Raw genomic sequence first — 144,179 nt, forward strand, 5'->3', positions numbered from 1 at the left:
GCATGCATATGAATGAGGCCATTGTTTTATTAGCTCACTTATCCCAAATAGCCTACCATTTTATGTCACTTTTGTTAGCCACTTTGAGCCTTTTAATCCCATTTATTCTATATTTTATCACATCACTAGCCTTAAGCAGAAAAACAAATTAAATACCCCAATTGAATCTTTGGTTAGCTTAAGATAGAGATTGTGTATCAATCAAGTGTGGGAAAACTGTGGAAACATGGGTTAATAGGGAATGTTTCTATTTCATTTAAATATTGGAAATTTGGGTACCTACTCATGTGAAACCAGAAAAAAATTAAAAATCCATGTGCATTGATAAGTTATGTTTGCTTTTAAAAAAAATCCAAAAATATTCAATAATTAAATAAATAAATAAGGAGACAAAATTACTCCAATGTTAAGCTAATAAAAAAATTAATGCATATGTGATAAAAAATTAAAAGAAATATTTGGTACAAGAGTATGTGAAATATACAAAAGTGGGAATTTTGGGTAGCTAGGCATGATTTTAGAATTATATAGAGAGAGTGTGTGTGTTAGGTGAAAGCTTAGGTTAGTCAAAGATTCATATTTCAGCTCACTTGACCATACATATATCCTCACCCTTACCTTAGCCCCATTACAACCTTGAAAAGACCTCATGATGTTTGCATTGGTACATTAAATATTTGTTGATTGGTTAGATGAAGAACAAAGTTTAGAAAGCATGATTAGAGAAGAGTAGAGTGATTAACCCTAGACACTTGAGAGATTAGAGTGCATATACACTACCAGTGAGGGTTCAATGCTTGATTCTATGTTCCCTGCTTTCATGAGCTATCTTCTTACAAGCTTACTTGTCTTTTATTGTATAATTTGAATTAGTGAAATCTGATTTATGTTTGTCTTGAAGAGCTTGTTTACTTTTAACCAAGTAGGTAGAAGTATTTTTGCATTTAGTTGCATTCATATAGATAGGTTGCATTTCATAAGTTTTACCATTCCCCTTCACTCTCTTATAGCTTCTCTTCAGCTTAGCATGAGGACATGCTATTGTTTAAGTGTGGGGAGGTTGATAAACCACTATTTTATGATTTATCTTGTGCTTAATTGAGTGTTTTTATCAATTCTTCAACCACTTATTCATAAGATTTGCATGGTTTTACAATTCCTTCCTTATTCTATGATACATGTGAAACATGTTTCCTATTCCTTAAAAATATTAATTTTAATTATCCTTTATTATCATTCGATGCCGTGATCTGTGTGTTAAGTATTTTCAGGCTTCATAGGGCAGGAATGGCTTAGAGGACAGAAAGGAAACACGCAAAAAATAGAAGGAACGCACAAAATGGAGTTTTGAAGAAAATGCGCAGCGACGCGCATGCATAGATGACGGGGACGTGTGCCTAGTGTAAAATGCAAGCGACGCGCAGGCATGGACGACGCGGAAGCGTGCCTGGTGCAGAGCACAAATGGCGCATACACGTGGCAAGGAAAATCTCCAATGACGCGCACGCATGACGGACGCTACGTGCAGAAAAATGCAAAAGTCGCCCTCAATGATTTCTGGGCCCTTTTTCGGCCCGAATCCAAGCCCAGAAACACATAATAGAGGCTGGAGAATGAGGAAATCAAATCATTCATTCATCATTAATTCATTATTGACAATTTTTAGGTTTTCAGATGTTGTTTTCTAGAGAGAGAGGTTCTCTCCTCTCTCTTAGGTTTTAGAATTAGGATATCTCGTAGTTTATGGTTATTTCTTCATTCCAGGTTCAATGTTCCTTTGATTTATGTTTCTCTTCTACTTTTATTCATTCTATTACTTTAGTTGATTACTTATGTTGCCAAATTGGTTTATGGATTCCTATGTTTAATTTGATTTATATTTAATACAATTCGAGGTATTTCAGATTTAAGATTGCTTCCTTTTATTTATGTTATTGATGTTTTCAATTTAAGGCATTTTTATTCGAGTAGATTTTTCCCCTTTTGGCTATGGTTAGGTAATTGGTGACACTTGAGTTGTCAAACTCAACTGTTGATTGAAAATTGGAATTTACTAATTGATTTGGATCCCTCTAAAGCTAGTCTTTCCACAGGAGTTGACTAGGACTTGAGGAATCAAATTGATTAGTCCACTTAACTTTCCTTTATTTAGTAAGGGTTAACTAAGTGGGAGCAATAAAAATTCTCATCACACCTAATAAGGATAACTAGGATGGGATTTCCAGTTCTCATACCTTGCCAAGAGTTTTTCTAGTTATTAATTTACTTTAATTGTTGCCAGTTTAATTTCCTGTTCCCTATTTCAAAAACCCAAAATTATACCTTTTTTCCATAACCAATAATAAATCATACTTTTCTGCAATTCCTTGAGAGACGACCCGAGGTTTGAATACTTCGGTTAAAAATTTTATTGGGTTTTGTTACTTGTGACAACCAAACTTTTGTACGAAAGGATTCTCTATTGGTTTAGAAGCTATACTTACAACGAGATTTTATCTGTAAAATTCTTTACTAGCAAGAATCTAGTTCGTCAGTGCAACTTTGATAAGGGAGTTCTATGCAAATGCAGTAAGGAAAAGCAAAACCAGCCTCCCCTACAAAAGTTTTGTTAGGGGAGTTGAAATAGACTTCAGCCCGGTAACAATCATGAGGGTTTTACAAATAAGAACAATCCCTTTCAGAGAGCCCAGCTTTGACAAAAGAATAAAGGGCGAGAATGACCCTGATGAGCTAGTAAATGGTATATGTCTGGAAGGTAAAGACTGGGAAAGAGATTTAAATGGGGATCCAAGCTACTTGAAGAGAATTGATCTCTCACCTTAGGGCAAGGGTTGGTACGAAATATGAGAAGATCAATACTCTCCACTGGAAATACTTCAGAAGTTATAGTGAAGAGAGCAATCATGGTGCACTGCATACTCAAAGGGGGAGAAATAAATGTCCCACAACTTATAGCAGACAGCATCCAAGAGATGGCTGAGGACAGCAGCAAATCAAGCAGACTTGGTCACTCAAGTACCATAGTGCGGCTGTGCAATAGAGCAGGGGTACTTTTTGAGGATGCAGACACAGACTGGGTAAAGGAAGGCAGGGCAATCACCAAGCAGAGGATGGAAGGTGCTACTGACACTCAGAGGGAGAGAAGACCTCAAGGAAGAAGGAAGAGACCACAAATGAAAGAGGGACAAGCTTCTAGCACAATGGATTTAAGCCAAATTCAGAGTGCCATTGAAGAAATGTCTCGGCAATATATGAGGGCTCAGGAACAACAACAAGAGCAATACATGAGGGCTCAAGAGTAGCAAGAGAACTGGCAACTGAAGATGATGGAGCAACAAGAAATTTTCCAGCTGAAGATGATGGATCAGCAGAGAGAATTCCAAGCAAGATTTTTGGAGTAGCAAAGGGAACAATCTGGTCAATCTCAGGAATCATTCAACAAATTGTTTCAACAACAAGCTGATCAAGAGAAGATCATCCAAAATCTTTTTCAATGGAAGAACATATATCACACAACTGGGGAAGCTAGGCAGCTAGACAGGATGGAGTATGATATAGATACTCAAGCAAAGCTAAACTACATAGTCTGTGGCATGCTAGTGATAAACCGAGAGATCAAACCATTTTACCAGTGCCCCAAATTAGGAGAAAATCAAAGATCAAGAGCCAAAAGAAATGTGGAAAGAACGGAGAAAAGATTGAAAGATGCTGGACTCTGGGATCAAATAGACCATTCTTGGGATCAAATGTACCCTCCTGAAGAACAACAAGAAATAAAAAAGAGGAAGAAGCAGGAGCCAAAGAAGAAAGGAGAGTCGAGCACAGGAAAAGAGCACAAAAATTAGAGGTGGTGGAGTCCCTTTCATAGCTTTAAACAAATAAGGAAGACGCATATCTGAAATATGATATGCCTTCTAAGTTTATATGTTCTGCACTTTTATGTTTTTGAATAAGTTTTCATGTTCTGCATTATTATGATAGTTTGCTTGTGCATCACTCCTGCTTAAATTCATGTCTTTGTCTCATGCTTGAATAAAAGAAAATGTTGAAACAGAAAGTGAAATTGTCCAATTTGATAGGAATGAGAATAAGTTCAGTGGTGGTATGTGCTAGATTGTTCAAGTAAGCTCACTAATAAAGAAGAAGGGTGGAGTGTTCTTTTTAAGTATGAACTTAGGACTGTCTGTGAAATCTTGGTAAATAAAGATCCTTGAAAAAAGAAAGAGTAAGAAGGAAAGGAAGAAAAGCCAAGAATTGGCAACAAAAAAAATGAAAGAAACAAATAATAAAGCTAGACACCAATGGCTTGGACCTTAAGATACATGCCTGTGGTGCTATTGTACTGGGATCTGCTTGGATGAATAGGTTCTAAGGAGTGTTTCAACACTTGGTAACTTGCATTAACTGACCCAGGATTATCAACTGAAAGTCCACTATCAAGAGCAACCTAGTTACAAAGCATTTAGTAACCTAAAGAGGTGCTGGGCACCAATGTTCTTAAGATGAATTATGAGCCAAGTGTCTGTGGTGTGTATGTGTTGATTGAAAAACAAAGCTAAAAAGCTGCTGCAACACATAACACTTAGCTGCAAATAAAAGTGTAAGCCTCTCAGCAAAAGAAAAACAAAAAAAATTAAACATCAAGGATCAATAAATAAAGGTTTCACAGCAGCACCTTGGTTAGCACTTAAAGGATATCTCAAACCTGAAAACTAATAAAAGTAGAGCTTCAATTACAGTCTGCATGAAATGCCATGAACCTAGACTGAGTGCTTTCAAATAAGGACAAACATGCTTTTCTATTTTCTTTCATTTTTCTCATGTTCTACTGCTTGCTTGGGGACAAGCAAGATTTAAGTTTGGTGTTGTGATGACAAGTCATTTTAGGCTAGTTTTACTAGCAAATTTTACTTGTTTTCATTAGGTTTCATGCACTTCTTAGGCAATAAGTAAGTGTTTGAGTGAGAATTTCATGCTTGTCTTAATTCAATCAAACATTGTTAATTTTGTGCATTATCATGAGATTTATGCAAGAATTATGTGATTATTATGAATGATGCAAAATTTTATGATTTTGGCAAGGCTTTAATTGCATGTTTGATTGATGACAGATGAAAAGATGAAGGAAAGAGACAGGGGAGAAGAACGTTATGCTCATTGAAGAACGCTACGTTCTCTTGCACCATAATCTTTGGCGCTACGCTCACTTTCAAAGAGCGCTACGCTCTTCAGCGACGCGTGCGGGTATGTGACGCGCACGCATAGAAAAGAAATTTTTGAAGATCCATGCGTACGCATGCATGATGCGTACGCGTGGGTGTGACCTACGCTCTTCAGCAAAAGAGCACTACGCTCTCTTCCAACGAGCGCCTGCGACACTTTCAAAATTGAGTTTGAAGATTTGCCATCGACGCCCACGCTTGCATGACGCGTACGCGTGGGTGTGACATTGGTGATGGGTTGCACAAACGCATGTATGATGATGCAGCGTGGATGTGATGTTTTATAGGCCACGCGTATGCGTGAGTGATGCGTACGCGTGGGGTAGCATTCTTGGCGGGAGTGCTACGCTCTCAAACAGAGTGCTACCAAGGGACGCGTTGGCGTGGGTGTACGCGTATGCTTGATATGCCAAAATGCTCACCGACGCACACGCGTGGGCGACGCGTACGCGTTGGTGAACGAGCGCTACATTGATTTCAAGAGCGCTACGTTCTCCTGGGAAGCACCCCCACCGTACCAACTGAAGACCCATTCTGACTTGCTTCAACAAGGGCCAAAAAGCCCAACCCATGTACTTGAAGACTGAATTGGAAAGTGTATAAATAGAGGAGAATTTGATTTATTAAGGAGAGATAGCTAGCAGATCGGGAAGGCTAGAGAGTGAGGGACCCAAATTGGGAAACTCTGCACTAAATTTCATTTTAATTTCCTTCTATTCTTCATGTTCTGTAATTTTTCTTTTTCTGTTTTATACTAGAGCAATGATGAACTAAACTCCAATTTCATTAGGGGGAGGAGCTCTATTGTAATTCCAATGAATTAATGAAATTCTTCTTCTTCTCAATTCAATTGTGTAGCTATAGGATATCTTCTATTTTGATTGTGAATTATTCACTCCGGAAGGGGGTTTAATTCAATTGAATGTAGGTGTGAGCCTTGGAAGGGGAATCACTTACATCAGAACTAGAGCTCTATCATTCACTACTCTCTTGATCAACACTATTCAGGAGGAATTGAGATCTTGAGAGTTAGTGTGGCTTATGGATGAGAGACATGCACTTAACCTCTTCTCATGACAATTGGATCAAGGAATTGGCAAGATTGATTGTGATTAGAGAGATTGGATTACCAAAGAATTGGGATCCAATCAATTTTAATCTGCCATAGATCTACCCATATGATTGAGAAAAGAGTTGAGACCCATTTGATTCATGAAGGATTATGATATCTCCAATCCCTGATGAATCACTTTCTTTGAGTTTCTCGATTCTAGATCTCTCTGCTTTCACTTTAATTTACACTTGTTCATTGCTATTCTGAGTCCCAGCACCCAATTCCCTTTATAATTCATGCAATTTAAGTTTCCTTGCTGATGCACAGAAAACTTGTCTCACAACAAATCTCCCTTCGACAAGTGTACCGAATTTGTCGTCAAGTAAAAACTCACAATAGAGTGAGGTCGAATCCCACAGGGATTGATTGATCAAGCAACTTTAATTAGAAGAATGTTCTAGTTGACCGAATCCAGAATTTGGGTTGAGAGTTGCAGAAAATAAAATGGCGGGAATGTAAATAACAGAAAAGTAAATGCTAGAATTAAAGGACTGGGAGCAAATGACTGAAAGTAAATTGCAGAATTGTAAATGGGAATGGGAGATTTGCTCATAAAAGTAAATGGCAGAAATTAAAGAGAATGGGTAAGATCAGAGATGGGGAGTTCATTGGGCTTAGGAGATGTTGCAATTCTCCGGATCAAGTTCATTTTCATCTCTTCCTCAATCAATGCACTCATTGATCTCCTTGGCAATCTTAAGTGATTGAATTACAATTTCTTGCAATTCAATCTCTCAAATCTTGCTCAATAGCCAATTCCTTGGTCAATTGCTCATGAGAAGAGATGAAGTATGGTCACTGATTATACCACATGCATTTCCCAAATCAAGTATTGAGAGGGTTATAGTCACATACCCATCCAAACCCAATTTGGTCCAGCATGAGAAAGCATTTCTAGCTTGATCTCTTCATTCCTCTTTCAAGGTTCAAAAGAGATCCAAGTTTGAATAGCTTCTTTTCCAAGATAACTACTCAATTGGATGAAGATCGAAAGCTTTCAAGTAAAATCAAGAGAAAAGATAGAAGAAGAATAATGAAAATTAGTATTGATCCATCAAATTACAACAGAGCTCCCTAACCCAATGAAAGGGGTTTAGTTGTTCATAGCTCTAGAAAATGAAAACAAAGATGGAGAATACATCATAAAACTAGAAAATGCAGAGAAAGTAAAATACAGAGAGTAGTTCTCTTTTTCCAGCCTCCAGAACTCCTTTTACAATTCAAAGCTACTCCTATATATACTACTCTTCTCAGCTTCTAGTTTACTCTTCAAGTCTTGGGCCTTTGGATCTTGAGTTTGAAGCAGTTCTTTTCTTCATTTGGGCTTGGCTTTACTTGCAGAGAGAAAGTGCTAAGTGGGCAGAGACTTCAGCTCAGGGCGTTAGGGGTGTTAACATTTAGTGAAAGTATAAGTTCGAGAACGTTAGTGACACTTAACATTTTCACTAACGTTCCAATGTACCCATTTGCCTCACGTTAGAGCCCACGTTAACTATGTTAACGTGGCTTCTAACGTGGCCTTGCCAAACTTCGAGAACGTTAGTGACACTCAACATTGTCACTAACGTTCCAGTGTGCCCCTTTTTGCTTCACGTTAAAGCTCCACGTTAACTAGGTTAACGTGGCTTCTAACGTGGCCTTGCCAACCTTCGAGAACGTTAGTGACACTCAACATTGTCACTAACGTTCCAATGTGCCCCTAGATCTCACGTTAGAGTCCACGTTAACTAGGTTAACGTGGCTTCTAACGTGGCCATTCTTAGCCATCCCAACGTTAGTGACAATGTTGAGTGTCACTAACGTTGGCTCATCATTCATTCCTCATCGTTAGCTTCCACGTTAACTAAGTTAACGTGGAAGTTAACGTGGCTCCTTGGGGGGTTGTGTGGTTGCTTCTAACGTTAGTGACAATGTTGAGTGTCACTAACGTTGGCGACAACTCTCACTTCTTACGTTAGCTCCCACGTTAACCAAGTTAACGTGGGAGTTAACGTGGTGTGTTGCATCCTTAGGCCAACGTTAGTGACAATGTTGAATGTCACTAATGTTGGCTTCTCTTCCCCCTTTAACGTTAGAGGCCACGTTAACTAGGTTAACGTGGGCTCTAACGTGGCCACTCATGAGTGTTTGCCAACGTTAGTGACAATGTTAAGTGTCACTAACGTTGGCTCAACTTCCCTTTTCCACGTTAGAGTTCACGTTAACTTAGTTAACGTGACTCTTAACGTGGGCAATGATAGCTATGAGAGTGTCATTGGCAATCACTTTTCTCATTAACCTTGCAAGTTTCCTCCCTTTCCTTGCTTCCTTTGGTCCTGAAATCAAGCAATAGAGTGCATCAAAGTTCTAGTCTAAGTCATGGGCAATGCAACATACAATTTGTCACTAAACTTATGCAAAATCCTCATGAAATAATGTAAAATGCACAATGTATGCTTGAGTCAAGGTGTAAGTGAATATCTACCCAAAACTAGCTTATTTCCTAAGGAAATGCATGAAACTAACCTAAAAACAGTAAAGAAAAGGTCAGTGAAACTGGCCAGGATGCCCTGGCATCACAACACCAAACTTAAAGCTTGCTTGTCCCTAAGCAAGTACTGGAACAAGAGAATGATGAATGGAATATCCAGAGGAGTGAGTCATTCTTGTGGAAGTCATGTTACTGATTTTATGGTGGTTTCATGCATAGCAACTTAGGTTCATTCCATTACTGACTTTCAGACCTTTATCATGTCCCTAAACATTTACTTTGTTTATATCCCATGAGACTTTTATTCATTGATCCTTTTATTGTTATTTCAAGGGTTATTTGTGTTATTTAGGCTAAGTGCTCTGTAAGGGGGCAACTCTTTAAGATAAGTTTTCAGCCAACACTCCCGAACCAGTTGGTTCAAGGTGCTAGGTATTGAAGCACCCCTAAGGACTTACTCCCTCAAGTCTCTCCCCCATACATACACACCACAGGCATATAGTTTGTTTATTTTCTTTTCTTGAGACCTTGGTGTCCAGCACCTCTTTGGGTTACTAAATGCTCTGTAGTGAGGGTTACTCTTGATAATGGATTTTCAGCTGATAATTCCGGGTTAGTTAACCCAAGTTACCAAGTGATAAAGCACCCCTGAGAGCTTATTCATCCAAGTAGATCCCTCACACAGGAGCACCACAGACACTTGTCTCAAGGTCCAAACCATTGGTGCCTAGCCTTATTGCTTACTCTTTTTCTTTTGTTTTTCACTTCCATTATCCTTTCCCTTTTCTCTTATTATGATCTTGTCATATGCTTAGTCTCATGGGTATATCCAAAGTCAAGTACTTAGGATAGATAGTTGTCCTCCTAACCTTGTGGTTGAACCAACTTAGCTAACTTATGACTACCCCAAAGATTCATGAATGCACTTCCACAATATGAACTCCACTCTGGTCTTTTAAAAACATAAACCTTCTCTTCTTCATTTGATTCAAAAGGAACAAGCATACAAGTAAGTTAAGTAAGGATGCAGCGACATAAAGACTAGCACACATAGACCTATTCAATACCACAAACTTAAAAGACATGATTGAAAAAGGTTTAACATAACATGGAAGCAAGTTCTATTTCATACAAGATCTTCCTTATTTTAAGACATAGAGAAAGATGGAACAAAGAAGGAACTCCACCACCTTTTACTGTTGTGAATGTCCATGCTCTTTTCCTTGCTTGTCCTCCTTGTTTCCTCTTGCATTTCCTCGCATCCGTGCCAATCTTGCTTGCTTCCAATCCTCAAGTGCATTCCTCACTGACTCATGACTCTCTTCCACCCTTTGTCTTTCCTTTCGTGCTAATTCATCCTTCATTTCGTCATACTTGGCTATTCCTGGATGCAATACTGGCAGCTTTCCCACTAAGTAGCCGAGCCTGGCTTGAGTGTTTATATGATGTCCTATTTGGCTCATGTAAACTCCTTCTGCGAATGCCCTTTGCTCGTCCAATAGTTCTGCCTGTTTTATTTGTCTTCGATGCATCTCATGTATGTGTGCCCCTTGATGTTCTTGGATGTTGATTAGCCTCTGGGTGGATTCTTGTTGCTCGTTTTGCCTTTGTTCCATCCTGTTGAATGCTTCTCCCCATTGTTGTCCTTGGCTTAGTTGCTGTTCCATCATTTGCCTTTGCCACTCACCTTGCTGAGTCATCCATCTTGAAAGTGTTTCCTCTTGCTGCCCCATCATCTGTAGTTGAAGCTCTTTCTGTGCTCCTTGGCTTTCCAAATATTGTCTAGATAAGCCATCAATGGCCTCCTGCAATTGGTGCATGTCCAAGGTCTGTTGTGCTTGACCCTCTGAGACTTGGCCTTCCACTACTTGAGGGGCTGTCCTCTTCCTTTGCTTCCGTTGAGGCAGGGGGGATGCTGCAGCGTTCATCCTTTGGACCGTTATTGGAATGCCTTCCTTTATCCAAACGGGGTCCTCATCTTCAAAAACCACCCTAGCTTTCTTGCATATTCGGTAAATAGTGCTGGGGTAACCTAATGTTCCTCTTAAGTCGCTTTTCTCTGCCATCTTTCTAATGCCTTGAGCTATGATCTCATGAACTTTGATTTCTCCTCCCTTGAGTATACAATGCACCATTGTTGCTCTCTCGAGATTCACCTCCGAGTTGTTTGCAGCTGGGAGAATAGACTTCCTCACTAGCTCGAACCACCCTTTAGCTTCAGAAGTGAGGTCTGTTCTCTTAATGAACTTTGGTTTATTTCTTGCACCCCTTTCCCAGTCAGCTCCTGGTACACAAAGGTCTCATAAAAGCTGGTCATAATTGGGGTTGTTGTCCAATCTTGAGTGGTAACTTTCTTCTTCAAACGGTATAGACCATAGCTTCAATGCCCTCATTACACTCATGGGACCAAAATCCACCATTGTTCCTCTCACAAAGCTTGTATATGACTCATCTTTCTTATCATATCTGACTGCATTTGCATAAAATTCTCTTATGAGATTTGCATTCACCTTAGTGACCAGGTCAGTGAGGAGCTCCCATCTTCTCCTTTCTACCTTCTCTGTGATTTCGGGGCATTCAGTCTTCTTAACTTGAAACCCCAGCTCATAGATGATTTCCTTATCAACCATCCACCCGTATTGCAATGCATGATGCAAGCTTCTAAATCTCTTCTCATCATATGGGTGTTCTTCCATGGGTTCCTTTCCCTCCCTTCTCTTAGAACTTGAAGATGCCATGAATGATGATTAATATGTGAAGGTGGTAAGGTTATGGAGACTTTTGGTTGTTTAGGGTTTTATGGCAATGAAGAGAGTGAGAGGAGGAACGTTTATAATCAGATAGGGGGTGTATTGTACCGAAATGAAGAGTGGTGAAGGGTTTGTGATGACAATGAAGGGTGGTACGGACAAGGGTCGTTTATATAAAGAGGTTGTGAGAGAATGGAGGGTGTAGATTGATGAAGTGGTCACTTGATGGACGGTTAGGGTTATGCATGGCTAGAAGACAAGGATCATCACTTTATGATGGGGATTGCTCGGTCTTCTAGGGGTTCCATTTTTTCCAATGTTGCATGGAAATATTTTCCAATGTATTCCCTCTTTAGAACAAGTGTGTAACCCCTCCTCTTGTGGTGTCCGAACCTTCTTTGTTTGGTTGTCCAATCTATCCCTTTTTATGCTCCTTTTCCTTTCCTATAAAGATTTAAAATAAGGAAATTAATATCATAAAAAAAATTCAAACTCTACGGCTAGAATACAAGGGAAGAAAGGATTTGATTGTTTATTTATGAATTCCAACTAACTAACTAACTATTGGTGGGTCCTTATATGCATTTTGGTGGCACCATGGGGTGACACCAAACTTAGTTTGAAGCAATGTGATGAAAAGTTTTGTTCAAAGCTCCCAAGACTAGCATGCATCTTGGTTTGCTTTGAACACCAAACTTGTTCTTCACTATATACTGCATGATAAAGATTTCACCAAATGTTTGTCAAGTTTGGGTTGAAATTCATAAACATTGATTTGTTCATTATTTTAAAAACATATAAAACATGGGTTGTCTCCCATGAAGCGCTTCTTTAGCGTCACTAGCTTGATGTTTTTCCTTCATCAGGGTGGTTGGTAGTGCTTAAAGTCCTCCCCTCTTGCTGTGGACTTGTATCCATTGGTTGGATCAATGATCTCCACATGTTCCAGGGAAAGAACTCTGTTGATAGTGAAGACCTTAGGTAACTGAGATGATACAGTAGGGAGATTAGGGGGAATATCTGGGAAGTAAGCTGAGACAACTCTATCCCCTGGAGAGAAATCTTCCGTAGGGATCTTCTTGTTCCTCCATCTCCTTGGTACCTTCTTCTTTGTTTCTTTTAAGGTTGCCTTCCCCTTGGTGACCTTTTTTTTCCAAGGAGTTGTGATGTTGTCTTCACATGCCTCTAGAGGTTTAGGTTCCTCCAACTTTTCTTTGAGCTGTGGCAATTGCTGTTTTCCTTGTTTATCAATTGAGGGGTTTCAGAATGAACTGGCTGTGCTTCAGTGCTTGTCTCCTCCTTCAGTGTTTCCTTATCGTTTGTGCTTAGTTCCTTGTCCTCTTGATCTGTTTCTTGTGAGAGTTTGAAGACATTGAAGCTGAGTCGTTCATCATGGATTCTCAATATTAGCTCCCCTTTCTCTACATCGATAAGTGCTCTGGCCGTAGCTAGGAATGGTCTTCCCAATATGATTGGGTGAGTGTGACTCTCTTCCATGTCCAGAATGACAAAGTCTGTTGGGAGAAAGTATTTCCCAACCTTTAGCAACACATTTTCCACCACTCCTATTGCTTGCTTTTGAGTTTTGTCAGCCAGTCTGATGATTACATCTGTGGGCATTATCTCATTAATCTGCAGCCTCTTCACCAGGGATAAAGGCAGTAAGTTGATGCTGGCCCCCAAATCACATAGTGCTCTATCGAACATAGTTTCACCTATGGCACAAGGGATGTGAAAACTCCCTGGGTCTCTTCTTTTTGTAGGCAGCTCAGGTTGAATAAGGGCACTACATTCCTTGTTCATCACTATAGTCTGGCCTCCTTTGAGTGAGCTTTTCCTGGAAAGAAGTTCCTTCATATACTTGATGAATGTAGGCATTTGTTGAATTGCCTTGATGAATGGTATGTTTACATGCAGAGATGCAAACAAGTCTAGGAACCTTGAGTATATTCTCTTTCCCACAGCACCATTGAGCAATTGAGGGAAGGGAGCATAGAGCTTCAGCAACTCTTGTTGTGAAATTTCTAGTCCTTGGTGATTTCTATCCTCCTCTTTTGTTGAGTTGTCTTCAGGTTGTTTGCAAAGTTTGCCTTGCTTGTCTTCAGTCTCTTGATCACTCGTAGTGACCATTTTGCAATCTTCCCATTTTACTTTCTTTGCTTCTCCCTTGGGGTTTTTCTCCGTGTCACTTGGGAAGCTATCGGTGGGTTTGGGAATCTTCTCAGCTAAATATCCCACCTGGAATTCCAGCTTCCTAATGGTCTCTCCCTGGTTCTTAATATTGGCTCGCACTTCCTCTTTGAACACCTTATTTTCTTGAATCTCTTGGCATATTCCTTCAAGTAGGGCTTCAATCTTAGAGAGCTTGTCATCAATTGATGGGTGATTCGGAGCAGATGTGTTATTTTGGTTTTGATAAGCATATGAAGAAGTGTTGTTGTGGGGGTGTTGAGATGTCCTCTGTGTGAATTGCTGGTGAGCTGCATTGTTGTTGGAGTTGTAACGTCTCTGGTCTTGGTTTTGATCTTGCTCACCTCCCCACCCAAAATTTGGGTGGTTTCTCCATCCAGGGTTGTAGGTTTTGGAGTATGGATCATAGTTTTTCCTTGGTGAATTCCCAATGTAGTTGGCTTGCTCCTGACTCCCCTCTGCTTCTTCATTCACTCCTTCTTGGATTGTTGATGAAGTGGAGATTGCTGCTACTTAGTTCATCTCTATCTTCTTGGTGAGGTCAGCCAGCTGCTGGGTAATGAGCTTGTTTTGGGCCAACAGAGCATCTACATTGTTTAGCTCCATTACTCCTCTTGTGTTCCCTCTTTCGGAAGCATAGAAGTAGTCGTTCTCTGCTACTATTTCAATAACATCTATGGCTTCCTCAATGGTCTTCTTCTTGTTCAAAGATCCTCCAGATGAATGGTCGACGGCCTTCTTTGACTCATAAGAGAGCCTTTCATAGAAAATGTGCAGCTGCACCCATTCGTTGAACATGTCAGGTGGACACCTCCTTGTTAAGTCCTTGAACCTCTCCCATGCTTCATATAGAGTCTCACCATCTTGTTGCCTGAAAGTTTGGATCTCAGCTCTCAGCCTATTGATTCGTTGAGGAGGGTAAAATCTTGCTAAGAATTTGTTCATCACGTCTTCCCAAGTTGTCAAGCTTTCCCTTGGGAAAGATTCCAGCCATTTGGCTGCCTTGTCCCTGGGTGAGAATGGAAATAAGAGCAGCCTATAGGCGTCAGGATGAACACCATTAGACTTCACTGTGTCACATATTCTCAAGAAGGTGGTTAAATGTTGATTGGGGTCTTCTTGAACACTTCCTCCAAACGAACAGTTGTTCTGAACAAGGGTGATGAGCTGTGGTTTAAGTTCGAAGTTGTTGGCATGGATTGTTGGCTTTTGGATGCTACTTCCACAATTGCCTGGGTTTGGATTGATGTAAGAGTCCAAAACTCTTCTATCCTCCCCAGCATGATTTGCTTTACCTCCTCCCCCATGGTTGTGATCTTCTTCTTCATGATGGTTTTCCATGTTGTCTTCCATGTTTGTTTCAAAGAATTCCTCTTCTTCCTCAGCACCAACCACTTTCTTTCCTCTTGCCTCCCTCCTTAATCTAAGGAAGGTCCTCTCAGGTTCAGAATCGAAGGAAGTTGAAGCCCCGCTTCTTCTCCCTGTCATACAACCATCAAGTGCAAGCAAGAAAAGATAGGTGCAGAAAGTATTTGTGTCAGAATTACTGTTAGTTGTGGGTGATGCAATATGTCAAACAGTTAGTGGGTTAGCAAACAGAATTGAAAATAACAAAGAAGAACAAAAGAGTAGAGGGGGAAGGGAAGAAGTTTAACTAAAACAAAAAGTAAATCACTCAAACAGAAAATGAAATTCACAAAATAAAAATGCTCAATCTAGTGATCTTCCAATTTAATCATTGTTGATGCACAATCAATCCCCGGCAACGGCGCCATAAACTTGATGCACAGAAAACTTGTCTCACAACAAATCTCCCTTCGGCAAGTGTACCGAATTTGTCGTCAAGTAAAAACTCACAATAGAGTGAGGTCGAATCCCACAGGGATTGATTGATCAAGAAACTTTAATTAGAAGAATGTTCTAGTTGAGCGAATCCAGAATTTGGGTTGAGAGTTGCAGAAAATAAAATGGCGGAAATGTAAATAACAGAAAAGTAAATGCTAGAATTAAAGGACTGGGAGCAAATGACTGAAAGTAAATTGCAGAATTGTAAATGGGAATGGGAGATTTGCTCATAAAAGTAAATGGCAGAAATTAAAGAGAATGGGTAAGATCAGAGATGGGGAGTTCATTGGGCTTAGGAGATGTTGCAATTCTCCGGATCAAGTTCATTTTCATCTCTTCCTCAATCAATGCACTCATTGATCTCCTTGGCAATCTTAAGTGATTGAATTACAATTTCTTGCAATTCAATCTCTCAAATCTTGCTCAATAGCCAATTCCTTGGTCAATTGCTCATGAGAAGAGATGAAGTATGGTCACTGATTATACCACATGCATTTCCCAAATCAAGTATTGAGAGGGTTATAGTCACATACCCATCCAAACCCAATTTGGTCCAGCATGAGAAAGCATTTCTAGCTTGATCTCTTCATTCCTCTTTCAAGGTTCAAAAGAGATCCAAGTTTGAATAGCTTCTTTTCCAAGATAACTACTCAATTGGATGAAGATCAAAAGCTTTCAAGTAAAATCAAGAGAAAAGATAGAAGAAGAATAATGAAAATTAGTATTGATCCATCAAATTACAACAGAGCTCCCTAACCCAATGAAAGGGGTTTAGTTGTTCATAGCTCTAGAAAATGAAAACAAAGATGGAGAATACATCATAAAACTAGAAAATGCAGAGAAAGTAAAATACAGAGAGTAGTTCTCTTTTTCCAGCCTCCAGAACTCCTTTTACAATTCAAAGCTACTCCTATATATACTACTCTTCTCAGCTTCTAGTTTAATCTTCAAGTCTTGGGCCTTTGGATCTTGAGTTTGAAGCAGTTCTTTTCTTCATTTGGGCTTGGCTTTACTTGCAGAGAGAAAGTGCTAAGTGGGCAGAGACTTCAGCTCAGGGCGTTAGGGGTGTTAACATTTAGTGAAAGTATAAGTTCGAGAACGTTAGTGACACTTAACATTTTCACTAACGTTCCAATGTACCCATTTGCCTCACGTTAGAGCCCACGTTAACTATGTTAACGTGGCTTCTAACGTGGCCTTGCCAAACTTCGAGAACGTTAGTGACACTCAACATTGTCACTAACGTTCCAGTGTGCCCCTTTTTGCTTCACGTTAAAGCTCCACGTTAACTAGGTTAACGTGGCTTCTAACGTGGCCTTGCCAACCTTCGAGAACGTTAGTGACACTCAACATTGTCACTAACATTCCAATGTGCCCCTAGATCTCACGTTAGAGTCCACGTTAACTAGGTTAACGTGGCTTCTAACGTGGCCATTCTTAGCCATCCCAACGTTAGTGACAATGTTGAGTGTCACTAACGTTGGCTCATCATTCATTCCTCATCGTTAGCTTCCACGTTAACTAAGTTAACGTGGAAGTTAACGTGGCTCCTTGGGGGGTTGTGTGGTTGCTTCCAACGTTAGTGACAATGTTGAGTGTCACTAATGTTGGCGACAACTCTCACTTCTTACGTTAGCTCCCACGTTAACCAAGTTAATGTGGGAGTTAACGTGGTGTGTTGCATCCTTAGGCCAACGTTAGTGACAATGTTGAATGTCACTAATGTTGGCTTCTCTTCCCCCTTTAACGTTAGAGGCCACGTTAACTAGGTTAACGTGGGCTCTAACGTGGCCACTCATGAGTGTTTGCCAACGTTAGTGACAATGTTAAGTGTCACTAACGTTGGCTCAACTTCCCTTTTCCACGTTAGAGTTCACGTTAACTTAGTTAACGTGACTCTTAACGTGGGCAATGATAGCTATGAGAGTGTCATTGGCAATCACTTTTCTCATTAACCTTGCAAGTTTCCTCCCTTTCCTTGCTTCCTTTGGTCCTGAAATCAAGCAATAGAGTGCATTAAAGTTCTAGTCCAAGTCATGGGCAATGCAACATACAATTTGTCACTAAACTTATGCAAAATCCTCATGAAATAATGTAAAATGCACAATGTATGCTTGAGTGAAGGTGTAAGTGAATATCTACCCAAAACTAGCTTATTTCCTAAGGAAATGCATGAAACTAACCTAAAAACAGTAAAGAAAAAGTCAGTAAAACTGGCCAAGATGCCCTGGCATCACTTGCCATTTAAGTTTCTGCACTTTTACTTTCCTGCACTTTAAGATTCAGTTATTTACATTCCTTGCAATTTAAGATTCAGTCCTCTTAATTTCTTGCACTTTAAGTTTCAGTTATTTAAGCTTCTTGCCATTTACTTTTCAAGCTCTTTACATTCTACACTTTAGATTTCTTGCAATTTACTTTCTGTTAATCCAATTTCACTCAATTCATCAATATTAGCTTAACAAGACTAATCACCATACTAAAATTGCTTGATCCATCAATCCCTGTGGGATCGACCTCACTTTCGTGAGTTTTACTACTTGATGCGACCTGGTACACTTGCCGGTTAGTTTGTGTGAAATCGATTTTCCCTCATCAAGGTCTAACTATCATTTTGGAGTTGATGTGAAAGCACCTCAAGCACGATGACCACCACCACTGACCTCTTTAAATAAACCCATTTCCACATAATCCATTTCAGGTATCCCTCGAAACAAAGTTGTAAAAAATATAAAATTATTAATTTTATTCCATTCGCCTAACGGCCCAACCTAAAGTCCACGATCATTAACCACGTCACGAGGCACTAACATTGGTCCTAAAAGGCCGAAACCACGTGCACAGTAGGTGGTGTACAAGACTTGATCGCGGAATCTGACCCAAAGGCCCAACATATTTAGGCAAGAATCGATCAGGTTAAATCTCAAAACGCGACAAACCCGAATGCAAAGAACCTTGTCCAGTCTATGTATTCAACTGTAAGGTTATTGCTCAGCTCAGTCACCCAGTTGAACAAATTAATCTTTATCCGGTCGTACACTTTCACACAGTATCCTCTTTTGCACAGTCACCCTACCCACACGACCGCACCTTGCCTCTGTCCATTCTCCCCTTTGTCCTTCGTTCCTTTGCGGTGCCACTTCTACTTCGGCACCGTCGATGAGCTTTTTGCCACCGTTCGAGACATACGAACCACTCATCACCACTTTTTTCATTGACTTTTTGATACTTAATGCGTTAGCTACAACATTGCATGGGTCGATATGCACAGCGCCTAGTATCCATTGTTTATAGCTAGGACTACTAGGGTCCAACTATCGTTTTGGAGTTGACGTGAAAGCACGTCAAGCATGTTGACCACCACTATCAACCTCTTTATACAAACCTATTTACACACAATCCATTTCAGGTATCCCTCGACACAAAATTATAAAAAAATATAAAATTATTAAATTTATTAACTATAAAAACTTTATGTTTCTTCCTTCTTATTCCATTTGCTCAACGGCCCAAGCTCTAGTCCACGATCATTAACCACGTCACGAGGCACTAACATTGGTCCCAAAAGGCCGAAACCACGTGCATAGTAGGTGGTGTACAGGACTCAATCCCGGAATCTGGCCCAGAGGCCCGACATATTTAGGCTAGAATCGATCAGGTTAAATCTCGAAACGCGACAAATCCGAATGCAAAGAAACTTGTCCGATCTAAGTATTCAACAGGATGAAGGTTATTGATCATCTCAGTCGTCTGGTTGAACCAAATTATTCTTTATCCGGTCCCACACTTTCGCACAGCATCTTCTTTGGTACAACCACCCACCCACACGGCCGCACCTTGTCTCTCTCCATTCTCCCCTTGATCCTTCGTTCCTCTACGGCAGCCACTTCTACTTCAGCGCCGTCGATGAGCCTCTCACCACCGTTCGAGTCATACGAACCTCTCATCACTGCTTTTTTCATTGACTTTTTGATACTTAATGCGTTAGCTACAACATTGCATGGGTCGACATGTGTAGCGCCTAATATCCATTGTTGATGGCTAGGACTACTAGGGTCCAACTATTGTTTTGGAGTTGACGTGAAAGCACCTCAAGCACGTTGACCATGACCACTGATCTCTTTACACAAACCCATTTACACACATTGCATTTTAGGTATCCCTCGAAACAAAGTTGTAAAAAATATAAAATTATTAAATTCATTAACTATAAAACGTTATGTTTTTTTTCCTTCTTCTTCCATTGGACCAACGGCCCAAGCTCACATCCACGACCATTAACCATGTCACAAGCCACTAACATTGGTCCTAGAAGGCCAGAACCACGTGCACAGTTGGTGGTGTACAGGACTCGATCCCGGAATCCAGCTCAAAGGCCCAACATATTTAGGCTACAATTGATCAGGTAAAATCTCCAAACTCGACAAAACCAAATGGAAAAAAACTTGTCCAATCTAAGTATTCAACCGCATTAAGGTTGTTGCTAAGCTCAGTCGCCTGGTTGAATCAAATTAATTTTATACAGTCCCACACTTTAACACAGCACCCTCTCTGGCTCGGTCACCCGACCTACACGGCCTCACCATGCCTCTCTCCATTCTCCCCTTCGTCCTTCATTCCTCCGTGACGGCCCCCTTTCTGGAGGCGCCGTCAATTAGTCTCTCGACATCGTTCGAGTCATAGAACCTCTCATCACTACTTCTTTGTTGACTTTTTGATACTTAACGCGTTAGCTACAATATTTCATGGGTCAATATGCGCAGTGCCTAGTATATATTGTTTATGGCCAAGACTATTATGGTCCGACTATTGCTTTGGAGTTGAGGTGGAAGCACCTCAAGCACGTTGACCACTACCACCAACCTTTTTACACAAACCCATTTACACACATCAATTTAAGGTATCCCTTGAAACAAGGTTACAAAAAAATATAAAATTAATAAATTTAATAACTATAATACTTTATATTTTTTTCTTCTAATTCCATTCACCGAATGGCCGAAGCTCAAGTCCACGAGCATTAACCACGTCACCAGGCACTAACATTGGTCCCAAAAGGCCGAAATCACGTGAACAGTAGGTGGTGTACAAGGGTCGATCCCAGAATCCAGCCCAAAGGCCCAACATATTTAGGCTAGAATCGATCAGGTTAAATCTCGAAACGCAACAAACGCAAATGCAAGGAAACTTGTTCGGTCTAAGTATTCAACCGGATTAAGGTTACTACACAGCTCAGTCGCCCGGTTGAACCAAATTAATCTTTATCTAGTCCTAAACTTTCACACAGCACCCTCTTTGGTATAGCCACCTCACCCACATGGCCGCACCTCGTCTCTCTCCATTCTCCCCTTTTGTCCTTCATTCCTCTATGGTGGCCACTTCTCCGGCAGTGCCGTCGATAAGCCACTCGCCACCGTTCGAGTCATACGAATCTCTCATTACCACTTTTTTCATTGACTTTTTGATACTTAACAAGTTAGCTACAACATTGCATGGATCGATATGCGCAGTGCCTAGTATCCATTATTTACACTACAAGAAAAAAGGCCTGTCAGCACACTTTTTTCTTGCCACGCTTTTAAAGCGTTCCCAAAAGTGGTCAATGGCCACACTTTTGCGAGGGTAGCCACTGATTTGTGATTTGGCCACGCTTTTTTTTGCCACGCTTGAAAAGCATGGCCATAGAGGGAAATCGGCATGTTTTTTCGAGGGTGGCCACTGATTTGAAATTTGGCCATACTTTTTTTTGCCACGCTTGTAAAGCGTGGGTATAGAAGGAAACTGGCACGCTTGAAAAGCGTGGCTACTTTGTTTTCCAATAGTCACCTTTTTAAAGCGTGCCCATATGTTGTGTTTATTTTGGCACCCTACAAAAGCATGCTGATAGAGTTCCCTCTCCCAAAATTTAATTTCAGTATTTACTTAGGCACCCTACAAAAACGTACCAATAGAGGTCCCAAAAATCTAATTTTCCAACCTTTTTTTCCACATTTAACTTTTTTCTAAGTTAACTTTTAACCTAGCAAAAAAAACAGCGTTCATACATACACTTCACTTTTATTTCCAAATTCACTTTAACCTTAGCTAGAAGCCGTCGCACCCAGCAGCACTGTTCATTACTGTCGATCGTGATGACTGTCACACCACCCAACTCACCTTCATGTTCATCCCAGCCCTTCATCTAACCTTCACACCCAGCCCTCTCTCTGTCGCACCCTAGTTATTTCTCAACAGTCTCTCGCACCATCAACCCTGCTTCATCCACGCACCCAAGAATCAGCATTGCTCCGTCAACGCACCCTCGTTTGATTCGGAACCCTCCATCAGTTCTGCTCCGTCCACACACCCAGGAATCGGCGTGCCCTCCTACTCCATCAGTGGTCTCTCTCTCACAAACCCTCGTTGGATTCAGAACCCTCAATCGTTGCTGTCTCTCCCTCAATCGGCACCGTAAACACTGGTAAGTCTTTCTTCCTTCTGATTATCTGTTTCTCTGTTCCTCTATTTCTTCTTTATTTTGGACTAATTAACAGAAAGAGAAGGCGTAACTCCTTGTATTAATTGTGTGATATTGTGTCCTCTCTTTTTTCTTTGTCTCATGAATTGAATGCTCTGTGTTTTTTTCACTAAAACAAGTTTGGATTCAAGACATGAATTATTGATGAAGATTTTCTTAAAAGAAAATTTAAATTTTGGGTTTGCTTCTTAGCTTACTTGCATTTTATCCCTTTATAGTAGTAGTAGTAAAGAATAAAGTTGAAAATTTTATCATCTGAACTAAATCTGGACCACATTATTCTCCTATGCTCCTACAAATACAAATTTTGTATGTTGCTAAAAGATAAACCTCTTCATCATAACTATTATTAATGGAGACGATGATTTAATTTTGATTTGCATAATACTCAAGCTTATTACAGTTTAATTATGTGCCTTAATTACTCTTTAGGATGAAGTATGAGTTAGTTTAAGATTAAGCATGGTTAGGGTCACTTTCATTTGATATCAAAATCATTAGAAGTAGCTTCTTCAATGTTTTAAATAATGTTATTTTTTAAATAAATTTTAAGCTTGGTGAAGTGAAATGATATGCATTTAGTATGTCAATCTAGTGACAGTGAAGAAAACATCACACTTTTATTTGACTTGCTTGTTGTAGCCTGTCTAGATTCTATTGAAGATGTTAATATGAGAAATGAGACCGCTGGCTGCCCAGCATTGATGTATGTAAGATTGTTTATTTGTCTTTTTTTTTTTGTTTTCTTAATTTATAGATTGCCAATTAATTTTTGCGAAAAAGATGTTGTACTGTTATCTTCATTGTGGAATTAGCCCAAGTATTAATGGCTAATCTTGGTTTCAATGTTTTGGAGTGCTCGTTATTCAATAATGTGGGGATAGGAACATATATGGATCAGATTTCTTTTATTTTGAGTTTTGACACTTAGTTTACCTTTGCTGAAAGTTTTTTTTCTTGTATAAAGATGAGTGTGGCATTCCTGGATTATTAGTTCAACTTGCGTGAAATATTTTGATTTGGCAATGGCAGAAAATGAAAAGGGCTAAAACATAGGATTATCTCATTTGGTGTTTTTTCATCATTCATAGGTATTGAAATGAGAAAATTTTAATTACAAGTATTCCTATTTTACTATTGGATTTGTGTCCTTGATTCATATGTTACTAAATGGTTTTTATTAACAAAACTAGTGTTATATATACCAAGCACGAAGTGTTAGATAATTTTAATTAATAAGGATCAAATGCAAAACATTTTCTCAAATTCCAAATGGATCAGCTCAATGTTAAATCTTCTATTTTTATTGTCATCAGGAATATTACTAGAGTGTCCCCATGGCCATTTGATGTTATCAACAGGTTATTAGTGATAATTTTAATGTTTTGCAAATTGTTTTTTATTTTTTATTTTTTTCTTTATCTGCTTAGTGCTTAATGTTATAAGTTGTGATGTTTTCTTCAATACCGTAAACACTTCTGCATATTTTGCTGAATAACAGAAACTTAAAAGCCTTTCAAGAACTGCTTGGTTGGCTCAAGCGGAATACCCGCAAAGGTGCTTATTGTTTAGAACACTCCATCTTGAATTGGAAGGATTTAGCTGGCAACACCATTTTGCACGTAGCAGCACTCAATGATAACAATCAGGTATTTGTCATGCTTACATATACATCTAAAAACTGCCGTCCAAATTATATACTCTCTAGTCCTTTCCTTTCAAGTTGATATATCAAGATGCAATTAACTATTCCAATGCTTGTGTGCTGCAAAAAGCAATATAGCATATAAAATCAATCATATAAGGATAGTTATGGCAAGTTTCTTTTTTAAAATATTCTCATGATAAAATTATTGATACATTATTCAACATAGCATAACAGAATTGTTTGCTTTTATAATGCTCTTAGATATGATCTAATTGTCCTTCTATTCAACTAGTGTAACTCAGGTTTCTAAGTCTAACCACAAGCTGAATCTAAATCTGAACTTTTCATTTGCGACAAAGTCGATGAAAGAAGAAGTATGGTCTACTCTTGCTTGCCGTTAATGTCCCATATTTTTACTTACATACATGGAATACCACCTCATTGAGATTTTTCAAATCCTGAAGGAGCAAAGAGACAATTTCTGCATTCAAGTTGTTGCTTTTGCTACACGTGAGAATGCACAGTCTTTGAATTGCAATATGCGGCCTCTTTGGCATTGAACAAGTAGGTACTTAAATGAGTTGATCCTTGTATTTTTTTCTAATTTGTCCTGTTAATTACTTGAATCTCTGATTTGAAATTTTTATTACACTATTATTAATGAAATTTTTGAGCTGAACTTATTTTCTTCCTTTTTTCCCCCCAAAAAATTGGATGATGAAATCCACTGATAGGCAATTGTTTTCTTGAAAGCTAAACTGATATGGGGAACTCAACACAATATGAAGACAATGTTTCTCAACCCATGGTGGAAAAGGAAAGCTGAGGCGTCAAGGTTGCTTATAGCTGAATGCTTACTATAAGCAAATGGAAGAAACTTGACTATGAAATATAAAGAAATGAGGAGCTCTTGCATTGAGTGAAATTAGCAACAAGAGGTTAATGGCTGAGAATGCCAGTGGAAAGTGGTTAATGGCACAATCCATTCTTAGAGAATAGATCGAGACATTTTAAATATCAGATTCTTTTTTAAGTTATTTAATTTTATTTTTTGCTGAGAGGGATAAAATCATTAAGAATAAATTGTTTTTTCTCACATTCCCTCAACTATATCATCAAATGGTATATTTGCTCACAAAACCTGTGTCAAATTGTCTTTGTAAAGTTGAGTCCAAACACACTTTTCATGTATTTTGCAAATGCATTTGGAGCATCGCATTTGAGGTATGAACTGGAATTGATTAGCATATTAAGAAGGTTCTGTGTATTATTATGCACTAAGAGAAAGCTGATTCTTACATGCTTATAGGGAAGCTTGCATTAAGAATATCTTTCATACATGCTATTTTTCAAGAATTATGAGTGTTCTTGTTGATTGTGGATGTATTTCAACTAATTCAATGCATAATCTGATTTTTTTATTTTATATTCTAGGAGGTTCAAGCTTCAGCTAAGGAGGCAGCTGAAACAGTGGTTTTGGTCACTGATGAGGAAGGTGTGGAGTTACCCATATTATATCTTGTGAAAGGTGTTAATGAGCCAAAGCTGTTTTGATATTCACATAAGAACAGTTTTCTTGTTCTTCAAATCACAAATTTTGACTTTTTCTTTTGTTGTGGCTTTGATGATGTGTATATTGTATTTTTCAAATAATAAATTTTATTTTTTTGTTGACAAATGTGATGAAAGTTTATGTATGTTGGATTGGTTAATTTAAAATTATATAAAAATTGTTCCATTGCTTAAATTAGTAATTCAAACTATGATTTAAAATTATGTATCAATTTTGCAATGTTTAATTAAGAAGATTTATAAACAAGTATAGCTATAAGTATTTTGATCTAACTTATAGTCATATTTTCGGCTATTGGCACACTTTTTAAGAGTATCCATATCTTCTCGTAATCATCAATAGCCACGCTTATCAAGCGTAGCCATATTTTCCTTTATCGGCACGCTTAAAAAGCGTAGCTATATCATTCTCTATCGGCACGCTTGAAAAGCATAGCCATATCTTCCTCTATCGACATGCTTTCAAAGTGTACCCAAAACAATCCCATTGGGCATGCTTCCAAAAGCGTGGCGATATATACACTTTGGTATGCTTTTAAAGCATAGCTATAGGTTAATACATACGGCCACACTTTTAACCATGGCAAGAGATGAAAGCATGGCAAAAAAGAAAGCGTGCCGATAGATCCACAAAAGTGTGGCGATAGAGCAATCGGTATGCTTGCGAATGTGACCCTTTTAAAAGCGTGCCGATAGCTTTTTGAGCTATCGGCACACTTTTTTGCACTTTTCGGCACACTTTAAAAGCATGGAAAAAAACTTATTTTCTTGTAGTGTTATGGCTAGGGCTACTGCGGTCTAACTATCGTTTTGGAGTTGACGTGAAAGCACCTCAAGCACATTGACCACCACCACCGTCCTCTTTACATAAATCCATTTACACACAATCCATTTCGGGTATCCCTCGAAACAAAGTTATAAAAAATTAAAATTATTAAATTTATTAACTATAAAACTTTATGATTTTTTCCTTCTTATTCCATTCGCCCAACGGCCCATGTTCACGTCCACGAGGATTAACCACATCACGAGGCACCAACATTGGTCCCAAAAGGCCGAAACCACGTGCACAGTTAGGGGTGTATAGGACTCGATACCAAAATCCAGCCCAAAGGCCCATCATATTTAGGCTAGAATTGATTAGATAAAATCTCGAAACGCGACAAACCCAAATGCAAAGAACCTTGCCCGGTCTAAGTATTCAACCGGATTAAGGTTATTACTTAGCTCAGTCGCCAGGTTGAACCAAATTAATCTTTATCCGGTCTCACACTTTCACACAGCATCCTCTTGGGAACAGCCACCCCACCCACACGGCCGCACTTTGCCTCTCTCCATTCTCCTCTTTGTACTTCGTTCCTCTGCGGCGGCCACTTCTCTGGTGGCGCCGTCAATGAGCCTCTCATCACAGTTCGAGTCAGACGAACCTCTCATCACCGCTTTTTTCTTTGAGTTTTCCATACTTAACACGTTAGCTACAACATTGCATGGGTCGATATGCACAGCGCCTAGTATCCATTGTTTATGGTTAGGACTATTCAGGTCCAACTATCATTTTTTACTTGCGTGAAAGCACCTCAAGCATGTTGACCACCACCACAGACCTCTTTACACAAACCTATTTACACACAATCCATTTCAGGTATCCCTTGAAACAAATTTATAAAAAAATAAAATTATTAAATTTATTAACTATAAAACTTTATGCTTTTTTCCTTCTTAATTCCATTCGCCTAACGGCCCAAGCTCAAGTCCATGAGCATTAACCATGTCACGAGGCACTAACATTGGTCACAAAAGGACGAAACCACATGCACAGTTGGTTATGTACAGGATTCGATCCCGGATTCTGGCCGAAATTCCAAATATATTTAGGCTAGAATCGATCAGGTTAAATCTCAAAATGCGACAAATCCAAATGCAAAGAAACTTGTCCAGTCTAAGTATTCAACCTAATTAAGGTTATTGCTCAGCTCAGTTGCCCAGTTGAACCAAATTAATCTTTATCCAATCCCACACTTTCACACAACACCCTCTTTGGGACAGCCACCCCACCCACACGGCCGCACCACGCCTCTCCCCATTCTACCCTTCGTCCTTCATTCCTCTGCAGCGCCCACTTCTACGGCGGCGTCGTCGATGAGCCTTTCGCCACCGTTCGAGTCATACGAACCTCTCATTACCACTTTTTTCAATGACTTTTTTATACTTAACGAGTTTACTACAACATTGCATGGATCGATATGTGCAGCGCCTAGTATCCATTGTTTATGGCTAGGACTACTGGGGTCTAACTATCGTTTTGGAGTTGACGTGAAAGCACCTCAAGCACGTTGAACACTGTAACATCCTACCACACAGAGTCTTATGCTTAAGTCATAAAACAGTATATATATATATAGCAAGGATATTTTTACGTAGGAGCCTTTTAAAGAAAAGTTTAAAGCAAAAGCGTTAAACAGAAAAGCGCATAACTCACGTAAGCGATAAACGTAAACCGGATAGGATGAGAGTAAAACGACATAACTATATATACATAAGGAAAGACTTCCAAGGATACAGATAACAAAGCTTCTGACTCAGCTTGCGAAGTTTAAACCAACCAGAGCACATATATATATATATGTATACAAAGTAACCCAAAATACCCAAAATACAGTTTATATATAACGTATCTCTCCAAATCAACCTCTAAGAGGGATAAAACATAATATACAAATGTAGTGGAGATATAAGAATATCTATATATACATCATAAGCCAAAATAAAGTCCCAAAACACAAAAGTCCTTCGCTTTCAGAAGCTCCCAGAATGCCTCAGCGAGGTGCCTCACGTCTTGCATCTGAAAATCACAAAATATGTATGGGGTGAGAACCACAGGTTCTTAGCATGGTAACAGTGCCCACATAAGTAACATATAAGGTCTCGAGAAAGCTGAAGGCGATCCTAGAGCTTCCGACAAAAGATTGAAACTTAAAACTAACATAAAACCATAAATAAGGTGAGGTATCTAAGGATTCTTGGTTTTTACTCCAATTCTAACTTAATCCCTAAATTCATCGCCTTTCCTCCAACCCTCCGAAATACCGATGGAACTACCCTCGTCACTCCTCCTCCAAACAAGGGGCATCTCAGTTATACAGAAAAATAATGCATACAAGGAAAACACAGGTAGTTTACAGATACAACAGACAGAACATATAGTAGTTAAGCATGAATATCAACTAGGCAAACCTAAGAATGCAAACCAAAGCAAACAGACAAATGCATATGATGTATGCCTATTGCCTGCCCTATGGCTCATGATATCATCTGTCGGTTATATAGCCAACTCGACATGTCCTGGTAGCTAACCTTGGACAAAAACACCCATTGCAGAGCAATTGGGTCTGAGCTACAACCCCCTTACTACTACCCCCTTAACCTAGAGCAAGTGGAATAAACCACTACTATAGCTACTATCCAAGCAGGTGTTTAAAAGCTCAACTTAGAGCAAGTGGAATAATCCACTACTGCTGCTACTACTCAGGCATCACAAACACTGACCTGGAGCAAGTGAGACAAACCACCATCCTTGCTACTACCCAGGTATGTTCAACATGCATTCATTCAAAATCATTCATTATGATTTTCATTATCATTTCAATTCTTTCATATTCATTCAAAAATACTCATTTTCATTCATAATAATTCACAATGGCCATATTCATCACCTGTATATCTCAAATTTGCACTTCTCATACATAATTCATTACTTCTCAAGCTTTCTTCGTCCAAGTTACCACCTCTTCCCAACTTCATCTCATCACTCAAGATACAACTAAGGTTTAGGGGCTAAAAGAGTAAAAATAGAGGGTTAGAGGTTCAAAATTATGTTTTAAAACAAAAAATTCACTTTGCTGAAGATAGTGGTTCCGCGTACGCATGGATGATCTCGCGTACGCGGGATTGTGTTTTGCCTTGCCCGCGTACGCATACACTTACTCGAGTATGCGAGACACCAAACCCGAAAGGAATGGCCGTGTCGCGTGCAAGTTTTCGCGTTTGCAACCCCACAAAAACTCAGTTCTCGCGTACGCATACACTTGCTCGCGTATGAGAGATGCCAAACCCAAGGGAATGGTCGCGTCGCGTGCGGGTTCGTGTACGCGACTTCTGCAGGATAGGCAAAATGGTTAAGTGCTGCAGAATTTCAATTTTACACACCAAACTTCCGGCGCGCATAAATTTTTTGTTTAAAAATATTTTTCGTCTGTTCTTCGAAGGTGTAAACCTCTCGGACCAAATTTTCTTTCTAGTCAAGTTTCATAGAAATTGGAGGTCCGAAGGCCAAGTTATGCTCCTCCAAAGTCGGTCAAAAATAAGAGTTTTCATTGAAAATACTAAACCTCAATTTTCAAAACACCTATATTCCAATCTTTTCAAAACTTACCATAACCACATCAAACCAAATCCAATCATTCCTCAATGCACCGTTTTACTCCATATTACACCAATTTCACAATTTCAATCATTTCCACACAATAATTCATTTCCAAAGTATCTTTACACAAAATCATCAACAACATGCATATACACTTCATCATTCTCCACAAAATTTGCATTATTTCACCAATAACACCCTTAATTAGCTAAGCATCATAAATACCAACCAAACCCAAATCAATCAACAACATCAACATTCCAATAACATCAGCATTACCATTTACCAATTTCAAGCATCAACAACATAAATAATTCAATCTTATCCTACGGTCAACTAATCTAAATTTTTACGACACATTACACTTTAGTTACGAGAAACTGAAATTATACCTTGGCCGATTCCTCTTAACGCACGGAACACCTCACTTAGGTAGTGTTTGGTTGTTGAAACACACAATTTTAAAAAACACATTGGTACACAAATTGACACAAATTACATGTATTCAGTATACCTTTAATAAGTTGAGACACAAAATTAATATTGAGACACTGATTATTTTGACAATTTTATCCTCTCTTCTCCTTTCCATTTCAACTTCCGTCTCTTTTCTCTTCATGGCCAACCAAGCAGAATCTCTTCTCCCCTCCCTTCTTCTCCCTATTTGAATTTCTGTTTCTTCTCTCTTCATAGCCAACCAACCTCCTCTTACTGAAGTGTCTCTACCACTGCCATTGCTACTGTTTCACTTCCTCCTCATACTCTTCAGATTGGGTCTCTGTCTTCTTCCTTCTTCCAAATCTCCAGATCTGCGACTTGTGTCTCTGCCATGTCGCAGGTGAGCCTCTATCATCGACCCATCGTGCCTCCATCTTCATCTATGTTCATCCTTCTATTTGTCCCCTTTTTGGATTTTTTTCCTAAAAGTTTTATTTTTTCTTTGTTTTTTATTATTAATCTGTGCTATTTTTAGAAAAAAAATTATAATCTGAATGCTACGAACAATTTTTTTCTATTGGCTTCTATGTTGTTGAAATATCTCACCTTCCAATTAATTTTTTAATTTGATATTCCATTTGTTCATAGTCGTTTTAACAACTTAAAATTGACACAAGGGATTTAAAATGAAAATCATGCCAATTAATTACTTGTTGTTTAATGAGGAAGATGTGTATTAAATTTGTTATTGAAATTACTAGAATTTTTGTTATCTGGATTTTTTTTATGAATAGAGATAGAAGAAAAGAATCAGTGTAGCTGTTGAAAAGATATAGATAGTGGTGATGGTGGTAAAGGTAGATGATGTCATGATGAGGGTATTATTGACTTTTTAAAGTTTGATGTGTTTTATTTATGTTCTTTGCCAAACATAAAACATGTATATATGTATTTTGTGTATATGTCTATATAATTCATGTCTCTGTGTCCATGTATCATGCTATACACTAAACAAACAGAGCCTTATATACCACGCCCCAAGCTTCGAAATCCCAACTCCTCTCCAAACAAAACCCAACCTCCAAGATTAGCCTTCTAGCTTCCAATTTCTCAAATTGACTCCATCCAACAATCAATTTCAATCTATTATCATAATTACCACTATAATCAAAATAGAGTTCACTAATCCAACATATATACCAAGGATTTGAGGGTGCTCACCTCATCCAAAGCTCAAGTGAGCTAAACCCGACAATACCCACAAGTTAATTCGAACCTAAACACCGAAATTACACAAAATTCAACATAGTTGTTCATTGAATTTCGAAATTGGGAAAGAAAAAATTAGAAAGGAAAATACGGCTTCCTTAACTAATTAAGTACTGAGCTTTGTAGATCTCGACACTGCAGTCGCGTGGTCGCAAACAGTGCGGCGATCGGAACTTAGAGTAGAAAGTTATGGCAATTTGAATTGGAACAAGGATTTGATGCTTCTCCCCTTCCCCCCCTCCCCCTTGTGTTTTGGAATGTGTTTTGTGAATAAAGGAGGAAGTAATGAGCTTAAGCTCATTTTGTTTCTGGATTAGGTTTTGGGCCTTGCGCCCAATACGGGCCCGGTTCGGTTGTTTGGCACAATCATGGGCCAAATTTTCTAAAATTACTGTCAAAGTTCTTATTTTAATTACTCAGGGTTTACAACCACCAACACCAACCTCTTTACACAAACCCATTTACACACAATCCATTTCAAGTATCTCTCGAAACAAAGTTTTAAAAGAATATAAAATTAATAAATTTATTAACTATAAAACTTTATGTTTTTTCCTTCTTATTCCATTCGCCCAACGGCCCAAGCTCAAGTCTACGAGCATTAACCACGTCACGAGGCAGTAACATTGGTCCCAAAAGGTTGAAACCACACAGTTGGTGGTGTACAGGACTCAATCACGGAATTCGGCCCAAAGGCCCAACATATTTAGGCTATAATCGATCAGGTTAAATCTCAAAACGCGATAAATCCAAATGCAAAGAAACTTGTCCAGTCTAACTATTCAACTAGATTAAGGTTATTGCTCAGCTCAGTCGCCCGGTTGAACCAAATTAATCTTTATCCGGTCCCACACTTTCACACAGCACCCTCTTTGGCACAGCCACCCCACCCACATGGCCACACTTTGCTTCTCTCCATTCTCCCCTTTGTACTTCGTTCCTCTGCGGCAGCCACTTCTCCGGCGGCACCGTCGATGAGACTCTCACCACCGTTCGAGTTATACGAATCTCTCATCACTGCTTTTTTCATTAACTTTTTGAGCCTCCCAAACTCGCAGGCCGCCGTTAATCTCTGCACCTCATACATTGCCTTACTTGCTTCACTATGCTTCTGGCCGCTCCACCCTTCTGTTGCCGATCTGCTGAACGCTGTTGTTAGACCTGGTCTTAGTTTGGCCCAATGACGTGGAGGTTTCATCGGGTTTAATGTTTAAGGTTGGGAAGGGTCTATCTGCATGCCACGATTTAGTTTTAATCAAGGTTTTGAAAATTAGTTTGACCGGTTTATGGTTTGAACCGGTCGAACCATAAATCGGTGAAAAAAGTGAATCGGTCATATATCAAAATCGAAAGATTCAAAAACCATACCAGGACCTGGCCGGTTTTCTGAAATTTGCTCAAAACGGCGCCGTTGGTTAGAGTAACCCTAACCCATTAACCAAAATGCGCAGCACCCTCTTGGCCTCTCCTCTCTCAGAGTCTCACTGAGTAAATTTCCATAATAGTCCCTGAGATTCGGGTCGTTATTCAATGTGGTCGCTAAAAGATAAACCTCTTCATCATAACTATTATTAATGGAGACGATGATTTAATTTTGATTTGCATAATACTCAAGCTTATTACAGTTTAATTATGTGCCTTAATTACTCTTTAGGATGAAGTATGAGTTAGTTTAAGATTAAGCATGGTTAGGGTCACTTTCATTTGATATCAAAATCATTAGAAGTAGCTTCTTCAATGTTTTAAATAATGTTATTTTTTAAATAAATTTTAAGCTTGGTGAAGTGAAATGATATGCATTTAGTATGTCAATCTAGTGACAGTGAAGAAAACATCACACTTTTATTTGACTTGCTTGTTGTAGCCTGTCTAGATTCTATTGAAGATGTTAATATGAGAAATGAGACCGCTGGCTGCCCAGCATTGATGTATGTAAGATTGTTTATTTGTCTTTTTTTTTTTTGTTTTCTTAATTTATAGATTGCCAATTAATTTTTGCGAAAAAGATGTTGTACTGTTATCTTCATTGTGGAATTAGCCCAAGTATTAATGGCTAATCTTGGTTTCAATGTTTTGGAGTGCTCGTTATTCAATAATGTGGGGATAGGAACATATATGGATCAGATTTCTTTTATTTTGAGTTTTGACACTTAGTTTACCTTTGCTGAAAGTTTTTTTTCTTGTATAAAGATGAGTGTGGCATTCCTGGATTATTAGTTCAACTTGCGTGAAATATTTTGATTTGGCAATGGCAGAAAATGAAAAGGGCTAAAACATAGGATTATCTCATTTGGTGTTTTTTCATCATTCATAGGTATTGAAATGAGAAAATTTTAATTACAAGTATTCCTATTTTACTATTGGATTTGTGTCCTTGATTCATATGTTACTAAATGGTTTTTATTAACAAAACTAGTGTTATATATACCAAGCACGAAGTGTTAGATAATTTTAATTAATAAGGATCAAATGCAAAACATTTTCTCAAATTCCAAATGGATCAGCTCAATGTTAAATCTTCTATTTTTATTGTCATCAGGAATATTACTAGAGTGTCCCCATGGCCATTTGATGTTATCAACAGGTTATTAGTGATAATTTTAATGTTTTGCAAATTGTTTTTTATTTTTTATTTTTTTCTTTATCTGCTTAGTGCTTAATGTTATAAGTTGTGATGTTTTCTTCAATACCGTAAACACTTCTGCATATTTTGCTGAATAACAGAAACTTAAAAGCCTTTCAAGAACTGCTTGGTTGGCTCAAGCGGAATACCCGCAAAGGTGCTTATTGTTTAGAACACTCCATCTTGAATTGGAAGGATTTAGCTGGCAACACCATTTTGCACGTAGCAGCACTCAATGATAACAATCAGGTATTTGTCATGCTTACATATACATCTAAAAACTGCCGTCCAAATTATATACTCTCTAGTCCTTTCCTTTCAAGTTGATATATCAAGATGCAATTAACTATTCCAATGCTTGTGTGCTGCAAAAAGCAATATAGCATATAAAATCAATCATATAAGGATAGTTATGGCAAGTTTCTTTTTTAAAATATTCTCATGATAAAATTATTGATACATTATTCAACATAGCATAACAGAATTGTTTGCTTTTATAATGCTCTTAGATATGATCTAATTGTCCTTCTATTCAACTAGTGTAACTCAGGTTTCTAAGTCTAACCACAAGCTGAATCTAAATCTGAACTTTTCATTTGCGACAAAGTCGATGAAAGAAGAAGTATGGTCTACTCTTGCTTGCCGTTAATGTCCCATATTTTTACTTACATACATGGAATACCACCTCATTGAGATTTTTCAAATCCTGAAGGAGCAAAGAGACAATTTCTGCATTCAAGTTGTTGCTTTTGCTACACGTGAGAATGCACAGTCTTTGAATTGCAATATGCGGCCTCTTTGGCATTGAACAAGTAGGTACTTAAATGAGTTGATCCTTGTATTTTTTTCTAATTTGTCCTGTTAATTACTTGAATCTCTGATTTGAAATTTTTATTACACTATTATTAATGAAATTTTTGAGCTGAACTTATTTTCTTCCTTTTTTCCCCCCAAAAAATTGGATGATGAAATCCACTGATAGGCAATTGTTTTCTTGAAAGCTAAACTGATATGGGGAACTCAACACAATATGAAGACAATGTTTCTCAACCCATGGTGGAAAAGGAAAGCTGAGGCGTCAAGGTTGCTTATAGCTGAATGCTTACTATAAGCAAATGGAAGAAACTTGACTATGAAATATAAAGAAATGAGGAGCTCTTGCATTGAGTGAAATTAGCAACAAGAGGTTAATGGCTGAGAATGCCAGTGGAAAGTGGTTAATGGCACAATCCATTCTTAGAGAATAGATCGAGACATTTTAAATATCAGATTCTTTTTTAAGTTATTTAATTTTATTTTTTGCTGAGAGGGATAAAATCATTAAGAATAAATTGTTTTTTCTCACATTCCCTCAACTATATCATCAAATGGTATATTTGCTCACAAAACCTGTGTCAAATTGTCTTTGTAAAGTTGAGTCCAAACACACTTTTCATGTATTTTGCAAATGCATTTGGAGCATCGCATTTGAGGTATGAACTGGAATTGATTAGCATATTAAGAAGGTTCTGTGTATTATTATGCACTAAGAGAAAGCTGATTCTTACATGCTTATAGGGAAGCTTGCATTAAGAATATCTTTCATACATGCTATTTTTCAAGAATTATGAGTGTTCTTGTTGATTGTGGATGTATTTCAACTAATTCAATGCATAATCTGATTTTTTTATTTTATATTCTAGGAGGTTCAAGCTTCAGCTAAGGAGGCAGCTGAAACAGTGGTTTTGGTCACTGATGAGGAAGGTGTGGAGTTACCCATATTATATCTTGTGAAAGGTGTTAATGAGCCAAAGCTGTTTTGATATTCACATAAGAACAGTTTTCTTGTTCTTCAAATCACAAATTTTGACTTTTTCTTTTGTTGTGGCTTTGATGATGTGTATATTGTATTTTTCAAATAATAAATTTTATTTTTTTGTTGACAAATGTGATGAAAGTTTATGTATGTTGGATTGGTTAATTTAAAATTATATAAAAATTGTTCCATTGCTTAAATTAGTAATTCAAACTATGATTTAAAATTATGTATCAATTTTGCAATGTTTAATTAAGAAGATTTATAAACAAGTATAGCTATAAGTATTTTGATCTAACTTATAGTCATATTTTCGGCTATTGGCACACTTTTTAAGAGTATCCATATCTTCTCGTAATCATCAATAGCCACGCTTATCAAGCGTAGCCATATTTTCCTTTATCGGCACGCTTAAAAAGCGTAGCTATATCATTCTCTATCGGCACGCTTGAAAAGCATAGCCATATCTTCCTCTATCGACATGCTTTCAAAGTGTACCCAAAACAATCCCATTGGGCATGCTTCCAAAAGCGTGGCGATATATACACTTTGGTATGCTTTTAAAGCATAGCTATAGGTTAATACATACGGCCACACTTTTAACCATGGCAAGAGATGAAAGCATGGCAAAAAAGAAAGCGTGCCGATAGATCCACAAAAGTGTGGCGATAGAGCAATCGGCATGCTTGCGAATGTGACCCTTTTAAAAGCGTGCCGATAGCTTTTTGAGCTATCGGCACACTTTTTTGCACTTTTCGGCACACTTTAAAAGCATGGAAAAAAACTTATTTTCTTGTAGTGTTATGGCTAGGGCTACTGCGGTCTAACTATCGTTTTGGAGTTGACGTGAAAGCACCTCAAGCACATTGACCACCACCACCGTCCTCTTTACATAAATCCATTTACACACAATCCATTTCGGGTATCCCTCGAAACAAAGTTATAAAAAATTAAAATTATTAAATTTATTAACTATAAAACTTTATGATTTTTTCCTTCTTATTCCATTCGCCCAACGGCCCATGTTCACGTCCACGAGGATTAACCACATCACGAGGCACCAACATTGGTCCCAAAAGGCCGAAACCACGTGCACAGTTAGGGGTGTATAGGACTCGATACCAAAATCCAGCCCAAAGGCCCATCATATTTAGGCTAGAATTGATTAGATAAAATCTCGAAACGCGACAAACCCAAATGCAAAGAACCTTGCCCGGTCTAAGTATTCAACCGGATTAAGGTTATTACTTAGCTCAGTCGCCAGGTTGAACCAAATTAATCTTTATCCGGTCTCACACTTTCACACAGCATCCTCTTGGGAACAGCCACCCCACCCACACGGCCGCACTTTGCCTCTCTCCATTCTCCTCTTTGTACTTCGTTCCTCTGCGGCGGCCACTTCTCTGGTGGCGCCGTCAATGAGCCTCTCATCACAGTTCGAGTCAGACGAACCTCTCATCACCGCTTTTTTCTTTGAGTTTTCCATACTTAACACGTTAGCTACAACATTGCATGGGTCGATATGCACAGCGCCTAGTATCCATTGTTTATGGTTAGGACTATTCAGGTCCAACTATCATTTTTTACTTGCGTGAAAGCACCTCAAGCATGTTGACCACCACCACAGACCTCTTTACACAAACCTATTTACACACAATCCATTTCAGGTATCCCTTGAAACAAATTTATAAAAAAATAAAATTATTAAATTTATTAACTATAAAACTTTATGCTTTTTTCCTTCTTAATTCCATTCGCCTAACGGCCCAAGCTCAAGTCCATGAGCATTAACCATGTCACGAGGCACTAACATTGGTCACAAAAGGACGAAACCACATGCACAGTTGGTTATGTACAGGATTCGATCCCGGATTCTGGCCGAAATTCCAAATATATTTAGGCTAGAATCGATCAGGTTAAATCTCAAAATGCGACAAATCCAAATGCAAAGAAACTTGTCCAGTCTAAGTATTCAACCTAATTAAGGTTATTGCTCAGCTCAGTTGCCCAGTTGAACCAAATTAATCTTTATCCAATCCCACACTTTCACACAACACCCTCTTTGGGACAGCCACCCCACCCACACGGCCGCACCACGCCTCTCCCCATTCTACCCTTCGTCCTTCATTCCTCTGCAGCGCCCACTTCTACGGCGGCGTCGTCGATGAGCCTTTCGCCACCGTTCGAGTCATACGAACCTCTCATTACCACTTTTTTCAATGACTTTTTTATACTTAACGAGTTTACTACAACATTGCATGGATCGATATGTGCAGCGCCTAGTATCCATTGTTTATGGCTAGGACTACTGGGGTCTAACTATCGTTTTGGAGTTGACGTGAAAGCACCTCAAGCACGTTGAACACTGTAACATCCTACCACACAGAGTCTTATGCTTAAGTCATAAAACAGTATATATATATATAGCAAGGATATTTTTACGTAGGAGCCTTTTAAAGAAAAGTTTAAAGCAAAAGCGTTAAACAGAAAAGCGCATAACTCACGTAAGCGATAAACGTAAACCGGATAGGATGAGAGTAAAACGACATAACTATATATACATAAGGAAAGACTTCCAAGGATACAGATAACAAAGCTTCTGACTCAGCTTGCGAAGTTTAAACCAACCAGAGCACATATATATATATATGTATACAAAGTAACCCAAAATACCCAAAATACAGTTTATATATAACGTATCTCTCCAAATCAACCTCTAAGAGGGATAAAACATAATATACAAATGTAGTGGAGATATAAGAATATCTATATATACATCATAAGCCAAAATAAAGTCCCAAAACACAAAAGTCCTTCGCTTTCAGAAGCTCCCAGAATGCCTCAGCGAGGTGCCTCACGTCTTGCATCTGAAAATCACAAAATATGTATGGGGTGAGAACCACAGGTTCTTAGCATGGTAACAGTGCCCACATAAGTAACATATAAGGTCTCGAGAAAGCTGAAGGCGATCCTAGAGCTTCCGACAAAAGATTGAAACTTAAAACTAACATAAAACCATAAATAAGGTGAGGTATCTAAGGATTCTTGGTTTTTACTCCAATTCTAACTTAATCCCTAAATTCATCGCCTTTCCTCCAACCCTCCGAAATACCGATGGAACTACCCTCGTCACTCCTCCTCCAAACAAGGGGCATCTCAGTTATACAGAAAAATAATGCATACAAGGAAAACACAGGTAGTTTACAGATACAACAGACAGAACATATAGTAGTTAAGCATGAATATCAACTAGGCAAACCTAAGAATGCAAACCAAAGCAAACAGACAAATGCATATGATGTATGCCTATTGCCTGCCCTATGGCTCATGATATCATCTGTCGGTTATATAGCCAACTCGACATGTCCTGGTAGCTAACCTTGGACAAAAACACCCATTGCAGAGCAATTGGGTCTGAGCTACAACCCCCTTACTACTACCCCCTTAACCTAGAGCAAGTGGAATAAACCACTACTATAGCTACTATCCAAGCAGGTGTTTAAAAGCTCAACTTAGAGCAAGTGGAATAATCCACTACTGCTGCTACTACTCAGGCATCACAAACACTGACCTGGAGCAAGTGAGACAAACCACCATCCTTGCTACTACCCAGGTATGTTCAACATGCATTCATTCAAAATCATTCATTATGATTTTCATTATCATTTCAATTCTTTCATATTCATTCAAAAATACTCATTTTCATTCATAATAATTCACAATGGCCATATTCATCACCTGTATATCTCAAATTTGCACTTCTCATACATAATTCATTACTTCTCAAGCTTTCTTCGTCCAAGTTACCACCTCTTCCCAACTTCATCTCATCACTCAAGATACAACTAAGGTTTAGGGGCTAAAAGAGTAAAAATAGAGGGTTAGAGGTTCAAAATTATGTTTTAAAACAAAAAATTCACTTTGCTGAAGATAGTGGTTCCGCGTACGCATGGATGATCTCGCGTACGCGGGATTGTGTTTTGCCTTGCCCGCGTACGCATACACTTACTCGAGTATGCGAGACACCAAACCCGAAAGGAATGGCCGTGTCGCGTGCAAGTTTTCGCGTTTGCAACCCCACAAAAACTCAGTTCTCGCGTACGCATACACTTGCTCGCGTATGAGAGATGCCAAACCCAAGGGAATGGTCGCGTCGCGTGCGGGTTCGTGTACGCGACTTCTGCAGGATAGGCAAAATGGTTAAGTGCTGCAGAATTTCAATTTTACACACCAAACTTCCGGCGCGCATAAATTTTTTGTTTAAAAATATTTTTCGTCTGTTCTTCGAAGGTGTAAACCTCTCGGACCAAATTTTCTTTCTAGTCAAGTTTCATAGAAATTGGAGGTCCGAAGGCCAAGTTATGCTCCTCCAAAGTCGGTCAAAAATAAGAGTTTTCATTGAAAATACTAAACCTCAATTTTCAAAACACCTATATTCCAATCTTTTCAAAACTTACCATAACCACATCAAACCAAATCCAATCATTCCTCAATGCACCGTTTTACTCCATATTACACCAATTTCACAATTTCAATCATTTCCACACAATAATTCATTTCCAAAGTATCTTTACACAAAATCATCAACAACATGCATATACACTTCATCATTCTCCACAAAATTTGCATTATTTCACCAATAACACCCTTAATTAGCTAAGCATCATAAATACCAACCAAACCCAAATCAATCAACAACATCAACATTCCAATAACATCAGCATTACCATTTACCAATTTCAAGCATCAACAACATAAATAATTCAATCTTATCCTACGGTCAACTAATCTAAATTTTTACGACACATTACACTTTAGTTACGAGAAACTGAAATTATACCTTGGCCGATTCCTCTTAACGCACGGAACACCTCACTTAGGTAGTGTTTGGTTGTTGAAACACACAATTTTAAAAAACACATTGGTACACAAATTGACACAAATTACATGTATTCAGTATACCTTTAATAAGTTGAGACACAAAATTAATATTGAGACACTGATTATTTTGACAATTTTATCCTCTTTTCTCCTTTCCATTTCAACTTCCGTCTCTTTTCTCTTCATGGCCAACCAAGCAGAATCTCTTCTCCCCTCCCTTCTTCTCCCTATTTGAATTTCTGTTTCTTCTCTCTTCATAGCCAACCAACCTCCTCTTACTGAAGTGTCTCTACCACTGCCATTGCTACTGTTTCACTTCCTCCTCATACTCTTCAGATTGGGTCTCTGTCTTCTTCCTTCTTCCAAATCTCCAGATCTGCGACTTGTGTCTCTGCCATGTCGCAGGTGAGCCTCTATCATCGACCCATCGTGCCTCCATCTTCATCTATGTTCATCCTTCTATTTGTCCCCTTTTTGGATTTTTTTCCTAAAAGTTTTATTTTTTCTTTGTTTTTTATTATTAATCTGTGCTATTTTTAGAAAAAAAATTATAATCTGAATGCTACGAACAATTTTTTTCTATTGGCTTCTATGTTGTTGAAATATCTCACCTTCCAATTAATTTTTTAATTTGATATTCCATTTGTTCATAGTCGTTTTAACAACTTAAAATTGACACAAGGGATTTAAAATGAAAATCATGCCAATTAATTACTTGTTGTTTAATGAGGAAGATGTGTATTAAATTTGTTATTGAAATTACTAGAATTTTTGTTATCTGGATTTTTTTTATGAATAGAGATAGAAGAAAAGAATCAGTGTAGCTGTTGAAAAGATATAGATAGTGGTGATGGTGGTAAAGGTAGATGATGTCATGATGAGGGTATTATTGACTTTTTAAAGTTTGATGTGTTTTATTTATGTTCTTTGCCAAACATAAAACATGTATATATGTATTTTGTGTATATGTCTATATAATTCATGTCTCTGTGTCCATGTATCATGCTATACACTAAACAAACAGAGCCTTATATACCACGCCCCAAGCTTCGAAATCCCAACTCCTCTCCAAACAAAACCCAACCTCCAAGATTAGCCTTCTAGCTTCCAATTTCTCAAATTGACTCCATCCAACAATCAATTTCAATCTATTATCATAATTACCACTATAATCAAAATAGAGTTCACTAATCCAACATATATACCAAGGATTTGAGGGTGCTCACCTCATCCAAAGCTCAAGTGAGCTAAACCCGACAATACCCACAAGTTAATTCGAACCTAAACACCGAAATTACACAAAATTCAACATAGTTGTTCATTGAATTTCGAAATTGGGAAAGAAAAAATTAGAAAGGAAAATACGGCTTCCTTAACTAATTAAGTACTGAGCTTTGTAGATCTCGACACTGCAGTCGCGTGGTCGCAAACAGTGCGGCGATCGGAACTTAGAGTAGAAAGTTATGGCAATTTGAATTGGAACAAGGATTTGATGCTTCTCCCCTTCCCCCCCTCCCCCTTGTGTTTTGGAATGTGTTTTGTGAATAAAGGAGGAAGTAATGAGCTTAAGCTCATTTTGTTTCTGGATTAGGTTTTGGGCCTTGCGCCCAATACGGGCCCGGTTCGGTTGTTTGGCACAATCATGGGCCAAATTTTCTAAAATTACTGTCAAAGTTCTTATTTTAATTACTCAGGGTTTACAACCACCAACACCAACCTCTTTACACAAACCCATTTACACACAATCCATTTCAAGTATCTCTCGAAACAAAGTTTTAAAAGAATATAAAATTAATAAATTTATTAACTATAAAACTTTATGTTTTTTCCTTCTTATTCCATTCGCCCAACGGCCCAAGCTCAAGTCTACGAGCATTAACCACGTCACGAGGCAGTAACATTGGTCCCAAAAGGTTGAAACCACACAGTTGGTGGTGTACAGGACTCAATCACGGAATTCGGCCCAAAGGCCCAACATATTTAGGCTATAATCGATCAGGTTAAATCTCAAAACGCGATAAATCCAAATGCAAAGAAACTTGTCCAGTCTAACTATTCAACTAGATTAAGGTTATTGCTCAGCTCAGTCGCCCGGTTGAACCAAATTAATCTTTATCCGGTCCCACACTTTCACACAGCACCCTCTTTGGCACAGCCACCCCACCCACATGGCCACACTTTGCTTCTCTCCATTCTCCCCTTTGTACTTCGTTCCTCTGCGGCAGCCACTTCTCCGGCGGCACCGTCGATGAGACTCTCACCACCGTTCGAGTTATACGAATCTCTCATCACTGCTTTTTTCATTAACTTTTTGAGCCTCCCAAACTCGCAGGCCGCCGTTAATCTCTGCACCTCATACATTGCCTTACTTGCTTCACTATGCTTCTGGCCGCTCCACCCTTCTGTTGCCGATCTGCTGAACGCTGTTGTTAGACCTGGTCTTAGTTTGGCCCAATGACGTGGAGGTTTCATCGGGTTTAATGTTTAAGGTTGGGAAGGGTCTATCTGCATGCCACGATTTAGTTTTAATCAAGGTTTTGAAAATTAGTTTGACCGGTTTATGGTTTGAACCGGTCGAACCATAAATCGGTGAAAAAAGTGAATCGGTCATATATCAAAATCGAAAGATTCAAAAACCATACCAGGACCTGGCCGGTTTTCTGAAATTTGCTCAAAACGGCGCCGTTGGTTAGAGTAACCCTAACCCATTAACCAAAATGCGCAGCACCCTCTTGGCCTCTCCTCTCTCAGAGTCTCACTGAGTAAATTTCCATAATAGTCCCTGAGATTCGGGTCGTTATTCAATGTGGTCCCTAAGATCCCAATTGCACCATTGTAATCCTCCAGATTCGGCTCCGGGCACCATAATAGTCCCTGTACAGCTTTTCAGAGATGAGTCATCACCGATGATCTAATGTGTCACGAAGTTACCACATTGGAGAGCCAATATGTTGGCATTTTAGGGTGGCGCCCCAATTTGTTAGTAACGTCGTCGTTTGACCCAAAATAAAAATATGAAATGGGCTTGATCAAAACCACACCCTCCCTTCACTTGTCTTCTCCACTTCCACCCTATGTCTTCTTCTTTTCTTCTTCTTCTTCCTCTTCTCTTCATCAATACCACTACCTTAGGGTTCCATTGGTGAGGTTGAAATTCTTGCACTCAGAAGACATCAAAATCAAGTTTCACTTCATCGTTCGTCTCCTCTTGCGTTAGAAACAAGGGGTTCTGCCATTTGTAAAGGTAAATTTTTTTATTCTTTTTTGCAATGCATGATGGTTTTTGTATATGCTTGTGTTGTGTTGTGAGTGTGGTTGGAATTATGGTTTTTTTTTTCCTGTTACTATGTTTCTAAGGTTTGATTAGGTTGGGGTTTCATGAGATGCTCTTTTTTATTATGGTCATGCTCTATTTGAAAATGATGCTCTGTTTCATGATCATAAGTGTTCTATTTGATAAAACTCTTATATGTTAATGTTTGTTATATGAGTGAGTACTGTAATGACTTGTAATGTAGACAATACTATAAATACTTCTGTTGCAGTTGTCCTGTATAATATATAATTTGTCTAATTCAGTTCTTATGTATAATGATGAGAATATTTAAAAGATCTATTTTACTTAAGCCACTTTAATTTTATTAGAAGATTGGAAATAAACAGCAACATGTTATCACAAAAGCATACTCTTTATTAAGTTTGTAGAAGATGTGATGTTAAGGAACTTGAAACATACATATCTTATTGTTCAATTAAAAATTCTGTGTCTAGGAGTCAATATTGTATTTGTCTTCTACTAAATAAAGGAACTACCATAAAAAGCTTGGTTATGATGAGATAAAGCAATGCTGGTGGCAAGTTCCTAGGAAAGGTTTGAAGAACGGACTAAGAAGCTTGAATAATGACAAGGAGATAAGAGAGATGGTGAAGTGTGCTAACTAAGATCAATAACGGAGTTATTGATGTATATTTCGAGCATGGAGCATCACTACCAAGGGTTTTGGAGGGAAATACACAACAGAAAAAGAATTCTCCAAGATTAATACAACCATTACCCTCAAATACTAAAGTTGCCTCAAACACCAAATGTACACAACCACCATCAACAGTTTCAAAAGATTAAAATCAGACCAAAAAACCCATTAACAAAGTTAGTGGAGCCAAGCCAAACAAACCCACTGGTAGCATCCAGCCCACGAAGCCTATCAAGACCACCCAAAACACAAAAACAGATAAACCTAACAAGTCCAAGCAGTCCAACAAAAATAGTATATCTAGGAGACCTTGTACAAGGTCTGGTGCCAGAGGATTACAATTTTGGATGCTTACATGTTATTTGCATTGTTATAATAATTGTTTTTGTACTATAGTAATAATCTGATTAATGGTATATGACTAAAACCCATGGTTGTTGTGGCTGTTGTTTGTATGTAGGTATTCCTTGTGTGCATGCATATGCTGTACTGTCTCGGGTTAACAAGCCACCAGAAGACAATCCTCTTGTGCAGTCTACTGAGATTGCACCAGCCACTTCTAATGCACAACCTATAGAGATAGATATAGCTCAGCCAACTGCTTCTGATGTAGAAGATTTTTAAAAGGTAACTTCCTATTTACATTTCTTAAATTTTTTGTGATTCAAGTGAATCATCATTTATGTGTAATGTAAATTTTTTCTATCTAGGATCATGGAATAAAAAGGCCTTCAAAATTATCACCAAGGAGAAGATCCTCTCCACTAGCAACTTCTGTCCCAGTGAATCCCATGTAGGGTGCTAGTTCAGGAACTGCAACAAGACTCGTCAATTACATGAAGTTCATCCCAACTCTAGGATTTAAGGCTCCAAGAAAGAAGAATTGAAGACTTTAGCTTAATATGTATAGGGCTTTCTGCTTTGAATTTAATACTTTTTGCTATACAAAGACTACACAAGGAAAAAACAATCCTTTATGTTTTGTTGTAAAGTCCTCCCTTTTGAGGCAACTTTGTTTAACATGCTCATGTTAGTTGGCTGCCCTTTGTGTTATGTGACTAACTGTGTTAAGCCGAACCATTATCTTAATACACTTATCTTTTAAGTTTGAACCATTATCTTAATATAGTGCTCGCTGGTTTTCAATCACTTATGCTGCCTTCTTTAGCATATTACTGTTTTCATTAATTGAGTTATCCAAGTTTACATTCCATCAACAAACACCATTCCACAGTTTCTAATACCATAATCATGTTATCATTTTTTTTTACATATTATTCATTCAATGAATACAGGATAATAATTAACACAATCAACACAGATACAACTAATACCAACAATTGGTTAACCAATTTTTGATTCCGGACATCTTCTTCTAATCTCCCAAGCCTCCAATCAAAGTTCATCTTCACTTCATGATTATCTCCATAAGATTTTGGTTTCTCAACTGGTTCATCCTGTCCAGTATCTGCCCACACAAAAAGCCCACACCATCTCTTTCCACTTGTCTATTATCAAGCAAACATATAACATGCTCAGGCTTCAGGAAAGAAGAACAAGAGAAGAACAGTCAGGTAGGTAGGAGCAATCATAACAACACAAGTAATACTAATAACTCATATTATAATTGGGACAACCAAAAAATGGTTTATTTGGGTTTGAATCTATCCCAGATCACCTGAGAACTGGCCGGCAGCCGCAACCGCACCATTCTGGCACCCCAGATCTTCTGCTCCTGCTTTGCGTTCTCATCCGATGGCCACTGCATGGTGAACTAATAGAGCTTCCAGCTCTAGTGCTTCCACCACCCATCATGGATATTCACTTCCAGCTCCAGGAACAATAACAACAACAAGAATGAGAAAACAACGATGAAGAAGAAAAAGAAATTAACTTACTGAACATTTAGGAATTTAGGGTTAAATATAGAGGGAGGGACCACATTGGGTGTAAATTGAAACTGTGCCAGCTCAACTAGCCGTTGGCACCATCCAGCGTGGCAAAATGAGGCCACTTTAGCGTCTTGATGCTGACTCATCACCGGAAAGCTGTCCAGGGACTATTATAGTGCCCGGAGCCGTATTTGGAGGATTACAATGGTGCAATTGGGATCTCAGAGACCACATTGAGTAACGACTCGAATCTCAGGGACTATTATGGGATTTACTCGAGTCTCATTCTACCACTTTCCTCCTTCCTCTCATCGAGCTCCTCCCTCACTCCCTCGCTCCCCTCTCTTTGGCCTCTGAACGAACACACTAAAGAACGCAAAGAAGAGAACTCAAATGCAGCTTGGAGGAAGCACCGAAGCATCCCTCCATCTCGTCACCGTTCTTCAACGTCCAGCCACCGCCGCCGTCCGCATTGCTACAGCTTCGGCGCAACACCGCCCTTGTTCGCCGCGCATCCGCCTCCTTTTTGGCCAAGCTTCTGCCTCTGTTTTTTGGCCAACCCTTGTTCTGCCCTTGTTCGAGTTGCTTAGCTCTCTATTCAGCTCTCTACGCCGCGTGTTCGAGCCTCCGCCTTTCAGCCACCGTTTCGCCGTTGTTCAGCCATCTCTGTAACTTTTTAAAGCTCCAGCTCCCTCTCCTTGTACTGTTTGAATTTCAGAGCTACTCCATCCCAGGGTGATTTTTTTCCTTCTTCTTGTTCTTTATTGTATTAATTATTCAGTTATTGTTTTATTTGATTGTTGATTTCATGATTAGTATGTTTTTCTAGTTCTTATTTTGTTGTTGGTTTGCTATAGTTTAAAATTTTAATTGTTCTTGTTATTTTGATTTTCAGTTTTAATTTTATTAACTTGTTAATTTGATAAATTATTGTTTTGCTATTGTTCTTGACCTTTTGATTGTTATATTGTGTTTTGCTATTGTTGATTTAATAAATTCATCATTGAGTGGAAGATGAAAACCTGCCATGTTAAAATTACTCCTGCCATGCTAAAACTGTTCCTGCCATGTTAAACCTGCCATGTTAAAACTGCTCCTATTGGTTTAGTATGGCTCAATACCTGCTTCCAAAGAGATTCTACCACCATGCTTGGACCTTCTCTCTGAGGTCGGCCCTATGATGATTAAGGATATAAATCTTGTGACCCACCTTAGGAATTAACTTTTTAGTTTCTTTTTTACATTGGATGTCGAAATTTTGTTTGTTGATGCTTGTAATTTTGTTTGTTGATGTGTGAATATATTCTTTTATATTCCTCACTAAGTCGTAGTGATCTGTATGCCTTTAATCCCATAGCCTTTGTTAGTTATTGTTGCATATTGGTAGATAGAAGGTATCAAATTTTGTAACACATGGTAGTAACTAGTAAGTAGAGTAGTTTATTCTCTTCTTTTCTTTTAGAGATATGTCAGATAAAATAATGTATATACTTTTGAAAACCAAATTGTTTCTTTTGAACCAAAATTTGGGTGATTACTCTTTTCTAAATATGCAAGCAATTCTGTCTAGTTGGCTATGAAAGCTTTCATTTTCTTTCTAGTATTAGTTCATGTTGTGAATGACATTGTTTTGCAAATAAAACAGTTGTTAAGTTACTGTGAAACAGTAGCATGGAATAGTCTCTCGCTCTTTCTCTAATTTATTTTCTATTTTTTCCTTTGGAAAATAACATATTGGGTATTTCCTTTGATTAGAATGTAGAAGATAGTACATCTTTTTATGATTTTATTCTTTATTGTAATAAATTTTGAATAATTATTGTTAGTTAATCTAGGACCTTGCTATTAGTTATTTTATTTATTATTTTATTATAAAACAGTTTTTCGATTGAATCATAGTCGAACCGGTTGAATCAGTGAACCAGTAGCTGGAGCGGTTCAATGATCGGTTCGGTTTTCAGAACCTCGATTTTAGTCTAGAAACTAAGTCGAAATAACCAAGGTTGTGAGAACCGGACCGGTCATTGAACCGGTCAAGTGACTGGTTCAATGGTTTAATGGTTCAACCAGAGTTCAACCGGAATTCAACCGATTTAGTTAAAATATACAATAAAATTATAAAAAAATTCAATATATAATAACAATAAACTGAGTTTTCTTAATAGCAGAAGATTTGTTAACCTAACATTTGTTCCTTTCATAAGACCATCTTAATCTTAGATTCATTGAACAATACATTGCCATAGCAATTGATTGTTACAGCTTCCATATGCAACAATCATAAGGAGGGGGAACCATTAAACAGAGGATGTCCCTGTCTCCAGTAGAACCGTGTCAAATATTATCACAATTGTCATTTCTTTTAATCAAGAGAGGCAGTAAGAATTAAAAAAAAATAAATACAGTATCAGAAACTCGAATTCAGTACTTCCACATATCAATAAAACCTCAGCAACAAGAAGAAATAATAGATCAGAGCTCAATTTTGTTAGATGATGAAGAAACAGAGGAAGAAGAATTTAATCTAATCGTAGATCCAATTGCGATACCAACTCGCAAAGTTAACTGATAAACCCATATTTCATGAGTTATTTTGTGCTTAGTTTGAGTGATTTATTCAATCCTTCACCCACTTATTCATATTAATTGCATGGTTTTACTTTCCCTTCCTTATTATGTGATGTACGTGAAAAATATGTTTCCTAAGCTTTAAAATTAATTATTTTAATTACCTTTATTTCCATTCGATGCCGTGATTAGTGTGTTGAGTAGTTTCAGATTTTCTAAGACAGAATGACTTAAAGGATGGAAAAAGAAACGTACAAAAATGGAAGGAAAGTGCGAAATGGAGTTTTGAAGAAACTGGCATCCACGCGATCGCATGGACGACGCGATCGCGTGCCAGGAGCGAAGAAGCAGCGATGCGGCCGCGCGACTTGAGCATAGCGCATTCGATGCGGACGTGTGACCGACGCGACCGAGCCACAAGGAAAACTCCAGATGACGCGACCGCGTGACCCATGCGGACGCGTGACAGAGGCCACGTATAAGAATTTACAGAATATGCCCCCAGCAATTTCTGAAGCCCTTTTGGCCCAGATCCAGGTACAGAACACACAGACTAGAGGCTATAAAGTGGGGGAATGCATTCATTCAAAAGAGAGCTCGCATTTTTATTACTTTCCATGATTTAGATTTAGTTTTGAGAGGGAGATTCTCTCCTCTCTCTCTTAGGATTAGGATTTAGGACTTCTCTTAGTTTTTAAGAGTGACTCTCGATCCAGGTTTAATATTTACTTTAATTTATGTTTCTATGATGCTACTTTTACTTTAATGCTTTTATTCGTATCTACAGATGTTGCCCAATTGGCTTATGAATTATTCCATGTTACAGATTATTATTTGAATTAATGATTACTTGAGGTATTTCAGTTTATTATTGTTCTCTTTAATTTAAGTTATTATTGCTTCCCATCTAAGGACATTTTTATTCCAACAATTTTACTTTTTCCCTTTTTGGTCTTGGTTAAGAAATTAGTAACTCAACATTATTAAACTCAGCATAATTGATAATCGTTATCTTGCTAATTGAACTGAACTTCAATAATCCCAACTTTTTCTTAGGAAATAAATAGGATCCGAAGGTCAAACTAATTAGTCCCTTGACTTTCCTTTATTTTAGTAAAGGTTAACTAAGTGGAATTTATATTCAACTTTCATTATTGTTGAGAGAGATAACTAAGTTGGACTTCTAATTTCTCTTACCTTGCCAAAAGTTGCTTTACAGTATTTATTTATTTTAATTGCCATTTACTTTACTTGTCATTCAAATCACTTGCTTCTCACCTTCTAAACCCCGATTACGACCTTTATAGCCAATAATAAGAACATACTTCCTTACAGTTCCTTGAGAAGACGACCCGAGGTTTGAATACTCGGTTAACAATTTTTAAGGGGTTTGTTACTTGTGACAACCAAAACGTTTGTATGAGAGGACTTTTGAAGTTTTAGAAACTATACTTGCAACGAGGATTTATCCGCAAATTTCTAGACCACGCAAAAGTTCTCTCACCAAAATGGCGCCGTTGCCGGGGAACTGCTAACGTGTGCCTTATTATTGGTTATTGTAAATATTTTTCTTTTACTTGTTTATTTATTTCTGTTTTTCCTTTTTATTTTTCATTTGCTACCATGAATTCTCACCCCTCTCGCTTTGAGTTTGGTTCTAACTTTGTTGAAGGAAATAGAAGTTACAGCAGGAATATGCATCAAGGTCAGACCAATCGAGGATGGATGGAGCCAAGAGGATCTAATCAACCCTTTAGGCAGCAACACCCTCCGAGATATCCTGGACAAAGACCATTCTACCGTGCATACCCAGCTGAAAGATATGGTGAACAACCTTGTAACTACCAACAAGCCCCACCCCGTGCATATAAACCATCTTTTCAACATAACCTCGAACCACCACACTCACAAGCTTCTCTTCACCATTCGCCACCATATGATCCTTCCTTACCCCAGTACCAATCCAATCACTCCCAATCACCACCACTTTCCTATGTATCATGTCCAAATCCGGCAACCCGAGAAGCGGAGGTTCGCCTAAAGGAAACAGTAAATAAACTTCAAACAACCATTCGACAACTGGAGCAAGCAATAATTCAATGGGTTTCTAGGTGCTCAAATACACAAGGATCAGCCACAACCCCATGTGAACAGTCTAACGAAGAGCGTAGCATGAAGGAGATACCAGAAACTCCAGTGGACAAGACAGAGAATGAATTCGTACTAGAACAAGTAGAAGAAGCTGTCATTGTTCAAGAAGAAGAGTTGGTTGAAGATCTAGGAGATGCTGAACCTCCATGGGAATCCAGAACTGAGGAGAACTCCGTCAAGGACGCTACAGTTGATGCTAAGGAGGATATTGTACAATCTCCAAGGCAAGTTGTTTATGAAGAATCAGACGGAATAACCCAGGACACAAATTCCCTTGATGATGATAGTCACAAGTCAAATTCTCTTAGTAATGAACTGGCATCCGCAAGTGAATTCTCTGAGGTCGAAGAATCTTCCCCAAGTGAATATGAAGACGATGCGGAGGTAGATTTCTCTCAACCTCCAATCTATGACTCAAGTGATGAGGAAGACATAGAAGACTTTGACCAGAACACAGATACAATTGTAGAACCTTGCAAGGAAGTGGAGGAATTCACAGAAGAGCACAAGGGAGTAGAACTTACAGAACCACCGGAAACACCTATCCCAAGGCCATTACCACCTAATACAAGCTTCAAGTGGGTACAATCCTTAACCTATAACTTTACTTATTCACTTGAATATGGTTTGCTTGAAATAGATGGCCAGCTTAGAGCTCTTTGCGGCTTTAAGAGTAAGAGAGAAATGGCTCGTACTCAGAGTTGGTGCACAAGGTTCAATAAGGTTCCATGCTTCACCTCGAAGTACACGGATTGGTATCATGCTCAATTGCATGGATCACAGAGAACGTTTGGTCACCATGGTGAGATTCTACTCTTTAAACCGCTCGGATGGAGACATGTAGATCAAGACGGAGGCGGATTTAAAAGCAAGGCTTGGGATCCTGGAGTTTATTCTGACGTTTGTCACCCCGGGAGCCTAACAATCTGTTTGAAGCTGTTCAGAAGCTTTGCATGCCTAGTTTGGGATCCCGGAGGCTATTGGCATTCCAAGCACTGGTGGAGATTTTTGGACGAATTTAAACATAAGCCGCCATAGCAGGAAGCTCCTCCAATGTCCAACTTAAGGACTTTAACTAAAAGTGCTAGGTGGGAGACAACCCACCATGGTATGGTCGCTTCTTTTTCAATTTAATTCTCGTTAATTGCTTTCATTTTTATTTTCTTTTCATTTTACTTTATTGAACCTGGAATCATGCATAGCATTCATATTAATCATTGCATTCTGCATTTATCTTACATATAAAAAAAAAAGAAAAGAAAAAAAATGGTTCCGTTGTGCCCTGGAGATTGCCCTGGAGATCGGCGTCAAGATCCAACGTCCAGAAAGTTAGGCTGAAATCGTGCGGCCCTTGTGCGTTTTGCACAAATTGGCCCACGCGATCGCATGCCTCATGCGATCGCGTCACTTGCACAAAAACAATCCTACGCGACCGCGTGAGCGACGCGATCGCGTCGCATGGATTGCACAACACACTAGAAGGAGACAGAGAGTTGCGCCAAAACAACGCTGGAGTCGTGCGTCTAGCACAAATTCCAGCGACGCGATCGCACGACCCACGCGATCGCGTCATCCCCTCTCCTACCCATCTCACGCGATCGCGCGACCTACGCGATCGCGTCACCCCCGTTTTCACCCACACCACGCGACCGCGTGGATTTCAAAATATAACCCCCCCAGATCACGCGATCCCTATTATCGCGCCGCCCCCCTGAACCCCCCCCCTCTCTCTCTCTCCCCAACCCTCAACCACCACCACCCAGCCACCATTACCGCTACACCAACCACCGCCGGGAACCGCCGACCACCCACCGCTGCCGTCCACCCCCAGCCGCAACCAACCCCCTCTTCTTTCTTCCTATTTCTTCTTCCTCCCTCCTCCCCCGCCACTGCCCCCCCTCCGCGCCACCACACGCCGCCGCCACCGTCCAACCACAACCCCCTTTCAACCAGCAACACCACCCCTTTTCCCCCTCCCTTTCCCTACCCCCATCACTCTCTCCTTTCCCCTGCCGAACAGCTGCGCCATCGTGCCCACCACCGCCAGCCACCGTGCCAACCACCGGACGCCACCATCACCACCACCTAACCACCTTCCTGCCTACTCTCCTTATTCCGCCTTCCAGGTTCCGCAACACGCAATCTCTTTTATCTGTTCGTAGTTCTTCTTATTTTTTTCCGTTTCTGTTCATAATTAGGATAGATAGTCTTGCATGTTGTAGTGGATTTTAGGTTGTTAGGTAGCCTAGGCTGTGGTTAGTGGCTCTAGGTCTGTTTATTTGCACTGTTCTTTCTTCTGTTTTATCATATTTGCAAATCTGCTGTTGCTGTAATCTTGTTCATATGTTGTATTTCTTGTATATTGCTGCTCTTTACATTGAATTTTCATGTTTATATTATATATATGTACCTGCAGCTTGACTTTTTAATTCATATGAACTGCTTTGATTGTTGTTTATTTTCCGGGATAATCCAATTTTAGCCGGAATGCTGCCCAAATTTCTATAAAAATATTTTCATTCATATTTCGGTTTGGCAATTTGAACTCTGTTTTCCACTGCTTTAATCAAACCATTTCATAATTGCCAGGGCATGCTTTCTTATCCTTTTTGATTTCCTAGTTTATAAACTGCATTTGTGATATTTTGATTCCAATTTTTGCTTTCTTTTTATCTATTTGAATCAGCATCTACTTGTTTTTCTTGTTTGGTTATGAGTCACTATAGTTCCTACCTGTGAATCCTTGTTACATGGAATATTTTCTTTATGCCATTTACTTTAACCCACTTTTTACTGACTCACTAATTTTAATTTACTGACTTCTTTTTCAAATTCTCACCATACTAACCTTTTAAAATATCTTTTCTGATTTTTCACTTTCCTCTAACTTTCTAACCATGGCATAATGACAATTTTTCCATGTAACTTGAATTCTGATACATTTTGGATTGTAACTTCTTCCTTTCAAACTTTTAAACTACTATACAATCCTTAATGCACATTTACTTAACTCATTTACCTCATTCAAATTCTCCCTTGCCACTTTGTGTTTTCTTTGCCTATATGTCTACTTGCTTTCCTATTTTTATATATCCTGGTTTTCCATTTTTCAGGATGTCTGCCTCACAGCGGAAAGGAAAGGGCAAAGCTACTGGCAAGCGCAAAAGAGGAGATTCATCCCAGTCCATCATTGACCTAATGCATGATACCTCATGGCGGGAGAAGAACTTTACACAGCAGGAAAAAGCTGACCAGCTGCTCCCTGCACATGATTCAATAAAATTTGCAAACCGATACTGTGAGCTGAAGTATCCAGCATTTGCAAACTCCAAGAATCTATACCTGGAGAGAACTCTGAGGATTCCAGAAGCACTCCAGCAGTACACCACTGAGCAAATCAAGCAAAGAGGCTGGTTCTTTCTGGAGAGAGCACTGACAGAGGTCAATGCATCTTGGGTCCGGGAATTCTACTGCAATTACTACATCACTACCCTAGATGCAGTGAACCTGAGAAGAAAGCAGATTCTGGTCACTGAGGAGGCCATAGAGGACATTCTCCGGCTCCCAGCCAAGTCCGATCAGCCTGATAGTTATAAAAAGGCTGAAGAGGACATGCGCCTGATGAGGTTTGATTGGGATGCTGTGAAGGCACGGATAGCTCTCGATCCAACTGTTCCTTGGGAGATGAGTCAAGACACCACCATGCCTAGAGGGATCAAGAGGGCGTACTTAAATAATGAGGCTCGGTTATGGCACCAGATCTTGAGCAACTATGTGATGCCAAGTACTCATGAGACGGAGATCCCAGCTGCTATGATCACCCTCCTATGGTGTGTGATAGAGGGTAAGGACCTTTATCTACCACGCTTTATCCGACATTATATGGCCAGGGTCCACGTCCGAGGCACCCTCCCTTTTCCGTATCTGGTTACACAGCTAGGCCGTCGAGCTGACGTGCCATGGGAGGATGCCGATGAGAGACCACCAGCGGCGGACTGCAGGAAGATCATTCCTCACACCAGGAACTTCCTAGCTTTGGGTTACAGACCACTACCCTTCACTGCTACTGATGAGACAGCCCCACCGTCTGCTGGACCCTCTTCATCCACGGCTGCCCTTGCTGCCACCACTGCACCTCCATCTGCCTCTGAGCTCGTATACCGCCTTGTGCACCACCTATTCCAACAGCTTGATCAGATGGAGCGCCGTAACTGGCGCCGGTATGAGAGATTGGAGCGTCGCAGCCAGCGACGCTATTCGCATCTGAAGCTGATGATCCGACAGGGTGGTGACATCCCCTCCGAGCCCGACACACCATCAGAGCCATCAGAGGAGGAGGAGGATGAGCCCCAGGAGGAGACCCATCCGCAGGCAGGCACAGAGCAGGCTGCACCACATCAGGAGGTTACACATCAGATCGAGGCTGCAGATCCGGAGATCCTGATCCAGTCAGCACCGTCTCTACAGCAGCCAGACCCTCAGCCCACCACCACCACAGAGCCTCCAGCTACTATCCCTACCTGTGATGACACCCCTTCACACCCGGCTTGACTGAGCATCAGGGACGATGCTTCATTTTAAGTGTGGGGAGGTCGCTATCTTTGGCGTTTTATTTTGGTGAACCACTACATCTCTTTTTTTTTCTTTTATTTTGGATATTTTTCTATATTTTTCTTTTTACTGTTATTTTCTGAGTACTTATACATTGCTACTTTTATGTATTTTTACTCTATTTCTGCATTTTGCATTTTTAGTTCATATTTTTAGTTATTTAGTTTAGTTTGCAATTCTGACTTATTAGTGGATTAATTAGTATAGTTTACCCTTTTTAGCATAAGATAGCATAGTTAAATTGAAAAATATAAAAAGGAAGTAAGCTAGGAAATTGAACATAACAGATTTAAATCCATAAACCTTGTATATATAGCATTATATCATATAGTTAAGTTGACAACATTTCATCAAGGAGAAACATTAAAACTTTAAAGGCTACCCTAAATAATTTTTTTTATGAGAATAATGGGAATTTTTAACTAAACCTGCATAACATATATGAATGATATATGATGCTTGAGTTAGAGAACACACAGCCTGTGAGTCTTGAGCTTAATTGTATGGTTGCATTCAAACCATAATTTCATTTCTGTGTGTTTCGCTTCTTTTTATTCTGATGTTCTTTACTTTGCTTTAATCTATATGTCTAATTATAGAATATAGAATATAGAATATAGATACATACCAAAAGAATGATTGAGGCCATCATTTGATTTTAGCTCACTTACCCCAAAATAACCTACCTTTCACATCACCCTTGTTAGCCCCCTTGAGCCTTTAAAACCCCTTTTATACTATTTAGCCACACTACTAGCCTTAAGCAGAAAAACAAAATAAAATCCCAAGTTGAATCCTTAGTTAGCTTAAGATAGAAAATTATGAATAGATTAAAATGTGGGGAACCTATTGGGAACATGGATGATAGAAACAAAAGGTAGAAAAGTTAAAAGAAATAAAATAAAATTTGGGAAGCATGCTCATGAGAAATCAAAGTGATTCAATTACCATGTGCAATAAAAAAAGTTATTTTTCATCATTTAATAAAAGGGGATACAAAAGAATTCCCCAATGCAAAATAAAAGCAATGCACATGGGATAAAAATAAAATTGAAACATGAGCATGTAACAACAAGTGGGATAATATGGAAAAATTGGTAAAGAAGTTTTGTTCTACTAAATATGTATGTTAGGTGAGATCTTAGTCTAATTAAGGATTCACTTATTAGCTCACTTAGCCTTATACATATATCCTTACCTTTACCTTGGCCCCATTACAACCTTAATTAAAGACCTCATGACTTTTGGTATGACTGTACTCTATAATTGTTGATTGGTTAGATGAAGAACAAAGTTATAGAAAGTAAGAATAAAAAGAAAAGTAGAGTGAATAAACCCAATAAACACTGAGTGACTAGAGGGTAAACACAAATTCCAGTGAGGGTTCAATAGCTCATCAACATATATCTGTGCTTAAATTACTAATTGTTTTGCAAGTTTGTACAATATTTTTCTTTCCCATCTTATTTGCAGAAGTGCTTTATTATTTAAGGGTTGGCTATATATATATATATATATGACTCCTTGAGAATGTGAATTAATTTGACTATGTGTAAGCTTTATATATGAGTGGATAAATTGGAATTGCATGACTCATTTAGGTAGATGCATTTAGAATAGGTTGCATTGCATAACATTCCACCACTTTAACCTTACCTTATTCTTTACCTTGGATTTAGCATGAGGACATGCTATTGTTTAAGTGTGGGGAGGTTGATAAACCCATATTTCATGAGTTATTTTGTGCTTAGTTTGAGTGATTTATTCAATCCTTCACCCACTTATTCATATTAATTGCATGGTTTTACTTTCCCTTCCTTATTATGTGATGTACGTGAAAAATATGTTTCCTAAGCTTTAAAATTAATTATTTTAATTACCTTTATTTCCATTCGATGCCGTGATTAGTGGGTTGAGTAGTTTCAGATTTTCTAAGACAGAATGACTTAAAGGATGGAAAAGGAAACGTACAAAAATGGAAGGAAAGTGCGAAACGGAGTTTTGAAGAAACTGGCATCCACGCGATCGCATGGACGACGCGATCGCGTGCCAGGAGCAAAGAAGCAGCGATGCGGTCGCATGACTGACGCGGCCGCGCGACTTGAGCATAGCGCATTCGATGCGGACGCGTGACCGATGCAACCGCGCCACAAGAAAAACTCCAGATGACGCGACCGCGTGACCCACGCGGACGCGTGACAGAGGCCACGTATCAGAATTTACAGAATACGCCCCCAGCGATTTCTGAAGCCCTTTTGGCCCAGATCCAGGTACAGAACACACAGACTAGATGCTATAAAGTGGGGGAATGCATCCATTCAAAAGAGAGCTCGCATTTTTATTACTTTCCATGATTTAGATTTAGTTTTGAGAGGGAGATTCTCTCCTCTCTCTCTTAGGATTAGGATTTAGGACTTCTCTTAGTTTTTAAGAGTGACTCTCGATCCAGGTTTAATATTTACTTTAATTTATGTTTCTATGATGCTACTTTTACTTTAATGCTTTTATTCGTATCTACAGATGTTGCCCAATTGGCTTATGAATTATTCCATGTTACAGATTATTATTTGAATTAATGATTACTTGAGGTATTTCAGTTTATTATTGTTCTCTTTAATTTAAGTTATTATTGCTTCCCAACTAAGGACATTTTTATTCCAACAATTTTACTTTTTCCCTTTTTGGTCTTGGTTAAGAAATCAGTAACTCAACATTATTAAACTCAGCATAATTGATAATCGTTATCTTGCTAATTGAACTGAACTTCAATAATCCCAACTTTTTCTTAGGAAATAAATAGGATTCGAAGGTCAAACTAATTAGTCCCTTGACTTTCCTTTATTTTAGAAAAGGTTAACTAAGTGGAATTTAGATTCAACTTTCATTATTGTTGAGAAAGATAACTAAGTTGAACTTCTAATTTCTCTTACCTTGCCAAAAGTTGCTTTACAGTATTTATTTATTTTAATTGCCATTTACTTTACTTGTCATTCAAATCACTTGCTTCTCACCTTCTAAACCCCGATTACGACCTTTATAGCCAATAATAAGAACATACTTCCTTGCAGTTTCTTGAGAAGACGACCCGAGGTTTGAATACTCGGTTAACAATTTTTAAGGGGTTTGTTACTTGTGACAACCAAAACGTTTGTATGAAAGGACTTTTGAAGGTTTAGAAACTATACTTGCAACGAGGATTTATCCGCAAATTTCTAGACCACGCAAAAGTTCTCTCATCATTAACACAACAACATGCAAGCAAAAGGATATGGCGATTGCGGTGAGGAACACGCATCTGCAATGGTGCCTGGCGAAAAGAGGCAGAGGAAGGAGGAGATTGAGGGTGCTCCACCACCATCTCCAATCTTCACTGGTGATGTCGCTAACGATGCTAGTAGCAGCGTCACGGTCAATGCCTCTGCAGAAGGGAAAGGGAAGGCGGTTGCAGTGATGGAGATGATGAACGCGACTCCACTAGATCTGATCTGCGACACCAGTGGTGCAATGCTCTGAAAACCGAGATGAGCAAACGGCAACTACATCGTTGCAGAGAGGAAGCAAGCGGACTTCTCTGGCGCGTGGGATTATGGAACCTATTTGGGAGGAGATCGCAGAAGAAGATGAGGCTGGTATGGTGGAACTTGGAAGAGAAATTAGGGTTGAGGTGTGGTGGCTGGTGAATGAGGGAACTGGGTCTCGCTGTTTGCATAAGGGGTTGGGTAATTGTGTTACCGGGTCAGCTAGTAAGTGGGTTGGGATCGTTTAGTTTTTTTTTTGCGCCATTGTAAAAAACGGTTAAAAATCCGGCCAGTTTGACCGATTCACCGGTTAACCACCGATTCGACCGATTTTTCACTGATTTTTTGTAGACTGATTTTTAAGATCAACCGGACCGGCCTGGTAACCAGTTCTCGGTTAATCCGGTTGAACCGGCCGATCCGGTCCGGTTTTCAGAACCATGGAAATACCCAAACAACACTTCGCTATTCTCCTCTTATATTCCAGAGTCTTTGATTTTTGTCTTTACTTCACTCTCTTTTCTTGTTCTTGTTCAAAGTTCAAACCGGTTTTAGTTGTATTATGTCTTCAATTCTTTCATCTTTGTTTCTTCTTCTAATTTCTGCGTCACGCATATGCTCGCTTCGTAATTTCAATTTATATAAGTAGAGCTAGCGCCGGGCGTTTGGCCCAATAGAGAGAGAAAATAGTAAAATAAAATAAAACATCACAGACAATTGAACAAACGTGGAAGCAGCACAAGAGAAAGAGAGACACGAATTCCAAAGAAGAATGGAGGTGACGGAGAACAGTGTTGGAGCCATAGATGGACCAACGAATCCCATGGTCACTCCTCTGCTCACGGATCTCTATCAATTCACCATGGCTTACGCTTACTGGAAAGCTGGCAAGCATCAAGAACGTGCTGTGTAAGTGTTCTTTCCTTTCTTTTCTTTTCTTTAAATTTGCATTTTCTTTTGATGCTTGGTGTTTTGGTTTCTGAGTTTGCTGGAAATGATTTATTTCTGAGTTTAGTCTTTAGGGTTAGTGTTTGTATTTTAGTCACTGGATAGTCAACATATTTTGGAGATTAGATTGGACTTGGTAGTATTAATTTGTCTTAGATGCATGGTGGTGTGTGTTTATGTTAGAAGATTTGAATTTGATTTCAGGTTTGATTTATATTTTCGGAAGAATCCATTTGGTGGAGAGTATACTGTCTTTGCTGGTTTGGAGGAATGCATCAGGTTCATTGCTAATTTCAGACTCACAGAGGATGAGATCAATTTTATCAGGGAAAGTTTACCTGGTTCGTGTGAGGTAGACCAAATTATGATTATTTTCTTGGCCATGACATTAATGTTTCATTGTGGGATTGAGTAGGATGATTTCATCTTAGGTGTTGAGTAAAGTTTTTCTCTTGTTATCATTTCAGATGTTACGTTGAAGACTTTTCAATAAAGGAAATGATAGTTATAGTAATTACCAATTAGATTGTAGAACTTGTGTAGGCAATAATAACTAGGTATAGATAGATTAGAACTGTTTGTATTGTGAGTAATTAAGACAAAGGCAATTTCTTCAGTTGGTTGTTAAAGGGATATTTATCATTCTTTTACAATTTTATAAAATATTTCTTATAATAGCATTGGGCTATGCTTAAGTCTTGACAACATGGTTGATGACTGTATTCACCGTTATTCTGTTAAAAGTTTTAATGCTGCTGGCATTTTGTAGTATGGAACCCTTATATATAAACCATAAGTTATTTATAATTGATAACTATTATTTATTCTAGGATGGATTCTTTGATTATCTCAGAGGAATTGACTGTTCTGATGTTGAGTTGTATGCTATTCCTGAGGGATCTGTTGTTTTTCCTAAGATACCCCTGTTGCGAGTTGAAGGTCCAATTGCCGTGAGTACATGCTACCATCAAATACTCACTCTAAATTCTTTTTTATATAGTTATTTCTTTTAGACAACTTATTTCTTACCTTACGTTGACTTTCTATACTGTTCAGGTGGTTCAATTGCTAGAAACACCATTTGTGAATCTTATTAATTATGCATCATTAGTTTCTACAAATGCCGCAAGACACCGTAATGTTGCTGGAAAATCCAAAACTCTACTTGAATTTGGACTACGAAGGGCTCAGGTTATAAAGTCTTTTAAAACCACTTTTGAATGTGTAATTTTAGGAAAAATTGCCTTTTTGTGTTTATTAAATTAATGAAATTCTCATTTTGACTGTATTGTACTCAGGGTCCTGATGGGGGATTAAGTGCATCAAAGTACTGCTATATCGGTGGATTTGATGCAACCAGGTATTATACTATCAATAATCAATTAAGCAATTATTTCCTATATTTCCTAGCAGCATTTATTTGCATTTTTAATTTCAATGTGGAAATGTTCATTATACTATGTAGTTCTAACCGTTAATGTTCTTGAGTTTTCATGGAACTACAATATTAAAAAACATGTTAGTATATTCCAATATGTTTTCAATTATATCATCAAATATAATTCTAACTGGAATATTTGATTAGAGCATTTAGATCAACATGGTAAACTCTTTGTTGTATAGTTCCAATGTTGATAAATCCATGATCACAGGTCTGAAGAGTTTAGTGTTGCAGTAGTGCTAAATCTGCTGAGTGGCATCTCTAACCGAAATCACTTTATTTTGTCAAAATTAAAACTATCATGTTGCAAGATTTAAGAAATTATCTCAATTATGAAAATGAATGAGATGTAGAAGGGAAATGGGAAACTTGTATGAAGGGGAGGGAGAGATTGCAATTAAACATTAACTATCAAAATATCATGACATTCTTTTTATACCAGCATTTCTATGTAATAGTTTAATTATGACGAGGAAATTCTTGGTTAAAAATGGCACAGAACCTTGCATGACTATTTGGCTTGTTAGATAATCCAATTAAGAGAACTTGAATTGATCACCAAAATATCATTTTATTGTTGATCTCCTTTTGTTACTATTTTAAGTCATTATTTATGTGATGAGATGGATGTAACATTATCATGTGAAGTTTTCTATTGGTTTTGGAGGAACCCTTAATTTGTTTTCTTTCCTTTGAGATCATTTGCACTTGGATTGTTCATCTAAATCGGTGTGGTTTGCAGATGAATAAAGTAAATTAATCCCAATATTGAGAGATAGTCTAATTAGGTTCATGTGTACATTTTGGTGAATATTATATGCTCAGCTACTTCCAATTGAACACATAAATTGTGTTTGCACAATGTGGTAATGTATGGAATATTAGGGGAAAGTCACCCTTGCAGTTGCAGGCCTCACTATACACCTTCGGGTATGGGGTAGGGCACTCAAAAGAAAGTCAAACATAAGAGAAAAAAAAAAAAAAAGCGGGGGGGGGGGGGGGGTGTTGATCTTCTTAGTTATTATTATTTTGGTTTCTAACCTTTGCTTCTGTGACCTTTTCATGTGTCCTAAACAGCAATGTTGCAGCTGGAAAGTTATTTGGGATACCCCTACGTGGTACTCATTCCCATGCCTTTGTTAGCTCATATATGGTGTGTAACCATTTCACTGAAGCTTTATAAATTTGTTTGATATTTCTTAAGAGATTTTTCAAAGGCAATCCCAGCATAGCCTTTTTCTCTTCTCTCTTTCAATTAGTTTGTGAAAGAATATTTCCAAATTTTTAGTGGGTGCAAAAGTCCATGATAGCTAACGGAGAATTGTTGTTTAGTGGGAATATAGATATAAATGTTATTCTTCCACAATGTGCAGTCAAAGCAAAACTGCAAAATTACAATAGATGAAACTTTAAACTGTTTATTTTTCTTTTTAATGGTGGAGTTTCAATCTAGTTTGTTTTGATAAATATCGTTACCAAACAAGCTGAACTGCCTTTGGTAGGTTAATCTTTATGTGATTACTTTTGTTGGCATTATTTTATGTGACCTGTCACATTTTTTGATATATAATTTCACTTAATTCTATGTGTACCTTGTCTGTGCTGTCATGTGCAGAGCCTTGATGAGATTATAGACAAGTCACTTAGTAGGAAAGATGGTTCAAGTACTTGTGAAGATTTCGTTAGTCTTGTTCAAACATGGCTGAACAAAATACAGGTGCCACCAGGATATAAACATTTAGATCATAATGTTGCCTTTATATTATAGTTCTTTTTTTGTCGTTTATGCCAAGATATAAACATGCTAGGCTCTTTTCTTTACTAAATCAATGCATATCAAATGTTTATACATGAACTCTGTAATGTAAAAGTCAATGTTTGCACACAACGGATGTTCATGTTAACTACTGCACATGCTAGCATTGTTCTAGAGAATTTTGCCTATTCTGGTTTGTTATGGCATGAATTTTGGAAGCCAAAATATTGTTGTGTTTTTAATATAACTAAAGAATTCTTATTTAGAAGGCCAATGAAATTAAAAGAAAACATTCAACTGGTGATGGCATGAATGTACGCATAGCAATCTGTTATAGAAAGACTTATGCCTTTGTATATGTAAGGTAATTGGCAAATGTAACTGATTAGCACTATATTAGGTTCACATGATTAAAATAAAGCAATATCTAGTATAGTGGCTAAAAGATGCTTTTAGTCTTTCAGATCATGCCTATGTCACGGGCAATATACGCTTCTGCTTTGGAAATGTTCCACAAATAATAATAATAATAATAATAATAATAATAATAATATTATTATTATTATTATTATTATTATTATTATTATTCTAGAATATTTTATATTATGCACTCTTAAAAGATCAAAGGTGATGTAATAATATTATATTCCTAATATTTATACTTTTTTATAATTGTAGATTGAAAGATTCATAGTTCACTAATCCGTGTTCCTAATGTGCAGTGGTCAAGTTCATTGCATGGCATTTTTGGTGAGACCAATCAAAGCGAGTTGGCAGCATTCATATCATATGCACTGGCATTTCCAGATAGCTTTCTTGCCCTTGTGGATACATACGATGTAAGTATCTTATTTGCAACAGTCTGTTTCTTGGACATTATATATATCATCTGAGCATCCTTTTATCCAGCAATGTCCAGTAAGTATGGAATTGGATTTATGGTACCTTGCTTACTCTTTCTTTGCCAACTCCACCTAATGGGACAAGATTAGGGTGTTGTTTCTATTTATCTTTCCTTTATATCTTTTGTGAAACGAAAACAAAATGTTTATGTTTTAATTGGGATACTATGAATTGCATCTGTTTCCCAATCATGATTTATATTTTAGTCTGCAATGATTGAGAATAAAACTAAGAATTTGCTATAAGCTAAATGATGGGAATCAATTCTTCTGGGGTCTGTATCGATTTGGCTTGAGAGATAATAGGCGAATCACATAGCTTGCATGATTTTTGAGGGCAAATAACTGCAATATGAATGAATGAGATCTGTTCTAAGACATTTGTGTGTAGGCGCCTCATTATTTCCTCTAAACATATGTATGATATTGATTTTCAATTTGCCCAACTTCTCATATTTAAGATTGGGTGGTGTAAGACTCAACATTGGGGTACATCGGACAAATGCTGACATTCTTAAATTGGTGTAAAAGTCACTTTAAGGTCCTTTAGGCTGCGTTTGTTTTGAGGTACTGGGACTAAGACTGGGACTCGTATTATGTTTGGTAGTTACAGACTAGAACTAAAATTTCAGTCTTGGTGTACAAAATTTTAGTCCATTCAGTATCTCCAGAAAGTTAGGACTCGGGACTGGAATTTTTGGAAATGGAGACTGAAATTTTATTAATATTTCTTTCCTAAAATGTCCTTATTTGAAATTTCATATTTCAAGTCTACTCTTTACAATCCATCCATTACCAAAACTTTCACAGCCTTCACCTCTCACCCACATCACCACAACTCTGCTATTACCGAATTTCACCACCACCAACAACAATAATACCAAAAACAACAATCTCATAAACATATGTCAAAATCAGATTCAACAATCTAATAAACAAGAGGATTTCAAAATCAAAATAGAAAAGAGAACATTGGGGCAGAAAACAGAACAGAGGGAGGCAGAAGAGAGGAAGGAAGAGGAGACGGCGACAACAGAGAGAGGAGCCGCTGGCGCCGCCGAATAGGGAATGGAGCGAACGGTGTCAGGCTAGAGCTTAGGTGCTCTGGCGAGAATTTTCAGTTTTTGGAGCTCCTCGAGAGGAGGGAGCCCGGTGGGAGCCCAGATCAAAAACTCAAACTCCCTTCAGCCCGGAACTGGAACAGAGGCGGCGCGGTGAGCACAGGGAACAGAGGCGGCATGGTGGACCAGCAGTGACGCGACTAAGTGCTTGCGATGCGACAGGACGGAACGAACATGATGGCAGACACGATGGTGGTGGGTGTTGTCGTTGCTGCTGCCGTTGCCGTGGAGGAAACCGCCGTTGCCAGTTCGCCAGAGAAAGAGGAGGACACAAATGAGAGTGAGTGAGTGAGAAAACAGAGATAGGGAAAGGGGAAGGAGCTAGGAGGATGGCCAGGTAGGGTTTTATTTTGAATTTTTAATTAGTAAGGGTATTTTAGTAATTTCACTTATAAGTCTTCATTTTTATCCTAAACCAAACAAGATACTGAGGCATAACTCAGTTTTGTACACTTTACACTAAATACAATACAGAGACTAAGTTGACTTAATTTAGTTTTTGTCTCTTAGTCTCTATCTCCCTTCCAAATGTTACCTTAGTGATGTGATACACTGATACTTATTTCTGACTTAAATGTTGTTAACACATCTGACTCTTCAACGTCTGCCTACTAGTTCATACCGATTTTTTTTTATTGCGATATTATCTTAAATTTGAAATTGGACAAGCTTTTTTTCTTTTTTCTTTTTATTATATTACTCATCAAATGTTTATTATTTTTTAATAATGTTTTAAAGCAACTCATAAATTTCTTATTTCTTTTGTTCATTCCTTTTGTTTCTTCTTAGACAAGCTATTTCTTGAGATAATTTCATTTTTTTTGACAGGTCATGAGAAGTGGAATCCCTAATTTTTGTGCAGTAGCGTTAGCTCTCCAGGATTTAGGGTATGAGAGAAAGTTTCTCTTGTCTATTACTGCTATTATCTCCTTGTAAAGTTTAAAATCATTTTCTACATAGTTCTCGTTGGATCAAGCACTTGGCACTTTGCCAAAAACTATAGCTTTTCGGAAGGAACTGTATTTCCTTATAGTTTTCTCAAAACTGTATCTAGCTTAAGGTATTCCAGACATTATAGGTAGATTATGGCTTGCTATGATGTTTGTTATTTTCAATATGAAATATTGTAGCTGTTAATTGACTGTAATATCCCTTCTTACATGCACTGGGTAGTAATTTATAATGCATTGGTTCAAATAGTATTATATTAACTTGCCTCTTCCTGTTTACAAAAGAAATAAGGGGAGTGGAAAAAAAAAGGAAAAGAAAATAACCATGTGATCCCCCCTTGTCATTCAGTACTTAAGTTTTGGATGATTTCCTGTGCAGATACAAAGCTGTAGGCATTAGATTGGACTCTGGTGACCTTGCATATTTGTCTTGTGAGGCAAGGAAGTTCTTTTGCTCCATTGAGAAGGAATTTGCAGTGCCTGAATTTGGGAAGATGGCTATCACTGCTAGTAATGACCTCAATGAGGAAACTATAGATGCTTTAAACAAACAGGTAAGTATTCATTACTAACTTGAACCTGTACCTTTCTGCCTATTACTAACAATGTAAATGCTATCCTAAAAAGTTAGAGATTAAATTGGGTGGGTAGTTATTCTAATGCTTTTTTCCTAAATAAAAATATATAGGTGAAAATTTGATTGACAGTAGTTATATTCAATATTATAAATTCTAGTAAATTGATACATATAACATGTTTGTGGAGATAACTAGTGTGCATAAAATGCAGTAATATAGTAATATTGTAAAAGTATGCTTATTTTAGTGTTGCATATTTGTGTACCATGGTTATCTGTTAGTTTCTGGGTTTATGTTTTACAACATTGAGGCACAATCTTATGATGGTTATCTTACTCCCTCAATATGTTCATGCCATTTCATTATTCATAATTCATCATTCATTTTCATTCTCCTTAAAACTTCCAAATGGACCTTTAAGTGCTAGAAATATTTTGTCTATTAACCAAAAGATCAATAAATTAAGGTGTGATTAAAAACCTCGTTATTTAAGTGTAGAACTTACAATTTTTTATCAAATGGGAAGCTGTATCCTAGATTCCTAGCACCAGATGATGTTAATAATATAGAATTGAATTTGGACATTTGGTTACTATAATAAGTGCTCAGGAACTATGTATACTATCTGATTTGCCTCCTTCAATTTACTTTTTGATTTATCCAGTCCTTAATCTGCAACTAAACAAAACTAGTTAAAGGTGAATAGACCGTAACCCCCAGCCAGATAGCCCAAATCGAAAAATCTAGTCTCTTTGGTGAGTCTACTGGCAAAATAAGTGATAGTTCTCAATCCAAATGTGTAATGCTGACTTATTAAAGAGAATATAGAGGTCATTACTTTCTTCAGAAGATATCCTCTCTTTGATTGGTTTTGTTTGTGTTTGTGTGAGAGTGGATGATGTAATGGAAGGAAAATGATATCTTTACGTTCAAAGAGGTGTTTCTCATTTGCACACCAACTTTATCACCATTAGATTAATTATGGACCCCACTTGATTCTCACTTACCCACTCTCTCTACCTTTAGATCTCAGGTGGTAAAATTTACCCCAAATTGGTTGTGCAAGTATCATTACGTGTAATGAAAACAATTTTATTTAGTGATTTGGAAAAAAGTGGCGGGGGGATTAACAACAGGTCTAGCCTCAATAATGGGACTTAGTTGGTTATTGTGTCTTGAAAAATTAACAAAGGTAAATGATTAATCATCCTACCCTTCGCATTTGTTTTTGATTTACTCTACAGGGTCATGAGGTCGATGCCTTTGGAATTGGTACATACCTGGTCACATGTTATGCTCAAGCTGCTTTAGGTGTAGTTTTCAAGTTGGTTGACATAAATAATCAGCCTCGTATCAAACTTTCTGAAGATGTGTCGAAGGTTTGAATATGCTGAATTGTAAATGTTATTGTAATCACATGTTGATTGTTAATTATAATCCTTTTCTCTGTTCCTTCTGCAATCTAGGTCTCTATTCCATGTAAGAAACGAAGCTATAGGTTGTATGGTAAAGAAGGTTATCCCCTGGTAGACATCATGACTGGGGAAAACGAACCATCTCCTAAGGTATTTTTTTTTACACTATGGGTCATACTATATTCTTTCTTTTCCCTGGGTACAATAACCAACTTATTTAGGTTGAAGCCTATACTTATTTACACTATTGTACGAGAAGAACGAGAAAATTGTAATGTTTGGGTTGAAGCCTATACTTATTTATCTATTGAGTTACTCTCGTCTCTCTGCCACACTGATAAGGTCCCTTCTGGTCCAGCCTTACCTTAGGGTGAGCTGGACAAAGAATACCCCTTTTCTGTGCAATTATTGATAGTGAACTTTCATTCATGTAAATCCATATCCAGTGGCTATTCTTCACTCTGTTGAATAATATAAATCATCAAGACTAAATTATCTATTTAGTTCTGTAAAGATACATGCGAATTCAGTATAGTCCCTGAAAGATTTTTGACGTTAAGTTGGTCCCTAAAAGAATACATCACATCAATTCAGTTCTTTAAAGATTTGTTACATTAATTTAGTCCCTGAAAAAAGTAAATTCCACGTCAATTTAGTCCTTAAAAGAATGAATATGATATCTACTTGGTGTCTTTTTCATCGACTAAATTGATGTAAAAAATCTTTTAAGAATTAAATTGATACGACGTGAATTCTTGAGGGAGTAAATTGATGTTACAATATTGAGTACTCAATTGATATCATATCACATGTATCTTTGAGGGACTATCAGCAAGTTTAGTCTAAAATCAATTAATGATTAGGAAGTGTTGCATTATTGAATTGTCTCATGCCCTTGCAACACTATGGTTTAATCCTATTGGCTAGCCATGTGTAGTTAAAAAATGGCGGCACAAACATAATTTAGTTATTCTTATAATTCATAGGTGGGAGAAAGGATCCTGTGCCGTCATCCCTTCCAAGAATCCAAGAGAGCATATGTGGTGCCACAGCAAGTTGAGGAGCTTCTAAGGTGCTACTGGCCTGGTAATTCAGGTGAGAACAAATTACCAAAAATCTGGATATCAATTTGGTGGTCATTGATAACTAAAATTCTCTGTATGCTCAGCTATGTTTGAGTTTTGATTTTGGAGGGAAATAGAGGTTGAAATGTGAAGTTTTGTCCATTTTCCTCCCCTCATTTTCTTTCCACTTCAATGATTTCTTATTAATTATTGTAATTTGTTTGCATGCTACATTTGCTACACGCTGTTACACCATAAGCTAAGACATTAAAGAATTTTATGAAAGATATTCTCTCATATGGCAATGATACAGTTGTCAAATGTATCATTTCACACATGAAATGAAATGATCATGTGTTATCAGGTTTTCAAAAGTATTTGAAATGGCTTATGAGCATTCATTCATCTGCATTTCAGATATGCAATTAAGTAACTTAATGATTTTATTTTGAAGATAAAAGACGGGAAACTTTGCCAACTCTAAGGGACATTAGGGAGCGATGCATCCAGCAACTCGAACAAATGCGACCTGATCACATGAGGAGGCTTAATCCAACTCCATACAAGGTCACAGAAACTATTATATGCTTCTTTTATTTTATTTTTTTCTTCTTGAATGATTTTGAATCTGAATTCCTTTTTCCTCGTTTATGAGCAGGTTAGTGTAAGTGCAAAGTTATATGACTTCATTCATTTCTTGTGGCTCAATGAGGCACCGGTTGGGGAGTTGCAGTAATAATAAAGAAAATAAAGTAGCATATTATGAGAACCTAATAATTTGGGCAAAGAGGATTTCAGTAAAAGAAATTCCTGTCATCCAGTATAGCATAGATTCAATGTGTTTTTACTTTTTAACTGTATTTTAAATTGTAAAGGAGTAATTATTTTTTTTTCCAGCCCTAATAATCTATCTTTACCTTTGACCGCAATGTTAATTCATGACTTAAAGTTACATTGTTGGCATTTTTCTGTTGAAATATAAAAAGTACAGTGCGGAGAGCGTGATATATATGGGTGTAATTTATCCTTTCTTTTAATCTCAAAATTGTATAATATTTCTATAAAATATCTAACCCTGAAGAGAAAGAAAAACCATATGTAACTGAAATAGATCGAGTTCCCGTTTATTTCTATGATTCTAATATATTATGCTTTTGAAAGAAGAACAAAATGTCCTTCAGGATGAAAAAAAAGGTGATATGTAACTAACTAAATAGTTAAATACACCCTTTACAAGAATATAAATGTTAGAAGTCTTATGGATTTGTATAAATGGACCATTAACTTTACACTTTTATATAAATGAAAAAGAAATAGAGAATTGTATATAGGGTTTGTTTGGATGATCTTTTAAGAAAAGATTTTTTTCGAGTTATTTTTTTTTAAAAGATCTTATGAAAAAGTATAAGTAATTTTATGTTTGGGTATCTCATGCAAAAAGATCTTTTTATCTATTAATTATGTTTGGATATAACAATATAAAAATATTTTTTTGTTTATTTATTACATGAAAAACATATTTTTTTTAAAGAAAAAAGATCTTTTAAAAAAAGATGTAAATTATAGCTTCTCAAAAAAATATTTTTTTGATTTTTTTAGTGCTTTTACTTTTACTACTCAAAATTTGCCAAACATGCTAAAAAATAAAAAAAAAAGCTTTTTTCATTGAAAAAAGATATGAAAAAAGATTTTTTTTTATCAAAATAATGACACCAAAACAAACACATAATTTCTATACTATTTATTTTATCTTTATTTTTACGAGGGGCTCTATACTTCAAATGTTTTCTTTTTTATGAATAACAGGGCTAAAGGCCCAGAAGAAATCCGCATGGTAATACAAGGGATACAAGCTGGTAATGCAACTCTCAGCTGAAGAGATTTTTCTCTCGTCTGGAAAGTCAACCCAGAACGCCAGGTTCTAAACAAGCAAATTAAGCACAATCCCAACACAAACATATCCAAATCATGAACCATTCTACCATTCCATCACTTAGACCATATACTATACTAGGATAGAGGAAGAATAGCAATAACCCTTTACTTAAAGCCCTTCACCGAGAGCTTTTCACCCATAGACTTTCCACCCATCATCACCCTCACCAAGTAACATTCGTCGCCAGCATTGCTTCTTGTTAGACCACCAAAACACAGCAGTAACAACCGCATAACACTATCGTGTCACCATCATAGCAGCCAGGCATTGTTCCAAGGAGCAGATCACTACAAATCAGAGCAAAATCAAAGTGTTAACCAAGTCAAATGGACAACTTTGGAATACATCCAATTGAAGGGAAGACGATCTGTCTGATTCTCAACAAAAATGCAGGATATGTTCCAGACCAGCTCAACTTAGTGGGGAAAGTGTTGTCAGATAAGGAAGTAAAATTTAAGATATGCAAAAATACCTTACTCGGCCTCTGGGACAATCCGACTGGAGTGGCTATCACAGAAGCGGGGAGAAATAAAATGCTCATTAGCTTTAAAGACATTAACTATGGATTAAAGATTCTTCGCAACGGCTTGTGGAATATCAGGGATAGTCTAATAAACCTACAGTATTGGTCTCAAGATGTTTCAATCTATGAGGTAAGTCATGAATACATGGAATTCTGGATTCAGGTACATAGAGTTCCAGTTGATTACATGAGAGTGGAAACAACTAGAGCCATAGGCAATATGATGGGAATATTGGCAGAAGTCGAGAACCCAATAGTGGATAGTGTACTAATGAGAGAGTTTCTCAAGTTCGAAGAAGCGAGAGATGTCACCAAACCACTACAAACAGGCTTCTGGATAAAGAGAGGAGAGCGTCTTAAGGCGTGAATTAGCTTGATATATGAAAGGCTACTAGATGCATATTGCCTTAACTATGGCATAATAGGCCACGATAAGAGAAGCTGCCAGAACCAACCGCGATGGCGATGTGGGACCCCAGCCAGCCTCGATACACGATGGGGATTGGAACCAAGCATGTAAAAGCCCTGAACGTCAGCTATGGAGATAAGGATGAAGATACAGAGAATGCAGTGGGAGAGGAAGAAGAACAAGTGCGTGTAAGGCAAACATTGTTCACTGAAAGTGCGAGAAACAAAGGAAGCGAGGACAGTGAAAAAATCCAGTGGTTAAGAGGGAAAGTTGGGGAAGAAGTTACCTCAAAGAAAATATGGATAGGTACAGGGGTCATTATTCGGGGCGGGGAAAAGGAAAATAGAGGCGATGGTATAGCTAATCCACTACCACAAGGAAGAATAGCAGGAGAGGGAGATGCAGCAATCATCAATCATCTCAAAGAAGTCATACTTAACATCAGAGAGAGTAAAAAAAAAATATTGAAAAGAGTGAGGTAGGAGAAAATCGAAAAAGCTCTACATCCATGTAAAAATTACATGCATGTTATCCAAATTCTTTTCACTCCACGCCCTACACAGTGGTTTGTGTGACACGCGCCTAATCCTAACGTATATAACCTAATCCTTATTTTGCGAGACTAACATTTCTCAACGTAAACCTTTCCATACAACGTCAACCTTTTTCGCGTTCTTCTTTATGTTCTCCTTCTTCTTCTTCAACCTAATTAAATTCATTGCTCTCCTTTATTCGCGTTTTTCTTCTCTGCATTATGGATTTGGATTGACTTCAACGTAATTAGCTTTGCCGTTTATTTTCTTCTTCGTTTTCTTCTTCGATCTGCACTTCTGAATTGAAACAATGAATGAATCAACTTCAAATCAGTTGAATGAGTGCAATTTGGACAATTCTTCCGAAACGTATCAATTTGATGAGGTTTGGATTATTGAATTTTGAATCTAATTCAATGGAATGAAATTGCTAATTTTATTTGAAGAGAATTGAATGGACTGAGGTGATCTTTATCTGAATTGAATTGAATTAAATTGATAATATGTAACTGTGAGTGTGAGTAACTGTTACTAACTGTGAGTAATTGTGAGTAACTTTTCGGTTCGGTGAGTACTAAAGAGTTGATTTACCATGTTCATGTTTTCGGTTTAGTAAGCAGAAAGGAGTCTAAAAAAAATTGGACGAATATATTCTATTTTGTTCCCTAAGCACTATATAATTGTTTCACCGTAATTAAGATTTCGGTTCACCATAATTAAGATTTTGGTTCACTATGTAGACCAGCTGTGTTGTGGATGAAAAATTTGTTCCAAAGGTGGGAATGATTTTCAAGACATTAGAAGAAGCTGGAAAGTTCTACAAACATTATTCCAAACTTGTTAGTTTTTTTTTACCAAAATAAGGAACACGACTCGGGACGGAGACAAGATTAAGAATCAACTAATTGTATGCTTGAGAGAGGGGAGGTGGAAATCAAAGATATCTCCAACTTTGAAGACAAACCCTTCAGCTGGGTTAAATTGCCCGGCCAAAATTTACGTACTTATAATGAAGGATGTTAGTCTTTGGACAATTTCCAAAGTTATTTTGAATCACTCATATCCTTGTTGTCCAGACCAGGCTAAGATGCTCAAACAACACAGGGAACTTAGCATGTTCGTGCGTCGCACCATTGAAACCCACGAAGAAGCTGGAATCAGATCGAGCAAAACTTACCAATCATTTATGGTAGCAGCTGGCAGCCACCGTGAACTAGGTTTTATAGAAAAAGACTTAAAAAATTACATCACAAGGGAAGTACGGAATATTTCCGAAGAAGACGATGCCAAAGAATTTGGGAAGTACCTAGTTAGAATGAAAGAGAAGAACCAAAATTTCTTCTTTGAGCTCAACCTTGAAGGCAATCACTGCATTAAACATGCATTCGGGGTTGATGCAAGAAGTAAGCCTGCATTTGATTATTTCGGAGACGTGGTTTCATTTGACACCACCTATAACACAAACAGGTATTTGGTTCATTCAAACATATTTTTTATGTTCAGTGAGTGTATATATTTCGGTTCACCATCTTGTGATTTTTATTTATGCAGGTACAATTTGGTTTTAGGTTCTTTTGTTGGCATGAATCACCACGATCACTTGACACTTCTTGGATGCGCGCTGATGAAAAAGAGGACATCCAATCATTCAAATGGCTACTTGAGTGTTGGTTACATTGCATGGGAGAGAAGGCACCAAAAGGTATTTTTACTGATCAATGCGCATCGATTCAAAGGGCAATTGAGCTGTGCATGCCAACAACAATTCACCGCTGGTGCATCTGGAACATTATGAAGAAGATTCTAAGAAAATTAAATGGCTACAAGGGGCACATTGATATTGAACAAGAGATGAGCCATGTTGTTTGAAACTCTTACACAAAAGACGCATTTGACAGAAACTGGAACGATTTTCTTACAAAGTGTGGCCTTGGAGGCAACAAGTGGCTTTCAGGTAATTGAGGTTTCAATTTCAATTATTTTTATGCTCATATTTATTTTCCCAAAGCATGCACTGTTTTCGGTTCACCAGACCTTATAGTTTCGGTTTGGTATACAGAACTGTACGAGGATCGCCATATATGAATTTCGGTTTACTTGGAGCACCACTTTTGGGCCGGGATGAGAAGCACGCAAAGGAGCGAGAGTATGCATTCATTTTTCAACAAGTTCATCACACGGAATAGCTCGTTGAGACAATTTGTAAAGCAATACGACAATTGCCTAGCAAGCAGAGAGCAAGCAGAGAGAGAATTCGATGCTGCAGATTTTCACATCGTGATACCGTGTGCAACAAAATCAGCAATAGAGGCACAGTTTCAGCATGTATATACCCATGAGAAGTTCAAGAAAGTTCAAGCTCAATTCAGAGGTAAAGTAAACTATATCACAAGATCAATGCATTCTACCCCAGGTTTTACAACATATGAAGTAATAGAGCAGGTTTCCAACTCCAAATTCAATAAGTTTGTTGTCACCTACAACGCAGTATCACAAGATGTAAAGTGCCATTGCTTGCTGTTTGAGTCTAGGGGTATATTGTGCCGCCATCCCCTAAGTGTCCTAAGCTTTGAGCGAGTGGATAACGTGGCATCGAAATACATATTGGAACGTTGGAGCAAGAACATAAAGAGGAGGCATACACACAGTAAGAGTAGCCAAGATGAACCTCTACTAGAGCCAAGAAGTAAGAGATTTGACGAATTGGTGTTTCGGTCACACAATATATGTGAATTTACATCTGATTCTGAAGAGTTGACCGAAATTTTGCACCGAGCATTTGACAAGGTCATGGCGGAGATGGGAGAATATCAAGGGAGAAGCAAAGGAAAAAGTTTGTTAAACCACGAAGAAGCGACATTAAGCAATGTGAATGACCTTCAAAGCCCACCACGTGTCAAAACAAGAGGTCGGCCCAAGAACAGACTTGGATCAAACCTGGAAAAAAAGATCTCAAATGCCTTGAAGAAAAAGAAAAAGACAGCTCCAAGCGAGGTAAAATTGACTTGATTTTGATTAGTTAAAAATTTAAATGTTCATTTTGCTAATACACAATTATGTCTTTTGTAATTGAACCTTTTAGACTCTGGATCATCGATTTAGTCAAGCTCCACTCTTTACAATACACCAGATATGAATTATTCAAGAGAGGATTTTACAAGTTTTATTTTTTATTAATGTAAATTTTTGTTCACCCATGAGCAAATTTCGGTTCACCATGGTTATAGCAGGTTTAATTTCTAAATGTTGATAGTCTTTAATGAATAGTCACTTTTTTGTGAAATTCTATATTGATATATGCAGTTTTTTTATTCATCTAGTGTATTAATTTCTAAGTTGAATAATTATAATTTGTTTTTTGGTTCATGGTTCAGAGTTCAGAGTTCAGGGTTTAGGGATTAGGGTTTATGGTTTAGGGTTTCAGGGTTTAGAGTTTTAGAGTTTAGGGTTTCTGGGTTCAGGGTTCAGTGTACAGGGGTTCAGTGTGTTTCAAACTTTCGGTTCACCCTATGTATTAGTTTCGGTTCACCGTGTTCATGGTTGAGGGTTTAGGGTTTAGGTGTCTTGGGTTTAGGGTTCATTGTTCAGGGTTTTAGGGGTTTAGGGTTTACGGTAGGGTTCAGGGTTTAAGGTTTAGGGTTTAGGGTTTAGCATTCAGGGTTCAGAGTTCAGTGTTTAGGGTTCAGGTTCAGAGTTCAGGGTTCGGGTTCAGGGTTTAGGGTTTAGGGTTTAGTTTTTAGGGTTTTAGGGATTTAGGGTTTATGGGTTCAGGGTTCTGGTTTTAGTGTTTAGGGTTTAGGGTTCAGTGTTTAGAGGTTCAGTGTGTTTCTACCTTTCGATTCGCCCAGTTTATTAATTTTGGTTCACTATGTTCTTTTAGAGTTCATAATGTATTGGTAATCACCCTGATTTCTTTCACTGTGAACCTGCAACAAAACAGCAGCTAGGCAGTTCCAACAGGTATATAACAAGACAAGGAGTAATCCATCTTGAATTAGTATATACATTAACATTAGATATATACATTAATATTAACATTTACATTAATGTTGACATATATAAATTCAAAAGAAGTAGTGTCTGCTTTTTTAAACAAGTTAAACAAAATATTGTTAATTAGAACCATTCAAACTGCATTGAAAACAAGTTATAACAAAATACTGTTAATCAGATTCACTTGATATTTCTAAATCGTCAGAACAATTTTTTCTTTTTTCATGAGCCTCTTTTGTCTTGTTCTTTCTGCCAGCGTTATATTGTTGAATTCCGATTCTGATTTGGATTCTGAAAAGGATTCTTCTTCCGAAGAAGAATCCACAACAAAAAATTTCTTTTCTTCTTTCTCCCTTTTTCTTTTCTCTTTTCCCTCTTTTTGTTTTCTATACAGAAGTCCCTAAAACACAAAATTATTTAGTTAGCATAGTATTTGAAATGAGGAAATACAAAAATAATAAGGTGAATCAAAATGACCATAAACACTGAACGGAACGCAATTCATGTGATGAATAATACGTGATAAACATTCAATTATCAAGAAAAATATTTCTGCATGTACAATGATTCAAATAAACACATTACCATTGTGTCTGTTACTTCCTCAGAAATCCAGTCGAGCATCATCTTCTTTATCCAATAGGCCACCCACGGTGCCGGGGGAGCATCAAGTCCATCCAAGCGAGGGAACTTGGTTTCATGGAAGTATATTAGCATCAAAACAAAAACACAGCCCTCAACGGACTGTTTCTTCCCCTTTCTCTTGTTTTCAATTCCATTCTTCAAGAAGCTGAGCACATGACTTGCCCAATCCAACTATCAGATGTTGTCCACATAAAAGATAGGTGGCTTATGGATCCCAGAGGCCATGCTTACCGTCGTCCGCAGCAAGAAGCACTTCTGTACGAAGATGACAAAAGTCCTGTGAAATTTTTGCTGGTTCTCCTCCCTTTCAACACTCATATTTAGGACAGACTTTGTCAAAGTCGCTAACGTAACACATTTGAGGCTGTCAAATATTGCCTTGTCTTCCTCATTCAGTTTGCGATAGTCAACCTTTTTAGGAAAACAATCCCCTACAATATTTTAATAGCAACAAATGAGCCAAAAAGGTTCAATTTAATTTTTTATATACCAATGAACCGAAATTAAAGAAAGCAATGAACTGAAATTTAAGGGAGGAATGAACTGAAAATAAGCAAAAAGTGGAAAGTGTATTACTGCCATGGCTTATCCCCAGCGCAGCTGCTAACTTGGCAGGTGTTATGTATATTTTTCCAGGGAGAGTTTTCAGGTAACCATGATACTCCTCACAGCAATCAATCAATTCTCTTAAGAGGGCGTGAGATACCCTAATTTCTGGGACATGTGCCAGGGCACCGAATCCCATTTCTTTAACTAAATCTTTCTTTTCCTGACTCATATTCTTGAACAATGTTGCTAAATGATAGTATTTCTCCATGTAAAAGAAGTACTGAACAGAGTAACAACCAATTTTAAAGCCCTAGTTACACTATCCACTGAACTGATTGAAAATAACAACAAATTTTATTCCAAGCCCTAGTTATACTGTAAAAATGCATTCACAATAGTTCGATCTTTTAAAAAAAGCAAATCAATCTAGTAAACCTAAAATGCAACTAGGAGAAACGCGACATTGCAAGGTTTCAAGTGAACAGTAGTTTTCTCACACCTTTGGTAGTTTTTTTGTTCGTTTGTGGTTGTTCGTTGCCAAATCTTCTAGCTATTCTTCTACAGTAGTGATTTTTACAGAGAACGTGACTGAAATTTCAGTGATTTTGAGAGAGATTCGAAGAGAATGATTGGTTTCATGCATTTTGAAAAAGGAATGTTTTATTATAATGAAGCGTGTGGAAGTCACATTTATTTTAGTGACGTTGGAGGTGGGTAAATTTATTTGGGCTTGGGTCAACTTGTGATTTAGAGTTTATGGGTTCAGGGTTCAGTATTTAGGGGTTCAGTATGTTTTGGGGGTTTAGGGATTTGGGTTCGCCCCGTGTATTAATTTTGGTTCACTATGTTCATGGTTGAGGGTTTAGGGTTCAAAATCTAGGGGTCTAGGGTTTAGAGTTCAGGGTTTAGGGTTTTGGGGGTTTAGGGTTTACCGTATGGGTCAGGATTTAGGGTTTAGGGTTTAGCATTTAGGGTTCAAAGTTCAGTGTTAAGGGTTCAAGTTCAGAGTTCAGGGTCGGATTCATGGTTTAGGGTTTTAGGAATTTAGGGTTTATGGGTTCAGGATTTAGTGTTCACGGTTCTGGTTTTAGTTTTTAGGGTTTAGAGTTTAAGGGTTCAGTGTTTTTCTAACTTTCAGTTCGCCCAGTGTATGAATTTCGATTCACTGTGTTCTTTTGGAGTTCTAATGTATTGGTAAATACAGTGATTGCAATCACTGAGAACATGGAATAAAACAGCAGCCAAACAGTTCCAACAGTTATATAAATATTAACATTTGATACATACATTGATAATAAGAATAGATATATACATTAATATTGACATATATACATTTGAAAGAAGCATTGTTTGCTTTTTTAACAAGTTATACAAAATATGTACAACTACTATATGCATTGTTTGATACATACATTGACATATATACATTTGAAGAACAGTTATATAAATATTAACATTTGATACATACATTGATAATAAGAATAGATATACACATTAATATTGACATATATACATTTGAAAGAAGCATTGTTTGCTTTTTTAACAAGTTATACAAAATATGTACAACTACTATATGCATTGTTTGATACATACATTGACATATATACATTTGAAGTATGCATTTTTTGCTTTTTAAACAAGTTAAACAAAATATTGTTAATTACAACTAGTATATGTTATTTGCTATCTAAATCCCCAGATGTGTATTTACAATAAGGGTTGGAGAAGAAAGCAGATGGCTTGGTGAGTCTTATTGCTTCAGATTTCGAAATCACTTGGTCTCTGATTTTGTTCATTTCATGCAAGAGAAGATTTGGACCATATTGGTATCTGAAGTCATCAATGTCTTTCTGCATTTTAATTGAAATGAATTAGTTACATAAGAAATGAACCCAAATGAAATAAGAACAATATCATTCAAAGGCCTAATCATAATGTAAAAATGCAATCACAATAACCATAAACCCTAAACACATTAAATATCAAGTAAATCAAAATCACATTAAATAACAACAAATTTCATTCAAAGCCCTAGTCATACTGTAAAAATACAATCACAGTTACCCTAAATCCTGAACAAATTAAAAGGAGTCCACCGAATCAAAAAACATTCACTTGGTGAATCAAAATTATATGAGCTACCGAACCGAAAATTGTTTATGTGGTGAATTTTGTTGATGAATTTCAATCAACAAGAATAGTTTTATGCATGGAAAAAAAACTATTGAACAGAGTAACAACCAACTTCAAAGCTCTAGTTACAATATCAACTTAACTGAATGAAATAAGAAAAGAAAAAAGTTTATTAATTTAGAAAGTACTTACTTGTGTCCAAGCTTTATATTTATATCCCTTCCCGCTTTTTATTTTTTGTGGATCTATTGTTTCGAGCCATTTCATCACGAATATTCCACAATCATAGCTAAGCAAGAATTGAGTATAATACGATCAATAGTATCTAAAATAAAACAGATTAAAAATAGTATTATAGAAGAGAAAGATTCTTACTTTGTACGTTGACCAGTCAATTGGATATACTCTGCTTCCTCTCCCAGTCCATCCTCCATTAAGGGTTTCGCCCTAGCGTACACCCTCATCTGGAAAATTATTAAACCCTGAAAGAGACAAAAAAAAGTAAATAAATAGAACCAAAAACAATCAACAAAACTCCTTTCATGTACAGAATAATTTGAATAATTTACAAGAAAATAACTTACAACAAATTTGTTCAGTTCCTTTTTCGAATCAGGTATATCTTCTGGCTTCTTGTTGATAGGGTCAAGGACATAGAACTTCTTTTTGTTTACATCAGCAATCCACAACCACCAATGCCCTCCATTGCAAATTGGGACAAATAGCTGAATTTTTGGAAAATTATAGAATATTTCAGTCGAAACAATAGCAAACAAGAGAATTATCAAAGAATTTTTAGAAATTACAACTTAAAAATGGATGCGATGCAAGTTTCCTTTTGTCAAGAAACTGGCGGTGGTGGGCATACTGGTCAATATCAAACCTGTAGGCTTTGTTTGTCCTCTCATCAGTGTACTTCATGCCATATCTTCCAAACATAAAATTCTGCAAAATGAACATCAATTAAATCACATTTCTACCGAACCGAACACAAATCATATGCTGAATAAAACATGAAAAACATTCAATCATCAAGAGAAAAGTTTTTTTAATACAAAAGAACTCAACAGAAGACATAAGAATCAGGTGAACCAATATTTACATTCTGACCGAACCAAAAAGTAATCAGCAGTGAATAGGAAATTTAGCTTACCACAATATCCTGCGGCACAATACATATTTGTTCCTGATACCGCTTAGTTTTTATTTCGTTGAGAATCATGTTGTGTATACTAACCACCTACAGGATGAAAATTTATGAGATATACTATATAAGAGTGTTTAAAAAAAATCATTAATATTAACGCAATTGGAAAAGAATTTACCACGGCATGCACATCTTCTTTGGGCATTAGAGATATAAAATATTCTCTTAATCCCTCGTAAAGTCTCTCATATTTCAAGACAAATACTGTTTCATATTCATTGGTACCATCTTTTGTCTTTTTCACATGTGTCATCCAATGATAACACTTTTCGATCAGCTCGTTTGTGATTTTTGTCTTTTTCTACGGGGTTTTGTAAACTTGAGCCGCTGTTAAGGTTGGTTCTAAAGATGTTCCTTCAGCAAATTTTAATGCTGCTGCCACTCCAGTATCTACCACTGCCTCTGCCAGGATTTCAAGCTGTGAATCACTCTCTTGAGAGGGCTGAGTTGGTTGAGATGCTGGTGGACTTATCCCAAGGCTAAAGGAAGGCCTTTCATCTTCCCTTTCCTTATGTTGAGTAGCACTGCAGGATGATAGATATTTAACAATGATATTAAATAAAAATGATATTTAATCACTATAGTGAGCCAAAATTTAAACAAATAGTGAACCCAAATCCAAACTTACAGTAAACCGAAATTAGATTAAACAAAAATGATATTAAAGAAAAGCAAGTAACATACCTGTCAAATGATGACAAGATTAGAGTTTCTTTTTCTGATTGCCGTGCCACTTGAGGTTCTTGTGATTGTTCTTCATCAGAAACTTGATAGACATCGGCATCCTTGAAAAACTCTTCAATAACAGAGCTTGTAAGAGACCTTGTAACAGCCTGCTTTTTGGGTTCTGGAGGGCAGCTATAAGAAACAGAAGAGAGTCCAAAGACAATAACACATTGAATTCATTTCTGGTTTCAATCGAACCATAATTAAACCATGTATAAGCAGTAAACATTATCGATATTTATATAAGCAGTAAAACTTACACATCAACAGGTGTTTCTTGTTTGGATTGTTGCGCTGTTGGTTCTTCGCAGGGCTGTTCCAGAGGTCTGCTTCATTAAACAGTAAATATTTCTATAATTATCCCAAACTATTATCATATTTAACAATGATATTTAACAGAAATTACACTAATCATTATAGTGAACCGAAAACCAAAGGTATACTAAACCAAAATCCAAACTTACAGCGAACCAAAATTATATTAAACAAAAGTGATATTAAAGAATTTAATGCTTACACATTAACAGGTGCTTCTTATTTTGATTGTTGTTGCACCGGTGATTCTTGGGCTTGTTGCTGTTGTTCTTTTGCAGGGCTGTTGCATTAAATAGAAAACAGTTCAATAACAACCATTAAAATTAATAAAAAGAATTTTTATGTGAAACTTACTCTTCATTAGAAACTTCATACACATAGTCATCTTTGAATAAGTCTTCAATTACAGAACTCGTAAGAGATACTGTAACACCCTGTTTTTCAGCTTCTTGAGGGGAGCTATAATAAGCAAAAGAGAATCCAAAGACAAGAACACATTGAAGTCATTTCTGGTTTCAACTGAACCATAATTAAACCATTTATAAGCAGTAAATATTGAACAAAATTCATGTGGTGAATAAATATTTATTAACTTACTCATTATTAGAAGTTTGTTGTGTTTCCTCTTGTGGAGGGACATAGATGAAGTCATCCTTCATCAACTCTTCCTAAACTGAACTTGGAAGAGACAATACAAGAGGAGGTCTAAGGAATGTAAACAAAAATAAAGTTAATGTTGAATAATTAGAATTTCTTTTGAAAAATAGGAATTTGCATATTGAAAAACTCACACTTCCAAAGGTTCAGAACGAGTTTGTTGTTGAAACTCAACGATTTGTACTTCAGATTCAGGTGTAGCTCTAGTGACATTTAAACACAATTTCCTTGTGATTAATTAAACAAAAATTATTAACTAAATCTAAAAGGGTAACATAAATATTTTTAACTTATACTCGTGGAGTTTTGGACGTCTTTCTTGGGAAGATTTTCTTTTTTCTAAAATATTTGACCGGGCTGTCCGGGGTATTTTTCTTAAAAAAAATAACAAATTAAAATTAGAAACTAAGATTAAAAGCAGAGGTCTAGAAAGACATTAAATTCATTTTTGGGTAACCACCGAACCGACAATATGGAGTGAACCAATTTACTTGGTATTGCTCGCAGCATTTACAGAAGCTGTAGAGCTTCCTTGAGTCTGTAAGACTTGCTCACTATCCATATTTACAGTCGGCACCCTAAACAATATAAATAAATATTTGTAATTGAATCTAGAGGAATTAGAAAAGGTTGTAGCAAAAGTAAGCAAAGTAAGAAAAAGAATTCTGGAATAATAAACTGAATCTTACGTCTGAGAGAAATCATTTTGTGCCTGTGGAGAGTCAAATTGATCCAGAGCAATGTTTGTTGACTGAGCTCCATCATTTCTTTTCTTTGATCTTTTTTCCCTTATCATCTCCAATGCTCGTTTTCTTTTTTCGGCAGCATTGTCTTTTGCTTGTTCAGTTCTGAAAGTTCATAAAATAAGTATCGAGGAACCTAAAATGTAAGTATCAGTAAAAGAAAATATGATTCGAGAAACTTACTCATTGTTAGGTTGGGTTGGTATTTTTGCCACCCTTTCTGGTTGTTTTCTTTTTATTATGGGTGTTTTCTCAATTTCATTTTCTCTGTAAAATAGATAAACATATTGAATTTATACCGGAGAAAAGACACTAACAATGAAGTCAATCAAACCCACAGATACCACCGAACCGAAATAAATTATATTGCTAAACCGAAACTTAGAAGCCAACCGAACCGAAAATAAATATATATGCAATCAACAAAACGTCTCACAGAAATTATGCAATACTTACTCGTTTTCAGATTCGCTTGTGCTCTCTGAATCTATAGGCACAGGCTTTGTTTTTTTGGTTTGTTTTTTAACCACCTTAAATGGTTGATTTCTTTTCTTTGTTGTGGTTTTTTTTATTTCTTCTTCTCTGCAATATATAAGAATAAGCGCATAAGAACAAATTTAAGCAAATACAAATTAAATGAAATTGATATGAAAATTAAACTTACTGCCTTTCGGATTCAGATTCGGAAAGTCTTTCCTCTTCTGAAGAAGAATCCATCTCAACAATTTTCTTTTTTATTTTCTTTCCTTTTTCTTTTTTGTCCAAGTTACTTATTTTTGTTTTTATTTCTTTTTTTGCTTTCTATACAGAAGTCCCTAAAATAGAAACAAAGTTTCAATTATTTAATCATCAAAATAACAAATTAACAATACGGTGAACCGAATAAAGTAATCTTACCGAACTGAAAAATATTCATATAGTGAATAGTACATGACAACTATTTATTCATCAAGAAAAATGTTTCTTAATGTAGAAACATTCAAATGAACAAACTAACAATTGCAAGTAGAACAAATAATTTAATTATAACCTAAAAGCATTTCAAAGCAAATTATTCGGGGAATTTTGGTAGAGTATTTACCAATGGTTGTGTTGTTTCGGATGAAATCCGTTCAATGATCATTTCCCTTGTCCAATAGGCCACCCATGATGCAGGGGGAGCATCAGGTGCAAACGGGCGGGGAAACTTTGTTTCATGGAAGTATATCAACATTAATACAAAAATACAGCCATCAATAGACTGTTTCTTCCCCTCTCTCTTGTTTTCAACTCATTTCATTAAGAAGTTGAGAACATGCTTTGCCCAATCCCATTCCCTAATGTTGTCCACATGAAAGATCGGTGGCTTGTGGATTGGGGAGGCCACACTTACTATTGTGGGGAGCAAGAAGCACTTTTGTATGAAGATAACAAAAGTCCTCTTGAATTTTTCTGGTTCTCCTCCCCTTCTACACTCATATCCAGCACATTTCTTGCCAAGTCACCAAGGAAATATTTTTTATGCTATCAAATATTTTCTTGTCTGCTGGATTCAGCTTGTTGTAATCAACCTTTCCAGGAAAAAGATTCCCTACAATATTTTAATAGCAAAAATCAGACAAAAATGATCAGTTTAATTTTCCAGACACCAATGAACTGAAAATAAGAAGTAAGTGAAAAATGTATTACCTCCGTTGGTTATGCCTAAGGTAGCTGCTACTTTCCGATGAGTTATGTATATTGTCCCCTATAGAGTTTTCAGGTATCCTCTCTCCACATCAAACTGGTCAAGCAATTCTATCAACAGTGTATTAGAGACGTTCATTCCTGGCGCATGTGCCAGGGCACCAAATCCCATTTCTTCCACAATATCTTTCTTTTCTTGACTCATTTCCCTATACACTGTTGCTATTGCCTTTGTTTGGCATCTGCAATAGTAAGTTTTCTACAAGTTTTGAAACAGAATGTGAGGATATATTTATAATACAAAATAGATATTATTCAAATGAAAGTGAATAAATATATTTAATCTACTTACGTTATAATGTGCCTTCTCCTTCATTGTTGCCATTTTCTTGTTGTGTTTTGCTGTAATAAAAAATTTTGGTCAATATTTCATTCAATATATCAACAAGCACAAGCATGTATATATTAAATAAGTCAATTAAAATGCCACGACCCACCGAACCAAAAATTGTTCACTCACAGAACCAAAATTACAAAGGCTACCGAACTGAAAAATGTTCATGTGGTTAATAAATGATGATCAACTTTCAATCAACAAGAATACTATTACAGTAGTATGGCTTATCAAAGTGAAAGAGTTGTCTCTAATGTGAATTGTCCTAAACAAAACTCATTCAATACATAAACAACTACAATCATGTGTATGTTAAACAAGTCAATTAAAATGCCACAACCCACCGAACCGAAAATCCTTCATGCACAGAACCAAAATCACAAAGGCTACCGAACCGAAAAATGTTCATGTGTTTAATAAATAATGATCAACTTTCAATCAACAAGAATACTATTATATTAGTATGGCTTATCAAAGTGAAAGAGTTGTCTCTTATGTGAATTGTCCTAAACAAAACTCATTCAATACATTAACAACCACAAGCATGTGTATGTTAAACAAGTCAATTAAAATGCCACAACCCACCGAACCGAAAATACTTCATGCATAGAACCAAAATCACAAAGGCTACCGAACCGAAAGATGCATATAACTATTGACACAAATAAGAACAACTACATATATCTTAATCAAATATAATGAGACAATTTTACAGAAGTATGGCTTATCAAAGTGAAAGATTTGTCTTTAATATCAATTGTCCTAAAAAAACTCATTCAATACATCAACAATCACAAGCATGTATATCTTAATCAAGTTAATTAATATGCCACAAGCCACCGAACCGAAAATCCTTCATGCACAGAACTAAAATCACAAAGGCCACCGAACCGAAAAACGTTCATGTGGTTAATAAATCATTATCAATTTTTAATCAACAAGAATAGTGTTCTTCAATGCAAAAGAAGTACTGAAGATAGTAACAGAGCACTAGTTAAACTATCCACACCAATAAGAACAAGCACCTATATCTTAAAGCCCTAGTTATATTGTAAAAATGTATTCACAATAGTTCAATCCACTAAACGAAGCAAATCAAACCAGTAAACCTAAAATGAAACTAGGCGAAACGCGAGATTGAAAGATTTTAAATGAACAGTAGTTTTCTCATACCTTTTGTAGTCTTTGTTGCTGTTTTTGTTTGTTTCTAGTTGTTGCTTGCGAAATCTTCTTCCGATTCGTTTGCAGTAGTGGTTTCCGCAAATAATGTGATTGAAGTTTGTGTGATGTTCAGAGAGATTCGAGGAGAATGAGTGTTTTGGTATATTGGTTTCATGTTGAAGATGTAACGTTCTTTCATAATAAAGCGCGAATGGAAAACAAGACTTTTTTTGTGTCTGGCGCATGTTTCTCACTTTCCATTTAATGCGCCTAAATCAATTTAGGCTTGGGCCAACTTGGTTATATAGTTATATGGATGTGTAGCAGGCCTGGGAGAAAATACCCTAAGCATAAAGTGGGGCAGCACAGGCAAAAATCAAGGAAGGCCAGTACCTATCCAAAAGCATAACAGTATTTTTAAATAGACCAAAATGCCAAAGACAAAGAAAAAGACCCAATACAAGACACCAGCCCAATAACTACAAAGGTAAGTAATGGGAGCAGCTCACAAATCATAGCAACAGGGCTGGAAAAAATTGTGCTAGACATGGAATTGAATTTAGCACATGGGCCATCGAAAACAAATCTTTCTACTATCCAAGAAAGAGAATTGTTTGGAGAAATATGTGAAAAATGCTTAATTACCCAAATAGGAGAAACTGAGACAACAAGGTAAGTAGGGAGATAATCTGGATGCTAAGAGACAAAATAGAAATCAGAGACAAAAAGAAAAAGGAAATTGATATACACGCCAATTTGACAGAAAATCAGTACTATGTAGAGCTGGTCCCAGAGGATAAGGAGGAGGAGAAGACACAAGAATCTAGCACCAACAAGATCAAAATATGGGAAAAGGAATTAATGGTATGGACAGACGTCAGCTAAAAAAAAAGAGCAACTATGGAATGAGGGACCACAATTGATCAAGAGAAGACCAATCAAGAAAGGAAAGAAGTCAAGAGACACTAAACCACCCATGAGGATGAAGCTAGGGAAGAATACCAGGAAGGAGCACATAAAATGCAGTGCATTAATGAAAAGATCACCGACACATGGCTGAGGAGACAGGCCTAAGCAAGCCCACAACCTTACCATGATTGTCTTGAGTTGCAACTGTCACGGTGTGGCGGGTGCCCTGACAGTTGCTGAGCTAAAAAATTTATGTAAAACTTTTAAGCCAGCCATTGATTTTCTTATTGAAACTAGAGTTAGAGTAGATATGATTAGTTAATTATCTAGTAAGTTGCGTTTCGATAATCATTTTTGTGTAGAACTTCAGAGCTTGTCCAGAGGTCTAAGTATATTTTGGAAAGTAAATCTAAATATCAATATTTACTCTTGGTTTCAAAATTATATTATGTCTCATATTGCTGATAATGATGGTAACAAGTTGAATTGCACTTTTTTATATGGGAACCCAGCCTTCAAATAAAGGAGGCGCCTATGGAAGGAATTAGTAAACATCAATTTGGACCTAGACACACCTGAATACATAATTGGAGACTTCAACAAGATTCTTTACCAAGACGAGAAGATAGGGAAGTAAGACAAACCAAAAATTCAGATTGAGGAGTTCAGGAATTTCGTAAACAAGAAGACACTCATAAACCTTGAGCTAAAAGAAAATAAATATACATGGTTTAGCAACCCGAGGGATGGCTTCATCATAAGAGAGATACTAGATAGAGCTATGGTGAATTGGCCATGGAGGCAAATGTACGAGCACGCTACGCTCACTATGCTTCTAGTAGTGTCATCAGAACAAAGCCCTCTAGTATTAACTATAAAACCAAAGCTAAAAGTCCCAAAAATGTTCAAACACGAGGCGTACTGGGAATATGATGAGAATTGCAGCAGTACAGTTAAAAAAGGATGGGAAAGAAATACAACAAAAATAAGTGAATAGAACAAAGTTCTAGAAAAAATAAAAAATTGCAAAGAGGAACTAAACAAATAGAGCAGATCAACGTTCAAGAGAGTGGATAAGGAGATTCAGAAATAGCAGAACACCATTACAAAACTCTAAAGTTCTAATCTTTCACAAGAGCAGATAAAAGAAGCACAACAGGCCCTTGCTCGACCTTAGATATAGGAAGAAAAATTTTGGTGCCAGCAATCTAGACTTAAATGGCTAAAGTGTGGAGACAGGAACACATCATTTTTTTATGTTTCAACCATTCATCGAAGGGATCAGAATAAAATTGACATGCTAAAGAATGCAGATGGAAATTGGGTACAAGGCCAAAATTGGATCCTGAATCTTATTGAAGAGCATTATTCCAAGGTGTTCACATCAAGAGAAAAAGTGAATATGGATGAATGCACTAAAAGTATTCTTAAAAGGTCACGAAAGATATGAATAACAAACTGACTCAACAGGTCTCAGATGAAGAAATAAGGAGAGCGGCATTCAACATGGGCAGCCTGAAAGCTCTAGGACCAGACATTTTAAATGGATTATTCTACCAGAGGTATTAGGACATTATTGGGTGGTGATATTTGTAAAGTGATTAAAAGCTTTTTCAATAAGGCAGCCTACTAGAAGAAATTAATGAAACACACGTAGTTCTTGTCCCAAAAATCAAACACGCTAAAAATCTTAATCAAATTCAGCCGACCAGCTGTTGTAACTACATATACAAGATCATCTCCAAGGTCATAGTGAAATGGATAAAAAGAATTATGGACCACATCATCTCTCCTGTGCAAAGTGCATTTGTAGGAGGCATAATGATTTTGGACAACATAATCATTGTCCAGGAAGAGTTTCACACTTTGAGCTTAAAAGGGAAGAAAAGTAATCACAACTTAGCTATCAAGCTTGACATGAATAAAGCATATGATAGGATTGAATAGGACTATCTAGAGAAAGTTCTAAAAGCATATGGTTTGACAATCAATGGATAAGCAGGATAAAGCATTGTGTTAAGAGTGTCAAATATAAATTCAAGATCAATAGAAGCTTGACAAGAACAATGAACCCGCTAAAGGGACTAAGATAGGGAGACCCTCTTTTATCCTACCTTTTTATTTTAGCCTCTGAAGTGATATCTATACTTCTGGATAAAGCACAAAAAGAAAAATTTATTTCAGGAGTTAAATTAGCTCCTACTGTACCTAACTTAACTTACCTCGTATTTGCTTATGACTGTATTATTTTTTCAGGGGCAAAAGATGAAATATACCGTGCTTGAACAACAAGCTTTTGGTGGAGATCAACCAAAAAAGAAATAGGAATACACTGGAAGAGTTGGGAGAAAATTATGCACAAGTAAAAAAGATGAAGGTTTATTTCCAATCTGTCAGGGAAAATTAGGGTTTTCGCACCTTTGATCAAACTGAAAAAAAGAAGAATTCCAGTGGAAATCAAAGCATCAAGAAGCTTTTGATAACATCAAGCGGTACTTGACTAATCCTCCTATTATAACACCTTCAAGGCACGGAGCACCTCTAAAACTTTATGTGTCAGCTTCAGAAGTATTAATTGGTGGAATGCTGGTTCAAGAAGATGATGATGGCAACGAAAGAGTGATTTATTATCTAAGCCGCGTGTTAAATGACGTCGAGAGTCTTTATTTTTCCAATCGAGAAACTTTGTTTAGCTTTTTAATTTTCTTCTCTTAAACTTAAGTACTATTTAATTCCTAAGAATATTTATGTAATTTCTAAGTTTGATGTTCTTAAATATATGTTATCTTCTCTAATCTTGCATGGTAGACTAGAAAAATGGATGTTAGCTTTGACAGAATTTTTTTTACATTTTGCTCCTGCAAGAGCCGTTAAGGGACAGGTTCTGGCTGATTTTCTAGTTGACCATTCCTGTATTCATATTAATGAAAGCTTACTAGATTTTGTTGGTTTGGTATTTTAGAAGTTATATTTTGACGATTCATGCCAAAATGTGGTGTTGGTATAAAAATTTTAATTATTTTTTTAAATGGTGAGCCAAGTAAATTCCTCTTTGAATTTAATTATTCATGTTCCAATAAGGAGGCAGAGTATGAGACGTTAATAATGGAACTGAAATTATTATTAAAATGAGGAATAAAAATGTAGAAATTTTTGGGATTCACAGCTTGTAATCCATCAAGTATCACTTGAGTATAGGTGTGTTAGTGAAAATTTGATAAAGTATTTCAAGGTAACTACAAAGTTGTTGGGTGAGTTTGACAATATTACTGTGAGGCATGTTCCAAGGGAATTAAATCTAAAAGTAAATGAATTGAGCCAAATTGCTTCAAGATATAAGATCAAGTCTACAACACTAGAAAAATTAGCAAGGATAATGGGAATATTTATTCTTTTGAGATAAAGAGAAGTGTTTTTGTTAGCAAAATTAGACCTAGAAGATTGCAGAGTTTCAATTGCGGAATATTTAGAAAATCCAAACTTCGGTGTTGATAAAAAACTTAATATAGAGCTAAAAGTTATGTTCTAATGAATAATGTGTTGCTTAAGAAATCTCTTGACATATTTGGGAGAAAAAGAGGTGTATTTGGCTCTTGTCGAAGTCCACAAAGGAATTTGTGGTGTCCATTAGTCAGGAAAAAAAATAAAATGGGTTATAAATAGGAAAAGATTGTATGGGCCAATTATTCAAAAAAATTGTGTAAATTATGCTAGATCTTGTGTGAAGTGTCAAAAACATGGAAATATTCTAATATTTCAGCACCAGAATTGCATGTTATAATTAAACCATGGTCGTTTAGAGGTTGGACTTTAGATTTGATTGGGCAGATCCACCCACCTTCTTCTAAAGGTCATAAGTTTATTTTAGTTGATATTGATTATTTTTCTAAATGGATAGAGGCTATCCTTTTGAGGGAGGTAACTCACAATAAAATAATTAATTTTATTAAGGAGCATATTATGCATAGATTTAAAATTTCTCAATCTATTACCACTTATCAAAGAACCATGTTTATTGGAAAAAAGATAATGGAATATGCCAAGTCTAGAGATATAAAAATGCTTTCTTCTACATCTTATTATACTCAAGCTAATGGACAGATGGAGGCAGCGAATAAGATTTTGATTGTATTAATTAAAAAATAAATTGGTAGGCTTTGGAATCAAACTCTCAGTCAAATTCTTTGGGCTTATAGAAGTTCTCCAAGGGGTTCTACTGGAACTACTCTACATAAGCTAGGCTTTTCTATTTTATTTTATTTTTAAAGGATAATTTAGTTCCAATTTATGGATATAATTCCTTTTAATTCATTGGCATAACTGCTTTTAGTTAGTCATGACTTATAACTGCTATGTTTCAATATAGTTTAGCTTATCTTTATGAGGGGTTGGAACCCAAAGTTGTTCATCGTGACATTAAATCGAACAATATTTTGATTGACAAGTAATGGAATTAAAGGTGTCTGACTTTGGACTTGCTAAATTCCTTGACTCTGATAGCAACTACATTACGACTCGTGTAATGGGTTGGGTTTGTACACTCTCTCTTGTTCACATTTCTCTTTCTTTGGTAAACTCTTCCATATGTTCCCTTATATATAATCTTTTCGACAGATACGTAGCTTCTGAATATGCAAGTACTGGCATGTTGAATGAACGAAGCGATGTGTATAATTTTGGAATCCTTATAATGGAAGTAATTACAGGCAGGAATCCGGTTGATTATAGTCGGCCATCGGAGCAGGTTTGTTCTGTCTGCTGTTGTAAAACTGTATTTGAGATGTTAGTTTTTAGACTCTTTAGATATTGTCTTTTTCACTTGTGACTGAAAAGCTAAAATTTTCAGGTGAATTTAGTTGAATGGCTAAAGAAGATGGTTGGTAACAGAAATGCAGAGGAAGTGTTGGATCCTAAACTTCCTGAGAAACCAAATTCAAGGGCCCTAAAGAGAGTACTTATTATAGCATTGTGCTGCACAGACTCAAATGCACAAAAGCAGCCTAAAATGGGACATATTGTACACATGCTTGAAGCTGAAGAATCCCCTTACAAAGAGGTTAGAGCTTTTCTGCTATGACCTTAGTATCATAGTTGTTGAATAATTAAGAAATGCTACCTGTGGTTTGGGTTTTCTTTAATTCGGAAGTTAAATGAAGACCTTACTTTGCATCTGACATTTAATGTTCACAACAGGAAGTTGTTTTGTTTACTCATTAATAAAGTTTCTTTATCTTGTTTCAGGATCGTAGAGCTAGAAGGGAATCGGGATACACACCCAAGAATAAAGTAAACAACAATCTAAAAGAGGAGGCAACTGTTTCTAGCGATGATTGTAGAATTGAAAGTGGGATGCAGGACAATGAGACAAGATGAAGCTACCAAGAAGCGAAGTTAAGTATAGAATTTACTTCTGGGGTCTCGTTTAGTGACAAAAAAGATTACGGTAACCATCCCTCCCTAGACCCTAGTCCCTTTACAATCTGTTGTACAAAGATGCCGAAATCAATTTATATCAACGAGACTTTTACATATATTGCTCTACTTTGTTTGTGGCTTCTTCCACTCATCCTATACCCACAATAACTTTAACAAAAGATTTGCTTTGCTTACTTTGTCCCATGTGTTTTTGCAGATGTGCTTTTAATTTAATGTCAATAATGTAAATGTGCTTCATTCATTGAATAAAAAATGTTGTAATGCTTCTCATGCTTGATCTGATTATGTGATTGGAAGTTTGTACTTTGTAACTTATTGTAGCACCCAGCAGGTCATGTTGAGATATAAATACTCAATTGAGATGTGTAATTAAGTGTAAGATTTATGAGAGAAATTATAGATGTACATATTAGGGTGTGAGTCCACTCCCCTTAATTGATTGAACGATGTAAAGTACTTTTAGTTTTGTTTTCCTTTAAAATTGAATAAGCAGTTTAATGGTGAATAATGGATATATTGCGCTGAGTGAAAAGATGTAAAAGTTATACCCTCATATAACAACCAATGGTACATAAAAATATTTGTGAATGGCATGCAACTTGCATTAGATGATAAATTTCTGTCTTTCCAATGCTATAGTACTTTGCTTTCCACGTTGCAATAAGTAGAGAACTTTTGTTGTGATTTGGAGAGACCTTAACAGCTGGGCGAAGAGTGAAGACTCCAAAAAATGTCCAATTTTGAAATTATTGCATCCTCTCTCTTTGAAGATAAGTGAACCAAGTTAATTCTTGAGACAAGATTTCTGGTTAATGGGGCTGAGTTTTTGTGCTCTTCATGAGAGCAAGGCCCACAATTGATACTTTTATGGTATGAAAAATCTTTCATAAAAAAGGAGAAAGATAAGTTTCACCAGATCCCAGACGTTGATGACCATGAAAAGGAAAATTTTGGCATGAATTTTTAAGATGGCAAAATCTCATCTTATGATAAAGGTCCTTCTAATATTGGTTTAGCATTGCTTTACTTTTCAAAGATTGTAGTTAGGGATGACAATGGTCTCCATAGGGCGGGGACCTATTCCCGTTTATTAAAATGTCCCCCGTCTCCACCCCATCACGGGTCTCCGTTTCTTTCTCTCTGTAGGGGAGGCAGGTACCCAGGGGTATTCATGCATAATTGGATATTATTAAGTTTTAATTTTTTTTAAATTAATTAACACAATCATAATAAAATCTTATATAATTCAACCAAATATATCAACTCAAACATAATTCAAATAGAAATTTAACATAATAACATAAACAAAATTTTTAATATATAAATTAAAAGGAGTTAGAGTTACTTACATAACATATATATAAGGACATTTAAATAAATTTTATTTTATGGGAATTTCGCAGGTCCTTGTAGGGTGGGTACCTCAATCCCTACCCCCTGTCCCTATTTACTCGTGGGGGCAGATCCCTGTCTCCGTGAAGATTTTTGCGAGTCTCTATTAACCTCCTCTTTGTAGGTAATTCCTACGGGTATCTGTGGATGCAGGTTTTTTTTCCATCTCTAATTTTAGTTGTGGTAAATCAAAACTAAAATAGCTATAATGATAGGTTAATCCAAATGCACATTAGTTTTTATTTTTAGGTTAAGTTATATAACACATACACACACCTCCCCTTTCCATGGATTTTATATAATTATTTTCTAGCCACAGCTAGGATTTAAACCTAGCACACTTTTCAAGTAAGGCATACATTGATGCCACTAAATCAAACTTTGCAGTGCAAATGCATAGTTAGTTAAGTAATGATTTTTGTACTACTATTATTAGGATTTGGTACTGGTGGACTAAGAACTCACATTTTTTTAAGTGGACATTGTAACATTTATTCGTATTTTTATTTATGTATTTATAATATATTTTTCTATTTTTTTCTTATTTCCAAACTCTTTATTATGCCCCAACTCCTTGATGTATGGATATTTGGATTATTAACATTTTGAAACCAATTATTAACCATTTCAAGGAAACTCTTTTATTATTTGTATAAATAGATGTATTTTATACGTATAGATGAAATCATAGACACGAATATAAATGGTAAATTTACAAACGTGTTTTTAGATATTTAAGGACTAAGGGTGCTTTATCTACACATATAAAAGCTCAAGGGTAATTCACCCACTCTTCAATTTTAAGTCATATTCTACTCATTTTTCTCCGAGATCTTAACTCAGAAACACACTAAAAGAAGGAAGTGCTATGAAATACAATTAAAGTCCTATGGCCAAGACAAGAAAGTTGCCATCCCTAAAATTACACCAAATAAATTCAGCATCTTGGCCGGCATGGTGTTCGTAAAAGTGATGTTTTTTGGCAGCTGGTTTCCTTCGGCTGTAGGGGGGTAGCAAGAGCTGCAGGTGGTGGCGGAGAAATCGGTGGCACTTGGCATGTTCTATATGTAGCATTTACCTGCATACACACATATCCATACATCGTCACCGCATATATGAACATTAAATAATGACAGTTGCCTTAGCTCACATGGCATATCTTCTCCTTCTCACCTCAAAGGTCTAGGGTTCAAATCCTAGAGATTGCAACTAGAGATTGCAATTGAGGAAAAAATTTGGTAAATATGTGAAGAGTGTGTGGGTGTGTTGTGTACTTAGGATTGGTGGTTGTCCAATCTAAAAAAAGGTTTGATATTCAAAAGAGTAAAGCATAAATCTTATAGATACTAGAGTTTAAAGAGAAACATGGCTAAAAGAAGTGAAAAACCTTGCAATAGGAAATGTTGTCACATCCACAAGTTAAGTGACCATTTGCTTCATCAATGGCTTCTGAGGCTCCTCCGCCATCGCTCCTCTGTATAACAAATATATGATAGTAATGGATTACGATAAGTGGAACAGATTATACACATCCAATATCCTCATCCAACTCATCTTTAACATACTCAAGATCAAGCATATTCCAGATTAGAAACAAAATCACAATTCAATATACTCATTTCTCATTCCAATCTCATTATAATCATGATCGCTATATCTCATTATCACCCTTATTCATATCTTATACAATCACAATGCCACATCTCATTAGTTCAATTATTCACTTCACAAATTTCCCTCAATGTCAATCTATCTCCCTTAATAGGTTTGCTCTTTTTTCGAAGCCTAAAAGCTAGCTATCGAACCTTAGATAGGGGTTACAGAAGTTTACAAGCTTACCGAAAATGTCAAATAGTGAAAAAATATAGTTTTATGGAAAAAAATGGCTCATGCGTATGCATCATTGCTGTGCATACACGCACACTAGATGAATTTTCCAGCCTATGCATACGCATTATAGTGTGCGTATGCACAACTTGTAAAACTTCCAGGGCACCAAATACTCTGGTCTGTGCATGCGCACGATAGTGTGCGTGGGCACACATACCAAAATTTCAGATTTTTTGCAAAATTATGCTTTTAAACTCAAACTTCAAATGCGCATCACTTTTTTGTTAAAAATAATTTTTCGTCCATTCTTCGAACGTTATAAACTTCATGGACCCAATTTTTATTAAAAACAAGTTTCACAAAATTTGAGAGTCCGGAAGCCAAGTTTTGAGCCGCCGAAGGTTGTAAAAAGTTTCATTTTTATCCAAAACACAAAACTTCTAGTTTTACCGAAGTTCTCAATTCATACTCAATCAAAACCACAATTTTCAATACTAATGACCTCTAACTACTTTTTCATATATCTCAATCATTCCATAAACATATCAACATCCAAACTCTTTAATTATTCAACAATTCCATGCATAATTTTTCACCAAACTCAACATATGTCACCAGTAATCATTAAATATTAACAATTCACATAATTTAACTTATCCTATAGACAATTAGCCTAAGTTTTTATATAACATTATACGTTAACTACAAAAAACCAAAATCATACCTTGACCGATTTCTCCCCAAGATTGAAACACCTCAAAACTCTCCTCTCCTCAAGTTTCCAAATCTCCAAATCTTTACCAAATGAATTTCCAGCCTCCAAATCTCATTCAAGCATCCAACATCCACCAATTTGACTCTAATTCACACAATTGAATCTAATTTCATGTAATATCACTATAATCAACACAAAGGCTCACTAACTCAGAAGGGTTAGTGATTTCTTAGCTTACCTATAGATATTTAGAACAAAACCCAATGATAATCCTACTCTAGATCGCACCTAAATCATCAAAAATACTAAAATCCCTCACCATTCAATACCCAAAATCACAAAATTGAAGGGGGAGAATGGGGTGAGAAATTCAAAATTTTTTTACCACTTTGATCTGGTGCATTTAAAGAGAATTCCGAGATGAATGCGTGACCATAGATGGCTCGTCAATCGGAGTTGTGGATTGAAAGTTACAAAGATTTGAATATTGAGTTGAAATGGAGGTTATGGTTCTCGTCACCCTTCTCCTTCCCAGCGTGAATTTGATTGAATGGGAGGAGGGAGTGGCTGAGTGCTTCATTTATATGTGGGGTCATGGGCCCAAAACGGGTCTGATTCAATCGATTTAACCCGTTGGCCCTACTTTGGTTTGTCAGAAAAATGATAATTATATGCGGTACGAGCTTCTAATTATAGGGTACAATCTATCAATTTTTCTAAAAACTTAAATAATTGCTGTTGTTCGTTGAAGGGGTTGATGCTTTTGTTGTGCATGTTTTTTGTATGGAACCGTATATGTCCAAAGGGGTTTCTAAGTGTCCATGTCAAAAGTGTCGACTAACTAAGTGGTTAGAATATGCGGACATATCGCTTTACCTCTACCGTAACGGGTTCAAGGATGGGTATTGGATGTGGACGGAACACAGAGAAGTAGACGAGCAGGGAATTAACCAGTCTGCCTTTAATTTGAATAGGTCTGGTTGTTAATCAACGGGGATTCGGATTGTGAGAGACCTAAATATGGATGAAACGACTTGGGAGACTAACTGTTCATGCCCTGGGTCGAGCTATACGACCCGGGCTGACTAATGACAAATCGACCGACCTCTTCAGGTCAGGATTACCCGACCTCTTCTCAAAGAGTTCGGCAAAACCATCATGGAGAAGCCTAAAAAGGGCCCAAACAGAGGAACACGACCCAAATCCAAAGGCAGCCCAAGCCTAGAGAGATAAGGGCGGTTCCCTTGAAGATAAGATGACTTCACTCAAAGATAAGATAAGATAAGATAACCTAGGTATAACTCATGTTCTGATTCTACAAAAAACCTGCTTAATACCCTTTCTAACTTAAGCATCGGAGTCCCTTGCAGGTACTGTTCATACTCTGGGTCAAGCTGTCCGACCCGGGATGTTTAGCGACAAGCCGAACGACCTCTTTAGATCAGACTATCCGACCTCTTCTCAAAGAGCTCGGCCAATGTCCGACCTCTTCACAAAGAGCTCGGACAAAACGCCACAAAGGCCCAAGTAGGCCCAAACGAAGGAACACAGCCCAATCTAAAGGCAGCTAAAGCCCAGAAAAGATAAAGGCGGTTCCTCAGAAGATAAGATGACCTCACTCAAAGATAAGATAAGATAAGATAATATAACTAACTTATCTTATCTAAAAAGGTCACTCCATACCACTATAAATACACTGGAGCACGCAGGTATAACTCATACTCTGATTCTACTAAAAACCTGCTTAATACCATTGCTAACCTGAGCATCGGAGTCCCTTGCAGGTACCCCCCACCCTCCGGTGGCGAAGGATCAGCAGTGCAGCCAGTCCAACAAGTTGGACACGACAACTCCGGCCGCCACTCACAACCGGACACGTCAGCACCGACCAGTACAGAAGATCTTGTCCGAGATTGACCTCCAGTTTCAGGTAACCCTTGGAACATTGGCGCCGTTTCCGGGAAACCTAGAAGTCATCCCATCACCATGGCAGACGACCATGACAACGACCACGATTCGGATCTGGAAGATAGAACGCCGCACAAGAACGCGGACACTACACCAAAAGATACTCCTCAACCTAACAAAAACAACGATTCATCAACTGTGGGAGCCATGGAAGAACTTCAAGATCGCTTAAAGCAACTCGAAAAAGAGGCGGAGCATAAACGAGAAGCTGAGAAAAACCTACAAAGGGAAATAAGACGACGCCGGGAATTGGAGGACAAACTCCTAAAAATTGAAGCCGATCTCAAAGCCAAAGCTAATCGATCCTCTCATGAGGATAGCTCCCACAAGGACCAAGATCTATTTACTAAGGAGATCATGAAGACCAAAATCCCAAAAGACTTTAAACTCCTGGATATGACTTTGTATGATGGCACTACAGATCCCGGCCATCATCTCAGCAATTTCAGAAGTAGAATGTACCTCACTGACGCCTCAGATGCAGTTCGCTGCAAAGGCTTTCCAACTACTTTAACAAAGACAACAATTAAATGGTTCGACAATCTACCTCCTAGGTCCATCTCAAGCTTCGATGACTTAGCCAAGAAGTTTTTGGCCAGATTCTCCATCCAAAAAGATAGGGCTAAACACGCCCCAAGTATATTAGGAATCAAGCAAGGAGATTGGGAAAGTCTTCGTAACTACATGGAAAGATTCAACAAGACATGCCTGGACATACAGAACCTACCAACAGAGGCCGCCATTATGGGCCTCATCAATGGCCTGCAAGAGGGACCTTTTAGTCATTCTATATAAAAAAACACCCCACATCTCTGAACGAAGTGCAAGAACGAGCAGAGAAGTACATCAACATGGAGGAAAACTCTCGACTCGCAGAGACCTCAAAATCTGGATTCACCTATCCTTCCCAGGATAAGGATAAAGAGCCCAAAAAGAAGGAAGATCGACATGGGGAAAAAATAAAAAAATATCACAATTACACCCCTCTTCGGGTGTCCCTTGTAGATGTCTACAAAGAAGTCTGCCACACTGAAAAAATACCCCCAGCTCGACCACTCAAAGGCAAAAAAGGAGGAGGAAATCGGACCGAATATTGTGAATACCATCGAATCTGCGGACATTCCACCAACGAATGTTTTGACTTAAAGAATGTCATAGAAAAACTAGTAAGAGAAGGGAAATTAGATCAGTATCTGGCCACCCGGGACGATGAACAAAGAAAAAGAAGAAGGGATGAAGATATCAGACGAACCGAGCGATCACCTCGTACACCAGAAAGACACGTCCATATGATACACGGAGGGTTTGCAGGAGGAGGAATCTCCAAATCATCTCGCAAAAGATATCTTAAAGAAGTATATCATGTTGAGGGAAAGGAGGAAGCACCCGACGTCCCTGCAATTACTTTCACCAAAGAAGACGCATCCGGTATCATCTCAGGACACGACGATTCCATGGTCATCACCATTATACTGGCAAACGCAAATCTCCACCGCACATTGATAGACCAAGGGAGCTCCGCCGACATCTTATTCAAAACTGCCTTCGACAAGCTCGGCCTGGAAGAAAAAGAACTTAGAGCATATCCGAACAGCCTGTTCAGACTGGGAGACACCCCAGTGCAACCACTTGGATACATCTCACTACATACAACCTTCGGAAAAGGAAACCAGTCAAGAACACTCAAGATAGACTACATCGTGGTCGACGTGAGTTCTGCCTACAACGCCTTAATAGGTCGGACAACATTGAATTAGCTCGGCACTATAGTCTCGACTCCACATCTATGCATGAAATTTCCAACTGCGGAAGGGGTAGCTACAATAAAATCAGACCAGAAGATGGCACGCCGCTGTTACAACGAAAGTCCAAACCTCAGAGGCAGAGGAGAAGAATTCCACACAATCGAATTCGGTGGAGTTCAGAGGCGGGAAGAACTCTGCCCACAACCTGAAGGTGAAGTAGAAAAAGTCCAGATCAGAGATATCCCGGACAAAACAACCAATATTGGTACGATCCTCAAAGGAGATATAAAAGAATCACTCATACAGTTCTTATGAGATAATGTCGACCTCTTTGCATGGAAGACTGCAGACATGCCGGGAATAGACCCCAAATTAATGTGCCACAAGTTGGCGGTCTACCCAGGATCTCGGCCAGTACAACAGAGGCGAAGAAAGCGCGGACCAGAATGATCCCAAGCTGTGGAAGAGCAGGTACAAGCTTTACTGGAGGCAGGATTCATAAGAGAAGTCAAGTATCCACTATGCCTAGCTAACGTCTTCTTGGTGAAAAAGTCAAATGGGAAGTGGCGAATGTGCACCGACTACACTGATCTCAACAAAGCCTGCCCAAAAGATCCTTATCCACTCCCAAGTATCGACGCTCTGGTAGATGCCTCCTCCGGATATAAATACCTCTCATTTATGGACGCATATTCAGGATACAACCAAATCCCAATATATCCACCTGACCAAGAAAAAACTTCATTCTTAACCCAAAAGCAAACTACTGCTACATCGTCATGCCTTTTGGTCTTAAAAACGCGGGAGCTACTTATCAGAGATTAATGAATAAGATTTTTACGGATCACACAGAAAAATCATGGAAGTCTATTTGGATGACATGTTAATAAAGACACAAAGTGAAGAGACGCTATTGTCCGACCTGACCCAAGTATTCGACACTATAAGAAGGCATTGCATGCGACTCAATCCTGCAAAATGCACATTCGCAGTAGAAGCTGGAAAATTCTTGGGTTTTATGCTCACACAAAGACGAATCGAGGCAAATCCGGATAAATACCGGGCCATACTCGACATGAAGAGCCCGACTTGTGTCAAAGAGGTACAACAACTCAACGGGAGGCTGGCAGCCTTATCCAGATTTCTAGTCGGATCGGCAATAAGATCTCTCCCCTTCTACGCCACTCTAAGGAAGGGAAAGAAGTTCGAATGGACAACGGAGTGCGAGCAAGCCTTCCAAGATTTCAAAAGATTCCTGGGACAACCACCTATCCTAACTCGGCCACGAGAAGGAGAACCACTCATATTGTACCTCGCAGTAGGAAGTCGGGCAGTAGCCTCAGCAATAGTTCGAGAATATGACAGTGGGCAACAACCCGTATATTTCATCAGTAAAGCATTACAAGGATCCGAGCTGAACTACCAAAAAATAGAAAAATTTGCCTACGCCCTCATACTAACATCTCGACGCTTTCTTCCATACTTCCAAGCTCACACCATTAGGGTTCAGACCAACCAGTCCATAAAAGGCATCCTACAGAAAACAAACTTAGCTGGAAGAATCCTACAGTGGACAGTCGAGTTATCCCAATTTGACCTCTAATACGAAGCTCGGACAGCCATCAAATCACAGTATCTGGCCGACTTCATTACATAGTACACTGACACACCAGAAACTCCTACAAAAGGGAATCTCTACGTGGACGACTCTTCAAACAAAATCGGGAGTGGTGCAGGTGTAATTATAGAAAGTGATCAGGGAAGCCAAATCAAGCTAAATAACCAAGCTGAATACGAGGCAGTACTGGCTGGTTTAAGGCTGGCTAAGAAGGTAGGAGCTTACCGTGTCCAGTGATTCATAAGTAGTCACCTCACAAATAGAAGGGAGCAACCAAGCTAAGGATCCCACCATGAAAAAATACCTCGTGTAATTCGGGGGACCCTGAACAAAACCAGAGAATAGCTCAGACAATTCGGGGGACCCAGGACAAAAACAGAAAACAGCTCGGACATCTCGAGGAATATGAAGTCCGACACATACCTCAGGAGCAGAATGTCCGAGCTGATGTATTTCAAAACCAGCCAACACCAACAGCTCGGACAATTCGGGGAACATGAAGTCCGACACATACCTCAGGAGCAGAATGCCCGAGCTGATGTCCTTTCAAAACTGGCCAGCACCAACAGCTTGGACAATTCGGGGATATGAGGTCCGACACATACCTCGGGAGCAGAATGCCCGAGCTGATGCATTTTCAAAACTAGCCAACACCAAACCAGGGGGCAATAACAGAAGTCTCATCCAGGCTACATTACAAGACCATAACAAGTCAATCTCGAAGGCGGTATAAGGGATGTACTCAGGGTCAGCCACAGTAACACGCATTAAAACTATGGAATCCAGCTAATCAGACATGCCGTCTGGGATCTTAGTATACATCTCAAAGACATAGGTCAACTATGGGGTTACTACCAAACAACTCGGACAAATAAGGAAACAACTCGGACAATAACAGCAAAATATTAGGTGTCAGATACAGAAGTAAAAGGGAAACCCCAGGACCCACATAAAAGTCAAGGGGCACCCTTTGGAGGCAACAACAGAGCAAAAACCCAAATACAAAGACAAAGCTTTACATCAAAAGAATGCTAACTTCCACATTGTCCCATGGTATGCGAAATCGTGATCATTCATTCCTTGGTAACGGCGCTAAAAACTTAATACGCACGTTCATAATCTTAGTTCTTTGTCACAACTTCACACAACTAACCAGCAAGTGCACTGGGTCGTCCAAGTAATAAACCTTACGTGAGTAAGGGTCGATCCCACGGAGATTGTCGGCTTGAAGCAAGCTATGGTCATCTTGCAAATCTCAGTCAGGCAGATTCATATGGTTATGGATATTTGAAAATTAAAATAGAATTAAAATATAAAATAGGATAGAGATACTTATGTAATTCATTGGAGAGAATTTCAGATAAGCGTATAGAGATGCTTTTGTTCCTCCTGAACCTCTGCTTTCCTACTGTCTTCATCCAATCATTCCTACTCCTTTCCATGTCAAGCTTTATGTAGGGCATCACCGTTGTCAATGGCTACATCCCGTCCTCTCAGTGAAAATGGTCCAAAATGCACTGTCACCGCACGGCTAATCATCTGTCGGTTCTCGGTCATACTGGAATAGGATTCAGTAATCCTTTTGCGTCTGTCAATACGCCCAGCACTCGCGAGTTTGAAGCTCGTCACAGCCATCCCTTCCCAGATCCTACTCAGAATACCACAGACAAGGTTTAGACTTTCCGGATCTCAAGAATGGCCGCCAATAATTCTAGCCTATAACACGAAGACTCTGATCTCACGATCAGGAGGCTAAGAGATACACATTCAAGCTTGTTTGCATGTAGAACGGAAGTGGTTGTCAGGCACGCGTTCATAAGTGAGAATGGTGATGAGCGTCACATAATCATCACAGTCATCATGTTCTTGTGTGCGAATGAATATCTTAGAGAAGAAATAGGCTTGAGTTGAATAGAAAAATAATAGTACTTTGCATTAATTTATGAGGAACAGCAGAGCTCCACACTTTAATCTATATTGTGTAGAAACTCTACCGTTGAAAATACATAAGTGATGAGGTCCGGGCATGGCCGAATGGCCAGCCTCCATAAAGGTCTAAGATAGCATCAGACTGATCAAGGATCAGACCAAGCTGTAAATACAATAGTAAAAAGTCCTATTTATACTAAACTAGTTACTAGGGTTTACAGAAATGAGTAAATGATGCAGAAATCCACTTTCGGGCCCACTTGGTGTGTGCTTGGGCTGAGCATTGAAGCTTTCACGTGTAGAGGTCTTCCTTGGAGTTAAACGCTAGTTTGTAACCTGTTTCTAGCGTTTAACTCTGCTTTGCAACCTGTTTTTGGCGTTTAACTCCAGAATAGGGTAGAGAGCTGGCGTTGAACGCCAGTTTGCGTCATCTAAATTCAAGCAAAGTATGATCTATTATATATTACTGGAAAGCCCTGGATGTCTACTTTCCAACGCAATTGAGAGCGTGCCATTTGGACTCTTGTAGCTCCAGAAAATCCACTTTGAGTGCAGGGAGGTCAGAATCCAACAGCATCTGCAGTCCTTCTTCAACCTCTGAATCTGATTTTTGCTCAAGTCCCTCAATTTTAGCCAGAAATTAATGAAATCACAGAAAAACACCCAAACTCATTGTAAAGTCCAGAAATGTGAATTTTATTTAAAAACTAATAAAAATATACTAAAAACTAACTAAATCATACTGAAAACTATGTAAAAACAATGCCAACAAGCGTATAAATTATCCGCTCACCAAACTTAAATTGTTGCTTGTCCCCAAGCAACTGAAAATCAAATAGGATAAAAAGAAGAGAATATACTATAAATTCCAAAATATCAATGAAACTTAGCTCCAATCAGATGAGTGGGACTAGTAGCTTTTTGCCTTTTGAATAGTTTTGGCATCTCACTTTATCCCTTGAAGTTCAGAATGATTGGCATCTATAGGAACTCAGAATTCAGATAGTGTTATTGATTCTCCTAGTTCAGTATGTTGATTCTTGAATACAGCTACTTTATGAGTCTTGGCCGTGGCCCTAAGCACTTTGTTTTCCAGTATTACCACCGGATACATAAATGCCACAGACACATAATTGGGTGAACCTTTTTAGATTGTGACTCAGCTTTGCTAGAGTCCCCAATTAGAGGTGTCCAGGGTTCTTAAGCATACTCTTCTTTTTGCTTTGGACCTCGACTTTAACCGCTCAGTCTCAAGTTTTCACTTGACACCTTCACGCAACAAGCACATGGTTAGGGACAGCTTGGTTTAGCCGCTTAGGCCGGATTTTATTCCTTTAGGCCCTCCTATCCACTGATGCTCAAAGCCTTGGATCCTTTTTATTACCCATGCCTTTTGGTTTTAAGGGCTATCGGCATTTTGCTCTTGCCTTTTGGTTTAAAGAGCTTTTGGCTTTTTCTGCTTGCTTTTCCTTTTCTTTCTCTTTTTTTTTTCGCCATTTTTCTTTTCTTTTTTTTTTCGCAAGCTTTTGTATTCACTGCTTTTTCTTGCTTCAAGAATCAATTTTATGACTTTTCAGATTATCAAATAACATGTCTCCTTTTCATCATTCTTTCAAGAGCCAACATGTTTAACATTCATAAACAACAAATTCAAAAGACATATGCACTGTTCAAGCATTCATTCAGAGAACAGAAAGTATTGTCACCCCATCAAAATAATTAAACTAATTTCAAGGATGAATTCGAAACTCATGTACTTCTTGTTCTTTTGTAATTAAAACATTTTTTATTTAAGAGAGGTGATGGATTCATAGGACATTCATAACTTTAAGGCATAGACACTTAAATACTAATGATCATGTAATAAGACACAAACAAAAATATAAAGCATAGTAAACGAAAAATAGGAAAATAAGAACAAGGAGATTAAGGAATGGGTCCACCTTAGTGAGGATGACGTCTTCCTCTTCTTAAAGAACCAATGGTGCTCTTGAGCTCCTCTATGTCTCTTCCTTGTCTTTGTTGCTCCTCCCTCATAGCTCTTTGATCTTCTCTAATCTCATGGAGGATGATGGAGTGCTCTTGGTGCTCCATCCTTAGTTGTCCCATATTGAAACTTAATTCTCCTAGGGAGGTGTTAATTTGCTCCCAATAGTTTTGTGGAGGAAAGTGCATCCCCTGAGGCATCTCAGGGGTTTCATGGTGAGGAATTTCTTCATGCTCTTGTTGAGGTCCATGATCTCTTATTTGATCCATCCTTTTCTTAGTGATGGGCTTCTCCTCTTCAATGAGGATGTCTCCCTCTATGTCAATTCCAGCCGAATTGCAGAGGTGACAAATGAGGTTAGGAAAGGCTAACCCTGCCAAAGTGGAAGACTTGTCAGCCACCTTATAGAGTTCTTGAGGTATAATCTCATGAACTTCCACTTCCTCCCCAATCATGATACTATGGATCATGATGGCCCGGTCTACAGTAACTTCAGACCGGTTGCTAGTAGGAATAATTGAGCGTTGAATAAACTCTAACCATCCTTTAGCTACAGGCTTAAGGTCCAGTCTTCTCAATTGAACCGGCTTTCCTCTTGAGTCAACTTTCTATTGAGCTCCTTCCACACATATGTCCATGAGGACTTGGTCCAACCTTTGATCAAAGTTGACCCTTCTAGTATAGGGGCGTGCGTTTTCTTGCATCATTGGCAAGTTGAACGCCAACCTTATATTTTTCGAACTGAAATCTAAGTAATTCCCCCGAACCATTGTATGCCAATTCTTTGGATTCGGGTTCACACTTTGATCATGGTTCCTAGTGATCCATGCGTTTGCATAGAACTCTTGAACCATTGAGATCCTGACTTGTTGAATAGGATTAGAGAGAACTTCCCACCTTCTTCTTCTAATCTCTTGTCGGATCTCTGGATGTTCGCTCTTTTTGAGCTTGAAAGGAACCTCAGTGATCACTTTCTTCTCTGCCACAACTTCATAGAATTGGTCTTGATGGACCTTTGAGATGAATCTCTCCATCTCCCATGACTCAGAGGTGGAAGCAATTGCCTTCCCTTTCCTCTTTCTTGAGATTTCTCTGGCCTTAGGTGCCATTAATGGTTATATAAAAATAAAAAGCAATGCTTTTACCACACCAAACTTAAAATGTTTGCTCGTCCCCGACCAAAAGAAGAAGGAAAGAAAGAGAAGAGGAAGAAAAATGGAGGAGAGGGAGAGAGGTGTGTATTCGGCCAAGGGGAAGAAGAGAGGGTTGTGTTGTGTGAAAATGAAGAAGGAATGAGTGGTTTATATAGGAGTGGGGGGAGGTTTAGGGTTTGGGAGGGAAAAGAGTTTGAAATTTGGAGGTAGGTGGGGTTTTTGGGGAAGAGAGGATGTATGTGAGTGGTGAAGAGGTGATGGGGAAGAGTGATTGAGGTGATTGGTGAAGGGTATTTGTGGAAGAGAGTTATGAAAAGGTGTGAAGAGGAGAGAAGAAAAAGGTGGGGATCCTGTGGGTCCACAGATCCTGTGGGGTCCACAGATCCAGTGGGGTCAAGGACTTAACATCCCTGCTCCAATTAGGCGTGTAAAACTCCCTTAGCATGCATGTCTCGCGTTAAACCCCAGCTTGCTGCTTATTTTTGGCGTTAAACGCCCACATGTTGCTTGTTTCTGGCGTTTAACGCCACTTCCATGCTCTGTTCTGGCGTTAAACGCCAGTCTGGTGCTTATTTCTGGCATTTAACACCAGCTTGATGCTTCTTTCTGGCGTTAAACGCCAGTTTGATGCTTCTTACTGGTGTTTAAACGCCAGTAAGTTTTTCCTCCAGGGTGAGCTGTTTTTAATGCTGTTTTTCATTTTGTTTTTAATTATTCAGTAGTTTTTGTGACTTCACATGATCATCAACCTAAAGAAAACATAAAATAAAAATAGAAAATAATTAAATATAGTTAAATAACATTGGGTTGCCTCCCAATAAGCGCTTCTTTAATGTCAATAGCTTGACAGTGAGCTCTCATGGAGCCTCACAGATATTCAGAGCATTGTTGGGACCTCCCAACACCAAACTTAGAGTTTAAATGTGGGGGTTAAACACCAAACTTAGAGTTTGGTTGTGGCCTCCCAACACCAAACTTAGAGTTTGACTGTGGGGGCTTTGGTTGACTCTGCAGTGAGAGAAGCTTTTCATGCTTCCTCTCCATGGTTACAGAAGGAGAACCTTGACTTTTAAATACAAGGTAGTCCTTATTCAGTTGAAGGACCAACTCTCCTCTGTCCACATCAATCACAGCTCTTGCTGTGGCTAGGAAGGGTCTTCCAAGGATGATGGATTCATCCTCATCCTTTCCAGTGTCTATTATTATGAAATCAGCAGGGATGTAAAGGCCTTCAACCTTTACTAGCACGTCCTCTACTGGTCCATAAGCCTGTTTTCTTGAGTCGTCTGCCATCTCTAATGAGATTCTGGCAGCTTGCACCTCAAAGATCCCAAGTTTCTCCATTATAGAGATTGGCATAAGGTTAATGCCTGACCCCAGGTCACACTGAGCCTTCTCAAAGGTTATGGTGCCTATGGTACAGGGTATTAAGAATTTACCAGGATCCTGTTTCTTTTGAGGTAATTTCTGCCTATCCAATGCATTCAGTTCATTGGTGAGCAAGGGAGGTTCATCTTCCCAAGTCTCGTTACCAAATAATTTGGAATTCAGCTTCATGATTGCACAAAGGTACTTAGCAACTTGCTCTTCAGTAATGTCTTCATCCTCTTCAGAGGAAGAATACTCATCAGAGCTCATGAAGGGCAGAAGTAGGTTGAATGGAATCTCTATGGTCTCTAGTTGAGCTCAGATTCCTTTGGTTCCTCAAAAGGAAACTCCTTATTGGTCAGTGAACGTCCCAGGAGGTCTTCCTCACTAGGATTCACATCCTCCTCCTCCTCTTTGGGTTCGGCCATACCAAGTAAGGTAATGGCCTTGCACTCTCTTTTTGGATTCTCTTCTATATTGCTTGGGAGAGTACTAGGAGGGGTTTCAGTGACTCTTTTACTCAGCTGGCCCACTTGTGCCTCCAAATTTCTAATGGAGGACCTTGTTTCATTCATGAAACTTAAAGTGGCCTTAGATAGATCAGAGACTATATTTGCTAAGCTAGATGGATTCTGCTCAGAATTCTCTGTCTGTTGCTGAGTGGATGATGGAAAAGGCTTGCTATTGCTAAACCTGTTTCTTCCACCATTATTAAAGCCTTGTTGAGGCTTTTGTTGATCCTTCCATGAGAAATTTGGATGATTTTTCCATGAGTGATTATAGGTGTTTCCATAGGGTTCTCCCATGTAATTCACCTATGCTATTGCAGGGTTCTCAGGATCATAAGCTTCTAAAGGCATACAATAATTTTTCTAAAGGCATACAATAATTTATTTTTAAAATTTTTTTGCAAATTTTTCGAAAATAAAAAGAATAAAAACAAAAACTTAAAATTAAAATAAAATTACCTAATCTGAGCAACAAGATGAACCGTCAGTTGTCCAAACTCAAACAATCCCCGGCAACAGCGCCAAAAAATTGGTATGCAAAATCGTGATCATTCATTCCCCGGCAACGGCGCCAAAAACTTGGTATGCGAAATCGTGATCATTCATTCTTTGGTAACGGCGCTAAAAACTTAATACGCACGTTCATAATCTTAGTTCTTTGTCACAACTTCACACAACTAACCAGCAAGTGCACTGGGTCGTCCAAGTAATAAACATTACGTGAGTAAGGGTCGATCCCACGGAGATTGTCAGCTTGAAGCAAGCTATGGTCATCTTGCAAATCTCAGTCAGGCAAATTCATATGGTTATGGATATTTGATAATTAAAATAGAATTAAAATATAAAATATGATAGAGATACTTATGTAATTCATTGGTGAGAATTTTAGATAAGCGTATAGAGATGCTTTTGTTCCTCCTGAACCTCTGCTTTCCTGCTGTATTCATCCAATTATTCCTACTCCTTTCCATGGCAAGCTTTATGTAGGGCATCACCGTTGTCAATGGCTACATCCCGTCCTCTCAGTGAAAATGGTCCAAAATGTGCTGTCACCGCATGGCTAATCATCTGTCGGTTCTCGATCATACTGGAATAGGATTCAGTAATCCTTTTGCGTCTGTCACTACGCCCAGCACTCGCGAGTTTGAAGCTCGTCATAGCCATCCCTTCCCAGATCCTACTCGGAATACCACAGACAAGGTTTATACTTTCCGGATCTCAAGAATGGCCGCCAATAATTCTAGCCTATACCACGAAGACTCTGATCTCACGATCAGGAGGCTAAGAGATACACATTCAAGCTTGTTTGCATGTAGAACGAAAGTGGTTGTCAGGCACGTGTTCATAAGTGAGAATGGTGATGAGCATCACATAATCATCACATTCATCATGTTCTTGTGTGCGAATGAATATCTTAGAGAAGAAATAGGCTTGAGCTGAATAGAAAAACAATAGTACTTTGCATTAATTCATGAGGAACAGCAGAGCTCCACACTTTAATCTATGGTGTGTAGAAACTCTACCGTTGAAAATACATAAGTGATGAGGTCCAGGCATGGCCGAATGGCCAGCCTCCATAAAGGTCTAAGATAGCATTAGACTGATCAAAGATCAGACCAAGCTGTAAATACAATAGTAAAAAGTCCTATTTATACTAAACTAGTTACTAGGATTTACAGAAATGAGTAAATGATGCAGAAATCCACTTCTGGGCCCACTTGGTGTGTGCTTGGACTGAGCATTGAAGCTTTCATGTGTAGAGGACTTCCTTGGAGTTAAACGCCAGTTTGTAACATGTTTTTGGTGTTTAACTCTGCTTTGCAACCTGTTTCTGGCGTTTAACTCCAGAATAGGGCAGAGAGCTGGCGTTGAACGCTAGTTTGCGTCATCTAAACTCGAGCAAAGTATGAACTATTATATATTTCTGGAAATCCCTGGATGTCTACTTTCCAACACAATTGAGAGCGCGCCATTTGGACTTCTGTAGCTCCAAAAAATTCACTTTGAGTGCAGGGAGGTCAGAATCCAACAGCATCTGCAGTCCTTCTTCAATCTCTGAATATGATTTTTGCTCAAGTCCCTCAATTTCAGCCAGAAATTACCTGAAATCAAAGAAAAACATACAAACTCATAGTAAAGTCCAGAAATGTGAATTTTATTTAAAAACTAATAAAAATATACTAAAAACTAACTAAATCATACTGAAAACTATGTAAAAATAATGCCAAAAAGCATATAAATTATCCGCTCATCACCCCCACCAGAGGAGCTCATCAGTGTAACATCACCTTGGCCATTCGCAAAGTGGGGACTCGACCTCGTCGGACTATTTCCCCAAGGATTGGGACAAGTCAAGATCCTCATTGTAGGGTTGGATTACTTCACAAAATGGATTGAGGCAGAGCCCCTAGCTAATGCCATTGCTCAAAGAAGACAGAAATTCTTGTACAACAACATTGTTACAAGGTTTGGGGTTCCTTACTCCATCACCACAGACAATGGCACTCAATTCACGGACACAGGTTTCAAGAAGTTGGTGGCTGACTTCAAAATAAAGCACCAATTCACATCTGTAGAACATCCACAAGCCAATGGACAAGCAGAAGTTTCCAACAAAGTCATACTAGCTGGGTTAAAACGGAGACTACAGGACGTAAAGGGAGCTTGGGCTGAAGAGCTCCCACAAGTCCTATGGGCATATCGGACAACTCCACACTCCACTACAAAGGAATCACCTTTCCGATTAGCTTACGGAATGGAGGCAATGATCCCAGTGGAGATCAAAGAAGGATCGTCCAGAGTGATCCACTACAGTGAAGAGGCCAACTCCTAACTTCAAAAGGAAGAGCTCGACCTACTTCCAGAAATCCAAGAAAGAGCTCGGATCAAGGAAGAGGTGTTAAAACGTCGAATGGCCTCAAGATACAATCAGAAGGTAGTACAGCGAAGCTTTGCCAGCAACGACCTCATCCTAAATCCGAAATGATATCGGAACAAGTCGACTGGGAGAGGGGAAGCTAGCAGCTAACTGGAAAGGACCCTACCGAGTTATAGAGGTACTGGGAAAGGGCTACTACAGAGTATCCAACCTCGAGGGGCAAGAGCTACCATGGTCATGGCATGCCTGCAATCTAAAAAGGGTGCCAGGCTGAGATCCAAAAAGATTGCCCGACCTAGAAGGGTAAGTACTAACATGTACACACTCTTATCTTCATTTTATTGTTTAAAAGATTGCAGATTCCCTAAAAAGTTTCCTACCAAGACGCCCGATTACGGCAGGTCGGCAAGGTGAAAACTAAATTCACCGCCTGATCACGACAAAGTCGGCAAGATGAAAACCAAATTCATCGTCCGATTACAAAGCGACAAGTCGGCAAGGTGAAAACCAACTTCACCGCCCGACCACGATGAAAACCAAATTCATCGTTTGATTTCGACAAAGGTCGACAAAATGAAAACCAAATTCACTACTCTACCAAGACGCATTAATCTGAGCGCAAAAATTCACTGTCCGATCACGACAAGGCCGGCGGGGTGAAAACCAAATTCACCGCCCGATCACGATAAAAGTCGGCAAAGATGAAAGCAGAATTCATCGCCCGATTTCGACAAGGTCGGCAAAAAAGTGAAAGCAGAATTCTTCGCCCGATTATAAAGCTACAGATCGGCAGAAAGGGAAAATCAGATTCACTGCTCAATCACAATAAAGACCAACGAAGATGAAAACCAAATTCATCAAAAGGTTGACCAAACGGGGATCAAACCCAATTTCTACAAAATCGGCAAAGATGAAAACAGAATAATGCAAGAAATTATCGAAAGTGATCCATAGAAAGGACCTGATGAGATCTTAATAAAAATGGATTGCTAAATAATAACTTAAAGACAGGCCGACGTAAAGAAGTCGGACCAGTCAATAACCCAAGTTATAAAAAGTAAATCCCTGGAAAGAGGTATGGCCATCCCTATAAAAGAGGATTACTATAACTTAGAAGGGCCTGACATGATGAAGTCGGCCTAGAACATAAAGTTATAAAAGTAATCCCTAAAAGAGACCTGACAGAGGTCCAATAAAGAGGATTACTAGAAATAACTTAGAAGGGCCCGACATGATGAAGTCGGCCCAGAACATAAAGTTATAAAAGTAATCCCTGAAAGAGACCTGACAGAGGTCCAATAAAGAGGATTACTAGAAATAACTTAGAAGGGCCCAACATGAAAAAGTCAGCCCAAAACCAAAAAGTTATAAAAAGTAATCCCTGAAAGAGACCTGACAAAGGTCCAAGAAAGAGGATTACTAAAAATAACTTAGAAGGGACTGACGTAAAGAAGTCATCCCATAAACAAAAAAGTTATAAAAAGTAATCCATAAGAAGAGACCTGACAAAGGTCCAAATAAAATGGATTACTAGAAATAACTTAGAAGCGACCGACATGAAGAAGTCGGCCCAAGACGATTAAAGCAACAGAGTTATAAAAAGTAAATCCATAAAAAAGAGATCCGGTGAAACGTGATTAAAAATGGATTACCAAAAATAACTCAGAAAGAATCGACAAGCGAAGTCGACCAACGAAAGCTACAGAGTGGACGGACAAGAGAAGTCGGACCAACGAAAGCTACAGCTTGGATCGACACGAGAAGTCGAACCAACGAAAAGCGTGCGCTAAAAGGGACACAGCTTTGCCCAAAAAGGCACGGCTCCATGACAAGGCTATAAAAAATGTTCAGACCAACTAAAAAGGTTCTACCAAGAACACTAAAAGTTGTCGGACAAGTTAGCCCCAAAGGTCATCCCACCTCGACCAAACAGGAGACAAACAAAACAAGATCTAATCAAAAAGAGGTTGGACAACAAAGTACCAACACTCTATAAACATCTCACAAAGGCCAAGGAAAGGTCAAAATACCAAAGCCAGAAGTGCTTCGCTGAAAAGTACGAAGTCTTGAAAAATAGACACTACTTAAAAAGCCAAAAGCACGGCCTCAAAGATAGAGCTAAAAATTCATCCAAACAAAAAGGTTCCCCATCAGAACATTACCTAAAAAGTTGTTGGATTATGACTAAAAAGCCCGAGCAGTGAAGACAAACAAGTCGAAAGTACACCAAACTTAAACCTTGCTTGTCCCCAAGCAAGAAAAGAATCATGCAATAAAGATTGACAATCCAAGGTAAAAAGAATAGCAACTCAATGTTTATGGTAAGCTAGTTTTCTAAGCATGATACAATCACAAAAGAAATGTAAATGATTGATGCTTCTATCTAGTTCAATTTATGAAATCTTTGTCTTATATTCCTTCCTTGAAACAAGCTTTTGATTTTCTTATTAGCTTCTCCTTTTGGGTGCTTTACCCCATAAGTTGATAACAAAGCTACGACTCTAAATGCTTTGTTTTCAAGTATTACCACTTGATACATAAGCACCACAAGCATTTAATTAGAGGACTTCATTAAGTTCATTTGTTTCTTTTCTTGATTCTCTAATCATTGATGCTCAGAGCCTTGAGCTTTGAGGGAGTGCTTTTGCACTTGAGCCTAGCCTTGACTTCTAAGTGTTTTGTTTTCAAGCATTTTACTTGATACATAAACACCACAAGTACTTAACAATGAAATTGTCATTGGTACTCAGAGCCTTCAGCTTTCTCATTCTTTCCCTTTTTCTTTTCTTGCTTTAATTGTATTTGCTTCTTCAAGGTTTTCATGATTGTCAAAAGATTTCACAAAATGTCCAAGATGAAAACTTCAATTAAATAAAATCTAATGCAATTGAGGAACAATTAACCAGACTAGCCTTTCAATACTTGTATGCACATGCTAAGTTCTTCTTTAATTCCTTGTTTGTTTATGATCATGATGCGTTTTTTTTTTTTTTTTGCTTTTGAATTCACAAAACTCAAGTTGGTAGTTATAATGTCACAGCAACATGTTGTAAATCAAAATTCAAGCTATGCTTATTCATACCACACATGCATACAGAGAGATAAAGACAATCATGCAATTTAGAGTACTGGAAACAAATGAGAGGAAAAGGGACTTTACAACCTTGTAGTTCATCTTCATCATTGTTGTCCTTTTTCGTCTATTCTTCCTCTTCCCTTGCCAAACTCAGAATGCTTGCTCATCCTCAAGCAATAATTAGAACAACGGCTATGGGGCTAAGATGGATCATGAATGTCTTACACAATGAAATGTTAGTAGTACATGTGTTCTAAGCAAGCAAAATTAAAGATAATAATCAAGGCACAAGAGACAGAGACAGTGTGATTGCAAACTTAAGACGGTGAGCACAATACATTGCATAAAAGATAAGTGGCACACCAAACTTAGTGTGACACTTTCACTTGAAATTAATGCAAGTATCTAGTAAAGATTGAAAGCAAATTTTGTTGCATAGCAACACCAAACTTAGAATGCAAACATATGTCAATTTATTTGAATTAAAACTAAACAAAAGGAACTGTTATATGTTGAATACAATCACCAAGCCAAAAATCTGTCATGAATAAGGATCTCTTGGCGCTTGTATTAACAAAAATAGTTAAGAAGCAAAATAAGTGAAAACATTAAAAGCAGAGAAATACTAAAGTAGACAGAATAACAAAGTGTCAAACCAAAAGAAAGATAAATTTGCAGAGGCATTGTGATTATGCAGACAAGTGGTGCTACTGGATGACTTGCATATAAAAATAAGTGGCACACCAAACTTAGAATCTTAGTGTGACACTTTCATGTAAAATTGATGCAATCATCCCAAGGGATTGAAAATAATTTGTTGCAGGGAAACACCAAACTTAGAATGTAACCATGTGCCTATTTATTGAATTTAAACAAAGCAAAGAAAGAAAACAAAGCAAAGAAGAGAAACGTTACCTACTGTTGGTATGTTGTTCTTCACTTTCTTCCTCTTCTTCCAGTTTGTTAAGAGGAGTGACCTCAAGGGGGAAGAGGTTTCAGCTATTGTCCCCTTTCTTGGTTTCCTCTCAGCAAGCTTTCTTTTGTACATGGCTTGATTGAGCTTGCTTACTAGTGATCCAGGGGTTGGATTGCTTGTGGTTGACCTCCTCTTGAATGTTGTCCTTGATATCTTGGTCACAATCCTCTTCTTGGTGCTTTTGTTAATTGCCTTTACTTCATTGAATCCAAGTCTTGGTGGTTGTGTGATTGTTGGAGTGTTCTCTTCATCAAGAGCTTTTTGAATTGATGGTTCAGTGGCCGCTTCCTTCCTGTAATCTTCTGCTTCAATTGAATGTGAATCTCCTTGATTTTCTTCCTCCATTTCTTCTTCATGATTTTCCATTAAGTCCTTTGGGAAGGAATCTTCATGTTCCATTGTCACTTCAATTAGCCTCTGTGGACATGGAATCCTTGGCTCATGTTCCTTATCCTTCATTGCAATTTCACTTGACATAGGGACCTTTTATTCTTGTTTTTCCACTTCCTCACCCACAAATTGGTCTTCATCCTCACTGTTTGATGGTTTTAAGTTCCCCCTTGTTTGCTCTAAGGGCCCATTCATCTTCTTGAGGATGATTTCTTTCTAGGATTGGGGTTGTGTGTATCTTTCCACGAGTTTTCTATGTATTTCAATGGCTTGAAGGTAATCCTCATCTGTTGGTTCAAGAGATGAAGGTTGAGAATAATTTTGGTGACATGGATGTGTTGTGGTGAATTTGTGTTGAGGGGTGTGGAATGAGTTGTGTGATTGATGGGATGACTTGTATGGATTTTGGAGGAAACTTTGTGTTGAGGCATAATCAAGTGATGAAGAACTTTCAAATAAGAAACTGGGACATGAGGGTGGATGCTCTTTCATTCCTTGGTGATACTCCCAGCCACCATTAGAATAATGACTTGAATCATTTTGTGGTGGTGAAAAGTATCCCATATGATTCTCTTGCTCATCTTGTGTCTCTGAAGCAAATCTCCATGGATTGGAGTGCTCAGAATTTGTATTTTTTTGGTGATATTCCCAGCCATCATTAGAGATTGGTGATGGTGGGTAATATCCCATAAAATTTGTTTGATCATAAGATGAGTTGAACTCCATTTGAATTTTGGAAAACACAACACCAAGGAAAATTGAAATTCATATCTCAGAGATGAATTTCTTAGTGAGGTAATAACTCAAACACCTTAGTGTCAAAAGAAATAAAAAAATTAAAAGAACTGTACAAAGCAAAAACAAAGAAAATGCTTAATCTAGACCACCATTCACTTAATCATTGTTAATCTTTGCCAATCCCCGGCAACGGCGCCAAAAACTTGATACGCGAAAAATTAATTTATTAACGCGCAACCGGCAAGTATACCGGGTCGCATCAAGTAATAAAACTCACTAAGAGTGAGGTCGATCCCACGGAGATTGGTAGATTAAGCAACTTTAGTTAAATGGTATTTTTAGTCAAGCAAACATGGTTTTAATTTCATGAGATTTTAATTCTTGAATGTAATTGCAAAAATTAAATGACAAGGAATCTAAAGAATTTCAATGAAGAAATAAGATAAGAGTAAATGACTGAAACTTAAAGTGCAAGAAGCTTAAATGACATTAGAGATAAATTGCAAGGAAGTAAAGGTTGCAGAATTTTAAAGAGCAGAAGAGTAAATCGCAAGAAATAGAGAAACAGAATGTAAATGACAAGAATAATAAATTGCAAGAATGTATAAGGGAATTGGGTAATGGGTATTCAAACAACTAAAGAGCAAAAGAAATGAGAATTAATGATGGAAAAGATCATTAGGGATCAGAGTTGCAAATTCTCATGAATTGATGTTGATCAATTCCTTCTCAATCATGGGTATAGATCCATGGCAGATTGTGGGTAATTGAGTCCCAATCTCTTGGTAACTCAATTTCTCTCAACACAACCAATTGCCACTCTCGTGATCTAATTGTTCATGAAAAGAGATGAAGTTCAATTTCTAATCCAAGCCACACAACTTCCAGAATCTCAACTAAGGGAGGTTACATCTCACATACCAACCCAAAGTGTATTGATCAAAGAAATCATGAAAGGATGAACTCTAATTAAATCTGTGAAGAACAAGAGTTTCCTCTTAGATGAACCACTTGAATTGAGAAGGAAAAGAAAAGTTATCAACCCATTCAAATGAGCAGAGCTCCTCCCCCTAATGAAAATGGGGTTTAGTGAATCATAGCTCTAAATTCAACAACAAGTCCAAAAGTAAACATTCCAATTGAATAGAGAAGAATAATGAAGAATGAAGAAGTTCTTGAAAATTGAAATTCAAAAATTACAAAAGAAAACTAACTTCCTCCCTGCTATGCTTCCCAATTGGGAGTGTAGCACCAAGTAGAGTGAAAAGCTAGTAAAAGTAACTACTATGATGTAAAGTGTAAAAAATGTCTAAGAGTCCCCTTTAAGTACAAAACTATTCTCTATTTATACTATTCCTAAAACTCCTTGAAATTCTCCTTTTGGGTTAGCAATTTGGGCCTTGCTCTCGTTGATTTTGCTTCATGAAAGAATTCTTGTCAAACAGAGGAAACATGGCTCATTTTCATTGCTCTGGCCCAATGGCCTGGCGTTATTGGCAAACATGCCAGCCTTGGTGCACATTGGCAACGTGCATAGTAATTTCCTGGGAGTGGGACATGGTGCTTGGGCGTTGTTGCCCAAGTTGTTGCCCAAGTTGTTGCTAAACACTTGCTTGTTCTTCACTTTTTATGCTTGATGTTGCCTGAACTTTGAGCTTCAATACTTTGCTTTAATATAAACTATTATATATCATTGGAAAGCTCGGAATGTCTTTTTTCCAATGCACTTAGGATCATCTCATTTGGACCTTCCTAGCTCAAGTTATGCTCCATTGAAGAGGGCAAGGTCAGGCTACCTTGGTTGGGCGTTTTTACCAAACACGCCACTAATAACGTGCTCAATAACTCCTCTAGCCCAATTTCTTGGCCTGGGCGTTGTTGCTGGAGTTGCCAAGGAACACGTCAGTTCATCCTTGCCTTGGCAACGTGTTCGACCCCCTTTTTTTGCTCATTCATACCTCCTTGAATCTCAACCTCATTTCCTTATTTTTAGGGTCTAAAGATGACTCTGATTCGAGCTTCCATTTCATGCTTCACTATGGACTATTATATATTGGAAAGCTCTAGATATCAGCTTTCCAGCGCAACTGAAAGCACCTTAATTAGATCTCTGTAGCTCAATTTATGTTCCATTGAAGAAGGCAAGGTCAGGCTACCTGGCGTTGTTGCCCAAGTTGTTGGCAAACACGCCAGCAACAATGCCCTTAGTGTTTGAGGCTCTAAATAAAGCCCGCTTTTGAGTCTTCAAATGAACTCCAATCCCATGCTATGATATATGGTTGGAAAGCTCTTGATGTCTACTTTCCAATGCCACTAAAATCATTTCATTTGGAGTTTTTTAGCTCACGATATGCTCCTTTGAAGAGGGCAAGGTCAGGCTGCCTTGGCTGGGCGTTTTTGGTGAAGTTGTTGGCAAACACGCCACCAAAAATGTGATCGACCTCCTCTGGCCCAAGTTCATGGCTTTGGCATTGTTGTGGGCGTTGCCAGGGAACACGCCAGTTCATTCCCTGCCTGGCAACGCTCTCGATCACCTTTTTGTGGCTCATTCATGCCTCCCTAACTCTCAACTCCAAAATATGCCCAAAATTCCTCTTTTCTTCTTTTTAGCTTATTTTGTGCTCTTTTGCTTCTTTTTCTTCTTATTTTCTACAAAATTTATAAAATCAAAAGATCAAGAAAATATACCATTTAAGCACAAAAGAATGCAATAATTAAGCACTAATTATAAATTTCTTGTATGAAAAAGCATAGAAAAACATGACATGGTGACATGTCATCAAAGGGTGAAAAAGACCTCTCAACAAACTAAAAAAGGGGCAATACCAGACTCACACAAGGAGAAACTACTCAAGATCGACCAAAGTCAGGATGCTTGAGCACGACTTCCCCAAAGAGATCAAAGCTCTGAAAGCACGATCCACGGAAAGGTCCGAACTCAAGCAGGGGCAAAGTCGTATAGGTCGATGTCAGCTAAGAAGAGGTGCAAAAATGATCTCAAAAAAGTCAAAAGGTTGGGAAACAACTTAAGGCTCAAATGTGCTTAGCCAAAAGGGATACAACTCCACTAAAAGAAGGCACAAACTCAAACAGGGCTACGAACGTCATCCGAGACTAAAAAAGGTTCTATATAAAGAACACTAAAAATTCATTGGACAAGTCACTAAAAGCCCGGATATCAAGCCGCAAGGATAACTTCGCCAAAGCAGAGGGTTGTCAACACAAAATTAAAGCAAGGCGTGATCCAGAAGGCAAGGGTAGAAAACCCACACTACCACTCAAAAGAGGTTGGACTGTGAAGTACCAAACCTCTAGAAAATCTGCAAAGATTGCAAAGCAATGAAGAAACAAAGCCAGACAGATGCTTGAGCACGACTTCCAAAGAGATCGAAGCTCTGAAAAGCACGATCTCACGGAAAGATCGAACTCAAGCAGGGGCACTGTTCATACCTTGGGTCAAGCTGTCCGATCTGGGATGTTTAGCGACAAGCCGACCGACCTCTTCAGATCAGACTATCCGACCTCTTCAGATCAGACTATCCGAGCTCTTCACAAAGAGCTCGGACAAAATGCCACAGAGGCCTAAGTAGGCCCAAACAAAGGAACACAGCCCAATCTAAAGGCAGCTAAAGCCCAGAAAAGATAAAGGCGGTTCCCCAGAAGATAAGATGACCTCACTCAAAGATAAGATAAGATAAGATAAGATAACTAACTTATCTTATCAAAAAAGGTCACTCCAAACTACTATCAATACACTGGAGCACCCAGGTATAACTCATACTCTGATTCTACTAAAAACCTGCTTAATACCCTTGCTAACTTAACCATTGGAGTCCCTTGCAGGTACCCCCCACCCTCCGGTGGCGAAGGATCAGCAGTGCAGCCAGTCCAACAAGTCGGACACGACAGCTCCGGCCGCCACTCACAGCCAGACACGTCAGCACCGACTAGTACAGAAGATCTCGTCCGAGATCGACCTCCAGTTTCAGGTAACCCTCGGAATAGGTACCACCATCCTCTGGTGACGAAGGATCATTAACATTACCAGTCCAGCAAGTCGGACGCGATAGCTCCGGCCACCACCCACAAGTCAGACACGTCATCTCTGACCAGCATAGAAGATCTCGACCAAGATCGACCTACAGTTTCAGGTAACCCTTGGAACATTGGTGCCGTTTCTGGGGACCTGAAAGTCATCCCACCATCATGGCGAACAACCTTGACAACGACCGTGACTCTGACCTAGAAGACAGGACACCGCACAAGAACGCGGACATCACACCAAAGGATACGCTTGAACCAAACAAAGACAAGAATTCGCCAAATTCAGAAATCATGGAAGCACTTTAAGCTCAACAAGATCGCCTCAAACTGCTCGAAAAAGAGGCCAAACGTCAACGAGAAGCTGAAAGAAACCTCTAGAGAGAAACTAGGCGACGCCGAGAGTTGGAGGATAAACTCCTAAAACTCGAAGCCGACCTCAAAAACAAGACTATACAGTCTAGTCATGAAGATAACCCCCGCAAAGATCAAGACCCATTCACCAAAGAGATTATGAAAGCCAAAGTTCCAAAGGACTTCAAAGCTCCCGACATAACCCCATACGATGGCACATCAGATCCAAGCCATCATCTCAGTAATTTTAGAAGCAGAATGTATCTCACCAATGCTTCAGATGCAATTCGGTGCAAAGCCTTCCCGACTACCTTAACAAAAACAACTTTTAAATGGTTCGACAATCTGCCCCCAAGGTCCATCACAAGCTTTGACGACTTAGCTGGAAAGTTTCTTGCCAGATTCTCCATCCAGAAGGACAAAACCAAGCACGCCCTGAGCCTGTTAGGGATCAAGCAAGGAGACCGGGAAAGTCTTTGCAACTATATGGAAAGATTCAACAAAGCATGTTTGGACATACAAAGTCTGCCAACAGAAGCAGCCATTATGGGCCTCATCAATGGCTTACGAGAGGGATCTTTTAGTCACTCCATATCAAAAAGACATCCCATATCTCTAAATGAAGTACAGGAACGAGCTAAGAAGTACATCAAGATGGAGGAAAACTCTCGAATAGGAGAGACTTCAAAATCCAGATTCTCCTACTCCTCCCGAGATAAAGATAAAGATTCCAAGAAAAAAGAAGATCAGCATGGAGAGAAGATTAAGAAATACCACAATTACACCCCTCTTCGGGTGTCTCTTGTAGAAGTTTACCGAGAAGTATGCCATATTGAGAAAATTCCACCACCTCGACCAATTAAAAGCAAAAAAGGAGGCGAAAATCGGACATAATATTATGAATACCATCGAATCTATGGACATCCTACCAACGAGTGCTTCAACCTAAAGAATGTCATAGAAAAATTGGTAAGAGAGGAAAGACTAGATCGGTACTTAGCCAGCAAAACAGATGAGCCCAGAAAAAGAAGAAGAGACGAAGAAGTCGGACGAACTGAACGCCCACTTCATACCCCAGAAAGACATGTCCATATGATACATGGAGGATTTGCAGGGGGAGGACTTTCCAAATCATCTCGCAAAAGACACCTTAAAGAAGTATATCACGTCGAGGGAGGAGAAGAAACACCCGACCTCCCTACTATTACTTTCACTAAAGAGGATGCGGCTGGCATCATCTCGGGACATGACGATCCCATGGTCATCACTATCATATTGGCCAATGCTAACCTCCACTGCACACTGGTGGACCAAGGAAGCTCGGATGATATATTGTTTAAAAATGCCTTCGACATACTCGGCCTAGAGGAAAAAGAGCTCAAAGCTTACCCTAACAACTTATTTGGATTAGGAGATACTATAATCCAACCACTTGGATACATCTCACTGCACACAACCTTTGGAAAAGGAAGCCAGTCAAGAACACTCTACATAGACTACATTGTAGTCGATGTAAGTTCAACCTACAACGCCCTGATAGGTCGGGAAACATTGAATCAGCTCGCAGCAGTAGTTTCAACTCCGCATCTATACATGAAATTCCCAACTCCAGAAGGGATTGCTACGATAAAAGGAGATCAGAAGATAGCGCGACGCTGTTACAATGAAAGTCTGAACCTCAGAGGCAAGGGAGAAGAAATCCACACATCGAACTCGGGGGAATTTGAGGTCGGGAAGAACTTCGTCCACAACCTAAAGGCGAGATAGAAAAAGTCCAGATCGGAGATGTCCCAAATAAAACAACCAATATCGGCGCAATCCTAAAAAGAGAAGTAAAGGAGTCCCTGATACAGTTTTTAAAAGATAATGTCGACCTCTTCGCGTGGAAGTCCGCAGACATGCCGGGCATAGATCCCAAACTAATGTGCCATAAGCTGGCAGTATATCCAGAATCTCGGCCAGTACAGCAAAGGCGTAGAAAGCTCGGACTGAAAAGATCCCAAGCTGTGGAGGAACAGGTACAAGCTCTACTAGAGGCAGGATTAATAAGAGAAGCTAAGTACCCACTATGGCTAGCCAACGTCATCTTGGTGAAAAAATCAAATGGAAAATGGCGGATGTGTACCGACTACACCGATCTCAACAAAGCTTGCCCAAAAGATCCTTATCCACTCCCAAGTATCGACGCCCTGGTGGATACCTCCTCTGGATACAAATACCTCTCATTTATGGACGCTTATTCGCGATACAATCAAATCCCGATGTATCCAGCCGATCAAGAAAAAATCTCATTCTTAACCCTAAAAGCAAACTACTGTTACATCGTTATGGCATTTGGACTCAAAAACGCAGGAGCCACCTATCAAAGATTAATGAACAAAGTCTTTGCAGACCATATCAGGAAACTCATGGAGGTATATGTAGATGACATGTTAGTAAAAACACAAATCAAGGAGTCATTACTGTCCGACCTCACCCAAGTATTCAATTCCATAAGAAAGCATGGCATGCGACTTAACCCTGCAAAATGCACCTTCACAGTAGAAGCTAGCAAATTCTTAGGTTTCATACTCACACAAAGAGGAATCGAAGCAAACACGGACAAGTGCCGGGCCATACTCGACATGAAAAGTCCGTCCTGTGTCAAAGAAGTGCAACAGCTCAACGGGCGACTGGCAGCCTTGTCCAGATTTCTAGATGGATCAGCCATAAGATCTCTCCCCTTCTACGCCGCACTAAGGAAGGAAAATAAGTTCGAATGGACACCAGAGTGCGACCAAGCTTTCCAGGATTTCAAAAGATTCTGGGACAACAACCCATTCTTACCCGACCGCAGAAAGTAGAAGCACTCATATTATACCTTGCAGTAGGAAGTCGGGTAGTAGCCTCAGCACTAGTCAGAGAGGATGAAAGTGGACAACAACCTATATACTTCATCAGCAAAGCACTACAAGGGTCCGAGCTGAACTATCAAAAGATAGAGAAGTTCGCATATGCTCTCATACTAACTTCTAGACGACTTCGTCCATACTTCCAGGCTCACACCATTAAAGTTCAGACCAACCAGCCCATAAAAAGCATTATGCAGAAAATAGATCTAGCAGGAAGAATCCTACAGTGGTCAGTCGAGTTGTCCGAATACGACCTTCAATATGAAGCTTGCACAGCCATCAAATCACAGTATCTGGCCGACTTCATTGCAGAGTACACCGACACTCCGGAAATCCCTACAAATCGGAATCTATATGTGGACGGCTCTTCGAATAAAACTGGGAGTGGTGCAGGTGTGATAATAGAAAGTAATCAGTGAACCCAAATCGAACTCTCCCTGAAATTTGAGTTCCACGCCTCCAATAATCAGGCTGAGTATGAGGCGCTATTGGCTGGTTTGAAGCTGGCTAAAGAGGTCAGATCCCAAAAACTTGTCATCTTCAGCGATTCACAGGTCATCACCTCGCAAATAGCAGAGACCTACCAAGCCAAAGATCCTGCCATGAAAAAGTACCTGGACAAAACTAGGGAACAACTCGGACAATTTCAGGAATATGAGATCCGACATATACCTCGAGAATAGAATGCTCGAGCTGACGCACTCTCAAAATTAGCCAGCACCAAACCAGGGGATAATAATAGGAGCCTCATCCAGGAAATACTGCAGAACCCGTCAATCTTAGAAAAAGAAAAAGTCCTAGCCATATCAGGTCAGGATCAAAGATGAATGACTCCCATAATCAACTATCTCAAATTAGAGATACTCGCTACAGATAAAAAGGAGGCAAAGAGGTTAAAGCGGGAGGCACAGTATTACACCATCATAAACAACATCCTATACAAGAGAGGGATTTCAACACCCCTACTAAAATGTGTACCAACCTCTAACACAAAAGAGGTCTTGGAAGAGATACACAGTGGCACGTGTGGCAATCATCTCGGAGCTCGAGCTCTTACCAAGAAAGTACTCAGAGCCAGATTCTTTTGGCCGACTTTGCAAAAAGAAGTTACCGAGTTCGTCAAGACATGTCCACCGTGTCAGAAACATTCTAACTTCCACATCGCCCCACCAGAGGAACTCATCAGCGTAACATCATCTTGGCCATTTGCAAAGTGGGGACTCGACCTCCTCGGGCCTTTCCCCCAAGGATCGGGACAGGTCAAGTTCCTTATTGTAGGGGTATATTATTTCACAAAATGGATTGAGGCAGAATCCTTAGCCAAGGCCACTGCCCAAAGAAGTAGGAAATTCCTATATAGGAACATTGTCACAAGGTTTGGGGTCCCTCACTCCATCACCACAGACAATGGCACTCAATTCACAGACGCAGGCTTTAGAAAGTTGGTAGCAGACTTGAAAAATAAAGCACCAATTCACGTCTGTAGAACACCCACAGGCTAATGGACAAGCAGAAGCTGCCAATAAATTCATACTAGCCGGGTTAAAACGGAGGCTACAGGACGCAAAAGGAGCCTGGGCTGAAGAGCTCCCACAAGTACTATGGGCATATCGGACAACTCCACACTCCACCACAAGGGAATCACCTTTCCGATTGGCTTATGGAATGGAGGCAATGATCCCAGTAGAAGTCAAAGAAGGATCCCCCAAAACGATCCTCTATAGTAAAGAAGCCAACTCCCAACTTCAAAGGGAAGAGCTCGACTTACTTTGAGAAGTTTGAGAAAGAGCTCGGATCAGAGAAGAGGCGTTAAAACGTCGCATGGCCTCAAGGTACAATCGAAAGGTAGTCCAGCAGAGCTTCACCAATAATGACCTCATCCTAATCCGAAATGATATCGGAACAAGTCGATCCGGAGAGGGAAAGCTAGCTGCTAACTGGAAAGGACCTTACTGAGTCACAGAGGTACTGGGAAAGGGCTACTACAGAGTGTCCGAACTCGAGGGGCGAGAGCTACCAAGGTCATGGCACGCATGCAACCTAAGAAGGTATTATAGTTAAGAGGTAATAAAAGATCTTAGGACAAAGGTGCACTTTTTTTCCTAAAAAAAGGTTTTTTAATGAGGCACCAAGCCAAGATCTGCAAAATTACCTGACATAAGAAGGGTGAGCACCCATATGTATATATTTTCATATTTTCTATTTTGAATAAATTTTTTTCAGATTTTCTACAAATTCTCTTTATCAAGATGCATTAATCTGAAACGAAAAATTCATCCCCCGATTATAAAGCTACAGATCGGCAAAGTGAAAACCAAACTCACTGCTCGGTCACGATAAGGTCGACGAAAGATGAAACCGAATTCATCAAAGGTTGGCCAAGAAAAGATCAAAATTGGCAAGATGAAAAGTGACAAAAACAGAATAATGCAAGAAGTTATAAAAAAGTGATCCATAGAAAGAGCCCTAACGAGGACTTAGAAAAAGTGGACTGCTAAAAATAACTTAGGATGGACCGACATAAAGAAGTCGGACCAGCCTGATCAAAGCGACCAAAAGTTATAAAGTAAAGCCATAAGAAAGAGGCCTGGCCAGCCCTGAAAATGGATTAGTAGAAATAACTTAAAAAATGACCGACATGAAGAAGTCGGCCTAAGTCTACTAAAGCTACAAAAAGTTATAAAAAGTAATCCATAAAAAGAGACCTGCGATGTCCAAATGAAATGGATTACTAGAAATAACTTAGAAAAGGACCGACATGAAGAAGTCGGCCCAAGTCTACTAAAACTACAAAAAGTTATAAAAAGTAATCCATAAAAAGAGACCTGACAAGGTCCAAATAAAATGGATTACTAGAAATAACTTAGAAGAGGCCGACATGAAGAAGTCGGCCCAATGCCCGCTAAAACTACAAAAAGTTATAAAAATTAATCCATAAAAAGAGACATGACAAGGTCCAAATAAAATGGATTACTAGAAATAACTTAGAAGAGGCCGACATGAACAAGTCGGCCCAATGCCCACTAAAACTACAAAATGTTATAAAAAGTAATCCATAAAAAGAGACCTGCGAAGTTCAAATGAAATGGATTACTAGAACTAACTTAGAAGGGACCAAGACAAAGAAGTCGGCCCAAGTCAATTAAAACAACAGAGTTGTAAAAAGTAAACCCAAGGGATTACTAAAAATAACTCAAAACGATCTAATGAAAGGTGTGTACTAGAAGGAACAAATCGACTCAAAAAGCCATGACCTCATCAAAATCAGCCTACAAGTACTCTATGCGAGTACTAAAAAGAATAAGTCGAACAGAGCTAGTCTCAAAGGCCATTTCAACTAACGTAGAAAGCAAATAAAGGCCATCAAAAGAGGTCGGACAACAAGACTCCAACACTCTAAAGATCCCTGCAAGTGTCAAAAAGCTGCAGACAACCATATCATAAAGAAACAAAGCTACCATAAACCAAAAGGCCACCTGAAAAGGTGACCCCAAGAGTTTAAAAGGCATTGTTTTTCTAAAAACAAAGTTGCTAAGAAAAGCAACTAAAATATCCAGGCCAAACACAAATAAGAGTTCAAAAGCCCACAGACCGGACTGTACACAATACATCAAAGAAAACTATAAAGGATTCAAAGACTCCCCAGTGGCAGCATCTCGGGGCGAAGGAGGACGAGTCTGAAGGGGGACAGCATCTACAGTCCCATCATCCCGGTTCAAGATCTGGACATCAGGGTCGGACTTGGGCTGGCCAACCTCAGTAGTAGGAATTGAAGAAGCCGGGGTAGCAGAGGCTTTGGCAGATGGCACAAGAGGAGGGTCTACATCTACATCGTCAACATCTGGGCCATCAGGGACAATCTTACCATCTTCTACAATATTGTCCAAGTTGAATAAGGTGAGGTCGAGCTCGGGTGCAAGAACTCGAACCTGAGCCTTCAAATTCTCATAAGCAGCATTCACACTACCTACAAGATGGCCCTGGAGCTTGGTGTAGTCAGCCTGAACAGACTCCAACCTCTCCCTGAGCTCTACCATCTCGCCATAAGTCAGAACATAGCTCTCCTTATACTTTTGCGCCATCTCTTCAGCCAGGTTTGCAGAATCCACCGCAGCAGTAGCCCGAGTCTTCTCACCTTCCAACTCCTTCTCTAGCTTAGGCACCTTCACCTCGAGCACCTCCTTTAACCCCTTGATCCTATCATATTCCAACTTGGCCTCCTCCATAAAAGCCTTTGTCATGTGAACTGGAACATCCTGGGCAGTCCGAAATAACGCTGCCCCCATGTGTGCCATTTTTATACTGCTCCGGGTAATGAAGCCCAAATGACGAAGAATGGATACATCGTCAGTAGGAACAACACCATAAAGAGCAATTTGTTGATCAACAAATCCGATAGCATCAAAGTCAGGGGCGTCCAAATTAAAAGGCTCAACAGTCCTCTGTCTTTTTGGAGGAGGGCCAACAGTAGGAGAAGAATTAGTAGCAGAAGTCTGGGGAGGATCAACCAAATGGACATGAGGAGTTGGAATCATCCTCCTCGGCCCAGCAGAGCTCAAGATCGGCTTCTTAGGAGGAACTTGAGAAGATCCCTCCCCTGCAGCCTTAGCTGAGATGTTTTGGGCAGCGGTAGCCTTTCTCGCCTTCTTAAAGGCTTTCATGGAATCATTGGTCTTGGCCATCTCTGAAAAAAAAAATTAATCGAAAAACAAGTTACACACTATAAGGAAAAGAAACAAAAGCAAGTAAAACAGAGCAAAGGAAGTCGGTCACAACTCAACTCAGCTCGGACAAGAGAGGGGTCCCCCAAAAATCTCTTTGTATCGAGATGGGGAGGTTGCCCCCAAATATCTTCCAAATCATTCACAAAAGCCTGCTCGACCTCATCAAGCATCTCCCACGAGTATCAAAACACCACAACATTCTTTTGCCAACACAAGGGGAAGGCAGGTTCATTATTTGACTCTAAGAAAAAGGGTCGAGCTCCCTCAACAGCTCGAACCTTAAAAAAGTAATTCTTAAAGTCCCTAAAAGACTCGTCATACATAGCAAACACTTTATGTCCTTGAGCAGACCGAAAGGAAATCCAAGAAGTTTTCTTTTTTGAAGAGATCCCGGGCTTAGTCAAAACAAAAAAGATAAAGAAAGAGAGTTTGAGAAGGTTTGACATCCAACTCTTGGCAAAGCAACTGAAAAATCTTAATAAAGCCCCATGAGTTAGGATGGAGCTGGGACGGAGCTACATTACATGACCACAGCAAATCAGTCTCGAAAGAGGTAAAAGGTAGGGTAATGTTCATCTGGCTAAAAAAGTAATCGTAAGCATAAAAGAAGGGGCGTTCCCCCTGGGTTAGAGAAGGAAAGTAAACCCTCTCGTCAGAATTTGGCGCCACCAACTCGTAGTTCTTTTCCTGATCCCTACTACTACAGATTCGGTGATGTTTTCTAAGCTCCGCGTAGAACTCAGAATTAACTACGGAAACACACATCAGGACGAAGGAGTCCAACCAGTCGAACATACCCTCGGGGACCTTGGAAGATGTCTTGACAATATTTTTGTGAGAAGACATGGTCAACTAGTCCTACAGCAAAGAAAAAAAAAGAGAGGGATTACTAAATAAACAACTCGGGCATAACAAAGAAAATAGCTCGGACAAAAATAGATATAACTCGACCTAAGGCACACAGGGCAGAAGCAATAGCAAAAGGAAACCCCAGAACACAACCCAAGGTCCAGGGGCATCCTTTGGAGGCAGTAATAGAATGAGGACTTAGGAAAATCTACAAGGTTATCTCAGCAAGAAAAATAACATTCTTTCAAACAAAAGACACTCCGAGAAGAAAGTCACAAAATAAAAAAGTCATCAAAAATAGCTATCTTTCAACAAAACTACTAGCAAAGGAAACTGTCAACATCAAACAGATCAAAATCACCAAAGGCACAATCTTTTTCAGAATCAAGCAGTTCATAAGCCACAAAAAGTACGATCAGAAGCAGTGACAACATGCAAAACCCTAAAAGCATCAAATTATCAGGGAATACACCAAGGAGCATATATAAGTCGAAGGAACTCCAGAAAACATGTATCACGGCAACAATCAAGCACGACGATACAAAAAGGTTCAAGCTTTCCAACGTAAATTCAAGCAAAGTAAAAACTTTGCCAAAAAATAGAACAATGCAAGCACGAAGAAGAATGGTGAAAGAAGTAAAAGAAAGAGACAGAAAGAAAACCAACCTGCAAAAGGGAGGAGACGATGAACACTGAGAAGTTGAAGCAACAACAAGGCCGAAATTCACCTCTCAAAAGAACGAAGCACCAATAATCACTAATGGCGCAGGGAGAAACGCGAAAACGTGAAAGCAAAGAGTCCCAGGCGAGCCAAGAAAAACAGAAGGGTAAAGAATGAAGTTTCAAAGAAGCAAAGAGAGAAAACAGAAAGCAAAAGTCTTTTTGGCAATTCATAATGAAAAGAGGGAAAACTGAACATTAAGGAGTTAATGGGTCGTTAAAAACCCTCGCACGTTCCCAAAGCAAGAAACGCGCGTTTTTAAAGTTAAAAGGGAGTGAGAAAAACGCTCCGCATTCAAATAGAAGCTCTACAAAAAGAGATCGACAATGCTCGAGCTCGGCTTCTCCAAATAAGGATCGAAGTCCTAAAAAAAGGGATCCGACCTCAAAAGGAAGACCACGCTCGAGCAGGGGCACTGTTCATGCCCTGGGTCAAGCTGTACCACTTGTGCTGACTAATGACAAATCAACTGACCTCTTCAGGTCAGGATTACCCGACCTCTTCTCAAAGAGTTTGGCCAAACCATCATGGAGAAGCCCGAAAAGGACCCAAACAGAGGAAAACGACCCAAATCCAAAGGCATCCCAAGCCTAGAGAGATAAGGGCGGTTCCCTTGAAGATAAGATGACTTCACTCAAAGATAAATAAGATAAGATAACTATCTTATCTCCAGAAAGGTCACTCCACACTATTATAAATACACTGGAGCACCCAGGTATAACTCATGTTCTGATTCTACAAAAAACCTGCTTAATACCCTTGCTAACTTAAGCATCGGAGTCCCTTGCAGGTACCACCACCCTCTGGTGACGAAGGATCAGCAGCATTACCAGTCCAGCAAGTCGAACGCGATAGCTTCGACCACCACCCACAAGTCGGACAGGTCATCTCCGACCAGCATAGAAGATCTTGACCGAGATCGACCTACAGTTTCAGGTAACCCTCGGAACACTAACCAAGAGAGATACAATGAGAAAGTGTGCGATACAATAGGTGATAATGAATTGGAAGAGCCTGAAGAAGAGCCTAACCCAAAAGTAAAGAGGTTTTATCATCTGTTAGAAGCTACTGCAAAATCTTTGTACAATGGGTCTGTTCATTCGGAGTTGTCTGTATGTGTTAGAATGATGATATTAAGTTGGAGTCAAATCATACCCAAGAGTCTTTTGATAAGTGGGCCACCCTTTATAGCGAACTAATACCTATAGGGTCATTTGCCATCCCCCGAAATCACTACGAAGCAAAAAAGCTAGTTTCAAAATTAGGTCTAAATACAGTGAAAATTAATTGTTGTTTGAATAGTAGTATGTTGTACTACAAGACGGATGCAAACCTTAACGAATGCAGATTTTATAGATCACTGAGGTTCCAAGTTGAGAGAAAACAGATTGGTAAACATCGGTTAAAGAGAATTCATGTAAAATAGATGCATTACTTGCCCTTAATTTCAAGGTTTGAACGATTGTATACCTCGATGAGTTCGGCCCCTCATATGACCTAGCATAGTAGAAAAAGAGTGATGATGGGATCATGACGCATCCATCACACGAATTATCTTGGAAGAACTTTGACCAGATCTATCCTACATTTGTGAGTAAGTCCAGGAATGTTAGACTAGTTCTATGCTCTGACGGGTTTACACTCAATTTCAATTTCAGTAATGCGTACTCTTGTTAGCCCATAGTCGTGACACGTTATAATCTGAGTCCTAAAATGTGCATGAAGAACCCATACATGTTCCTAACTTGCATCATACCTAGTCTTAGCAATCCAAAAGCTAAAATAGATGTCTTCTTGCAGCCATTTGTGGATGAGTTACAGCAGTTGTAGATCCATGGTGTACAAATGTATGATATTTTGACGAAGACAAATTTCCAACTGTGGGCTACATTAATATGGACCATTAACGACTTTCTTGCATACAACATGTTGTCAGGATGGTCCACACAGGGCAGATTAGCATGTCCCATTTGTATAAAGGATACAAAGGTATTTTAGTTGATGAATGTCGGTAGGAATTCGTAGTTTGATTGCCATTGAAGATTCTTTGACACGGATCATCCTTTTAGGCACAATAAGGAGTAAAAAAGAATAAGGTTAAACACGATGAGGCACCCAGGAGGTTAGGTGGTAGGTAAGTTTAGCAGTGTGTCAGAAGAATCCTAAAAATCATTGATAACGGGGCAGGTATGAGATATCTGGGATATGGCAACGAGCATAATTGAACTAAATAGAGTATATTTTGGAAGTTGTCTCATTGGAAAGACAACTTGGTTCGACATTGTCTTGATGTAATGCACATTGAAAAGAATGTATTTGATAACATCATGCACACAATAATGGACAATGAGCGAACAAAAGACAATGATAGAATTAATAGTCAAAATCATCCCCAAAAGATACATTGATCTCCATTTTCATCCCCAAAAGATAAAAATAATCAAATTCGTCCCTGAAAGATAACCAACTTGGTCGCGTTAATCTTTCCGTCATCTCCTGCGCTGAGGTGGCTAACGCTCGCTGACATGGCCTGTTAACTGCTAGCGTGGCACTCGCTTAGTGTACCATCTTGTTGCTGATAAGATAAGTTTATTATATCAATTCAAATCAGTCCCTAACTCCATGAACCCTAATCCCAACCTCAATGTAATAAGTATATCTATTCATTACCATTATTCCCCCCTCTCTCTCCCTCTCTCCCTCTCTCTGCTTATTTTGTTTCTTTTCATAGCAGGAATCGAAGAAGTAAAACAGGGAAGAAAGCTTGCTGGTGTTGATGCCAGGGGATGAGATTCCCAAGTTCATTTCGATAAGAATCTAATATTTTCTGAGTCTCTAAAAATTTCTGAGGTAATATCATCTCTAAGAATCTGTGGCGAGGAGCAGCATTGATGATAGACTTTGTTCTACTTTGGACGACGGCTTCGATGTAGACGATGTCGATGTGCAGACGATGGCGGCATTAAAGGCGTAGGCAGTGACGCGGGCAACAACAGGGACAACCTAGGAACATGGAATATGCTATGGCGGTGAGGTTCGATTCCCTTGGATTTGGGTTTAGGGTTTATGGAGTTAGGAACTGATTTGAATTGATCTAATAAACTTATCTTATCAGCATTAAAAAGGTACACTAAGCGAGTGCCACGCTGGCAGTTAACAGGCCATGTCAGCGAGTATTAGCCACCTCAGCACAGGAGATGACATAAGGACTAATGCGACCAAGTTGGTTATCTTTCGGGGACAAATTTGATTAATTTTATCTTTCGGGGACGAAAATAGAGATCGAAGTATCTTTCAGGGATGATTTTGACTATTAACTCTACAATGATAAGGCTAAGTTAGACTTGATGGACATTTGCAGGAGGTCAGATCTGAACTTAATGATATTTGATAACAGGCGGTGGGCTAAACAAAGGCAGTGTTCTCTCTAACAAAGGAGCAAATGCAAAATATTTGTAAGTGGATTAGAGGATTAATGTTTCCTGATGGTTATGCCTCTAACTTTGGTAGGTATGCAAATGTGTCACAAAGTAGGCTTGTTAGGTTGAAGAGTCATGATTGTCATGTATTCATGGAGTCTTTGCTTCCACTCGCATTCAAAGAACTTCCAACCAACAGTTGAAAACCCTTGATAGAAATAAGTGAGTTATTTAAGGAGTTATGTGCTACGAAACTGAGCATGAATGACCTCACAGTGATGGACAAGAACATTCCCATCATACTTTATAAGCTAGAGAGGATATTTCCTCCATCCTTTTTTCATATTATGGAATATTTAGCAGTCCACCTACCGTACGAATCAATGCTATGTAGGCCGGTCCAATTTTGATGGATGTACCCATTTGAGAGGATGATTGGTTTATTCAAGCGCACGGTGAAGAATAGAGCTCGGATTGAAGGTAGCATCTAGGAAGCATTTTTTGCTAAGGAAACTTCCATATTTTGGTCCTTCTATTTGCAATCTCATGTTGAGTCATGTAGAACAAGGGTTGCAAGAAACGAGGAAAAGGGAGAATCCTCGTCAAGTGAAAAAACATACCTAATCTTTTGTGGGAAGGGATTGCAATGGGTGCGAGCAGTGACTACTAGTTAGAGCAGAAGGAGATTGACCTGCACATCTGCATGTGTTACTTAACTGTGACCAAGTTTCACCCTACTTCATGTGAGTTTTTTAAGTCTTTGTAAATATTACAATCAGTGACATACTAGCTTCGTAATCTAATTCAAATTTCGTTCTCCTATTCTATCATATAGGTTATTCCGAGAGGCGAATCCGGAGACATCATTGAACAATTTTTCACGTTGGTTTCGAGAAAATCTCAGCGTGTAGCTATTTGACACAACAGATTTGGAATTAGTTGCACTTAGTTGGGGCCCATTGAATAAGGTAAATAGCTACCCGGTTTACAATGTTAACAGATATCTATTCCATACCTTACAACGGTCGATTGGAAAGAAAACAAATAACAGTAGAGTTTGGGTTTGTGGGGATTCAGGCAGGGTCCATTCTTATTGGTTTGGTGTGTTGCACAACATAATTGAATTACAGTATTTCTGTCGCACTACAAACAAGGTGTGTATGTTTAAATGTGAATGGTATGATCCAAGTTCGCGACAAGGAACACGAAAGCACAAGGACTACAATATCACTAAAGTAAATGTAACAAGGAAATATAGGCACTATAATCCTTTTATTCTACCCAAAATGCATGACATGTATACTATTTGCCTTATCTGGGTTCATGCAAGTCTAGTTGGGTGGTTGTGGTTAAGACTAAGCCAAGAGGCCGCAATAAGTTTGATGATATGATAGACGGTTAGGAACCTTACCAGATTAATGACTAAACTCCTTCGAAAATGGTTCTTAATACTGGTGAGCCAATCTTCCTTTGGTCTACTATTATGAATGATGACATCATTGACGTTGGACTAGATGCCAGCACACTTCCATCAGAGGACGAAAAAGAGAAAGACAAGTTCGATGATAATCAGGAAACTATATCGAAAGAGGAGGATGGTGAATCAGAGGAAGAAGATGATGAATCTGATTGAGCTTAATGTAAGCATAATTTTGTGATATGTATTTTTTTAAGAAACTTTGCGTATTTGTAATATATGTTCCAATGAATGTAAACATAGTTCTGTAAATGTAACATAGTTAGCATTATTTCAGATATTTCCATTACCATCATTCATTATTTGTAATTTAAATTTTTTGTACTTTACATCAGGTGAAACGCTGTTTCAATTGTTAATTATCAGGGTACACTAAAATTGGACGGGAAAAGATAATTTAAATTAAAAGGAAAAACGCTACCTCGGATTTACTGTCGCAATATTCTGACGATAATATTTTTTTAAAAAAATTTAAATAACATTTATGTCGGTTACTGCCGATAATATGACACAAAAAACGAATGAAGTGGTGCCAATTTTTATCATCAGATTATTTGGACGGTAACGTTGACCAGGATCCGTTTTCGTTTTTACTATATTCTGTCAGAAAATCTAACAGTAATTACCATCAGACGCAAAAACTTTGACAGTAAACATTTATCGGTGAGGTTTATGCCAGTTGATATTTTTCGATAGTAAATCCGACAGTAAAGTGATTATCATCGGATTTATTCAATGAAATAACCATCAGATTTATTCGATGAAATTGACAGTACTCATCATTTTTCTTGTAGTGAGAGAGGAAGAGAAAATGAATAAAGGGTAATTGATGCACCACTATTTCGTGGTACATTTTATGCTAAATTGAGTGGATTTTATCCATTATTCTCACACTTATGCATATAAATTACATGTTTTACATTTTCCTTCCTAATTATGTGCTTTGATTGAAAACATGCTTCTTGGGCCTTAAAATTGCTAATTATTAATCCTCTCTTATTACCATTCGATGTCGTAATATGTGTGTTAAGTGTTCTCAGGGTTTATAGGGTAGGAATGGCTTAGATGATGGAAAGGAAGCATGTAAAAGTGGAAGGAATACAAGAAATTGAAGGAATTGCTAAACTGTCAAGCCTGACCTCTTCGTACTAAATCGATCATAACTTGAGCTACAGTGGTCCAAATGAGACGGTTCTAGTTGCGTTGGAAAGCTAACATCCGGGGCTTCAAAATGATATGCAATTTGCCATAGTTTTCATGTATTTAAGTGACCGCACGCGTGCATCACCCGTACGCGTGACATTGCGAAAGTTCAGTGACGCGTACGTGTGGGCGACGCATACGCGTGACAGAACCATATGCTGGACGTATCAGAAATCGCTGGGGGCAATTTCTGGGCTGTTTTTGGCCCAGTTTCAAGCCCGAAAAACATATATTAGAGGCTGCAGAGTGGGGGAATCACTTTCATTCATTCATACAACTTTCATTCACATAATTTTAGGTTTTTAGATGTTTTCTAGAGAGAGAGGCTCTCTCCTCTCTCTAGGTTTTAGGATTCTTAGTTTTAGTTCTTCTCAAATTCTAATTTCTATCTTATTTTAATCTAGTTTCTCTTCTACTTTTATTTGTCTTAGCATTCTAATTTATCTACTTTCCTTATTGATTATTTATGTTGCCACTTTAGTTTATGAATTCTCATGTTAGATTTGATTTTCTATTTAATGCAATTTGAGGTATTTCATGTTTATTACTTCTTTTCTCATTTGTTGTTATTGATTCCTTGCAATTGATTGCTTAGGTTTTATTATCTCTTATTAATTTCTATGTTTTTATGTTATGCCTTCCAAGTGTTTGATAAAATGCTTGGTTGGATTTTAGTGTAGATTTCTCTCCTTTTGGCTTTGGTTGAGTAATTGGAGACTCTTGAGTTATCAAACTCCTTTGTTGATTGATAATTGAAAGTTGCTAGTTGATATGGATCCCTCTAAAGCTAGTCTTTCTTTAGGAGTTGACTAGGACTTGAGGAGTCAAATTGATTCATCCACTTGACTTTCCTTCATAGTTAGAGGTTAACTAAGTGGGAGCAATGGACAATTGATGTCACAATTGATAATGATAGCTAGGATAGGACTTCTAATTCTCATACCTTGCCAAGAGCTTTATTAGCTATTAGTTTAATTCTTGCAATTTACTTTTCTTGTTCCTTATTCAAACCCCCAAAAAGATACAATCTCATAACCAATTATAAGTACACTTCCCTGCAATTCTTTAAGAGAGGACCCGAGGTTTGAATGCTTCAGTTATTATTTTAGGGGTTTGTTACTTGTGACAACCAAATTATTGTATGAAAGGATTCTTTGTTGGTTTAAAAGCTATACTTGCAACGAGAATTCATTGAAGAATTCTAAACCGTCAAAAATCCATTCGTCAGTAATATCGGAATGATATGTTTATTATGAGGACAAAGTTAAACAAAAATCAATCACAAAGTATCTTCATATCCATTCATATTTCACAAAAAAGGTAAACCACCAAAATGGTATTCGAAAGTTCACATCGCTGATAAAAATAACCCCAAAAGATATAAACGACAAATAAGCCACCAAAAAATTTAAAAACGGGACAAAAGTAACTAGATATTAAATATATATACTAAAAACAATTTTAGATATTAAATTTTGATCTAATTTTTTGCAAGAATTATTAAAACAAAAAAGATCTTTTCATCTTTAAAATTTGGTAATTTTATGTGAAGTGGTTTTTTTTAAAAAAATTATTGTGAATGACCATTTTTGAAAAATAAAAAATTCTATAGATCAAATTTATTGCCTTAAAAATTTGGATCAAATGGATACGTCATTTGCTAAATATAAATTTTTTTTGTTACTTATAAAATATATAATATTTATTGGTTATTTTTGCCATGTTTTCAAATTATTCAAAGGTTTATTTATCGTTTGTATTTTTGAGAAATATTTTTGTCAGGGTCATAAACTTTTGGGTACCATTCTAGTACTTTATTCTCACAAAAATGTGTCCTTTACAACCAAATAAAAGACATGAGATCATTGTATTTTTTAAAATGATAAATGAAGCAAACACTACCTAAATGTTATATCATAGAAAAATAAAAAAGGCTAATTTTTCATCTTAAAATAAATTCAATATACATACATGCATATGTTTAACTTTTTATAAATAGAATTTGTTTTATAAAATTAAAATATGTTCAATATTTTGGAGTTTTACCAGAATATAGGGATAAATTTAAAAAAATCGTAAGGTGTGATTTTTGTTTCGTTTTTTAAAGAAGAGAAAATCGTAGGATGTGATTTCTAAATTTTTAAAATTAAAAAAAAGTTTTGTATGGTGTAATTTTTTATTTTTCATTCACATCCTGAACATTTAATTATTGGGAGTGATTTTCGGTAATCATCATTTGTGGGTAATACACCCTCCTTCTCCAATATATACGCACTTCACCCTTTCAATTCCTCTATCATATTAGAATTAATCTGTATCATAGATGTTTGAATCCACATATATTTTAGTGATTAAAATTTGTGCATCCAAATTCATGATTGTCTTGCCAAACGATAACTGCGCGCATTGGATGACGAAAAAATAGAGGAGATCAAATTACTTTTCTTTAAAAAAAATTAATATGCATACATTTTAGGTAGAAATTAATTTTCATATTGGTAAAATTTGGGTGTGATTAGGTATGTGAGGGGTAGCTGGCGGATTCACTTGGATATGATAGGTTACGTTTGTTTATCAGAATAGGACACTGAGACATGAATATAAAAACACAAAATTGTGTTTGGCAGGTGAAATATGGTTAGAGACATTGTATTCTGAGACACTGAATTAGTGTATTTTGTGTCTTTTCTGAAAAGAAAAATACAGGCACATTGAACGAAGATCCAACTTATTTTTTATTTTTTCTTTTATTATCACTATCAAATTTTCATAATTATATTTTTTATTATTTTATTTTTTATTTTAAATTTTGTGTGAAGAAAATACGAAGATAAATTATTTATTCTGTCTTATATTTAGTTCACCATCAAATAAAATACAAAAAAAAACTCTATTTTATGTCTTTATTCTTTATGTCTTGTTCTAATATCTTATCTTGTCCTATTCTCAAAATCAAATGTAGTCATACATACTGCTTCTCATGGGTTTTCATGAAACTGTCACTCATGCCTTTCTCATGGTCTTCGAGATGGTACTAACCCTCCTATATCATTAGTTGTTCATGTTGATAATGTATGTGGTATATATTATCATAGACTCCTATACTAATCGTACCTAAGAGGACATGTTGGTTGGGGAGTCAAATTTATGGCTTGCTCGAGTGAGGTGGGTTTCAGCGACAAATGGTAGGAAATGTACCTGCAAAAATATTCAGATGTCCAAACAAGAAGAATCAAAGAGGTATTAGGTTTTTAGGGTTATCGTGTCATCTTGGGGAAAAGCAGTGATGCTCCCTAGTATGTAATACGCTTGTTTGTAAATCAGTAAGGGATCTCTCACTTATGATTATTGGATCTTTCCTTCTCTGGAGGATTCTTAAGGTGATTCTGAGAAGACTCAATTGGGCTAAGACTCGGATGCTCCAGGTCGTCGCTTGTGTTATAGGTGATTAGTCTAGCTTGAAGCTAGATCTATGTGGAGTGGGTTGGGCCACTCCGTAACAACTCTACCAGTTAAACATTTTGAATTAACAATCATAGGTATATCCTCTTTCTTGTTCTCAAAAACAAGTACTAAACAAAGATTTTTGTCTATAGTTTTTCTTGACACCTAAATTTGAATTCGGCTCTGCTAAGTAGACAATAGAGATTGTAAATAATGGGCTGGGAATTTAGCCCAATGAAGGTAAAAAAAACACCACTCAAATTATCCAAACCAAAAATCTCACTCAGTTATTCTAAAATTTTAACCATCTCCTATACCCTAATTTACCAAATCAGTTTACCAAATCAACATCTTATTCTCCAAATCCTTTGCTGCCGCCCCTTCATCAACCATCCCCCTTCACCGGCGTATATCTCCACCTCACTGGACATCATCGTCGCCTCTTGGGTTCATCACGTCGTCGCTGCTTCACCAACCACTCCATTCGCCGGCGCTAGTCTCTCCCTCACCAAAAATTGAAGTCACTGTAGGTCTCTTCTTCACCGTTGCGGGATTGTCAGCCAGGCCCCTCCTCAGAAACTAATGGCGCCTACGTGCTCCCCCTCGCCAACGCTGCTTTACTCACCATCCACCGTCACCAGTGTCCCCCCATCATTGGAGAAACTTGTTGTCGCATAAAATGGACTCTATTAGAAAGAAAATATGTGGCTACTGCTGATTAATGTTCAAACAACCATCCATGTAGTTATTAAAATAATCCTTCAGCTACCTAGTGAAATGACCAACCAGCATTTGTTAATTGTATATACTTAAACTGAATCAAACAAAATAACCATCTAATTAAGAACCAAAATAACTATTTGCATATCTAGTGAATTGAACATCCAGCATATTTGACTTGTATTTAATTAAATCCGTTATCAATGCGTAAACTTTCGCTGCATACCTTGTTAGATTATTCACCCTTTACATCGCATAAGTTGAGAAGATTGTCATCTGAATGAGTAGAATTGTCATTGGTGAATAAGGAGGGCATTACAAAGTCGTTCACCCTTTTAGGACTCCATCAACGGGCACGTGAAGGGGAAGGCATGGGTGCGGTTGTGGCTGCATTTGCCCAGCTGCGGAGGGAACTACCATGCATGGTGAGGCTATGACGGTGTTAGCGGAGGGCTGCGATGGCGTTGCCACAGCCGCCGGGGGGTGCAGTGACAAGGGGGATGTATGGGTGCGGCTGCAGAGGGATCTGCCTTTGCTTCGGAGGGACAGCGGCATGAGGTGAGGCTTCGGCGGCGTCGGTACGACTGCCAGGGGGTGCAATGGCGCGGGGTGAGGCTGCGGCAGAGTGCACGGGCTGTGGTGTTTTGACTGCATCTGAACGGCATGAGGGGGGACGACAGCTTTATGCTCTGTCAAAACGGCTGTAAAGGCAACGACGGTAAGTTTTTGCTGTGGACCGGAGATCGACGACGGTGAGTTTTGGACATGTACTGGAGATTGGGAGGTTATGGTGAAATTAGGAGTAAACGTACATAGTGTGAATGTATTTAATTGCTAATTCTAATTTTTCAAATTTTAAAATTTAAAATTAAATAATTGATTAATAATTTGGTTTTTAATTTTAATTTTACCATCCTTTAGTCCATTGTTCACATTGTTCACAATTATCATTGTTTCCCTGTACTTTTTCAATAAATAGCATATATAAAGAAAGGATAACTAACCACGTTAGTTACTATTAAACTAGAGTTAGTAGCTTCTTAGAGTCTTAATACTTATGTATAAATAAGACTCTTCAATTTACTGTATAGAACACACATTAATAGTTAACATTCATTTTTTTTCTCTCTCTCTCTCTGCTATTGTTCTCTGCTTTGTATAGACTTTATTTTCACATGGTATCAGATAGCGTGCAAGATCTATGGAGCCAAAAATTATCAACAATAATCCATCACCTGCTGCTGCTACTACTCAAGCATCACCATATGCATCAATTCTAAAGCCCCTTTTCTGTTCCTTTACTAGAAAAACTCAACAATGATAATTTTCTCACTGGCGCCATTCAGCTATTCTTACAATTTCGGGTCAAGAACTTCAAGAACACCTGGACCAATAGAAGATTCCAAGAAGATACGCATCAGTTGCTGATGAAAAGGCACAAAATAAAACAAAGACATATAAAGAATGGAGGCTTATTGATTACAACGTCTCTTCCTGGCTTTACTCATCACTGGATCCCTCTTTCAAACATCGAGTTCTTGGTTGTCTTTTTGCTCATGACATTTGGAGCTGACTTTACACTCACTTTGCATCACAAACAAAAGCTCGTATTAGGCAACTTCAACTGCAACTAAAATCGATCAAGAAGACTGGTCCAATATCTGATTATCTTCTTCAAATAAAAAAAGTGGTGGTTGCACTTGTCACTGTTGGAGCTCTTCTAACTGATACAGAATACACCAATGTCATTTTAGATGGATTAAATGAAGATTATTAGTCATTCTTGACATATGTCACTGCAAAAGATCCACCCGATTCCATTCCAAACCTTGAGCTCTCTTGGTGGCTCAAGAAGACATTGTGGAGAGGTTCAAGAAACCAGAACCCTCAATGGTACAAGTCAATTTCACTCAATCCCAACCTTCTAATCAAACTAATTTTGATTCTGGTTATGTAAGAAACACACCGCCTACACCTAATAGAGGCACTTATGACCAAAGAGGGCATGAAGGAAGAACAAATCGTGGATGTAGAGGTTCTTGGAACTCAAATCGGCCACAATGTCAAATTTATGGCAAGCTAGGGCATATTGCTAGTTACTGTTATTTCAGATTTGACCAACAATTTCAACATGAACAACAAAATTCACCTAACTCTTCTATGCACAATGCACTCCCTCTACCTCCCTCATTCCATAATCCCAAAGCAATGCTTGCCACACCTGCTACAATTGCTGATCCATCTTGGTACACAAATTTCGACGCTTCCCATCACTGTACTCGTGATCAGTCAAACCTACAACAAGCACAAGAATATCATGGACAAGATCAAGTTTATATTGATAATGGTTCATGTATTAAAATTTAGCATATTGGTAATTCATATTTGCATCATAAAGTAACAAAAAAAGATATTATTTGTATGATTTACTGCATGTTCCCTTAATTTCACATAACCTTCTTAGTGTATCGAATTTGCTAGAG

The 144,179-nt window shown here is 38.2% G+C and overlaps 5 protein-coding genes, 1 long non-coding RNA gene, 1 other non-coding gene and 1 pseudogene across 47 annotated transcripts; 6 read left to right on the forward strand and 2 right to left on the reverse strand.

Annotated features, from left to right (window-relative positions):
• Positions 1–14,542: 14,542 nt before the first annotated feature.
• LOC148575974 (small nucleolar RNA R71) lies at positions 14,543–14,646 on the forward strand. The gene has a single exon (XR_015904680.1). It is a non-coding gene; the product is annotated as a small nucleolar RNA R71 (small nucleolar RNA).
• A 6,893-nt stretch (positions 14,647–21,539) lies between these two features.
• Positions 21,540–25,503, forward strand: LOC107627358 (uncharacterized). Of its 22 annotated transcripts, none has more exons than XR_015902277.1 (7): positions 21,541–22,051; positions 22,751–22,814; positions 23,425–23,469; positions 23,610–23,757; positions 24,221–24,324; positions 24,510–24,591; positions 25,191–25,503. XR_015902277.1 is itself a non-coding variant. In XM_088501264.1 (6 exons), the coding sequence occupies exons 2-5, from the start codon at positions 22,780–22,782 to the stop codon at positions 24,314–24,316; spliced, it is 324 nt and encodes a 107-aa protein (XP_088357390.1). In that variant the 5' UTR covers positions 21,540–22,051; positions 22,751–22,779; the 3' UTR covers positions 24,317–24,324; positions 24,491–25,503. The 22 variants fall into 22 exon arrangements, 4 of the variants coding, with proteins under 4 accessions (XP_088357390.1, XP_016185687.1, XP_088357389.1 ...); XR_015902276.1 differs by having other exon boundaries at positions 24,221–24,320; positions 24,491–24,591; XR_015902284.1 differs by adding an exon at positions 24,049–24,130 and having other exon boundaries at positions 21,543–22,051; positions 24,510–25,503.
• Positions 25,504–33,102: 7,599 nt separating this feature from the next.
• Positions 33,103–36,076, forward strand: LOC148575975 (uncharacterized). 20 transcript variants are annotated; one of them, XR_015902298.1, is made up of 6 exons: positions 33,103–33,386; positions 33,998–34,042; positions 34,183–34,330; positions 34,622–34,703; positions 34,794–34,897; positions 35,083–36,076. XR_015902298.1 is itself a non-coding variant. In XM_088501269.1 (5 exons), exons 1-4 carry the CDS (start codon positions 33,253–33,255, stop codon positions 34,887–34,889), a joined length of 423 nt encoding a protein of 140 aa, XP_088357395.1. In that variant the 5' UTR covers positions 33,103–33,252; the 3' UTR covers positions 34,890–34,897; positions 35,064–36,076. The 20 variants fall into 20 exon arrangements, 6 of the variants coding, with proteins under 6 accessions (XP_088357395.1, XP_088357396.1, XP_088357394.1 ...); XR_015902297.1 differs by having other exon boundaries at positions 34,794–34,893; positions 35,064–36,076; XR_015902293.1 differs by having other exon boundaries at positions 34,794–34,893.
• A 6,735-nt stretch (positions 36,077–42,811) lies between these two features.
• On the forward strand, positions 42,812–70,650 carry LOC107627386 (nicotinate phosphoribosyltransferase 2). The gene is made up of 16 exons (XM_088501272.1): positions 42,812–43,239; positions 60,162–60,380; positions 60,624–60,771; positions 61,250–61,369; positions 61,476–61,610; positions 61,718–61,779; positions 62,938–63,013; positions 63,476–63,577; positions 64,339–64,455; positions 66,468–66,526; positions 66,969–67,143; positions 68,412–68,546; positions 68,634–68,732; positions 69,569–69,677; positions 70,101–70,213; positions 70,305–70,650. Exons 2-16 carry the CDS (start codon positions 60,244–60,246, stop codon positions 70,380–70,382), a joined length of 1,665 nt encoding a protein of 554 aa, XP_088357398.1. The 5' UTR covers positions 42,812–43,239; positions 60,162–60,243; the 3' UTR covers positions 70,383–70,650.
• Positions 70,651–71,419: 769 nt separating this feature from the next.
• Positions 71,420–73,067, reverse strand: LOC148575976 (uncharacterized). The gene is made up of 2 exons (XR_015902301.1): positions 72,055–73,067; positions 71,420–71,869 (listed from the first exon to the last, which is right to left on the reverse strand). It is a non-coding gene; the product is annotated as an uncharacterized LOC148575976 (long non-coding RNA).
• A 989-nt stretch (positions 73,068–74,056) lies between these two features.
• LOC148575977 (protein FAR1-RELATED SEQUENCE 5-like) lies at positions 74,057–76,012 on the forward strand (annotated as a pseudogene).
• Positions 76,013–80,026: 4,014 nt separating this feature from the next.
• On the reverse strand, positions 80,027–81,827 carry LOC148575978 (uncharacterized). Its single transcript, XM_088501456.1, has 6 exons — positions 81,693–81,827; positions 81,521–81,607; positions 81,181–81,312; positions 80,952–81,092; positions 80,743–80,849; positions 80,027–80,084 (listed from the first exon to the last, which is right to left on the reverse strand). Exons 1-6 carry the CDS (start codon positions 81,825–81,827, stop codon positions 80,027–80,029), a joined length of 660 nt encoding a protein of 219 aa, XP_088357582.1.
• A 10,669-nt stretch (positions 81,828–92,496) lies between these two features.
• Positions 92,497–93,517, forward strand: LOC107648435 (putative serine/threonine-protein kinase At1g01540). The gene is given in 5 exon segments (XM_088502638.1): positions 92,497–92,596; positions 92,599–92,679; positions 92,767–92,888; positions 92,991–93,200; positions 93,386–93,517. Coding segments are annotated over 5 exon segments (645 nt in total).
• Positions 93,518–144,179: the final 50,662 nt, after the last annotated feature.

The sequence above is a fragment of the Arachis ipaensis genome, chromosome B1, assembly GCF_059453495.1.
Source record: "Arachis ipaensis isolate K30076 ecotype BB chromosome B1, ASM5945349v1, whole genome shotgun sequence".
In the NCBI taxonomy this organism is placed as follows: domain Eukaryota; kingdom Viridiplantae; phylum Streptophyta; class Magnoliopsida; order Fabales; family Fabaceae; genus Arachis; species Arachis ipaensis.

What these genes read in the sequence shown, in the direction of transcription:
- LOC107627386 (XM_088501272.1), top strand. Translation starts at nt 60,244, where the DNA reads ATGGAGGTGACGGAGAACAGTGTTGGAGCCATAGATGGACCAACGAAT. An exon ending in TTTCTGAAGATGTGTCGAAG is followed by an intron (nt 68,547 to 68,633) that starts GTTTGAATATGC and finishes TCTGCAATCTAG; the next exon opens with GTCTCTATTCCATGTAAGAA. An exon ending in TTAATCCAACTCCATACAAG is followed by an intron (nt 70,214 to 70,304) that starts GTCACAGAAACT and finishes GTTTATGAGCAG; the next exon opens with GTTAGTGTAAGTGCAAAGTT.
- LOC148575975 (XM_088501265.1), top strand. Translation starts at nt 33,253, where the DNA reads ATGCATTTAGTATGTCAATCTAGTGACAGTGAAGAAAACATCACACTT. An exon ending in GCTGGCTGCCCAGCATTGAT is followed by an intron (nt 33,387 to 33,997) that starts GTATGTAAGATT and finishes TATTGTCATCAG; the next exon opens with GAATATTACTAGAGTGTCCC. An exon ending in CCATTTGATGTTATCAACAG is followed by an intron (nt 34,043 to 34,182) that starts GTTATTAGTGAT and finishes GCTGAATAACAG; the next exon opens with AAACTTAAAAGCCTTTCAAG.
- LOC148575978 (XM_088501456.1), bottom strand. Translation starts at nt 81,827, where the DNA reads ATGACACATGTGAAAAAGACAAAAGATGGTACCAATGAATATGAAACA. An exon ending in AAGAAGATGTGCATGCCGTG is followed by an intron (nt 81,608 to 81,692) that starts GTAAATTCTTTT and finishes TTCATCCTGTAG; the next exon opens with GTGGTTAGTATACACAACAT. An exon ending in AGGAACTGAACAAATTTGTT is followed by an intron (nt 80,850 to 80,951) that starts GTAAGTTATTTT and finishes TGTCTCTTTCAG; the next exon opens with GGTTTAATAATTTTCCAGAT.
- LOC107627358 (XM_088501264.1), top strand. Translation starts at nt 22,780, where the DNA reads ATGAGAAATGAGACCGCTGGCTGCCCAGCATTGAT. An exon ending in GCTGGCTGCCCAGCATTGAT is followed by an intron (nt 22,815 to 23,424) that starts GTATGTAAGATT and finishes TATTGTCATCAG; the next exon opens with GAATATTACTAGAGTGTCCC. An exon ending in CACTCAATGATAACAATCAG is followed by an intron (nt 23,758 to 24,220) that starts GTATTTGTCATG and finishes CAAATCCTGAAG; the next exon opens with GAGCAAAGAGACAATTTCTG.